Source organism: Protomyctophum parallelum, assembly GCF_964188405.1.
Source record: "Protomyctophum parallelum genome assembly, chromosome: 14".
NCBI classification, from domain to species: Eukaryota; Metazoa; Chordata; class Actinopteri; order Myctophiformes; family Myctophidae; genus Protomyctophum; species Protomyctophum parallelum.
The window spans coordinates 37,850,898-37,994,309 of record NC_139709.1 but is presented as its reverse complement, the minus strand read 5'-3'; the positions used below and the strand labels follow the sequence as shown (position 1 = coordinate 37,994,309).

The window sequence follows — 143,412 nt, the reverse complement described above, 5'->3', positions numbered from 1 at the left end:
AACAGAAACCACTACTACAGTGCTATTCAACTAAATTGTTCAGGGGCCACATTGTCAGAAACCCAAGGGGCTGCCCCCCCCCCCTGTCAGTTTGTTTACTGTAGAGTGAGAAAACAAACAACAAATTGCACATTAAGATAATCATCTAGGGACCTCCCAAAATAATGTAACTCCCAGTATGGTAACCACTGTTCTACAACACACAAAACCAACACTATTCCAACAGTCCCACTTGTATCAGCTGCTCCTCCTGGTGGCCAGTGTTGTAAGAACAGCCGCTGTCCATGGTGCTGAAGGCCCACGTGACACCTAGCATGCATTAACTATACATGAAACCTATAGCATCCTACTATGGGGCCAACATTCGGTTAAAATGTAAATGTATTCAAGTACTATACTTCTGATACTTTAACACAGAGTTTAATACTTGTACTCCACTACATCTCAGGCGCAAATTTACTTTTTACTGCATTTTTTTTAACTTTACACTATTTACTTTGTAGACTTAGATTATTGTTAAACATCTGTTAACTAACTAAGCCCTTAACGAATTTATTTTACTGGTGCCTTGCCACCTAGCATTGTTACACTATGACAGTACCACTTTAGTATTTCATTCAAAATGCTGTGCTGTGCAGATTTATATTGTTTGTACATTTCCTAAGAAATAAAATCAATCAATCAATACATTGGTCAATGTGTGGCTATTTTACTTGTTGTTTAAGCAGAATAAACATATGTATATTCAATAAACTTTATTAGAGTTCATATTTATTCTGCTTATATACTGATAAGTCACCTATAAATCACTCTGGATAAGACTAAATCCATTTGGTTGAAAGGAGTTGCATGGCGACCCATTGCTGTGGTTTGGGCCATTGAATTGGAACTGCAGTTGAATCATTTGGGTCGACATGCAACAGGAACATTATCACACCGTTGGGACGAACGCTAAAACCGTCTCGACCCTTTGGTGTAGTGCCTGATAAAAATTACTAAATTGCCATTCTGTTGGTAGGCAAATACAGTAGGCCTATGGAGTTACCGGTATAAAACCTTGTATCTCCATATTTCAACTTAAATGTAAAGTTTTTCTTCTGAAAATTACTGCCCTGACTTATCATACGTACATTAGGCTACAACAAAAGAGTGTCAGAAAATGAAAGCCTGGGTACCGAGGCTACAAAAGTATCGAAAACAGCCGATTTACAAGGTAGTACACTAAATAAATGTTATTTTCTTTGTCAGCAGTATTTCTACAGTACCAGAGGAAAGCCTTGTTTCCATATAGGGCGCGTTCGGAAATGCGCCCTGAACGCACTAGTGTGCTCTCTTGTCGTTCGTTTATTCAGTGCACTCAGTGCGTTGTCGTTCGAAAATCCAGTGCGCTGCACACCGGGTGTGCCGAGTGCACGCACTGAGCAACCCTACCCTGAGGGTAGGGTTGCTCAGTGTGAATGGTGTGTTGTAACTGGTCGTTCGTAAATAAGGCACACTGAACGCACTCTGTGACGTCACCGCCCACCACACTCAACAAACTGACCACATTCCCGGTGCGCATAGCCGAACGCGCCCTTAGTGTTCAGTGCTTACATCCTGTTTAGAGCCCGGCTACTATCCGGATCATTTCCTATCGATGTTTAGTCTCGTGTAGCCAACAAGAATACCGTATCCGCTCTACACCGGATCTTCACACTGCACGGTCCTCCCCAAACAAAGAGCTTTTATTTTGCTCACAGCGGAAGTGTAGGAACATAAAGTTTCCGTTCGGAGGCTAACAGTTAGCATGCTAGCGGCTGAAGTGACGTGAAGCGGTGGATGTTTGTAGTTCACTGGGAGACTCGTTAATTAGCTCTAATCCGATGTTTATGTTTATCAATTAATCATCTGAGCGCAACGGCCGGGAATACAAACTATCTGCGTACTTTTTAAAGAAGATAAAAGCGCCGCCATGGCTACGGAAGAGCTGTACGAGGTAACTAAAGGATGCTAAGTTGCTAACTAGTGGATAAACAAAATAACTTGAATTAAAAAGTTGTTAGTGACGCCCCTAACGAGGCGAAGATTAAAATGGGGATACTACTTAATTAAATACTTCTTAGCACGATCTGGCCACAACATGACGTAATTTGCAGGTGAACATAACGTCATTTTAATACACATGGTTCCCAACGTGAGGTCCGGGGACCCTCATGCGGTCCCGACCCATACAATGCAAATCTTGAGAGTTAAGTGTAGGCCTACAAGAACCAAATGGACCCGCGATGGTTTCATTTATTTTGTACACTTTCAGCGTTATAGACCAAATGGACTCTCATCCATCCATTTGGTTCCATTTGTAGACTTAAGAAGTACGGACCTGAGACCTGTATGGGTCCATTAGCCGCAATTTGCAACTCTAGATTTTTTTTTACAATGGGTTGAATCTAGAGTTGCAACAAGCTCCATCCACTTCCTATTCATCTTTTTTGGTTTGTGATCTGCTTGTCTTAAATGACGTTAAACGTAAACATTGCAGCTGCAGTCCAAGCTTGAATTATCCTCTTTCAATCTGCCGAGCTTGTTTTTCATAAAAATCCCCCGTAGACATGTTATGAGCTACTTTCTGTCCAAAACATGCCGTAAAACAAGACGTGAGGGGGAGCGCTTGTTTAATAGAATCTTACCTGCGCAGGTAAGACACCCAAAGAAGAGGCAGACACAGTGCGACGCCCCATCACACACAGCCTTCTATTAAACAAGCGCTCCCCCTCACGTCTTGTTTTACGGCATGTTGCAAAAATACAAAATGGCGGCTCGGAAATGTCACTCTTGGAATATTTTGGACAGAAAGTAGCTCATAACATGTCTACGGGGGATTTTTATGAAAAACAAGCTTGGCAGATTGAAAGAGGATAATTCAAGCTTGGACTGCAGCTGCAATGTTGGTGAGTTTAACGTCATTTAAGACGAGCAGATCACAAACCAAAAAAGATGAATAGGAAGTGGATGGAGCTTGTTGCAACTCTAGATTCAACCCATTGTAAAAAAATCTAGAGTTGCAAATTGCGGCTATGGGTCCATTTGGTTTCCTCACTGTCTATCAAAAACAAACACAGTAGGCCTATAGTGCAGATTGTGGCCCCAGTGATTAAATATTGTTCTAATGCTTGAGGGTTCCTTATCATCAGGCTTATTGTAATGTTCTCATACTAGGCAACAGTAATAACATGTAAATAGTGAATGCGTGGTTGAAGTTTGGTTGATGCTTTACTACAGTGGTTTTCAATGTTTTTCATACCAAGGTCCATATTTATTTGGCATTTGAGATTTAGCCTCTCAACTTTTGGGATTTTGTCCTCAATTCCATGCTGATAACAGGCAAATGTTGGTCAAAATAACAATTATTCTAAATTCTGTTATTGTGTAGACTTCTTGTAAATTAAGTAATGCAGATGTTTAACAAATAATAAATGTCATTTTATTCTCTCGAGAGTTAAAGATAATTTGGTTACCAACTTTTAAGTGGGACCACCTTGAATGCCTTCCAAGGACCACTGGTTGAAAACGACAGCTTTACTAGATATTTGTCTGTTAAACAAACCGGTATGGTAAGAATGTTGTGAAACTTGTTGATCAACTGGTCAAAATGTGATCTGTCCACTGTGTCCAGTAGTCACATGGCATGCTCAGGAAATGCCTTTAAATGGCATACCTGTACATCATCAGGTCCGTGTCCGTGTCACGATTACTGCATTTAAGGTGATTCATTATTGTCATATAAATAAATGTTGTGATTGACGATTTAATTGTGTTTATGGCAATGAAGTTGAACATCGGAGCCATTTAGTCTCCGTAAGCCAAAACTGCACAGGACATGAGAAGTAAATATATATAAAGACATATGATGTTTAATCATTTGACAGTTTAAAAAACAACTAGAAAAAGTGCCCCTTGGGGCACAGGTCTCCACGAGGTCAGGTAGGTTATTGTGGCCTCCTGTAATAGGCCAATGTGAAAAGGGTGCCATTTCTTCTTATGCCTTTGATGGCAATTGGATGATTTGAAGCATTTGGTTCACCTGTTAGTGGCGCTATAACAGGCCAATGTGAAAAGGGTGGGATTTATTCCTCAGCCTAGTAGGAAGGAAAGTGCATGAAATATTTCACGTAAGTTGCACGGCACGCTGCGTTCATGATTTGAGGCTTTTTGTTCAAAATGGGCCATCCTGCAGATTTGTCTTGAGCACATGACACACTTGCGGAATCTTTGGCCAGAATCTGGAGGAGTAGTATCCAAAAATGGGTTCTACAAAAGTCGGCCTCCTGGTGGTGCTATAAAAGGCAGATGTGAAACATGCAGGTCAAAGGTTTTTTCTTGGCCTCTAGGGAGTGTGCATGCAACGTTTCACGTAGATCGGTGCAGTTATAGGTAGAAATGTGCTATAACAGGCCGTTCTGGAAATTTTGGGGCAGAGGTTCGTCGTTGGCATCCAGGGAGTGTGTGCAAATTTGGCATTGACTGGGTTAACAGTGCCGGAGATTAGCTGTACGTCGTGTACACAGACGGACGGAGTGCAAAACATACTCTCTCCCCATGCCTTCCCCCTGGGGGGTGCATACTTAGTTTAGACTAGTCATTGGTTAGACATGGGTTAAGGTTATGTTTAGGTGTGCTGCCCCGTGGGAGGTTAGGTTTAGGGATGAGGTTTTGAGATAGGTTGTAGTTGTAGGACTAATGACTGGTCTAACCAATGACTAGTCTAAACCAAAAACTGTCTAAACAAAATACTGCACCCCTGCCTGGTGGAGACAATTACGGTATACATATTGGAAATAGCATCACTTTGTGGTGCGATGTAAGGTTTTAGATAATCTATTTCACTTTTCTTTTAAATGTGCAAAATAATTGTGATTATTTCAAATAATTTGTGAATAGACAATTATGTAATGATCATTGTTACTGTTTCATTACCTGAGAGTTTGCTAATCAGAGCTCCAACTCTGGAATGCTCTTCCCCAGGAGATCAAGCTCCCCCATCCTGCTGATTTCAATCTATCTGCATAATGTTTTTATTTTTTGATTCTTTATTTTTTATTATGCAGTTTAAAAAGCACAATCTTACCTGGATACTTGTTCTGAGTCTGACGACATCGGTATTGGCAGTTGTACAACCACATTTTAACCACTTATCAACCTTTTCAAATGTTCCAATTATCCAGCCTGATGCAGATCAATAAGGAAAGTAAGCTTAGTTAATCAATTCAATGTTATGACATCTGAACAGAGTGGTTGTTGTTACAATAGTCGCACAATGCAGTGTTGCAGCTTGAGTACGGTAGCGGAAAATATAGTCATTCGATTGTGGTATTGATTATACTAACTTGGCCCATTTAGACCTGTTACACCCATACAATTTAGGCATTTAGCAGACACACTTAATCCAGTTCTATCGGCAAAAAGTGCACAGCACACCTGTCCTTGTGAGGTGCCAGCAAACGGGAAAAACACTGAATGAATTTAATATATAGCCCGGCCGCACACTCATAGCTGCCAATGCCACATGTTTATTGAGGACACAGAGGAGAAAACCGATGTGGCATTGGCAGCTCTTAATCCAGTTGTCATACCTTTCAATCTGGAAACGCCTACAAGTGTGTTTTTCTCCCCCCCATAAATTAATGCCCTGCATGATCATACTACAGCGTCACACAAAAGCATCAAAAGTAGCACATCTGCAAGTTCGAAACTGAGCTTGTAGCTTTGCTACTTTTGCTATTTTGAATTTGAATTCTGAAAAGTGTTACGTTTTTCATAAAACTTGAGGATTAAGAAGGCAGTTTTAGAATCAGTGTCGGGTCTTAATGGGTTAATGTATGTTTCAATTCCTTTAGTTAAATAATTCCTGCAGAGATGCAGCTGTCGCATATCTTTCCCCTGTGGTGTGAATTTGTCACATGGCTACTCCTTTGTTGAGAGTACAGTTCTGTGACAAACCCTGTGAGCGAACAGCTGACTCATGTTCAACTGTCCTTCTGTGTACTGTGTGTAGTCTGCTTTATGGTGTGATGTAGTATTATATTGCCATACTGTATAAGCTGTTCTTGTGTGCTCTCATGTGACTTTAAAAAGGTATACTATACTGTATGAGACGTGTGTTGGCATGCCGTAGGATTCTCCACGTGTGATGAGTTCCTAAGCAAGGGATAAGCTTGTCATTGAGAAATAAACCACTTCAGGGTGATAAAGAATAAAGATTATCCTAATATTAGCCGGCTACACTTAATCGAGAAATTAATACATTGAACCAGAAGTAACAAGAGGGAGGATTTCATTGATTACGGCAATGGTTTTCAACCCTTTTCAAGTCCAATTATTTATTTGGCATTTGAGCCATGGACCACCATTTGATGAGATTTAGCGTCTCAAGACCCAAAACTAAAGAATCTTTTATTGATTTTGGTTGATGTTGTTTAACAATAATCTAACTCTTGAGTCTTGACCGTTGACCTTAATCTCAGACCGTTGAATTCAGTGATTGACCAATCAGAAATCAGAATCAATTCAACCAAGCCATGTAATAATACATAGTAACGCAAGACCAATTCCATGACACTGACATGGGGTGGTTCTTCCTCTGTCTATGAAAACTTCTTGGTATGGCTATAAAGATCATTAATAGGAGAGATGTATTTCCTTGGCATCTAGGGAGTGCGTACAAAGTTTCATGCCAAATTGCAGATTGGTAGGCAAAAAACGCAAATCGGCCTGTTATAGCACCACCATGAGGCGGATTTAGTGGGAATATGTTTGCAAAGTTTCACGGCAATCACATTTTGGGGCAGATCTTTTATCCAAGGAGTGTGTGCACAGTGTCATGTCGATCAGAGATTAGCTGTTCACAGATGGAAGGACGGACACACGTACGGAAAGACAGACAATGCGGCAAAACATAGTCTCGGCCTCGCAGAGACAATTAATGATAATGTGCATTGTGGAGAAGATTGTTAGTAAAGATTGTTAATATTACCGTACTTAATGTTAACATTGCCAGGTGGAGAAGATCGTTAATAAAGTAAACATTGTTAATATCAATTAATGTAATTAATTCATTAATTAATGTTACCAGGTGGAGTGGAGAAGATTGTTAATAAACTATCGTTATTGATATAAATTAATGTTAACGCCGTTACCAGGTGGAGAAGATCGTGGACAAGCGGAGGAACAAGAAGGGGAAGATGGAGTACCTGGTGCGTTGGCGTGGCTATGGACACGAGGACGACACGTGGGAGCCCGAGGGCCACCTGTCCAGCTGCATGGTGTTCATCCACCAGTTCAACACCTCCTCCCTACTGCGCTCCACCCGAAGCTCCAACACCATCACCACCATCCAGGTACGCAATGAGAGAAGCTAGCACCGTACTGCTGCTAAAGCCTATGTAAACAAGGTGGAGAGTCCTCGCTAGGGCTGTCACGATTACACATTTAAGTTGACGATTAATTGTCATACAAATCATTGCCATTGACGATTTAATTGTGTTTTGGCGTTGGAAATTGGAACATTATGAATAGAAATTCCATTTTGACGAAACGCCAGTCACCCATGCTAAATAATAAAGACGTCCAGAGTAGACCAGTCGAGTGCTCCAGTATTTTTAATTTGCATAGGGTCCATCCTGAAGTGCCCAGGTATTATTCTCTCTGACTGAATGGCAGTTATTTGATTAATGGTGAAATATCCTATCCTCATGGTGGTAACAGCCGTACATGCAGGAGCCCAGCAGTCCAGGAAGCAATGCCAGAAAACAAGTCTTCTCCTCCAGACCTCCTGCTGCCATTCTGCCTGACATTCACTCTGAGCACACAGAGCACAGATCCTCCAGGTCGTCTGCTGCTCTCCTGCCCGACGTTCACACTGAGAACACAGAGCACCGACCCTCCAGGTCGTCTGCTGCTCTTCAGCACGAAGTCCACAGTGACCAGAGAGCCTCCAGACCTCCTGCTGACGTCCACGCTGACCAGCGAGTTCCTCTCAAAACTCCAGCGTCTCCCCACTTCACCCCCGCAGACACTAAAACTACAGAGACGACTCCAGGTAATTCTTTATTCTTTTTCATTTGATTTGATTCGATTTATTTTGAAAAACACAGAAACCATGACGGTACAGCATTTCGAGGATTACACAAGAAAGTCCTGAGACTTATTTCCACTGAGGTTAACCCATTCTGGGCGGGAACCCCTTTTGGTGTTAGCATCATGTTATGCTTTAGCTATTGAAAAATAGCAGATCTACAAGCGACACAGAGTGGCGCGCTACGATACAAGTCAAGGAAATAAATAAATAAACAAACATTGATCATGTGTCTTTTAAAGCCTTAGGTAATCAATACTTTAAAGGTATATTCAGTGATTTCACTTAATTCAAATATCACTTTTTTTTTGTTTTGTTGTGATAATCCTCCCTACTATAGAGTGTGCTGGCCATATAAGGAGTTCCTCCCTGTCCGCAGTTAACCCCTGGGGGTCAAAAAACCTTAGGTTTCGTTTTTGACTCTATCCTGATTGGACGAAAGGCTGGGTCCCACAGCCAAAAACGAAACCTAAGGTTTTTTGAGTGAAATCACTGAATATACCTTTAAACAAGCACCACTACTCAACCCTGAGGTAATCAAGTAAGTACTAATACTCAATATTAGTAATCAATATATTTTGATATGGGCTGGACATTTTGGAAGATTTACATTGTCTGTCTCCCCCAATGCATACTGTCCTATGATGATCAACCTGTCGTTGATCTAGGCCCTTTAGTTTTATTTTTGTGTGTCACACTATGCTGCTGTAACGTTTCAATTCCCCTTTGGGGATTAATAATCTCATCTCATCTCATCCTCTCTCTCTCTCTCTCTCTCTCTCTGGTGTATGTTCAGTACTTTACAAAGTGCCGTAGTAGTACTAACATATTACGTAGTAGTACTATCACAGTAAGATCTTTATTTTTATTTTTATCACAGTAAGTTTACTCACTCACTAACTACGTGTGTTTGTCCTGTTCAAGGTAAAACACAGTTCAGCACAGCAGCACCGTCTGCGGCCAGCACTGCGTCTCGCCGCAGCATGGATCTGGCCAGAAGTGGAATCAAGATCCTGGTTCCCAAGAGTCCCATGAACAGCCGTCCCGACGCAGAGGGCTCTCCCAGCGAGGCGGGGGGGCAGGGCGACCACCTGGAGCTGCCAGAGGTGGCACTGTTGGAGAAACCGCCACCCACCACCCCCACACTCATATCGCCCCGGTCTCCTGGAGGGAAGAGGGACTCGCCCCAAGATGGTTGTTATAGATCTGAATTCTTTCCATGCATGGGTTTTTATTCTTAGTTAATTCTTAGGTAGTTTAGTTTTGTGGTTCCAAAGATAGAAACCCCATTCATTTCAGAAAATATTTATATAGCACAAATTTGTTTAAGCCCGGAACGAAGCCACACAGGCTGACCATAAAATCTATCTATCTATCTATCTATCTATCTATCTATCTATCTATCTATCTATCTATCTATCTATCTATCTATCTATCTATCTATCTATCTGGTTAATACTCAGCTGACATCAGGCCATATCACTTTCTCTTGGAACAAACAATACAATACCTACAATCTTGTTAAAAACAATGAAAATAACTTATTGTTTTCATTTGTATGACCATGACGGGCTGCAGTCACATTAAGCAGGGGCCGCGTGCGGCCCACAGGCCACGGGTTGAGTAGCACTGGCCTATAGACTCTATGCACACTTGCACAGCAGCCATATTGCAAAGAAATTGTAATTATTTCACTGGTCTTATCACTTGCTATACTAATTCATATTATTATTATTATTATTATTATACAAATTAAGGCTCTGTTCCATTTAGTGTAGCATAGTGGTTCTCCAGCAGGTAGTACAATTGTTTTCTTGTTTTTCTCCCCCCCCCCATTTCTCATTTTGTTAGTTTAGTTCAGTGATTTTCAACCCTTTTCATATCAAGGTCCATTATTTAAATTTTACGGTCTAAGAGTCCATTTGCTTACTGACTCTCCATCATTTATCTGGGGACCACCTGGAACCCCCTGAAGGACCACTGGTTGAAAAGCACTTTGATTAACTTTAACTTAACTCGAACTCTTAACACAGCGCTGTCACTGGGCCCCGGAGAGAAGAGGGCTCGCATGGGGATCAGGCCCCGTCCCCACAGCCAGATGAACCTCCACACGCCTCTACAAGTTCCCATCACGCCTGCCGCCATGCGCACACTCAACGACACCGGTAAGAACACACATAATATCAAACCAAACTTTATCTATAGATCATATTTACAAAGACCAGTGGTCAACCAAAGTGCTGTACAAGGTCAGACCTAGGGTAGACCTAGCACTCTATAATGTATACTAGGCATGTAACGATATATCGTATATCGATAAATAAATGTAAATCGCTCTGGATTAAGAGCTAAATGTCTAAATTGTTAGATAAAAGAAAGCAAGCATTCAGAGAACCAGAAAAACAAAATAGCATAACCAGAGCATAATAAATAGCATAACCAGAGCATAATAAATAGCATAACCAGAGCATAACAAAGCAAAAGACAGTATTACACAAAATACACATGCTCGATATCACAATTAATTGTATTGTGTGATCTTCCGTGATATTATTCTCATCTGTCATAATGTGGCCATCAATCCACCGGAAAATATTCTTTGCAGGTACGTCTGTGTTGATGGAGGCCATGGCCGCCAACATGGCCGCCAACGGCACCAGCCGGTCACATGGCGGTGTCATGGGCGGGATGGGTGGCTCACACGGCCCCGTAGGCGGGATCAGCGGCTCCTCGTCGGGCAAGCGGCGGCTGGAGGAACGGTCTGCGTTCGACAAGCGACTGCGCTTCAGTGTGCGGCAGACGGAGAGTGCGTACCGCTACCGAGACATCGTGGTGAAGAAGCAAGACGGCTTCACTCACATACTGCTGTCTACCAAAACATCCGAGAACAACTCACTCAACCCTGAGGTAATCAAATGGGATCAGTTCGGCCTGAAAAGGTTGGGAACCGGTGTGGATTTTGACAGTTTAGTCATCTGGAAGGTTTTAGTCTAGCCGGGCTTTCTGGTATAGAGGGGCGGGTGCAGCATGGAGCAATGCGCTGGATAATATTAGTTCACCAATCTGAGTGCCTGCCCCCGCCGCCCCTCCCCTCCCTGGTAGAAAACAGCGGAGAAAACTGACGTCATCAAATTTCAACACCCCTCTGCACATCGTTCAATCCCACTCCTAGACCACGAAATGTCTCGTTCCCCCAGGCTTTCATTTTTGAGCCGAATGTGAACGAAAATAAAAGCCTGGGTACAGAGGCTAGTTTTAGTCGACTACATTTTACTACATTAAATCTACATTTGATTTAATCAACACATTCTTATTTTGGCGGGCCTTGATGATGTCGTATGACTGATTTTACACTTGCTTGCTGAAAATAGCCAATCTAAGTGTTGTGAGCTTGTAGATCTGCTATTTTCAGAGTATAAAATGAAATTATTATTATATTACCGTTCATTTGGTTTCATTTTATGCTCTCAAGAGTTAAATTGTTAAACATCTGAATTACTTAATTTTCCAGAAGTCTACAAGAGTCTAGAGAATTGCTATTTTGTATCTATGGTATCAACATCAATACAGCATAGAATTGTGGTCAAAATATATTAAAGGTTTTGGGTCTGGGTCAAATGGTGGTCCGTGGCTCAAATGCTGAATAAATAAAGGACCTTGATATGGAAAGGGTTGAGAACCACTGTACTGCATGTTGTTTCAGGTGATGAAGGAGATTCAGAGTGCCATGGCCACAGCTGCCAGCGATGACAGCAAACTGGTCGTGCTGGGAGCTGTGGGCTCGTACTTCTGTCACGGCCTGGACTTCCTCTACTTCATCAGACGACTCACTGACGACAGGAAGAGAGAGGGACTGAAAATGGCTGAAACCATCAGGTATTGTGTGTGCGTTTGTGCGTGCGTGCGTGTGTGTGCGTGTGTGAATGCCCACATCTGTGTGTATCACTGTGTCTGTCCATTGTATGCCCATATTAGATTGAAGTGGTTAGCGTGTTTTGTAATATAATCAAAATCTACAAAGTAACTAGTAACTAAGGCCCCATTTACACTGGCAGCCAAATCCAGCTTGAATCATATCTGAGCTACATCCAGATTGGAATCTGATTTGTTTAAATGAGTCACCAATCAGATTTCAATCTTGATGTCGCACAGATCTGATTCAAGCTAGAGTTGTCTGCCAGTGTAAATGGGGCCTAAAATACATCAAGCTAGAGTTGTCTGCCAGTGTAAATGGGGCCTAAAATACAATATTTGGTGGGGATTTTCTTTTAAATACAGAAGAAAGTAAAAATGCCTTCAGTACAGTACTTTACACCACTGGATAATGGCTAGTGCAGCAGTATCACAAAAAAGGTAGTGAGAATTGCCATCTAATAGCTCACGTGTGTGCGTGTGCGTGCGCGCTACAGCTTGTGACTAAATAATAACTACACAGGTTGCAATGGATCCTATGTCCTACAGGCTTTCCACCCAACATCAACGATTGAATAACTCGTGACTCATACATGAACATGCATACCGTACAGTATGGATCTTACTAACAGTGTCATACATGAACAGTGGCCTTCACATGAACAGTGGTTAGAGCATCACGGTTCGATCCCCCGGCGGGTCAAAATGGGACCCAACCCTTCTTGGCATTGAGCATCAAGAGTTGGATTGTGGGTTAACTTAAGTCCCTGCGACATACTAGTCTAATGTCATGTCCAGGCCAGGGGGTGTACCTGTACATCAAGCTGCCTCACGCTGCAGAAACAGGAGATATTCTCCTGCCCTAGCAAGGCTTATTGAATGACTTACATCTACGTACATGTAACTTCTTGACTCATTGAGTCTCTGTCCGTTCCCTGCCTGCCAAATCTTTTCGTGAGGTGCCTTATTCAAGGAGCAAAATTAACCCCCTTAACCGAAAGTTAGCGGACTGCCTGAGATGTGAATTTTATGAATGAATAACTTATATGACGTGTGTGTGTGTGTGTGTGTGTGTGTGTGCGCGCGCGCTCTCTCAAAGGACATTTGTCAACACGTTCATCCAGTTTAAGAAGCCCATCATAGCGGCGGTCAACGGGCCGGCGGTGGGCCTGGGGGCGGCCATCTTGCCTCTGTGTGACGTGGTGTGGGCCAATGAGAAGGCTTGGTTCCAGACGCCTTACACCACGTATGGACAGACCCCTGACGCCTGTTCGACCTTCACCTTCCCCAGAATAATGGGCCTCGCCTCGGTGAGTCCCACAGCTACTGTATACTGGATATTATTGCTGGGGGTCCGTTCTGGCCTTTAGTTTGGTCTGCTGCCCATTGCCGACACACGATTACTATGACAAAATTTAGCTTTAAACTTTTGACATTTAACAAAAGTGTTGTATTGACTGCCAATGGCAGTGCAATATTGTTTTAAATTTTTATCACAGATCTACTAGCTCAAAGTGGGTCACACTGGGATGTGTCATGAGCTTGTAGATCAGCTATTTAAAAAATAGGGGTTAAACTGGTTAAACTCGTTTTGAGGTATTAACATATTTAGCTGGGGACCCCCAGGAACGCCCTCAAGGACCCCACTTTGAGAAGCACTTGTTTACCTTCCCTTTAATCTGGTCTGCAGGCCAATGAGATGCTGCTGAGCGGCAGGAAGCTGACGGCTCAGGAGGCGTGTCTTAAGGGCCTTGTGTCGCAGGTTCTGTGGCCTGCCACCTTCACACAGGAAGTCATGCTCCGCATCCGAGAACTCTGCTCCTGTAACTCACTCGTAAGTCATCCATCCATCCATCGGTTTGGTCTTTTTTGATCAGTGTCTGATAAGTCCCAAGTTTTATATACTATTACTATGTATATATGTACTATACAGTATACGTATTTTTCCTTTCAGCCCTTTTCCCCCCCACGTTGAGTTGATTCCTCCCCAAACACATTCCTGTGTTGTCACGTGTTTCACTACGTCCTACTCCTCCCGTCCAACACTCCCTGCTGACATGGGAATACGTTGACAAATATCACCCTCCCCGCCCGGCTTCCCTCTCCACAACAATGGCAAATTGTGTTTGTAAACGCTCGACAAAGTGGGACGCACCATGGTGGATTTCAAACCCACAACTTCCGCGGTGCTGGGCAAGTGCTTTACCACTGTGCCATCCGAGGGCTACTGATGTTTGAACGCCTTAACCCTAGTAGCATCCCTATTCTGGGAAGATTCACAGGAACTAGCAGATCTACACTGACAGTACACGTCTACATAATTATAAGTGATGACACAAATGGCAGACAAAATTGGAACTGGAACACAAGCTGATAAATTATCTTTGTTCTCTATACTGGTTGGGTGAATTTGGTGTCCCACTTGAAAATGTATTTTCTGTTTACTAAAGAGCTAGTGAGACGAGGAGAGGATTATAATATATTTAATGCATACCTAATTACATCCATGCTGACCTGACGAAGATCTATCAAGATCGAAACGTTGTCGTTTGTTCAATAAAGTAATTATTTACCAAAAGAATGGTGTGCCCTATATATTTAATAAATTCCCTTTGTTTAGCGGTTTTAATTTATTTAAATATTCAGTGGAAACACGCCCACTGCTGTGGCCTATAGAAATCCAGTGTAACTTCAAACTCCTTTTGAACCATGTTAGAATAATTTAAATCATGTGTCCCTGCTTCTGGTGACTCATATTGTCCTGAAATGGTTCTACTTCCTGTCCTCCAGGTGCTGCGAGAGTCCAAAGCTCTGATGCGAAATACCAGCCGGAGTGCCCTCGAGCAAGCCAACGAGCGTGAGTGTGAAGCCCTTAAAAGAATCTGGGGTTCTTCCCAGGGAACAGACTCCATTCTCAAGTACCTGCAGAAGAAGATCGATGGCTTTTAATTTGAAAGCAGGACGTTATCAGTACCCGCAAGAAGATTGACGGCTTTTAATTTGAAAACAGGAAGTTCTCATACGGTTCGACTGGACTCAGCCACAGGCTCACTTCCTGTCATAGTATCCCAGCGGGACAAACCCAGAAGTGTCACTTCCTGTGGACTTTGACCCGAGTCACTACAGCTACAGTCTGGGGAATGAAACCCCACAGCAGCACGTACAACTGTTGGGCAAGGCAGCGAACTTGGCTGAAGACAAGTTGCTGACTCACAACAACGGAGACAAAAGTGACTTTGTAAAGATTTCATTTATCTTCCACATGTAGAAAACGGACTCAGCGTTTTCAAACATTTCTTAGTTTCAGAATCACTGCTTGTCGCAAGTTCATTTTATTTCTGTTTATTTTTTATTAGGTTTTCACAAGTAACATCTGGCTTCCCAAGTGAAGGCTAAACATTTGGCCTGTAACTCAAATGTTGCGGGTTTGAATCCCTGGAATGAGATGGAAGGGTCTCTGTTTCACAGAACTGTTATGAACTGAGTCACATGTATTATTAGCCCCTCTCTGAACCCTCCGTAAAGATTTTCTGAAATTTGGACGATCGCTTTACGTAGGGCTTTACGGAGGGTATGTACAGCTGCGTTATATTGTGTGCTTACGAACTTAGAAGGGACCCAAATTTCAGAAAAGATTTACGGAGGGTGCCGAGAGGGGCTAATGTATTATATGTTTCATATCAAATCCTCACACTGTATTTTCATATTTGTAGCTAAGCTGTAAAAGATTTTCTAATATAGAACATTCTGTCTAAAATAATAAACTCACTCTGGTGATTTCATGACTTGGGAGTGGTCCTTTTTTTAACAGAGATGGTGCACATACTGGCTCCGCTGTCACCGCAGTTTATCTACACAGTACATAGGTGGTGCACCTCTTGACTTTCCCCTCCTAGATGTGGCTTGGGTAAAACCGAAGTTGACTAAGACTAAATATATAACAAATAAAAACCGGACAAACATGTTAGGGAGGAAGTAGTAGAACTACGTCATTTAATGTCATTTAATGTTTAGTTGCGCACTGAAAAGAGCAGATCTACAAGCTCACAACGCATCACAGTGTGACACGTGAGCTTGTAGATCAGCTATTTTCAGCATGCAACCAAGTGTAAAATCAGCCATTACGAACAGATCAAATTCAAGGCCCACCTTAAATGTTTTTGTCTAGTCGAATAAAACTAAAACATTTCAGATGACTAAAATGTGACTAAAACTAAATGTTATACAATAATGGACTAAAACTAAATCAAATTTTAAATCAACATAGAATAAGAATCAACTTGTCACATCACAGGTGTAAAACTTTGTGAAATTTGTTTTTGTGTAAGCTCCCTTGTTTGTGTTATTTCCATGGGGGGGGGGCAAGGGAACAAGATCGATCAATTAATTTAAAACACGCAAATATGTTATGTTGACTATTTCTTTTTAATGTATGAACGATTTGAACAGATTGATGCGTAGCCTACAGATAAATGGTAACGGACTAATTCGTTCAGATCCCTAAAATGTTGGTTTGGAACTATAACCAAAAAAGACTCTTGCCCTGAAGTGGGAACCAAAGTCAGGTTGGAAGATGCAGATCATGATATAAACCATCATAAAAAATATAGAACGGAACCAGTTCTAGAACCAAAGTACATTTGGTGGAAAAGGGGCCTATGGGTCTTCCAACAGTGGTTCCGGGACCTCTAGGGGTCCTCAGTTGACAGTTTACTACAAGGGGCCCACTAAATCTTTGTGTGATAGGATTTTTTTTTTTTTTTTTACATTAACCACTTGAACCCTAGCATCCCTATTCTGAGGAGAACATTAGCCAAAGATGGCAGATCTACAAGCTCACAACTAGTGGTGTATCAGTCATGAACACCTGGCAGACTGCGTTGGGGAACTTGACTGCAACGCGTAGCACGTGAGCTTGTAGATCGGCTATTGTCTGCAAAGAGGTTTGGTGTAGGGGGGGGAAGCGCCGGCCAGGGTACAGTACAGAGCCAAATCTCAAGTTTAAATTTTTAAATGCATGACCCATAGGTTAAATGTCTGAACATTTACATGAATCCAACATAATAGAAGAATTAGAAGATTGTGATGAAATTCAAACTACAAAAAAAAAAAAATCTGCAGCACAATTTTATGGGGTCCCTAATTGATCTCTCAGTCTCAGCTAAGTGTTCCGTGGCCTGAAAACTGTTGAAGACCCCTGCTCTGTTACACCATGGGTCTGAGGCCCCTAATGGTCTCAAAAATGTTGATTTATTTTAACACAAAGAAAGGAAAAACAAACAATCTACAAGCTCACACTTGTGGAGCTGCTATTATTTTGGTGAATGACCCCCTCCTGCCCCCATCATGGATGCTAGGGTTCAAGTACTTATTAGAATCTTCCACCATGGATGAACAGAAAGATGAAAGGAATTGATTAATTCAAAGTCGATGGACGCCCCCTACTGCCCACTGCAGGGTATGACGGTATCCATTTGATCGCAAAATTGGGTGTTACAATTAATACTACTAATTGATATGAATTATGAAACAACATGCTGTTTTTGTTTTCGTTTTTCGTAAAGCTTGTGATAGTATAATTGCTATTGAGCAGGGGGTCTTCAATGTTTTTCAGCCCAAAGGAATTAAGAGCTAGTGAGAGATAGAGAGAAAGCAGCCAGGGCCCCTCTACAAAACTGTGTTGCACTTGCAGATTCAACTTTTACAAGTTTACTAACTACCCTTCATAAAGATGTTCATTAAAGAGAGAAATACTATACTATCCCGTGGAAATCCTGGTGACGCGAGGTTAGTCTCCTACAGAAATGCAGTGAAAATAGTATGAACAATATTTGGTGATTTTCATCGATTGATCAAAACCGACGGACGACCCGGAAGTATTTGGTCAACACATTTGTTGTGTTTCCTGTTTCGCGTTTGAAGTGAATCTATTGCAAAAACAACGTGACTTGTACGCTATCTATTCGACTACTTATATCATCATCTACCATTAATATCTATATAACACAACTGTTTAGTAGTGCACTGCTGCATACAAATGGCTCTAGAGTTAGAGAAGACTCCTAGAAGTTTGTTGGTTTGTGAAAAATCCAGTTTTGAAAATGAAAAGTCGAGAATCAGCAAGCAGATCCAAGACCATTACTTCAACTACCAGGTAAAGATATCATATTTTAACATAATATACCGGTAGTTATATAATTTATATGTATGTACAAGTACACACGTAAATAAAGGCTTGTTAATAAAATGGTAGGCTATAACTTCATATAGCCTACTTTGCAGTTTGCACACATGACAGCCTATTTAAAAAATCACACCCGTGTGAAGTGAGGGGTGCTGCGCTCTTGTCGTACAGCATCCAATAAACAATGAATAGCCTATACTTCTTCATTAATTAATTAAAAAAAACGAATCTTTTCACCATGATCATGTAAGATGACAACTGAATTTATGTGATATATATCATATAACCCTCTATAACACGAGTTAAGGACAAAAAGCTGTATAGGAGGGGCTATAGCACCCCTCAAAAAATAAAAGAGGTTTAGTCAGACAGGAGCTAAAGCTCCACATACATAGGCCTATAGAGATGGATTATATACATGTAATGGGCTAAATACATGAATTCACATCTAATTATTGCAGTTATGCTGTGTCACACAGCCTACATATTCAATAGCCTATAGGCTATTGAATATGTAGGCTGTGTGACACAGCAGAACTGGAATGGAAAATGAGAGGCTGTAATGTGTAGACTACTATAGTAGCCTACACATTACAGCCTCTCATTTTCCATTCTATATCCAGCTTTTGGTGTCTGTCCACAAACTTTGTCCTACACAAACATTAAATTCCCATTGACAATGATCAAGAATTTTACATCATGGTGTCTGAACAAATAGACATATAGTGTCTATTTTATCTCATGATGATGTACAATGACAAGAGCGCCCCTCACTCCATTTTATACCATTTGTTTTATCCCTAGGACCCCAATCTGCATTGTACAATCCTCTGTGCTAATTTACCTCTGAGAGTGTAGAAATGGAACCAAAATGGACCCTTGAGTGGCAGATTAAACTTTTAGACTTTTACTCCAGAAGGAGTGGAGTAACTGCAGCAGGATCAACAGTATACGGCGCTACGATCTCCCAGCTCTCAAACAAAGTTGTGTTTAGAATCCAGACAGGAGAAACTCCCTAAACTTATGAATAGATTTGCAAACAAGAGGTTGCAGAGTGTCTGGCACTTGGAATAATTGGCCATCTTTGCAGCCTCCATCATCACATCTTGTCGGTCCATTATTATTATTTATTATTTTTTTTTCCTGTATTGTAAAGCGACCTTGGGTTTCAGATGTAGTCCTACACCTGCCATGAGGACCAAACAGGTGTTGCAAATAAATGAATTAGTTCTACGCCAATCGGACTGTTCAGAGTCATCTAATTTACATGCAGCATTTTTATTTTATATTATTATAAGATTATGTCTGGCAACATATGTGATGTCTATTTGTCTGTTTTATTGTTTGTTTATGAAAAATGAATAACATTTTAGTTAAAAAAATATGAAACACCAACATTTGAAACCATGCATATGATCAACAATGAGCTTGTTGTTGTGCTGTTTGCGTGATGGCTGTGACTGTCCACCAGGTGTCACTGTTGATTCCAGAGTGTGATCAGCTGCCTCTTGAGCTGTCAGACTTCCTGAACAACCTGAACTCCTTCTACCTGCTCACGCAACTTCCTGTCTACAGACTGCTGGACCCGCAGTTCCTGCAGAGCGCCGTTTACAATGGTGACATAACCCCTCTAAGTTACACACCATACCAATGACACCATTAATAACACCAGGGTTCTTCAAATGTGTTCAGGCCAAGAACCCCGGGCCCTTGGCTGATTGAGAGACGCAGCAGTGAAATGCGGGGGCCAGGCCCGGCGCCACGGAGGGGCAAAGGGGGTGTTTGCCCCCCTAAATCAACCTCTTTGCCCCCTTAGATCAAATAGTTACAGACAAAACAATGGTACATTTCCAGGCATTCAATTAAATTCCATTGCTTGAAAGCCCTCTATAGATATGCAAATGTGGCGCATTGTCTTCATGTCCAATACCTGCCCCCGATTGCCCCCTCTGTCATTTCATCCTGGCGCCGGGCCTGGCGGGGGCAACCGACACAGCATTAATTTCCTATGGGAGTCGTGCTGCCGTGCGTTCAATGCGCTGCATCAAGACACTCTTTCTCCCTTGTTCCATGTGTGAATGTGCCATTTGTATCTTCGTGTCACTGGCTTCCATTGAAAATGAACGGTAGCCTGTAGCTTTGTACCTTCGTGTCACTGGCTTCCATTGAAAATAAAAGGTATCCTGTGTAGCTTTGTATCTTCATGTTGCTGGCTTCCATTGAAAGTAAATGGTAGAATAGCTTTGTATCTTCATGCAAACACAGCATTATGAATTGTTGTTAATGGCCTTGGTAATTATTGTGTCTAGGAGGAACGTGTTTTATTAATAATTATTAACGTTTTTCTAGGAGGAACATACGGTCTCTCCCATCAGACCAGGATAGATGAAGACAACACAGTTGCACTGCTTCCTACAGGTCTCGTGACTTCTGTGTTATTCTTTTCTTTTTCTTTTTTTACCTTGACTTATATACATATTATTGTGTCATTTTTGTATATCGCCTCCGTCGGGTGGAAATCTCATTATGCCCTTTTCAGGATTCAAATAAAATAAAATAGCAAAAGTAGCAGATCGACAAGCACGAAACGAGTTTAGAGTTTGCGGATAAGCTACTTTTGATGCTTTTGTGTGACTCTGTAGTGTGATCAAGCAGGGCGTTGATTTTCGAAAAACACAATAAAGTTAAAATATGGAGATGAGATGTTTCTGCCTGACAGCAACAATATAATGAATGATTATTATGTTGTTTTCAGGTCATTTAATACTGTCTGTAGATAAGGACACGTATGAGATGCTTGGACTGGAAGGCAAAGCGTCTCGCTACAACCACAGGCACGCCGGCAGATACGGTGAGTTCCTGTCCGTCATCTACACACATTTATAACAGCAAAATGCACTGTCATCAACGCACAATGAGACATTTAATTAATTAGATTAATCTAAAGATACGGACACGGTGAGTTACTGTCATCAGCAAACGGTAGTATTTACAGTAGTGCTAAATACTTCTCTTTACTCTCTTCTCTTTAGAATATTAAAGCAGCGCTATGTAAACTTTTAATCAAATATATAGCATATTATGTCCCACAAAAGTATGAAGTTTAAGTTGCATGTTTAAGCAATAACAATCATCCTTCCATTAATGTATAGACCCAGGGGGCTTGACTGTATGTGTAGGGGAGACAATGAGTTCTGGCATTGGCCAAGACACCAAGGCAGAACTGCCAGTAAAAGTGAAGACTAGCCAATCACCAGTGGCGTAACATAGGATAGGCCAGATGTATCACGGGACGGAGAACACGTTTTAGCTCTAGCTGTAGGGGCACCCGCAGCTTCTGGGCCCCGGTGCACTTCACCGGTTGCACCGTCGATATTTACGCCACTGCCAATCACAGGGTGTCCTCGACGGACATGCTTGCAAGAGACTCTTGGGTAATGAAGTCAAAGACGTTGGCACCCATGTGTCCAAAGTGGACACTGATACCCCAAATGACATAGTTCTGCTTTTATTTACAGTGTTTATCTTTACAGGTGAATATATGGTACATTTAAATGTTTATTTTACAGTGGTGTGAACATTCATTTTAATGTGTATTTTACAGTGGCGTATATTAATGCAAATACGTGTATTTTACAGTGGTGAATATTAATTTAAAAGACGGAAAAATGTCTCCTGGACAGAAGTTTTATCAGAGAGTTTTGACAGCGCTCAAAGACAGAGTCCAACTGACGACTGACTTCCTGTTAGCAAGACATGGTATACACACACACACAAACACACACACACACACACACACGCATCACTTTGTATCACAACAATACAATTCTATTATGTTTTAATTGTCCTTTAACATTGAGGTTTTTTTTGTTTTAGGTCCAGATGGGGGCGGAGCCCTGCAGAGTCTCCTGTCTCATTGTGATTGGACAATACACAGACCTAAAGTTAGGACACGCCTCCTGGCCAACATGCCCTGCCCAACCCTCCAATCACATCACCTGCTGGGGGAGGAGCTGAAGTCATGTGACACCCAGAGCCTCCTGGAGTGGCTGGGCTGTGTGGAGGGCGGAGTCACCGTAACGGAGGAGGAGGTTATGAGGAGGTAGTGCATTATGAAATGGAGGAGGAGGTAGTCATGCCCCCAGAAAGGCTTGCCGATGTTGAAGCTGCGAGACGTAGTGGTGAAAGCTGGAACTGCAGGCGGGCCACTGAATTTAGCACGAGGAAACCCCGCATCGCTGGGGTTTAACATTGAGCACTCGTTTGCACTTCCGCATTTGACCACCAACTGTTGGTGGTCAAATGAGGAAGTAGAGCGTTCTTCCGGGTGCTTCAAAACACCACTGAGCAACTTTATTGAAATGAATAGCAGGGGGCGGGGCTGTCCGTCCTCTATCCTCTATAACTCTATGGAGGTAGTGCATTATGAAATGGAGGAGGAGGTAATGAGAAGGTAGTGCATTATGAAATGGAGGAGGAGGTAATGAGAAGGTAGTGCATTATGAAATGGAGGAGGAGGTAATGAGAAGGTAGTGCATTATGAAATGGAGGAGGAGGTTATGAGGAGGTAGTGCATTATGAAATGGTCGCATAAATATGTCAGTAATTTCTTGGTATATTTGAGTCAGTTATCTGCCCTGTGCAATTTGTGCACAATTACTTTGTTATTCACAATTATTTGTAAGACAATTAATTGTCAACTTAAATTTGTTATCATGCCCTAGCGATGATCTCATATGGATGTTTTTATTGTTTGGTTTTGTTTTTAGAGACGACACCACAAATTTCCTGTCTACATATGTGTGTCCAGAACCATATTGTGTATCTGACAACACCTTAGTGTGCAGGCTGAACGGACTCATCCTACCTGAAGATGTCTACAATCTGATCAAACTACTGAGGTAATCAATATGTTATCTACTGTTATCAATACTATATGCTGATCAAACTACTGAGGTAATCAATATGTGATCTACTGTTATCAATACTATATGCTGATCAAACTACTGAGGTAATCAATAATCAAACTATTAAAGTAATCAATACTTTATCAACTGTCATCAATAAATCAAATCCTGGTGTTTTTTGCCGGACAGCTACGAATATGGCTGCGGGCCCCACATCTGAAAATGTTTTGTGCCAGGGACATTTTCAATATTTTTAAAAAATGTGCAGTGTGGCTCAAGTGCTGTGAGCTTGCATATATTTTGTTTCTGAAAAACGTATGATGCTATATAGTATATACATCTAAAATGATAAAGAAGCTTCCCTGTTTTAACGGGTTAAACCCTAAAAAGCTGCTGCATCCTCCAACTAATGACCATCTTTGTTCGGTTTCAAAGGGCTCTTGAAGAAGCTTCCTAGACTAGAGGACTACAGTGTTCTTTATATATTCTATTAATTCCATATTATTTACACTTGTCTCAGCACTGGGCTCTGAGTTCCAAACTCTCGACCCTAAGAATGTTTCATGATCCTCTTTGTTTTGTTATTTTCCATCAGGCTGTACATCGAGCAGCCCGGAGGGACCTCGTGGCTGGCGCTGACGGTTAAGGGCTTCGCGGACAGTCCTGTCGCCTGGGCGACGGCGGAACACGGCTTCCTACAGGGAGGGGAGAACCTGTACAGCGTGCTGCTGTTTGAAGACAAACAATACTGGATGTGTATGATGACGGGACCTAATGATAACTGTCCACCATAGTGTGGGGCAGTTAACCCGAAATAATATCTAAACCCATATTTAGAACCAGTAACTGCCTTCATCTTGCTCACGTAGATTAAAAGATTCATCGAGAAGCAGATATATTTTTTATTTGTACATTTGTTTTTATTTTGTATATCGACAAATCAACAACTTTTCTTTTCTTTTTTAGAAGTGGTTACCGGTATGTATTGTCTGTGTTTTTAGAAATATTGAACGAATGACAAGTATTAACAAGAGCTAATAACTTCATTGGATCCATTTGGAAGTCTGATTAACCAACTGAGGTCGATTCTACAAATGTTTTCTAAATCCTAACAGTATCCTGAAAAGTTTCTATATCAGTGGTTCTCAAACTTTTTCATGTCAAGGAAAGAATGCTATGTATTTGGCTGTCAACCCCCATCTCAAAATATTTTGTTCCAGGGACCCCCAAAAGCAAGGATTTGAGTTAAAATAGTATATCTACAAGCTCGTAGTGTGCCACAAAGTGGCGTACTATGACCTTCCTATTTTTGAATTTCCAGTTTAGAATAATAGTTGAAGTGGTTAAAAGCTAATGTGATACAGATGCGTTCCCTTAACCCCTGCATTACATTAGTTACAGTAGTGTACAAACATACTGAAAATAGCCAATCTAAAAGATGACAACACGTTAAGTAGAGAAAATAGCCAATCTATAAGATGACAACACATTAAGTTGAGAAAATAGCCAACCTACAAGGTTGGCTATTTTCTCTACTTAATTTTAGTTTTTTTTTAAATAATCTTACATTAATAATGGTCTAGGGAAAAGTGGTAAATAGTCATGCTATTGATTTGACTGTTGCCCGGTCCTAGTCCACCATATAACTATACTATAACTATAACCTGGGTTCTGTTTGAGAATAAACAATACTGGATGTGTGTGATGACTAGCCTGGTTTGGCCACTCATACCGTGGATTACTGGATTCACTGATGCCGCATCCTCGCTATGGTTTGACAAAAGTTAAGTTTAGTGTTCTATGGTTAAAAAATAAATATAACCTTAAGAATTCAAAAGTAGTCTATACAAATAACAACATACACACACACACATTATGGATATGCTAGAAATGCTTTGGTCATGTATTGCGACCGTCGCCCCATCCTGCCCTCCTCCCCACCCCCAATACAAATTAACCGCTACAATAACCTTACTGTACTATGTAAACTCTTCATTTCCATTTTCCAGCCATTCAATTCGATCTTTTATATAATATGGGGACCCCCCAAAATAATTTGGTGACCCCCTGAGAGGTCACGACCCCCAGGTTGAGAACCCCTGTACTAGTGTCAATTCTAATATTATTTACACTGTCGCAGAACTGGGCTCTGAGGTCCGAGCACTAGTCCTAACTAATCGTGATGCGTTAGGCATCACGATCCTTTGTTTCGTTATTTTCACACCAAAGAAAACCAATTACACTAATCACTTACTAGTGCAAGTGATTTTCTTTGATACTTCTAGTATATAAGTAGAATTTTCTTTTTTTTAAATGTTTTCAAAAACTTGTAGAAAGTCTGTATTATAATAATAATTAAATCAGCAAAGTAACTTGTAACTAACATGTTCAAATTATTGTAAAACTTTTGCCTCTGTGATGTATTGGAATAGAATGGACGTAAAGTAAAAACTAGAAGAGTGCTCCTCAGAGCCAGGTCAGGTAGGTTACTGTGAGCCAGGAATTGTGAGTTCGGAATTCACTAATCAGGATGAGATAGGAAAAATCAGATGGATCCGTCTATAAAGATATAATGTGTAACGATTTGCATTATGTTTGGAAGAAATTTGTAGGAATAATATTTAAAAAAGATAGAAAAGAAAAGAAAAACTATTGGGTTGAGTAAAGGCTTTATTTTTTACACAATCTTTTACAATTACTTTAACACAATACTTTAACACAAACACACTTAAAGGTGTACAAGTGTCAATTTTATTTATTTATTAATATATGCATATAAATATTTTAGCCATTTCCCTCAGCCACTATATTGCGCTCGTGTGTTTCCTTGCAGAAAGACATCCCTCTGGCTGTACGGTATTTTGGTTTTGTCGACATTCATCCCTTGCAGGGACGTGTTTTTCTTCAGCCTGCGCTCTGCCGGAGCTCTTAAAATATTGGCTGGCAAATAACTCGTTCTATCATAATTATTTACACCCGTGGGCTGCCAAATAGAGCACCGAAGTCTGATGACAATATCGCTAGAGTACGCTAAATCCAAGGGTTTGTGTATTTCTTTATTTATTTGTATTATAATCCCCATAGTGGGATCTTAGATCGCCTCATATCAGAACTGTGTTTGAAAAATACACAAATTATCCCGGTGGTTTCACTCATGGATATGAAGAATCAACTGACAGAGAAAACGCTAATGTTACTGCTGCCGAATTAGTTACATTTTCACTAGAAACACACTATCAATATGAGATTATAAGTAAATATCAGATTTTAAGATGACCAAATGTTATTCTCCATAGAGAAAAACTTCTGCGAACCCCTTGGAACCAGGGGATGAGCGAGTGACGTCAGGACTTTGGCAATCTACGAGATCTCATTTTATATCGTTATATATCGATTCAGAATGGTCTAGCTAATATCCATTTTCTATCAGCGGCCCAGTTGCTAGGCAACGCTTGCTCCGGCTTTGCTCTGCCTTTTCCGGATTTCCACTTCCTGTAGTAACGCAATCTTTAAAACCTTTTTTGCTAGGCTGCATCTGCGGTGATAAATGTAAAACATTTCACATTAAATGAACACTTTCCTGTTTACAAGAAGTGGAAGGTTTGTTTTCATTGATATTGTTGCTGGGATTGAACCTGTGGCATTCTGTGTACGGTACACTTCTAATATGCACTTGAACCCATCCCTATTCTGGGAGGAACATTCCCAAAAAGAAGCTCCAAGTAGGCAAGATTAAAGGGTGTCAGTGGTTCAGTGTTCAGTTCAGGTTCAGTGGTTAGCCCTCCAATATGGTCCTCTGACTGGAGTACATCTGGCCCACCGACACCTGCGAGCCGAGCACACACACAGGCAGTTAAGACCAGTTTTCAAAATCATAGAACTTTTGTAGTCATTTCATAAAGATGCAACACACCCACACACACACACACACACACACACACACACACAGACAGTACCTGTCTCTTGATGAGCGCCAGACTCTCGTGTGCCTGGCTCAACAGCATATCCAGTGCTTTGGGGTTTTCGACCTTCATGTTTTCCCGGAAACCGTCTTTGATTCTGCGCAGTGCGTAAGTCCTTCAACAGACACATTTAAAAGCAGAAAAACACAATCCATTATTAGCCTACTGTATCCCAACAGGTTTTAAACAAATGGACATAGCCTACAGCCAGAATTTATTTTCCCCCATAACTTTACAGTTATGTATAGGCTACTGTTAATTATCTCTCTTTTTTCAGTCATCTGCACTTGAGTGCAATCTACAAGCATTTGGCCCAAATTATGTAATGTAGCCTATCTTGTCATTGGTGTTATTATTATCATAGTAGGCCTGCATTTTATTTTGTTTGGGGTTTTCATATATGATCCAAAGGTCCACCATAATAATATATCGTACATGTCTGCAATACATCTTCAACCTAATATTATTAGCCTACATAGGCTACATATAGGATAGGCTAGTATATTTTACTTCGTGAATATCAATTAAGAATAGAAAAAATAATAATTGGTGTTCATAAATGATGCATGGATTCATTACCATCAGGATTAATAAGTAGGCTATATAAAACACATTTATTTCAATGGGATGATGAACTTAATTCTGATGCAACAATTGTTGCATCAGCTGTTAACAGCTCATGATTGCTCCGGAGAATAAACAATATTCATAAATAAACTTCATTTGTATCAAACGTTGAACGTAGAGCTCAAGGTGCATTATAATGATGCACCTTTTGATGTAATGTAACAGTAAAAGTGAACACATTCGTTTTACAGGAGGATCGGGCGCCTCTTGACATGTGCACTGCAAGCCTTCAATAAACTATCATAAAACATCCGTTTCAGTTTCAGTACAAAGTGTTGTTTTATTAGTAAATGAATGCTATGTATTTACCTGTAGTTGTAAGTAGGGAACTTCTGGCTCTCTCTGATCATCATTCTGTACAGGTTAATAACCTGCCTTCTGCTCAGAGACGCCATGTTGGTTACTTTACACAACAACAGTGCTGCTCTGCTGCCCTCTGCTGTTTGCACTTTACAATATGCACAGACAGCAGCAACAATGGAAAGAAATAGGGCCTCTTCCTTACTTCATTCAAAAGGTGAATAGGTGAACAGCTCTGTTCTGTTTAGTTTAGCACAGTGGTTGTCAAATGCCTTCATTTCAAAGACCCCCATAACTCTGAGATTTAGCCCTGGTCCAGTGTTTAGAGACTTGCTGACGCACAGGGCTATAATCTAAGAGTGTACAAATGGAACCAAATGGACCATTTGTATACTCTCAGGGTTACATAAGGGGCCATTTGGGAACCTATGAGGGTCCCATGGACCCTACTTTGACCCACTGGTAGCAGAGTGTTTCCAGTGAACCAACATGCAGAACATCAGAAACCCTGATGTAGGAGCCGATCTACAATAGGCCATCACATCATGTATGTACCATCATGCCATGTCTAACATTCCGTTTATATGCTAAAAGTATAATTATTTTTGTTTTCAACTTGGATGGAATAAACCTTTTAAGTTCAACATAACTTTTCGTCTGGACATTCCTCATTTCCCTTTTTTGGTCACGTTTGCTGCACAAAGCCAGTCAGTTAGAAAAAGGTACTCTCAATCAACCACCACAAGAACAAAAGGTCTCTACACCTGACCAGAATGGAAGTTATGGAACATAACCTGTCCTTAATTAATGTCATTCATGGCAGGGCCGGTTCTAGGGGGGCACGGGTGCCCACCCAAATAAAGGTTATGGGGATTTATTTTTTGCCAGTATAAAAAATACCTTCGGGTGGGCAGCATTTTTAGACCCACCTGAACATACAGTATACCGCAAAAGGAGATGACCGCAGAACCAATGTTTGGTTTCAACGCCCTGGTAACGTCTGTCCAAACAGCCAGGAACCTCGGTGTTGTCCTGGACAGTCAGCTCTCGTTCAAAGCTCACATCACAGCTGTCACTCGATCCTGTAGGTTCACACTCTATAATATACGACGAATTAGACCGTTCCTCATCCAGGAATCAGCCCAGCTCCTAATCCAGACAACAGTCTTGTCAAAACTCGACTATTGTAACTCCCTCCTTACTGGCCTACCAGCATGTGCACTTAAGCCTCTCCAGCTGATCCAAAATGCCGCAGCTCACTTGGTCTTCAACCAGCCAAAATTCTCACATGTCTCCCCCCTGCTCCGCTCCCTCCACTGGCTCCCGGTCGCTGCCCGCACAGAATACAAAACTCTGATGCTGGCATTCAAGGCAACCAAAGGTATGGCTCCCCCATATCTTGCAAGTATATGATTGAACCCTACAAACCCTCCCGCGCACTCAGATCAGCCAACGCAGGGAAGCTGGAAGTACCCTCACTAAAAACGCCGGGACAACGCTCCACACGTCCCAAACTCTTCTCCCTTCTGGCTCCAAAACTGTGGAATGCACTTCCCATTGCAGTCAGAACTGCAGCATCACTCCCAATCTTCCGCCGTGGTCTGAAAACCCACCTTTTCAGACTCCATCATGGCACATAGCACTTACCCTACCCCCTTAGATAGCATTTCTGTAGACTTAGATAGCATCTGATACAGACTTATAGCATGTTATGTAGACGGCACTATAATTGCATTGTATATAGTCATAGCACGCCATAGTACATATGTATAGCATAGTAGTATATATATATAGTTTATATGTATAGTCTCATAATATAGATATTCCACTGTTACTTATATATATATAGTTTATATGTTTATAATGTATAGTCTCATAATATAGATATTCCACTGTTACTTTCTTAGCTTACGCATGTTTTATGATAAATGCTTTTGTGATGTATTCCCATGCTTTTGTTCTTGATTATTGTAAATCGCTCTGGATTAAGAGCGTCTGCTAAATGCCTAAATTGTAAATTGTAAATTGTTCCATTTTTAAATGGGGGTCATCCATTGGGGTCATTCGTATTTTATGTCATCCATATTTGCAAGGGGGTCCTTGCAAATATAACATTTGAGATCCACTACTATACTCCTAATATGCCATGTGTCATAGTAAACAATAACTGTCATAGCCTACATATTCTGAAGAAAACCTGGAGACAATCTTATGATTAAAATAAGAACATTATAATGGTGCATAAAATAGAAAATCTAAAACTTGCCACAGACAAGACCAAGTTTTTGCCCTTAATTTATTTTAGGTAGGCCTATAGCATAGGCCTACTATTTATTTCGATGTGTGGGTCTTCTGACCATTAATTCTGACACAGGTGTAAGTGTTTTAGCAAAGGAAATGAATAGGCCCAGGCCTACTTATTAATACAACTAACTAATAACTAATACTAAGCCTAAATGTAACATTGATACTGGGAAAGTTCGTTCGTTAAATGTTGGAAACTTAATTTTCCAATTCAAGGGAATTGTTTTGAATCATTGTGGAATTATAAACTATATTCATATTCTTGTCAGATTGTAGTTCCACGATTCACCCAACAGAGGGCAGCGCAGCTCCGCTTTTTGCTCTATTTTGAGCCTCAACAGCAACGCTCTCCGTAACAGGAGGCTGAACCTGGAAGTGTTTACAGCACAAGCGCAACACGTTGAGCTCAGCTGGTGTGTTGTGTTTTCACATTTATATTGGTTTATACCTTAATTTAGTTTAATTTGAGTCATACAGAACATGTACCGACATTTACCGGGTTGCGTCATGGTGTCCATGGCTGACATCATCCCAGGACAGTTTGATGATGCAGATGAATCAGACAGGTCAGTTGAAAAGAATACAATCAAATGTTTTTCTCTGTCTGTCTGTCTGTCTGTCTGTCTGTCTGTCTGTCTGTCTGTCTGTCTGTCTGTCTCTCTTGCACATTTGTTCACTAAGTGTAAAAAAAACCCAGGTATTTTTGATTTGTTGAACTTGTGGGTTTCAGGTCTAGGGGATGTTTTTTCATTTGAGAAATGTATTTTTGGTCCCAATAGTATTCTGCAGCAAGAAAGATTGTGCGTACAATGCTCAATCTGGAATGGCTAAACATGCAATTTTAAGGGGCCTGGGTCTACAGATCCAGTGCAAGTTTTAGCAGGGATGGTGGCTGCCAGACTGAGAGTTGAGCATGCTTACTACAAGTTAACAAATAATCTGGAAGGTTTTGTTCATAATTGGGCTGTTGGGGGGGTGTTATGCTTACTAATAGAGTGACTTAAGAGCTGTTTCAGCTAGACCTTGTACAGTAAGTCAATGAGGATTGATTGATTGATTGATTGAAATATTTATTAACAGTTTGTAGAATTTACAGTACATTTTAAGCACAAACTCAATACAAAGACTGTCAACTGTGAGTGGACGACCCAATTAAGCATTACACTTGTTTACAACAGGGTCCACATTGTTCAATTCATCAAAACATTTAAAGACATACAACCATTTAGAGACATACAAATAGACATTTCTATGTAGCTAAAGAACAGAACAGGAATTCATCATATGGGAAGCAAAAAAGGGAAAATATACAAGCACTGGGAAAATATACAATATACAGTGAGGGAAATGGGGTGGGGGGGTGGGGGGGATTCAGATTTTACAGAGGCCAGTTTCGAATTGCAGCCATCCGTAGGTGCCCTTTAGCATATTTTGAATGATCAATTTATAATCACTGGAGCAATTATTTTAGATTTATTGTTCACATTTGGAGTTACATCATGACAAGGTAACTACACAACCCAAACTTCTACCAAAGTGGCATAGACCGTCGTAGTCCCGCCCCCTTTCATGACGATGATTGGCCCAGGAAATAATTCCCCATAAATCTTTCTCATAGACATTTCAAAAAGTATTTATGTCCTTTTTAAAGGCGTGGACAAAGCCAACTCGGATCGTGACAAATTATGACAACAAATGGACAATTTTATTTTTCTTTTTTTTCTTTTCTTTTCTTTTTGGAATAGGGCTTACACGTTGTTTGTTAGTTATTTTGTAAAACGTTTGCGTATAAGTGAAGTGTTCTCATATAAACCACGTGTGTGTGTGTGTGTGTGTGTGTGTGTGTGTGTGTGTGTGTAGTTTGGGCGTGTGTGTCTTAGAGCATCAAGTAAATGGTGTCACACTGCAGCCTCCATCATCCAACCAGCCGGAGGAGGAGGAGGATGACTATGATGAAGATTATGATGATGATGATGAAGATGAGGACTGGGGTTGGAGTGAAACTCGATCCCACTCCATGAAACCCAACAGAGCGGGTCTGAACACACAGGTCTGATTCATTCATTCTTTCATTCATTACTACATTCATTAATTCTTCATTCATTTATTCGTCTGCTTTTTTTTTTTTTTTTTTTAAGATATTTTTTTGTGGCTTACGCCTTTATTGATTTTTTAAGGGATAGAAAGTAGGCTGACAGGAAACGGGAGAGAGATGGGGGGATGACATGCGGTAAAGGCCGTGTCGGGTCCGGGAGTCGAACCCGCGGCACACCGCGACTGGATCACCAGTCCGGTGCCCAGACCGTTACGCTACGGCCTGGGCCTATTCGTCTGCTTTTGCATGGTCATTAGCTTTTCATGGGTACATTGCAATGCATGAAGTCTGTTATTTTGTGGGTGATCATGTGGGGTGGGAGCAGCCAGTTTCAGGAGAGCTTTTGTTTTCTGTTTTTGTCCTCGTTTGTGTATGCATGGGTGTATTTATTGTATTGTTCTGTCTACTGTATTTGCTGTATTTTGTTGGACCCTCTCGAAAACGAGATGATACATCTCAAGGGGATATCCTTTTCGATAAAGGTTCATATTACTACATTAATTAGTCATACTACATTAATTAGTCATTTCTACATTCATTCATTACTACATTCATTCATCATTACTTCATTCATTCATGAAACTGGCTAATTTCACGCCTGCAAACCCACTCCTTCACACATTAAACCAGAGTGGTATTTCTTATTTGCAAACAGAGCTGATCTGAAGACGCACAGCTCGCATTCATTCATTCATTACTACATTTGTTTATTCATTCATTCATTCATTCATAAAACAGCTGCTGGTTATGACACAGGTCTGATTCATTCATTACTTTATTAAGCAGCATTTATTTACATTACCGTAATTCAGATACATCTGTTCATCAAAAGGAAAATGTTCAATGAAGCATTTCAATGTTGAACGTCGCTCAAATCATTTCTGATCCATCCAAGGAACAGTAACTAAATGTGTTATGATGTATTTGATTGATTGATTGATTAGTCAGTCAAAGCTCTAAACGGCACATGTACAGTAACACTTGGGCTAAAAGGTAACATAAAAAATCCCGGGGACTTGTTTCCCTTGTGGTCCTATGTATGTGACTGTGTGTAAATATGTATTTAATTTTTATGCTTGCATTTATCATTATGTCACTCTTGTTTAAAAAACAAAAGCCTCTAATAATGAATTAATTGTCTTTATTTCAGAAACCCTCCATCAATGCTGGGAGGTCATCAACTCCAAACGACAAAGCTCTTAGGAAATATGAACATAAGATCAACCTGGGTAAAACTCACCACAGTGTAACATAAGATCAACCTGGGTAAAACTCACCACAGTGTAACATAAAATCAACCTGGGTAAAACTCACCACAGTGTAACATAAGATCAACCTGGGTAAAACTCACCACAGTGTAACATAAGATCAACCTGGGTAAAACTCACCACAGTGTTGCAGATCGATGCAGTTAGTAGTGTAGGTGTAGCAAGCAACTCTGACAATAGTACAATAGTACAGTATTATTATTACAAGCCGTGCATATCCACGGACAGTTTTCAAATCAGCTTCATGGTGGCTACAACAGGCCATGATGCGTCTCACACACACACACACACACACACACACACACACACACACACACACACACACACACACACACACACACACACACACACACACACACACACACACACAAACATGTTTAAATTACTCCTAAACATTTTGCCAAACATCACACACACTCCTATCCTCCTGGTGGAGGATAGGAGAGTATGTCTGTTAGCAGGCATGTCGCGCGTAATTGTAGAACGCAGGGCATTCACTGTGAAGAGTGCGGGCGCAGGCACCACAAAACAGTTTGCAATCAAACAGCCAGTCAATATACAGCGCATGATAGAGTCGCCGACCACGGCAATGACAGACAGGCTGACCACAGTGTTGCAGATCGATGCAGTTAGTAGTGTAGCAAGCAACTCTGACAATAGTACAGTACTATTATTACAAGCCGTGCATATCCACGGACAGTTTTCAAATCAGCCTCATGGTGGCTACAACAGGCCATGTTGCGTCACACACACACACACACACACACACACACACACACACCCAAACAAACATGTTTAAATTACTCCTAAACATTTTGCCAAACATCACACACTCTCCTATCCTCCTGGTGGAGTATGTCTGTTGTATGTCTGTTAGGCAGGCATGTCGCACGTAATTGTAGAACGCAGGGCATTCACTGTGAAGAGTGCGGGCGCAGGCACCACAAATCAGTTTGCAATCAAACAGCCAGTCAATATACAGCGCATGATATCGCGCCGACCACGGCAACGACAGACAGGCTGACCACAGTGTTGCAGATCAAACTCGGTACAATACATATATATATATATATATATATATATATAATTATATATATATTATAATGTCAACCTGGGTAGACCTCCAATCAAATTAAATAATACTAAAATAAATGTTATTATAGTCCCTTTAATTAACATGTGCTAATCCACTAGTAATGTTATCGTCTCTGTTGGGCGGAAGCCTGATGTCCAAAACAGTTTTTCAATTCCAAAGCATCAAAAATAGCAGATCTGCAAGCTTGAAATGTGGTGTGAAAAAGCTCAAGAATGCTTTTGTGTGACATTGTAGTATCATCAAGTAGGTCTGCCCGACAGCAATGATAATGTTCCAGTCCGGTGTCCACTAATAATAGTCAGATGAAAACACATGGTTTATTATAGTGATGTAATGCTGCGTTCACACGGGCAGACGCAGACTAACACCTCCAGGAGAAGCTACATGCATTATTGCTTCTTTTCATCGTCATGTCGCTGGCTTCCATTGACAATGAATGGTAGACTATCTTTGCATCTGCCGCAGCATTAGACATTTCTCTCAACTTGTCCTTTAATAGACATACTGTACAGTAATGACTTGTCTCTAAATGGACATACTTTAATGTTAGACTTGTCTCTAAATATAATAGACATACTTTGCAGTAATGACTTATCTCTAAATAGACATAGTTTAATGTAAGACATGTCACTAAATGGACATAGTTTACAGTACTGTTAGACATGCCTCTTACAGTAGTAACATCTCGTTATAACTTATCCTTGCTGTGTTCTGACTGTTGTATGACTGTTTTGTGTTGTAGATAAACTGAACTATGCAGACTCGGTCATCAACAAAGTGAAAGCGATGCAGAGACAGAGAGAAGCTGACACGTACGTATTACGATTCTGTGCTTCACACGTACATACATCATAAGCTATGTGTTTGTGTCATGGTGGGTGTACAATGGGGAAGGTTCAGGGGGAGGGATTCAATATCAGATTAATAGAATGTGCTTTAAGGTACAAGTGCGTCAGCAGCATGCAGGAGTTTGTCATAACTAGATAATGTATTTCCTAGTAATGTTATTAAATATTATCTCTGTCGAGTGGAAAACTCAGGTCCAAAACTGTTACTTTTCAGGATTCAAATTCAAATGCAGCAGAACTACAAGATCGAAAGGTGCCGCTTCACGCCACATTTCGAGCTTGTGGATCTGCTTAATTTGATGTTTTTGTGTGACGCTGTAGTGGGATCACGTAGTAGTAGTAACGAAAAAAGCCTGACAGTGACAATATATTTCCTAGATTAATGATCATGTGTGGTTTCTTGTGTGCAGGTATCGAGTGAAAGACAAATCGGACCGAGCCACAGTGGAGCAGGTAGAGTACAACAAGAACAATAGGTTCAAAAATTAGAAAATAATAATATTCTCAAGCTATTTGTTGTGTTTGCTGTTTTATAGGTTCTAGATCCACGGACTCGTATGATTCTGTTCAAGATGTTGAATCGTGGAATCATTTCAGAGATCAACGGATGTATCAGCACTGGGAAGGAGGTGTGTGTGTGTGTGTGTGTGTGTGTGTGTGTGTGTGTGTGTGTGTGTGTGTGTGTGTGTGTGTGTGTGTGTGTGTGTGTGTGTGTGTGTGTGTGTGTGTGTGTGTGTGTGTGTGTGTGTGTGTGTGTGTGTGTGTGTGTGTGTGTGTGTGTGTGTGTGTGTGTGTGTGTGTGTGTGTGTGTTTTAATTAACTGTGTACCATGCTAATGTGTGTGCAGGCTAACGTGTACCATGCTAGTACTGCCACCGGAGAGAGCAGAGCCATCAAGATTTACAAGACATCCATTCTACAGTTTAAAGACAGGGACAAATATGTCAGTGGAGAATTCAGGTGTGTGTGTGTTTGTACCATTTTGTTAAAATGGTTACCATGTCTAATAATAACACTTTATTGAAAGATGTCATTTAAAAAGATTGTGTGTGTGTGTGTGTGTGTGTGTGTGTGTGTATGTGTGTGTGTGTGTGTGTGTGTGTGTGTGTGTGTGTGTGTGTGTGTGTGTGTGTGTGTGTGTGTGTGTGTGTGTGTGATTACAGGTTTCGTCATGGTTACTGTAAAGGTAACCCCAGGAAGATGGTGAGGACCTGGGCAGAGAAAGAAATGAGAAACCTTATCAGGTCTCACACGCACACACACACACACACACACACACACACACACACACACACACACACACACACACACACACACACACACACACATACATACAACATATGACATAAAACATATAAACATAATATTTGTATATCTTTCTCAGGCTGCAGACTGCAGGCATTCAGAGTCCAGAGCCTCTCATGTTGAGGAGTCACGTTCTACTGATGACCTTCATCGGCAAGGATGACATGTAAGACAACCAATCACATGTTAGAATGACAACCAATAGGGCACTAATGGACGACCTAAGACGTCATGTGGCCGATATAAATAGGGGTGCCCCTCACTTCACACAAGTGTGATTATTCTTCTTTTAAAATTAATTCTGTAGGAGTTATTGATCTTGATGTTGTTAGTTGTGTTGATGTCTTCCAGACCGGCTCCTCTGCTGAAGAACGCGGTTCTGTCCGAGTCGAAGTCCAGAGAACTTTACCTGCAGGTGATCCACTGCATGAGGAGGATGTACCAAGACGCACGCCTGGTCCACGCCGACCTCAGCGAGTTCAACATGTTGTATGTATAATGTTGTCTGTCTATAATTATATAATGGGATCTCGTAAGTTGAATATTGTCCTGTTATAAACATTCAGGATATTTATTTTTGAATTGGCAAATATTTATATATATGTCCAGACTTTACCTAAAACCCCCATGACAACGCTCCACACGTCCTAGACTTTTCTCCCTTCCCTAAAAACCCCTGGAGAATGCTCCACACATCCTATACTCTTATCCCTTCCCTAAAACACACTGTTAGAACTGCAGACTCACGCACAATTTCCAACTGTAGTCTGAAGAAGAAGTGCTTATAGACACCTCTCACACAAACTTTAAGTACCGTACCGACCGGGGTACAGTATTTATCTTACGGTAACTAATACAGTAATAGAGTAAAAATCTAAATTACCACCCAATGCCAGGCTTTACTTCCTTTTAAGTAGTCGCAGAATGTGAAGAATCTCCACTACGATCACACCCCAAACCGCAGCCGTGTGTGTGAAACCATCCATCTGTTCAATAGTTAAGAGTCCATTGAAAATGTAATGGTAGGCCCAGGCCGTGGCGTAACGGTCTGGGCACCGGACTGGTAATCCAGTCGCAGTGTGCCGCGGGTTCGACTCCCGAACCCGACACGGTCTTTACTGCATGTCATCCCCCATCTCTCTCCCGTTTCCTGTCAGCCTACTGTCTGTCCCTTAAAAAATCAATAAAAGGCGTAAGCCGCAAAAAAAAATCTTAAAAAAAAAAAAGAAAATGTAATGGTAGTCGCAGCGTTCTAGCAATTGCTCTAACATGTGAGTGGATGGGAGGCAAGTTTTTGCGACCACGTCACTTCTGGCATGTGAGAACGACCCTCCCACTGCCTGGGGATGGCAGTGTATGTTTATTGCGAACGCAGTGAGCCACTTACTATGACAGCAAGGGCTGAATGTCTGTGTGTGTGTGTGTGTGTCTGTGTGTCTGTCTGTCCCGCTGTTACACCACCCGCCCGCCACCAGAGGGCGCAGCTGTAGCACACACACACACACACACACAGGGCGCAGCTGTAGCACACACACACACACACACACACACACACAACCACACACACACGAGCTGCGTTCGCTTCCCGCGTTTGCGCGTCTTACTTGTTTATTACCCAGCCATTTAACGGTACTCGGGTTGATGGCTGATGCACAGCTTAACACAGCTGATGTCATGCTGTTGTAGGTACCATGAAGGAGATGCCTTCATCATTGATGTCAGCCAGTCAGTGGAACATGACCATCCTCACGCTCTGGAGTTCCTACGGAAAGACTGCAACAATGTCAACGGTAACAACTACTAGTTTATAACCTGTTTTATTGGGGGGTTAAAAGAATTACAGCTCTATATTGTAATTGTAAGCATAGAGTGTTTGCTCAATAACAGAGGCCTCCCTGTCTCTCCAGCTCTTTAACACATTTGTAGGTGGTTTTAGTGTTCCAGTTCCAATTTTGTCTGCTCATTTCTTAGTGCCATCACTTCCAATTTCACTTGTTTCATCTGTATTATGTGCAAATTCTCTCTCCTGATTGGATAAAATAGGTATCCTGACCTCAAAGTCAGCTATAATATCAGTATGGTGGTCCCGATCGGATCGGGTGATTTGGGCGCCGATCACGTCATTTTCAAATGATCGTAATCGGATCGCGAGCCAAAAAACATGATCGGGACATCCCTAGTATCAATATTATATCCATATCATGATATTGGACTGGAAATTATCTGTGATTTGGGATATTGTACTATTGTGATATGGCATAAATGTGTTCTATAAAATTTTAATATTGGATCAGGAAAAATCGGTATCGGCAGATGCTCGAGCAAAAAAACGTGATCAGGACATCCCTACACATCAGTATATAGAGCACTTATTTTAACAAAGAAGTGTCACGTAAACTAGTTTATAACCTGCTAATCTAGTTTATAACCTATTTAACACTACAGAAACTGTAACAACTACTAGTTTATAAGCTGTTAAATTAACCTACTAAACACCAAAGTTGAACCCTGCAGACTGCAGCAACGCTTACAATAGTAACAATGGAAAGATTAACAAGCCATAGTTTGTATGACTTTATTTGTTAATTAACTTTCAGATTTATTTTTGAAGAACGGTGTGTGTCCCAGTTTTAATGAAGTCTAATTCATTCATTTTTCATGATTTATTTATGATTTATTTAAACAGATTTCTTCTTAAAGAACGGAGTGCCCGCCATGACGGTCAGAGAGCTGTTTGAGTTCATCACTGACCCGTCCATCAACTCTGACAATATCAACCAGTACCTGGACAAGGTAACTGACCCCTGACCTTTCACTCCTGATTTCTCATCCATGCACGAGACTGCAGCTGCTGTGTGTAATTCCAAACATGCACTGAACCAGCCACTTTGATTAGGCACACCTGTCCAAATGCATATTAATAATGGACATTTCAACCAATCGTATGGCAGTAGTAACTCAATGCTTCAGGCGTGTAATCATGGTCAAGATGATCTGTTGCTGTTCAAACTGAGCATCAGAATGAGGAAGAAAGGTGATTTCAGTGACTTTGAACGTGGCATGGTTGTTGGAGCCAAATTAATCAACAACCTATTCTACAGGTATTCAGACCCCACCTTTAGCCCATAGCACTTCAATGTACAGTTTATTTGTAGAGAGAAGACTTCCGCACACCCGGCAGGCAATTTGGAGCAGGTGCGATGATGACAGAGAGTATACAATGTGAAGGAATGGACATCCGCACACTGCCACTTGCTAGTTCAGAGTAATTTTATTGAGCAACGTTTCGGTCTTGCGACCTTCCTCAGGCTTAATTCAAGAATAGGCTGACATTGTCACTAAACATTTCAGGAAGTATAAACAACCAATCAAAATAAATGTAATTTATCCAAACAGATAACAGCTGTGAAGAACCTTGTCACGTGACTTGAAGGTGCAGTGTTTCTGTGAACATTCCTCATATATATCATTGAAAATAACAGTTTACAATAATACAGGGGAAAAAGAATTATACATAAATGTCATGCCATACAACATACAAGGAAGACATACAGTAAAATAAGCAAATAAATGTCAAATGTAAGATCTTACTCTGTCCGAAAGAGTGGAAAAGAATAAGAAAAAGAATAAAAACATTGCACCTAAAGTGCCTATAGTACCGGCTGGACAAGAAGTTCAGATCAACATTTTCTATAGCATAACATTCAATAGTAGTTCATCATTAAGCCCTTTGGGGTGTAAGGTTTGTAGAGTGTGGATCCAGTAGGCCTCACGTTGTTTTAAAAGGGCATTGTGGTTACCACCTCTTCTTGGAAGTTTGACTTGTTCTATACCAATAAAGCGGAAAGTAGAGATGTCATGTTTAAGGTCATTGAAATGCACTGCAACAGGGTATTCACGGTCGTTTCTTCTGATCGAACTCTTATGTTCACTCATTCTCTGTTTTAACTGTCTAGTAGTTTTGCCTATGTATGCTAAACCACAGGGACATTTGATCATATACACCACATGGGTTGACACACAAGTAATAATGTTATTGATCTTGAACTTCTTGCCAGTATGAGGATGGTTAAAAAAGGAGGTCTTATGTGTATTTCCACACTGGGCACAATTACCACAAGGATAGTTTCCTTGTGGGAGTGGACTTAACAGGGTCTGTCTGAGTGAGACCTGGGGAGATTGAAAGTCAGAGTGTACAAGCTGGTCTTTTAGATTCTTACCCCGTTTAAAGGAGAATAGGGGTGGGTATTTGAATAGTGTAGCCAATTCAGGGTCAGAAGTTAAAATATGCCAATTTTGTTTAAAAATAGCTTTTATTCTATGTGAATAAGGAGAATATGTGGTTACACATGTGACCGAAAATGTCTTCTCTTTTTTCTGAGTCGTTTTCAAAAGCTCAGAACGAGGTTTATTTAAAGCTAATGTGTACGCTTTGTCAATACATTCAAGTGAATGACCTCTTTCGACAAACTTGGCTTTCATCTCAGATGATTTATCAATAAAATCCTCATTAGAGGAACAAACTCTTCTCAGTCTGTAAAACTGACTAATGGGTAAAGACTTAATGAGAGCGGGGGGTGGTTACTGGTGGCCAATAATAAAGTATTACGATCTGTTTCTTTCTGATAGAGGGCTGTAGACAGGTTACCTTCATTCACTACTATCCACATATCTAGGAAGTGTACTCTTGATTGGCTACATTCCATAGTGAATTTGAGATTAGAGTATCAAGGTATTTATGCTCCATTTGAGCCACGGACCACCATTTGATGATATTTAGCCTCTCAGACCCAAAACCTTAGGGGTTGCCCCTAGGATTAGGCCTGTCACAATTGTTTAATGTAATCAAAAAAAAAAAAAATCATTATCTTTTATCTTTTAGCATTTCCATGTTGAAAAATGTTCATATATCTTTTGCTCATGGACAACTACAATTACAGATGATCTGCTGGTAGCAAACAGTACTGCAACATGATGCTCTGCCCCTTCCTACAGTAACAAGCTTGATACAAGAAATTCTCTCTCCTGATTGAATGAAATTGGTATCCCACTTGAACATGTATTTTTTTCTATATACAGGTTTAATGTTTGTCTTGTCTAGACCAGGGGTTCTCAACCTGTGGGTCGCGACCCCTCGGGGGGTCGCCAAATTATTTTGGGGGGTTCCCCAAATTATTATCATTTTTCTTTCTTTTTTTTTGCAACTTACTTACATAGTACACAGAGTACATGCATAAACTTTCCTTAATGATTATATCTGGTTTCAGTATTCATTTATGATATATTTTCTCTTTTTTTTTTTTTTTTTTTTTTTTTCATGTTTTCTTTTTTTTAAAGTAAATTTTATTCAAAGAGTTGGATCATGTTCAGTTTACACATAAAAAGAATACGACTCTTCGTTTTTTTACATTTTCTCCCACAACTCCCCTCCCAGTCCTCCCCACCCACCCACCATCTTACCCCACGAGGCCAGACATACAAACAACATACAAACACAGGTATAATAAAATAAAATAAAACAATAATTTGAGTATAAAGCAATACACACAACATACAGTATATACAGGTATAAAACCAATGGGTGATAGAAAAGATACCAAGAGACAAAGAAAGGGATCACATGGTTTTGGTTAATAACAACTACAATGGGGGGTAAAATTAACGATAATATAAACAGGTGAATAAAAATGAAACAAAGTAATTTAAATACAAATTAATTATATATATATATATATATATACAAAATAAATAAATAAATTAAAATAAAATAAAATAAAATAAAAGCGCTTAATTGACTCATTTTCTCGACTCTCATGCGTAATGATTTCCGACATATTATGTTATACATATTGCACCAGGTAGAGATCCGCACACCAACACCATGTGTCTTCAGTCAGGTGAAAGTGATTCTAAATTGCTTACATACGATATTAAAGGTTGCCAATGGCTGTAAAATTTGTCAGAGGACCCTCGAATTGTGAATTTGATCTTTTCAAGTTGCAAAAAGGACATAACATCGATCAACCATGATTTAGCCGAGGGAGGGGACTTAGCCTTCCACTGTAAAAGTATCCTCCTGCGGGCGATTAATGAGGCGAAGGCAATAACATTAAGTTGCTTTCTGGGTAAAACTACATCCTCCTCCGGGATTCCAAAAATTGCAATTTGGGGGCAAGGCAAAATGGTTGTCTCCAGCACTTCAGAAATTATGTCAAAGAAAGATTTCCAGAATGGGATCAATTTGGGGCAAGACCAGAACATGTGGGACAGATTCCCTGGGGATTGTGAGCATCTATCGCAACTATCCGTCATGCCCGGATATATTTTAGATTATATTTTCTCTTTTATTAAGATTATTTTTGCACCAGTCTGTATTGGGGTGGGGAGGAGGGGCGGGGCAAGGGTGGCGAGACGTTGAGAATCCCTGGTCTAGACAAACATTAAAAACGCCATTGCCAGGCTCATCTAACGGTCTGGTGGTGATGATGACTCATCACCTATGGAAAATGTTGACGGACAGATATCCATCCATCCACCATCCATCCATGTATCCATCCACAGAACATGTTAGGTGGAGTTATCTCTCCATCTATGCTAAATAAAAGATATCTGATCAGAATCTTAGTAATCTATTAAATAGCTATTCTTTCTGAGTTGAGTTGTACTGGATTGTGTTGATGTGTGTTTTGCGTTTCATTGTGCTCAACAGGGTTGTGTTGAAATGGGTTGAATTGTGGTTGTATTTACTCATTGGGTTAAATTGTTTGCAGGCGATGTCCATCGCTGTCGACAGAACCTCAGAGGAACGGACCAATCAGGACAGAGTAGATGAGGAGGTGAGGGATAAATACTTTACAACAAATGTTATTACTTGCGCAAGCAGAGCATGCTAACCCCTCCGCGCTAACCCCTATACTGCATAAGCATAACCCCTCCCTTCCACTCTATGGCCAGATGCAGGATGGGGTGAGCGTCTTCAGCCGAATATGCACATTGAAGGATACCAACTGCCATGAGACTGTATAATGCATAACTTTTAAATATAATGCTTTAGGACTCTCTCCCTCAATGCATGGTCCATGGTCTTGTGTGATTATGTCCATATTTGTCTGTTGTGTTTCTGTTTGGCTGGTATATTTTATTGTCTTCACCAGGCCGAAGGCATGGCGAGAGAGTATGTTTTGTGTCCATCTGTCCGTCCGTGTACAGCTAATCTCCGGCACCGTTAACCCGGCCGATGCCAAACTTTGCACACACACTCCCTAGATGCCAACGATGAACCTCTGCCTCAAATTTTCCAGAACGGCCTGTTATAGCTCCACCAGGAGGCCGACTTTTGTAAAACATGTTTTTATATTACTCCTCCATAATTTGTCCAAAAATCCCGCAAATCGTTACACAGTATCTCTATAGTCATGTGCTCAAGACAGATCTGTCCAATATTTCATATTCCATCCCGTTTTGAACAAAAAGCCTCAAATCATGAATAATGCAGCGTGCAATTTACGTGAAATCTTTCACAGACGTTTCTACTAGGCTGAGGAATACCCACCCTTTTCACATTGGCCTGTTATAGCACCACCAACAGGTGCATTTTTGCAATACACATTTTTGGAACAAAATGCCTCAAATCATCCAATTGCCATCCAAGGCGTAAGAAGAAATGACACCCTTTTCACATTGGCTTATAATAGCGCCACCAGGGCAGTTCAGGTTGTGGCCTCCTGGTGGCGCTATTATAAGCCAATGAGACCTGTGCCTCGAGGGGCACTTTTTCTAGTTTTTTCATCAGATTATTCTGCTGTAACACCTCAATATCCCTTTGGGGATAATAAAGCATCTCATCTCTCGTCTCATCTCAAACTTTGCAATCATTATTACTCTGTCTGTCTGTGTCTCCTACACTGTCTCCCTCTCAGCTGTCCTAACTGTCTGTCTCTCTAATAAGTGTTGTTTGCAGGTGTTTAAGAAGGCCTATACTACATTCACTGTGTTTTCTACATTCACTGTGTTTTCATGTGCAGGTGTTTAAGAAGGCTTACATTCCCAGGACGCTGACGGAGGTCAGCCACTTTGAGAGAGACGTTGAGCTGATGAACCAGAGAACTGAAGAGGAGGCGTCGATCAACGTCCAGAATGATAATGTAAACACAGCGCGATATATTTAATAATATTTATATGTTAACTATGTCAATTATGTTTAATGATATGTTTAGTTACGTTTAGTGATATGTTAATATGTTTAATGATGACTTGGTGTTTTGTGTAGATTCTGTACCAGACAGTGACGGGAATGAAGAAGGATCTTTCAGGTGTACAGACGGTAAAACAATATATTAATGCTATTACTACTACTAGTACAATTATAATTACTAACACTGTTTTAGTACCACTAGAGGTCTTCACAGTTCATCCAAACCAAAAAGAACCGACAATAGCCTGGGTTGTATGACAATAGACCTGTATAGTTTCTGTGTTTTATTTTGGTCAATCAGCTCTGGGTTTGTTTAGAGCAGGGGTTCACAAACCCTTTAGTCTCTCCGCGACCCAAATTAGTGAAAGTAGCAGATCTACAAGCTCACAACGCTTTGTTGTAATATCGTAATAATCTAAAAAGAAACAAAAAGGTGTATTTACTCATTCATGACCCACAAGAATCGGTCTGTGACCCACTGACCTACACTAACATGATATGTAGTGTTAGTGTCTCTTACTGTAGGCTGCCTGTGTAGCTGCTTGATGCCATTATGGAGTGCATGTACTGCACTCCATAATACGTTCACACAAGCAGATGCAAAAGATGCAAAGATACACAGAAGATTTGTCGCTTTGTATCTGTGTTGCTCACACGGTCATTGGTGTCATCAAGCGTGTTGGAGGATGCCGATTTCCAGAAGTGTCACTGAAATAATCACAGTAAAGCACAACCTCGAGTGTAATATTGCGATTACACAACAGTTACCCTTAAAAAAAACCATGTCAACTCAATTTCATTGTAACTAAGACATCCGATAGAAAACCATAATTTTGAATGCCAGATTTAGCCACTACGGCCACAAATATCCCATGCAAACTGCTAGCCTCTCAGCCGACTCTGCTCAGTCTTGAGCAGAGTTGTAGAACAAATCAATTTGATTGGTTCGTGCTTACAAACCTTTTGCATCTGGAAGTTGAACACATTCTATTGCAATTATTAGGTTTGCCAGGCCCATATGATACATGACAGTCGAAGTCTGTTCTGTAATATCTCAGAATTAATTTCACAGGTCCAATTAGGGTTCGGGTCTATCGTTCGGAAACGAGAAAGAAATGTGGGTCCTGGTCTGTCATTTTGGGGCCGTGAAGAGCTCCAGTTACTACTACTACTACTAAACAGAGTGACATTTGACCTTTTAGGTTCCTGCCCTCCTGGAGCAGAGTGGAGGCGAGGATGACGATGGTGACAGTTCAACTGATGAGGAGGATGAAGAGCAGAGACACGTCAAAGGGGAAGAAGGAGAGAGCCTATTGGACAGAAAGGTTGGCTTTGATCTTCACTTTATCACTTTGGTATATCATATTCATATATCGTTACTGTCAGGCAGAAACCCCTCCATATTTCATCTTTTCATAAATGTAAGGTCCTAATCATTGTACAAGAGCGGCGCACAAAAGGAGTTGCTATTTTCACTATCTTAAAATGTTTTTTAAGTAAGAAAAAAGAGTTTTGGACATGCAAGGTTTCCACCAGACAGCATCGATATTGAACCATGTTAATGTTGATTGTGAATATATTGAAACACGTTAGTATTCACGTTAGTGTATTTTTTTTTTTTTTTTTAAGATATTTTTTGCGGCTTACGCCTTTATTGATTTTTTAAGGGATAGAAAGTAGGCTGACAGGAAACGGGAGAGAGATGGGGGGATGACATGCGGTAAAGGCCGTGTCGGGTCCGGGAGTCGAACCCGCGGCACACCGCGACTGGATCACCAGTCCGGTGCCCAGACCGTTACGCTACGGCCTGGGCCCACGTTAGTGTATTGAACCATCTTAACACCTATGATGCTAAAAACTTGTATACACGTCCTCTCAATTAAAATGTGGCGTGCCTCGGACGTGTATACACGTCTTTTGGTCCTTTTCAATGATATAAAACGGGATCGCTGTAATCCATTTTTTGACAGCTCATGTTGATAGGCAATGCCTTTCACAGAGCTCCTAGACATGTTTTGTGCATGCGCGCAGCCGTTCATTTCCTTATTTACAGGCCGACAAATGTTGCTCTTATCCCTAAATCTACGGCTCTCTCCATGGTTTTGATCAGAATGCTGATGTTCTGTCCTAATTTGTGACTTAACCAAGCATCTCGTTTGGAATATTAACGCTTCTAAAGAGAGATCAGACTTGACAGCGTGAGGTAGTAATTGAACATTTCACCTTCCGGTTTTGGAGGGAAATGGAAGGCAGGGCTTTTCAGAGTAAAATCTGCCCATCTGCCTGGCACCTTTATTCTGAAGATCTCTGGCAAGTGTTAATACAAAATAAAAACATCTAAATATAATCAGCATTTTAATGTATTGAATCTCTGTTTGATTGTCTCTTTTAGGAAAGAAAGAAGATTTCAAAAGAAACCCAGAGGGAAAAGAGAAAGAGCAAAATTCCCAAACACGTCAAGAAAAGAAAAGAGAAAGTGAAGAAAGTAAAGTGATGTGGTTTGATAATGATATGAACACAACATATTTAATCATTTTGAACCCTGCCATCCATATACATTATGGAGGAAACATTCGCCATCAAACCAAAACAGCTTGTAGATTGGCTGTCTCTGGAGAAGGTATAAGTTGTTTAACATTATTACAACAGAGGGTGATGTGTTTTAACAGGAATCAGTTTGGCAAGCGTCACTGAAGTGACGCTTGCCATGGTATGATGATGGCATGGTAAACTCTCCATGCAGCATTGTCATTATAGAACAGTTGCAATAATATACATATAAAAACTAAATAAACATATTGTTGCTGTCCGTCAGAAGCCTCATATGTCCATATTTGTTGTAAACTAACTACTTTGTCATACTGCAGTGTCACACAAAATTAGCAAATATAGATGCTCTATGTATGAGCTCGCTTGTAGAGCTGCTATTTTAAAATAATTTAATGGAAAGTGAAAGGTGTTGTGTGTGTGTGTGTGTGTGTGTGTGTGTGTGTGTGTGTGTGTGTGTGTGGTGGGTGGGTGGGTGGGTGGGTGGGTGTGTGTGTGTGGAGGGGGGTATAAATACTGAAGGAATGGAAAGTATTATTAAGAGTTTGTGGCTAAATTACTACATTGGATCCATTGAAATGCAGGTAATTTTTTTCTTCGTTCCTGAAATATAGGATAGAAATAAATATTCAAAATATATTCATACTGTTGGGAAATTGTTTGTGAGTGTTATCTGTTTCCCTGATAATAATAATAATACAACTTTATTTGTATAGCACCTTTCATGACATGAATTGCAGCTCAAAGTGCTTTACAGAACAATGGAGAAAGAAAGAAAAGGCACAAAACATCAAAAAACAATAGCAGTAATGCAATACAGTGAGGACATGAATAAAAACAATAGCAGTAATGCAATACAGTGAGGACATGAATAAAAACAATAGCAGTAATGCAATACAGTGAGGACATGAATAACAAAAAAGAATAAAGATCAATTAAAAGCAATGTTGTAGAAGTGGGTCTTGAGCTGTGCTTTAAAAATGTTTACAGAGGCTGCCTGTCGAAGGTACAGTGTGAGTTTGTTCCATAATGAATCAGGTCTGACTGAAAATTAAGAACACATTAAACTGTTGTTTATATACTGTACTATTGTCTGATAAAGCTGTCAGGCTAAGTGGTGGAATTAAGCCTGAGGTGAGGCCACGAATGCCGCGGCCGCCATGCCCCCTCAGTTTAGCATTGTGAAAATAGCCGATCTACCAGATCACAACAGCCCCAGGAAACATTTTAACAATGCAAATCTGGTATGGGGGTCTCTGGCAAACATGTTTACTGTAATTGCGACTGCAATTAATGTGCGACTGTGTCTTTCTGGCTTAACAGGACAGCGAGATGAATTTGGCGCTGCACTGCGGCGACATGGACATAAGGGCTACGAGGCCAAAAAATACACTTTTTTTCCTCAGAGACAAATAATAAAGAACCTTGAACCTTGACTGACAACGTGCAGCAAGCCCAATGCATTCTCAATGGCAATAGATAGCACAAACTTTAGCATGCTACTAGTCCTACATACTTACACCTAGAAACCCCATTCAAACCTATTTAGGTTCATCTTACGGTGGACATGTTTGCCTGAAAAGGAATCTTTGAAATGTTTCATAGTTTTAGAAATACGTATATGGTAATCTCTGCATCAGAGACAAAAATTCCCTAGGGAGAATTGTAAAAGTGGCCTCTAAAATCATTGGCTCAAAAATGAACGGCCTAGACCAGATCTTTAAGAAACAGGTACTTAACAAAGCCCCTGTGTATCCGATCTGATGCTGCTCACCCACTATACGGAGAGTACATCCTTCTCCCATCCGGCCTTCGCTTGCGAGCCCCATGTGCCACAAAAAATCACACACGTGTGAACTGAGTGGTGCAATTCCCCCCCCCCCCCCCCCTCTCTCTCTCTCTCTCTCTCACTCTCTCATTAGAGACACTACCCCTCTCACTGTTTCTGGCGCCCCCTACTGCTATTATTAAGTCACATACTCGTGCTTACACAGACACACACACAAACGGGTACAAGGACATTGCAAGCTGGTTGTAGGAGTGGTTGCACCACTCAAAAAAACAGGCACAAACATTCCTTTGTCCCGGTCTCTATTCACACACTGAATGCTGCTGTGGGTAGATCGAGGATATAACCTTATGATGAGCACTTTCACTTTATACTGTATTATCTCGTGGCTATGTCTATGCACATGCACTTTTATGACCTATCGCATAGCACTTTAAACGCCTGCACTTTAATGGTTGTGTGCACCTTTGTACTCTGGTATCCGCTGTGAACTGTTTGTTTGTTTGTACTGTTTCATTCATTGTTTAATGTACTGTCTATGCTGCAACCCAATTTGCCCTTCGGGGACACTAAATAAACTTGAACCTTGGGCACTGCATCACCCACCGGATAGACCACAACCTAGAAATAGCTCAGCATGCAGGGACCCCTGGCACCTTGATATGAACATGTTTGCTCTAGCTGATCTCTACTGTATTTGAGAGCTCTTTATTCACACATTGTGAGCTTGTAGATCGGCTGACTAAAATGTGGGTCAGTACTGATAATGAGGGTTTAAGTATAGATTTTGGTATACTTAACGTATATTTTGATGCCAATACTTTTGTACATTTCACATGTATGCTATTCAGACGGGGTGTAAAGTAGCTACTCAGGCCATTCACCACAAATAAGGACGTTTCGATTTATTGAAATACGAGTGCATGTGTCTGTCTAGCTGTATGTTTTGGGTTATATTATCTCCCTTGTCTTCTCCTGCCCAGGAGTGAACACAGGATCTGTCCTATTGGTTACTGCATATCACTGCTAGCCTGGCTATAAGTAATATCATCAGTATCATACTGTCGTCGGCCGGCAGGCAATTTCTTTTTTGCCAAAAGCTGAATTGCGTCTGGCTTATTGGCCAGGCTAATGAAAACCTGCATCTCCCGTCCGTCAGTTATAGTCACCCCACGCCTGCATATATGGTCAAGCCTTGTGACATCACGCCTCCATATATGGTCACGCCTCGTGACATCACACCTCCATATATGGCCAAGTCTTGTGACATCAGATCTCACGCCACCATATATGGCCATTCTCCATATATGAAGATCACGACACTGACCTCATCTAACCCTGGATAACCATACATGGAGAAGACTGGATCATCACCAGAGCCAGCCAACAACTCTACATCTGACCTCAAACCCTTAGATCTTCATATATGGAGGTGACCTGTTCTGACATTCCATATGTCGATCCTTCTCCACCCGTCCTTCCTGTTCTGACATTCCATATGTTGATCTGACATCATCAAACCCTGTACACTCAAGATATGCTCCATATATGGCCAGTACAGAATTCATTCCATATGTTGATGCCAAAGCACCAGCACTCGCCCAGCAGTCTGCTGTCACCCAGGCGGATGCATGGACCCATAAAGGAGAGGTCCCTTCTCGCCCTCAGGGCGTCTTGCTGGTTTATCCAAGTTAGTTAGCTAATTGTTTATCGCCCAACATTGCTTGTATTTGGATATCCTCAGTGCTCTCGCACCCTTGATGTAAAGATTACCATAGTTGGTACAATACTGACATCATCAACCCCACATCAGCTGGAGACATCAAATTTACACCACCGGAATTCCATAGGCCTATATGGAGCTGACCAACACATACGGCTGACATCAAACACTCCATGGGTTATAGCTGACTCATTCTGACATCACCAGCATGGCTACCCCGACCAGCTCAGCGACACGGTATAAAAGGGGCAGAACTCTCCTAGTGTAATAGATTCAACCAACCACTCCACTCTTATGATCAACCTTCAAGACCTTTGACCTCTAGACAACCACACTCAAGCACACTCCAATTCCCATACGAACCAAGGTATCTGGCCTTACATCCCAGATTCAACCCGACCTGTGAGCAGCTTGTGAATTTTGTGGACCCCAACAACAAAATGAAACGACTTACCTCATGCTACATAATTAACTAACTGCAAGGAAGGATTACCTTAAATGTCTTCTATATTGATCAACAATGTATACAAGATTGTTTTATTCTGTATATCGAGCTCTAAAGCATGCAGTTGAGCTATGTGTGTTACCAATGAAATGTGACATACCTGCACTGACTGTTTTAAGGGTTGTAAATGGCGGAGTCGAAGCCCTTAGCATGAGTCCAATAAACTACTGTGAAATGAATGATTCTCTTCCTCCTAAGCAAGATAACAAATGTGACTCGTCAAAGAGCAGCAAGGAGAGACTTCTGGATCTCCTGGGGGCTATGAAGGTAGATGTTACTACCAGCAAGAGGAAGTTTAAAAACACAAAAGTCCTTCAAAGTTCTACATCCACCCCCAAGCCTAAGCCAGCAGCTATGGAGAGCACGGAGAGTATGTTTCAAAAGGCCACAGAGGAGGTATCTATCCAGAGTCATATGTTGAATCCTGATCTGGTTGCTGCTGCCACAGCCGCTGCCGCCACTCTACCAAACCAAAGCCAGGCCAAATCTGAGCTTCTCGGACAACTGAGGAACCATGAGGCAGTTGCTAAAGCCCAGAAGAAAGGGGAAGTTAACAATCTAGGTGTAATCATTGCTGACATGAAAGTGGGGAGAGGGCCAAACAGACGGCATCCTCGACCAGCTAATCAGATACGCTTTGATGATGATGGGCAAGGGTATGTATATGACAAAGGCATCACAGCTGAGCTGAATTCCGGATGGAGAAGGAGGACCCTGTTTTCAGGGAAAATACTTGGCATCTTCTCCCCCGCTGTAGACAAAGAAGCTGAGGCCGCAGTAGCGAGGCCAACCCTATGGGATGTTGACTTTACTAATCATATAGTTCTGTCAACAAATCAATCACCCCGCAATGCTTTAGAAGAAATTATTCAGTGGACCAAAGAAGGAAAACTGTGGGAGTATCCAATCAACAATGAAGCCGGCCTGGAAGAAGAGATGAGTGTCCCGTTCCATGAGCATGTTTTCCTGGATAAACACCTGGAGGGAGGCTTTCCCCAGCAAGGGCCCGTGCGTCACTTCATGGAGCTTGTGGTGGCTGGTCTGGCCAGAAATGCTCATCTGACAGTCCAACAGAAGAAGGATCACATTTCATGGTTCAGAGACTACTTTCACCAAAAAGAGGATGTCCTAAAGGAGGCTGATGTTTACCTCAACTGACCTGGGTTAAAGAAACTGCAGTCCCTCAATGTTAATAGTATTTGTAGTAGATAACAGTAGCACAATTTGAAATGTGCACCCTTGGCCAGAAAAATTATGAAGTCTGTGTGTTTGACTAGATTGCTGGATTCCTACAATGCCCATAATGCTTTAGTGCACTTCCCCTCCTTGCTGTATGGAGGTGTGACTTTGAAGTGAGACCACATTTTCATGACAAGTTTTTGGTCATGAACATAGCGTCATGACTGTCTAAAATATAAAAAAGATATTACGCACATAAAAACCCCAGGAAAGTGTTTGTGTCCTAAACATCCTTCCACCCTAATGGGAAGTGGGTACACAACCACATGGCCGTTTATCCATTCGGCTTCTCCGACCAAACCACTCCGTTACTTAGTATCATCTCTCCATGCACAAAAAAACTGCATGCCACAGGAATTCTACTGCACTACATTGCATCCATGCAACTGGCATATTTACTGTACAAATCTTGCTTTTGACTGCCACACTGTTATTGCGCAACATTTCGCTGTGATGCAAATTACATCACAATTTCCACATTCACCCCTCCCCTTTCACACACACACACACACACACACACACACACACACACACACACTACGGTACAGTACAGTACAGTACAGTACAGTACAGTACAGTACAGTACAGTACAGTACAGTACAGTACAGTACAGTACAGTACAGTACAGTACAGTACAGTACAGTACAGTACATCTTAAATAAATACTGCAACCAGATATCATCATTAAGGAAAGTTTATGCATGTGTGATAGGATGGTATTAAAATAGCCAACTACGCCACCTGGGGAATTGCGCCCATGCATTGATGCCATGTGTGCATATGTGCAAGCACCCAACACTACGTCCATACAAAAACACAATACAGTACAGATAAAAGAAGACAAAGTCTAGTGTGCCTGCACACAACACCAACGCTCCACACGTCCCAAACTCTTCTCCCTTCTGGCTCCAAAACTGTGGAATGCACTTCCCATTGCAGTCAGAACTGCAGCATCACTCCCAATCTTCCGCCGTAGCCTGAAAACCCACCTTTTCAGACTCCATCATGGCCCATAGCACTTACCCTAACCCCTTAGATAGCATTTCTGTTGGCTTAGATAGCATTTGACACAGACTTATAGCATGTTATGTAGACAGCACTATAATTGTATTGTATATAGTTATAGCACGCCATAGTACATATGTATAGCATAGTAGTAAATATGCATAGTTTATATGTATAGTGTATGTATAGATATTCCACTGTTACTTTCTTAGCTTACGCATGTTTCATGATATTGATAAATGCTTTTATGTGATGTATTCCCATGCTTTTGTTCTTGCTTAAATGTAAGTCGCTCTGGATTAAGAGCGTCTGCTAAATGCCTAAATTGTAAATTGTAAATTGCATGCGTTGATGCCATGTGTGCATTTGTGCAAGCACCCAACACTACGTCCATAGAAAAACACAATATAATACAGATAAAAGAAGACAAAGTGTAGTGTGCCTGCACACAACACCATGCATTGATGCCATGTGTGCATATGTGCAAGCACCCAACACTACGTCCATACAAAAACACAGTACAATACAGATAAAAGAAAGACAAAGTGTAGTGTGCCTGCACACAACACCATGCGTTGATGCCATGTGTGCATATGTGCAAGCACCCAACACTACGTCCATACAAAAACACAATACAATACAGGAACAGATCGATATGGTACAGGGGACAGAACAACGTAAGTGAAGTGAGAAATGACACCGGTGGTAAATACTAAGTAGTGCTGATAGTTAGTTACTCATGATTACAGATTTGAGTTGTTTTTAGCCACCTTTTCAGGTTGAATTTGAAGGTCAGATAGTTGGAGGTCTCTCTTAATTCTGTAGGGAGACTGTTCCAGTGATGGGAGGCTCTAACAGAGAAGACTGTTTTACCAAACACACTACGTCTGATTGGCACTTTATATATATAAGCCCAGATACTAAGGGAATACAATATAATAGAGGAATAGAATTAAACCCGATATGGGCTACAATGAACCAAGGCCCAGACTCAGGCGACCAGCAATCCAACAGCGAGGACCAAACATGCTCTCTCAAACATGGCGGTACATGAGAGTGGGTGGAAGGGTAAACATCAGCAAAGCAGCAGGTTTAGTGCTGGCCTAGGCCTAGCCCCTCTCGGAACCCTCCATAAAGCTTTTCTGAAATTTTGATGTCGCTTTATTGTAGGGTCCCTGTTCATAACTATATTTTCGTATGGGAATTTTGGAACACGGACATAAATATGCTCACTAACATCGTATCTGCGCCGTTTGACGGCCTGTTTTCCTTTGAGGGCTTCTGAAATCGTGAACTTTTACCTATACAAACCGCTGCGAATATCTCCTGTGGCGCGGAAGCCGTTAAGTATTTTTAATCTTTGTTTGACCGATTTGGTCGCTTTATTTCTTCTTGTTTGTTTACCATTTATTGTACCGCCTCCCGGTGTGCCGTTGGCTTGTGCGGCTACATCCCTGCCTCTGATCTGCTCTGTCATAGCTATAGCGCCACTAGCTAGGCGGTACAATGAGGTGTCAATAAACAAGGAAGGAAGAGAAGAATCAAAGCGACCAAATCGGTCAAAACAAAAATACTTAACGGCTTCCGCACCACAGGAGATTTTCGCAGCGGTATGTATAGGTACTTATAGTTCACAGATTCAGAAGCCCTCACACGAAAAAAAGTCGTCAAAGAGCGCAGACAGGCCGTAAACACGGTGTTTATGTTTTATGTATGTCCGCGTACCAGGTGGCAGGATACTGCTGCAACAGGACCCCATGGTCTGTGTCTCAAAAATGTCAGAAACTTCAGTACCATTGGGTTCTGCTTGGAGGGCTAGTGCTGGCCCTGAAACACAAACGGCCGAATTAACTAAGATACTACTTAACTACAAGTAAGACGAGCGAACGCGGGAAGCGAACGCAGCTCGTAAATTGCAATAACAATTAGAATAAATTACGTACTTTTTAAAGGTTTAAGTTAAGTTTTTTTAGTGTGTGTGTGTGTGTGTGTGTGTGTGTGTGTGTGTGTGTGTGTGTGTGTGTGTGTGTGCGTGCGTGTGTTTTCTTTTGTGTGTGATACAGCTGCGCCCTCTGGTGGTGGGCCGATAGTGTTACAGCGTGACACAGACAGACAGAGTTTAGGCCAGCTTCTATAGTTAGTGCTCACTGCTCACTGCGTTCGCAACTACAATTCAGGCAAGAACTGAGAGGCGGCGGCACACATTGAAACTTACAAGCTGTAATGAGGGCGCCAACGTCGCTCCGGTTCAGTATCTATCCTTTTATTACTCTATGGTCCCCCGCTGTAGAGCGTGTGCATGTGCACATCTTGTTACCGGTGCGGACCGTTTTTTCCTCCAAATCACTCAAATCACTGAATGCTCCTTTAAAAAGCGCTTTGACAAAAACCTCCTCATGCTAATGTAGAACTCCATATATGGATATAGACGACTGGCATCGTCCTTGTGACAAGCATCTATAGCCGAGTCGCCGACTGGCAGTGTCATCGTGACAAGCATCCAGCCAAGCCATATATAAAGAGTGTTAATTATACCCTTGAGTTTAGCGTCATTCAACCTTCAAGTTCCTTGACCAGCTCCCTCTCACCAAGAGAGACTCCATCACCTTGATCCGTACGAGTCAGGCTATTTGGCCTTTTTATATGCGGGCAGCGGGATCTAGACATCTCGGTTAAGTTCTTACCAGACACCAATGCGGCTTGTTCTAGACTCGAACAAACAGTCCCTTTTGAGTAGTATTTTATAACACTATGCCTACTATATTGCTACTTTAAGTTAAATACAAAAATTGGGTAGGCTACTTCTTCCACCACAACACAACTTTACAGCAGGGGGCGACGTGGCCGCTCTCCCGCAGCGAAGAAGAACACAGCGTCTCATCTGCGTCATGACGTCAGCGTCCCTTGGATAACAGTAAAGATGGCGGAGTGCTGAGGTTATGAGCGACAAACAGATGTTTAATCACAGACTATAGATTATAGCTGATCGATCAGACTGGTTGGGTTATGGAACGGACAATAGTTATTTCTCTTTGATTATCGATCAGGATGGCTCATCGATACCTGCGTTTATCACAAGGATTCAGGAACATTCTGAGGTCCCTGCTACCTCCAAATGTCACCACAACACGACAGGTAAATTATTATTATTATTATTATTATTATTATTATTATTATTGTTCGCCTGAAGGCGAGTTTAGCAGGAGGAAAATATTTTATATTTATGATGTGTGCATGGGAGCAATTTAATTGTTTTTCATTGATGTTATAAACGTTGATTGATTGATTGATAAATGTATTAACAGTTTGTAGAATTACAGTACATTTCAAGCACAAACTCAAATACAAAGACTGTTAACTGTGAGTGGACGACCCAATTAAGCATTACACTCGTTTACAACAGGGTCCACATTGTTCAATTCATCAAAACATTTAGAGACAAACAGAACAGGAATTCATAATATAGGAAGCAAAAAGGGAAAAGATACATATACAGTGAGGGGAAAAGGGGGGGTGGGTGGGGGGGATTCAGATTTTACAGAGGCCAGTTTCGAATTGCAGCCATCCGTAGGTGCCCTTTGAGAGCGGTTTTGAAGGAGTCAAGGGATTCACATGTCTTACTGACTGTTGGTAGGGCGTTCCACATTTTGGTGGCATAGGAGCGAAAATAATTTAGTCCCTTGTTTGTGCCAAATCTGGGTTGTACATGGTTTGTTGCACTCCCTCTGGTGTTGTGGGTGTGGACTTCGTTAACATCATTATATTACTGTTCTACTGAATCAAAGCACAGTGTATGAGCCTATATGCTCACATACATTTAAACATTAGACCATCCGAACTTTAAAGATAATCTTGTACTGTTCTTCAGGCGTACTTTGGGTGACCAGATCCAAACTGTTCATTTGAGGGACAGAAAGTGTCGCTTGTGTGGGACAAGTGGGATTTGTTGGGATTAGAAACGTATTACTTAAATTGCTATTAAATGCCTTGATGTCATATTAGACCATAGGCCTAATATTGCCTATAATTTTGTTATTAAACCCCTTTGGAGTCTCACATCTTGTTTTAAAATTATAATTTTGGTCATGGGTGGTATGGCCATCTTGGTACTGTAGCAGCCTATAGGGCAGGGGTTCTAGGGGATATTTCTCAGGCTTAAAAACACATCTTATATGAAAAGAGACAATGCGAGAGCTTCACAACAGAAAGCCAACTATATGGGGATTAACTATTAGGGCATTTGGCGTTTAGGACACTGGTGCCTGCCAGTCACAATGTGGGACAGGGTCTCAATTTGTGGGACGCCTGAAAAGTCTTAGAAATGAGGGACTGTCCCACGCAAAGGGGGACATCTGGTCACCCGTGCTGTGTTGTTTATCACATGAGATAAATATAGAACAAATAGTTATGAGTTTTGTATTTGTGTTTGGTAGATTATTATCAATTGTAAATTTGTTACAATGCTTCTTGGCAATATTGGGGCGACTGTGGCTCAGGAGGTAGAGCAGGTCGTCCAATGATCCATGGGTCGGCGGTTCGAATCCCGGCTCCTCCTGTCTACATGTCGAAGTGTCCTTGGGCAAGACACTGAACCCCAAATTGCTCCCGATGTGCTGGTTGGTACCTTGCATGGCTTCCGCCGCAATCGGTGTATGAATGGGTGAATGTAATGCACAATCTATGTAAAGCGCCTTGGATAAAGGCGCTATATAAATGCACCATTTACCATTTACCAATAAATTATACCGTTGGAAACGGAAAGCCTGTTTATTTACCTTTTTAAATATCATTTGTGGGATTATAAAGCATGGAACAAACACCCGCACACTGTCTTCCAATGCAGTGACCAACTTTTATTTAGGGAAACGGCAACGTTTCGGCCTATGCGGCCTTCATCAGGCTATCTTTATGAACACAAATGAGAAAGCATTTTGTAGGCTGTCTGACCTAATGGTAAGCCTATCGGGTCAAACCAAGAAATGACATCACTCACTTAAGGTGACCGGTACTCTCATGTGGTTATGAGTTTGGATTATGAAGCATCAAACTTCCATTGTTACCGACTCGGTGCTCAGCCATAATAATACATATTATCATATGTATGCATCGTATATGCCTCCTACATTATGTTCAAATTCAAAACAGGTCATTGATTGATTGATTGATTGAAACTTTTATTCACAGTTTGTAGAATGGGTACTGTTCAGCTGAAAAGTACAGGTCAATACAAAGTCTGCTACGAGGATAAACCAGAAAAAGCACTAAGACTTGTTTACAAAACTTTACATCAGGGTCCTCCATTTTCAATTAATCAGAACATTTAAAGACATGTCAAATATACACACAAAAATCATCATACATTTGAAGAATGTAAACAAAAAGGAAAAATGTGTACAGTGTGGAAATATAGGGGTGTGGGGGGGCTTTGACATTTTTACAGGGGCCTGTTTCGAAATACGTCTGCAAGTGCTCTTTGAGAGCGGTTTTGAAGGAGTCTAGGGATTCACATTTCTTTATGGCTGTTGGTAGAGCATTCCACATTTTAGTGGCATAGGAGCTAAATTAATTTAATCCCTTGTTTGAGCCGAATCTGCGTTGCAGATTGTTGAATTCCCTCTGTTGTGATTGTGGACTTCGTTGACATTAAGGAGTGTTTGACTGTACTCTGTTGATGTTTTTTACATTTATGTTCAATAAACTATTCAATCAATCAAAAAAACATGTGGTTGCTTAAATAAGTCATCACCCAACTTTATTGACATTACAGGATACAAGATTATTGTGGGCTCTGTGACTGTACTATTTGCATAGTATATGGTTTATATTATCTGCCATATAATGTACAAAATAACTGAGGGGCAGTGTTGCTTAATCCTGCAGCAACAAATACATTAAACTATATTATATTTCATTATAATGCTTGTTTTGTGTCGGTGTAGTTACCTGTATGGAGCCAGCAGGGGGCAGCATGTACCAGTGTTGTGAGAGACTGCAACACTCACTGCTCTAAACCTCCCAAAGGTACAACACACACACACACACACACACACACACACACACACACACACACACATCAGTGCTATTATGCAAATAAGTATACAGTTAATGCGTGTGTGTGCGGGCACGAGCGCATATCTCATCATGACATGGTTAGTCTTGTCATGTCCATCTATATTGACTGATAATGCATTTATATCTTCAACCGTTTTTAAATTGACCCAATTGACCATTATTATCATTGTCATTGGTGCAGCCTTGTGTATGGGCATTTCAATACAGGCAAGAAATGTCCAAAAATGTAATTATTCTATTATAAATAAATAGCAACAATAGCAGAAATCTATCAGAATAAATAAATGCATCCATTTATTAATTGACAGTAACTTTACTTCCTCTGTAAGGCTTTGAGAAGTATTTCCCGGACAGCAAGAAAACTCTCCAAAACGACGAGACCAGAGGTACCAGAACAACACAACACACAATGTTACACACACACACACACACACACGAACACACTAGCTGTGCCCAGCCTGTATGATTTCTGGTCTAAAGGGGCGGGTGCCGGTCGAAAACAGGTGGTGGATCCTATTGGTTCACTGATCTGAGCACCCGTCCCCCTCCTCCACTCCCCTCCCTGGTAGAAAACAGCAGAGAACACTGACGTCACCAAATTTGGAGCAACGCGCCTCTGCACTGTTGGTTAGCGGAATACAAGGAAGTGGGCTTCCTATGCCAGATCTTCCAATGCGTTCCCCCAGGCTTTTCATTTTTTAGCAGAATGCAAAAGCAAATTAAAGCCTGGGTACGGAGGCTACACACACACACACACACCTACCTACAGACACAATACACACTGTTACAGTACTGATGTTGTACTGCTACTGTTGTGTTTCTCTGCCAGACTCCAAGCCGCCTGACAGCCCGACAGCCAATGAAAAAACAGCAGCAGGAGGAGGGGGCGGGGCATCAGGAGGAGGGGGCGGGGCATCAGGAGGAGGGGGTGGGGCATCAGGAGGAGGAGGCGGAGCATCAGCAGGAGGAGGCGGGGCATCAGGAGGTGGTAAACGAGGAGGACGTAAAGATGACTCGAACTGGTACAGCCGTATGCAGAAGGTATTAATATTTGTAATATAATTATTGTTAAATTAATGTATTATTACTCTTACTGGTAGGTACAGCTGTCCAGAATGTATTATTATTATTTTATATTTCTTTCATTAATTTATTAGGACTTAATGGTACAGCCGACGTGTGCAGAAGGTATTATTCTTTTATATTTATTCTGACTCTTAATTGAGTACAGACGATCTCATATTGTACTGGGTGTATTTATTACCATGGAACGAACGGCAATGCATTAATTCGGACAAGAACAGATCATGTTCTACTTTTTTTTACTTTCTGTGGCTGTGCGATAAAACATGCCATCCATCCATCTATCTTCAACCGCTTATCCGTAGTCGGTCGCGGGGCAACAGCTCCACCAGAGAGCTCCAGACTTCCCTCTCCAGAGCAACATTAGTGACTTCCTCCTGGGGGATCCCGAGACGTTCCAAGGCCAGTGAGTCGATGTAATCCCTCCATCTGCACCTTGGTCTGCCCCGGGGTCTCCTCCCAGTGGGACATGCATCGAGGACCTCCCTAGGGAGACGCTCGAGAGGCATCCTCACCAGATGCCCGAACCACCTAAGCTGGCTCCTTTCCAGGCGAAGGAGCAGCGGCTCTACTCAGAGTCTCTCCTGCGTGACTGAACTTCTCACCCTATCTCTAAGGGAGATGCCAGCCACCCGTCGGAGAAAACTCATTTTGGCCGCTTGTATTCGCGACCATGCCAAATACCTACATAGCTATGAATATGACTATGGGTTCACACTTGTTATTTTATATTTTTAAGTGTAGCACCAGTGAAAACAGCACATTACAGATAAACAGTGCACTTATTTTACATTCTGCAGACCAGAAGACAGAGCACTCTGGCCACGTTCAGGTGTTTAGACAGATATCTCGTGTTGTGTTTATAGACGGTTGCGTCCCCTCTCAAATGATCACTTGTCCGGTCGCACAAACCGGAAACAAACTCCACCTGCTTGAAAGTTTCTTTTACATTCCAGGGGCAGGTGGGGCGTCCTTCGAAACTCTATATAACTTGTGCAAGGACGTGCTGTGATTGGCCAGTAGCCACTTTGAGTGGCTGTTGGAGAAAACGCTCTCGCCAGAACATGATACTACTATTATACTATTCTGTGTCTATCGGGTCGCAACTCGAACGTTCGACACGGCAACTCGCTCGGTGGTGTCACACGTGGCTCAAGTTTGCTTGAGACGGCGGGCCTCTGTCGTGGTCTAGTCCATAGAGTTATATATTTAGGTCTAGTCCGCAGTTGTTGTAGGCGAGAGGCACTTCTGCGTTGACCACAGAAGCGGTTATAAGCACAACCGGTATAGAGTTTCCAATGTAGGCACTGGGCAACCCTTAGTGTCAACACCTGTGTAGTATTAATACTAATAGTATTAGTAATATGTGTTTGTGTAGGGTGAAATTCCTTGGGATGATAAGGAGTTCCGTCTGTACCTGCTGAGTTCCACAGCCTTCTGGACAGCAGTTGCATATTATTCCTTCTTCCGGGACGGAGGGAGAGAGGTGACATGGAAGGACTTCGTCAACAACCTCCTCTCTAAAGGAGTGGTAAGGGAACGTCTGTATGAACTCAATCTGAACCCATTTAGACATGTTACACTTATACGTTGTACAGCTGGGAACGTCGCTGTTATCGGGCAGAAACCGACTTATTCTAACCTTTTGTGTTTTTTTTCGTAAATTATTACCTTCTTGATCATACTACAGTGTCACTCAAAAGCATCAAAAGTAGCAGATCCGCAAGCTCGAAACATGGCGCAAAGCGACACATTTTGAGGTTGTAGATCTGCTGAAATGTAACAGTTTTAGACATATGAGGTTTCCACCCGACAGAGACGATAGATATAGACATAATTCCTCAGAAAACGTAGTTAGGACCGATTTAGAAGGCGTTTCAGAATCAGCCATAGGTCTAAATGGGTTAAGATAATTTCCCATTATGTACTTAAAGGGATAGTTCACCCCTAAAATGATTTTCTTTTCCTATCAAGTACTCACCCCATGGAGACATGAATTCATGTTTTTGTTGCATTCCTAAGCCAATAATTATTTTGATGACCAGCAGTGTCTCCCCCATGGAGACACAGAGAGTCTTCTTTGTGTCTCCATAGGGAACCACTGCTGATAACCTATCGTGATAATAATTTAAGTAATCAATGGAAAGAAAAGTCATTTTGGGGGAGAACTATCCCTTCAAAAGTTTGATTCATAGTTGAGCATTGAGCTTGTAGATGGTGGTGTGATGCACACAAAAATGTTTTGTGTTTGTTTGTGCAGGTTGATCGCCTAGAAGTGGTGAACAAACGCTATGTCAGAGTGATCTTCTCACCGGGGAAGAGTCCAGTGGACGGGGTGAGAGTTTACAGCATGCTGCATGCTCTATATCAGCGAGCACTTCTCAAACATTTGATATGTTTTCGTGCCGCGGACCTAGTGTTGATTTTGACAGAATTTCTTTATTTCGTTTTGGTCATTTGAATACATTTTCATTTAGGTTTTTAGTCACATTTGGTCAACTGAAATGTTTTAGTGTTGGTCTATGTTCCCTTCCCCTGATGGAGGGGAAGGGAACTGGTTGGAATAACGTGTTCCTTCCGCGCTGTGTCCAACCGCCCCCTTATTTTACCCTGGTAGTCAGGGGATGTTAATAAAATCGGAGGAATACATTCTTTACCACTTTTCTATGATGATGACGTCTATGGCCGATTCTAGCCCAAGGAATGTTTTTTGTACAAAACAAATGCTTGCAATGTATTCAGCATCATGAAACCCCCCTAGTTTAACACATGCTTCTTAGCAGAAGCCTGCATATAGGTTGTTAATGATACCCAAACTTTCAGCAGCTGTCACAGCTGTCTCATAATATTCCCTGAATATGAGTTTCGGGGTTTAGCTACACTGGGAGATCATCTTTGATCTCTCACATGGTCTCATAATAATAATAATAATAATAATACTTTTCCCAACATTGGCAGTATGGATACTATTACTACTACTACTAATACTACTACTAATTTAATTCTTTCCATTTTTCAGCAGTACGTATGGTTCAACATCGGCAGTGTGGATACGTTTGAGAGGAATCTGGAGAGCGCTCAGTATGAGACGGGCATCGAGGGAGAGAACAGACTGCCTGTCGTCTATTCTACTGAGAGTGATGGGTGAGAAATATTACAAATGTTTATATTTAACCCATTCTGACCTGAGATCAGATTCTAAAAATGTCCTCTACATCCTGACAGTTTCATTATTAACCCATTCTGACCCGAGATCAGATTCTAAAAGTGTCTTAGGTTTTTCAAAAATAGCAGACCTACAAGCTCGTATCGCGCCACTCGGTGGCGCGATATGAGCTTGTAGATCTGCTATTTTTCAATAGCTAAAGCACGACATGATGCCGACACCAAAATGGGTGCCCGGTCAGAATGGGTTAAACAAACTTTTATTTTTGCTGCGGACCCCCACCTGAGAATAAACTCGGCACAACAAGTCTGAAAACCTAACTTTGGTCATTTGTCCCCTTTATTTAACCCATCTCCGATTTCGCCTTTTGACACCTATTTTCACAGCACCCTCCACCAGATGGCAGTGTGGCGCCAAATTAGTTAATAATACCAATTGTTTTTGTATTTTATATCGTTTTTATCGTTTATCGTTTATTATTCACCTTTACAATCAGGTATAGCTTGTAAGGATCGGCATTCCTGGAATGAGCAGCACAGCAAAATGTGTGTAGTGCCTCCAAAGAATTTGCCAAAATGGCAAATGTTTAGTATTCACCCTTGCTTTGAGTTGCTTAGTGCAGAGGTTCCCGGCCACTGGTACACGGAGCAGTGCCGGTACACGACATGGGTGCCACCAGTACGCAAAAAGACGGCGGGGAATTCCTCATTCTTGCGTGGCATGGCGGATCAGTAAAATCCATGGTTACATAGGTTTTTTCATGTTGTATTTCACCCTATAGGGTTAATAATAATCCTCTGTGTTCCTCTCCCTCCAGGACCTTCCTACTGAGCATGCTCCCCACGGTGCTCATCATTGGCGTCCTGCTGTTCATGTTCCGGCGGGGCGCGCCGGGGGCGGGGGGACGCCCAGGTGGGCGGGGCATGGGCGGTCTCTTCAGCGTCAGCGAGACCACCGCCAAGGTGCTGAGGGACGAGATTGATGTGAAGTTCAAAGACGTGGCGGGATGCGAGGAGGCCAAGCTGGAGATCATGGAGTTCGTCAACTTCCTGAAAAACCCCAAGCAATACCAGGACCTGGGAGCCAAGATCCCCAAGGTAACAATTATTATACTAATTATTAGTTAATTAATACAAGTAATGACAAGCAATTCCAGGACCTGGGAGCCAAGATCCCCAAGGTAACAATTATTATACTAATTATTAGTTAATTAATACAGGTAATGACAAGCAATACCAGGACCTGGGAGCCAAGATCCCCAAGGTAACAATTATTATACTAATTATTAGTTAATTAATACAAGTAATGACAAGCAATATCAGGACCTGGGAGCCAAGATCCCTAAGGTACAATGAACTTATTATACTATTCATTTATTTATATTTAATCGTGTATTTATACTATTTGGTAGTAATGGGCTGTGTGCAGTAAATCATATTTTCTTCGCCTGTCAGTAGATTCTATGCTAAGGTTGGCCACAAAATATTTGATATCACATGTTGTTGTGCAGTTATTCCAGAACTTCACGTTACACAGATTATTTTTATTGCTCTCATGAATTCACTACTTTAATACTTAGCACACACTTCCCTCTCATGCACCTGTGTCTTGTTCATGTGAGACTTCATTAGCGTGGTCGATATGCAGCACCTTGTGTGGCACTTAGAACTAAAACATTTCCAACATGTCCTGTCGTCATGTTGTGTTGTGTATCGTAGGGGGCGATCTTAACAGGCCCACCAGGGACAGGTAAAACGCTGCTAGCTAAAGCGACGGCTGGTGAAGCTAATGTTCCATTCATCACCGTCAACGGATCTGAGTTCCTGGAGATGTTTGTGGGCGTTGGCCCTGCCAGGGTGAGTCACACTCACAAAAACACTACAAATATACTATATACACCTAGTTGATAACTGCCACATTAATGTGATGTTAAATTAACATTTAGAAAATCATTTTTTACGTGTGTGTGTGTGTGTGTGTGTGTGTGTGTGTGTGTGTGTGTGTGTGTGTGTGTGTGTGTTGTGTTTGTGTTTGTGTTTGTGTTTGTGTTGTGTTGTGTTTATTGACCGGTGCAGGTCAGGGATTTGTTCGTCATGGCCCGTAAGAATGCTCCCTGCATCCTGTTCATCGATGAGATCGACGCCGTGGGCAGGAAGAGAGGCAGAGGAAACTTTGGAGGACAAAGTGAACAAGAGAACACACTGAACCAGCTGCTGGTAGAGATGGACGGTGGGTAGTAATATTGGTAAAATACTAGAAGAATACTAGTAAAACATTAGTAAAATACTAGTAAAACACTGAACCAGCTGCTGGTAGAGATGAACGGTGGGTAGTAATATTAGTAAAATACTGGGAGAATACTAGTAAAACATTAGTAAAATACTAGTAAAACACTGAACCAGCTGCTGGTAGAGATGAACGGTGGGTAGTAATACTAGTAAAAGACTAGTAAAACACTGAACCAGCTACTGGTAATGGTAATATGTTTTCTGTATGTTTCATCAGGCTTCAACACGTCCACTAATGTAGTAGTTTTGGCGGGAACTAACAGACCTGACATCCTGGATCCAGCTCTGATGAGACCTGGACGCTTCGACAGACAGATTTACCTGAGTAAATACTATTAATACTGCAAATACTGTCCCACTGTCTACCTGCTCAGTTCTTCATGTAGAAACTAGTTTTGTGTGTGTGTGTGTGTGTGTGTGTGTGTGTGTGTGTGTGTGTGTGTGTGTGCGTGTGCGTGTGCGTGTGCGTGTGCGTGTGCGTGTGCGTGTGCGTGTGCGTGTGCGTGTGCGTGTGTGTGCTCGCTCAGGTCCTCCAGATATCAAAGGTCGGGCATCCATCTTCAAAGTTCACATTCGACCTCTGAAATTAGATGTTAACACAGACAGTGTTGCACTGGCCAAGAAAATGGCCGCCCTCACACCCGGTTTCTCTGGTAAACAATGCCTACACACACACACACACATACACTTGAAATGTTTATTTATGTCCAAATAATCAGAAGTACAGGAATACCTTGTACAGAGGACAATTTGAAAACATCCAGTTACAAAGTGCATAGACGGCAGAACATTGTTACATACAATATGGTTGATGTATTTATCAAACACAGCAGACAGAAATCATGTATAAAGGAAACGGCGCCGCCTCCAAATTGAGCGACTTGCTATAATAGCTGATACTGAGACACACACACACACACACACACACACACACACACACACACACACACACACACACACACACTACTATGGTTTCTACTATGCACTGAGAGCTGTTATGTAAAATTTCTCCAGGTGCTGACATCGCCAACGTTTGTAACGAAGCAGCGCTGATTGCTGCTCGCCATCTGGCTACCGCCATCAACCACAAGCACTTTGAACAGGCTATAGAGAGAGTTATAGGAGGTAAGGACACTGGTGGTTTTATCTCCTACCAGGACCTCTAGTACTGCTGGTTTTATCTCCTACAAGAACCTCTAGTACTGCTGGTTTTATATCCTACCAGGACCTCTAGTACTGCTGGTTTTTTGCTGCATTTTCTTTTGGCCTGACTTATTTGTATTCTTGTTGTTGATGCTAATTAATAATGTTGTAATACAGACGTTAACCATTTAAACCCTGTATACTGAGATGACTGGAGTCTGCTACTCTGCTCCTTTTTCCCCTTTAGTTGTAGATTCGCCCAAATGTTTGCCCCGAAATAGGGACGCTGGGTTTCATGTGCCTAAACCAGGGCAGGCCTTTCACTATCATATAATAATAATAATTATAATAATCTAAATTATGTTAATGATGCTCTCCCCAGGTTTAGAGAAGATGTCTCAGGTGTTGTAAATGAGTGAATGACTCTCCCCAGGTTTAGAGAAGAAGTCTCAGGTGTTGCAGCCAGAAGAGAAGAAGACGGTGGCGTACCACGAAGCGGGACACGCTGTCGCTGGCTGGTACCTGGAACACGCTGATCCACTTATTAAGGTTAACAACACAACACAATAAACACACACACACACACACAACATGAGACATGTTTGTATATTACTATACTTGTAAGGTCAAAATGGCTGAAAATTGCAGAACAATATAGCAGCACACTGACCAGGTATTTTTTCGTCACAACTAAGATAACTAAAATAGGCAAAGCTTGGTAACTCCAACCCGTAAACCTGACCTCTAAATGTCTAATCCTGACACTTAATCCCAACCTGAATCTTTTTTCCTTAATGATGATATCTGGTTGCAGTATTTATTTATAGTGTGTGTGTGTGTGTGTGTGTGTGTGTGTGTGTGTGTGTGTGTGTGTGTGTGTGTGTGTGTGTGTGTGCGTGTGCGTGTGCGTGTAAAATAGTCCTCACAAAGTGTATTTGTCAAATTATGCTATACTGTACATGTGTGTCACACACTCTGGTGGTCCCCAGACCACTAGACTGGAACTCACATATGCTTTCTAAGGCATAGGCAGCTCCTGGCAGGATCCGCCGGGAGAAACTAGACACAGCTGCAGCACATGAGACAAATCAATAGAGCGACAGAGACAGTCTGTGTCAAATTAACAAAGGTGCAGACGATCAGAAATCAGCAGAGAGAGACCAACGTTTGCGATACTATATGCCGAATTGAAGTGGACTTGGACCCAGACAATTAAATCGTTAATCACAATTATTTGTGTGATAATTAATCGTCAACATAGATTTGTCATGACAGCCCTATTGATGTTTATATTGTTGTTGTAGTTGTGGCTCAAAAACTATGGAATGAACTTCCCATTGCATCACTCCCAATCTTCCGGTGTAGTCTGAAAACTCACCTCTTCAGACTCCATTTTAGTATTACCATGTGTTGTTCTTGCTTACTGTAAATCACTCTGGATTAAGCGTCTCCTAAATGCCTAAATTGTGTTCCAGGTCTCCATTATTCCCAGAGGTAAAGGTCTGGGCTATGCTCAGTATCTTCCTAAGGAACAGTATCTGTACACTAAAGAGCAGCTTCTGGACAGGATGTGTATGACTCTGGGAGGCAGAGTGTCTGAGGAGATCTTCTTTGGACGGATCACCACCGGAGCACAGGATGACCTGCGCAAGGTCACACAGAGTGCATATGCACAGGTAGAACACAACACACACAACCAAGCATGCACAACACATGCTACTTGCTAGTGTTGATTTTTACAACATGTATGTGTTAGTGTTTTTTGTTTATTGTGAGGCGGAGTGCAGGAGGGCACGCAGTTGTTAATCTACACAGATGATTTTCCAGTCAGCATATTCTCATAAAACGATAAATTACATATGTAACTACGGTTCTACGAATCCCGAATGACCGCCAGAGGTGGTGCTTGTAGCACTGAATACTCCCTCCGCATTCAGTGCTTTAAGCCAGTGGTTCCCAAAGTGGGGTCCGGGGACCCCCAGGGGTCATTGAGGGAGTTCCAGGGGGTCCCCAGTTAAATGATAGTTTGGAACCAAATGGACCCTTATGGTTCCAAACAGACTCTTTGTTGGGAGAACAAGTCAAACCAATGCAATCTCCAGAGGTCTGCAGATAGTCACTAATCCAAGCAGAAATAATTGAATTCCATTACAAATTTATAAGTAGGTCAATAATATATTTGTTAGCCGCATTAATTATTCTTTGAAAATGATGTGCGGGGCCGCGGTCGTCTGTGAGCAAATTAGGAGGCTTAACCACTTACCCTCTATTCTAGTAAAACGTACCTGATTTGGTTCTGCATTTGGACCACTTCTACACCACATATATTTGCTAAAAAATAGCCGATCTACAAGCTCACAGTGCGGTGTGTTCAAGTGGTTACGCCTCTCGAACATTACTCAATTTCAAGTAATGCAATTGGTTGTACTGTGCTGTGTTCTTGTGCGTTCTCCAGATCGTGCAGTTTGGTATGAATGAGAAGGTGGGCCAGGTGTCCTTTGACCTTCCCCGTCAGGGTGAGATGGTTCTGGAGAAACCGTACAGCGAGGCGACGGCCCGACTCATCGACAGCGAGGTGCGCGTTCTGATCAGCGAGGCCTACCAGAGGACACACTCTCTGCTGACCGACAAGAAGGATGATGTGGAAAAGGTTGGCCTCATTTATACTCACTCACATCACCATGCACTGATGCACCTTACCTTATTGTTGTTGTTATTATTATTATGTGTGCAGTTATGCAGTTTGGTTGATTGACGACTCATATTTATTGTTAAATGCAATTGTAAAGTGGATCCAGTACAAACAGGAGCTGGAAATAAAGTGTGTGTGTGTGTGTGTGTGTGTGTGTGTGTGTGTGTGTGTGTGTGTGTGTGTGTGTGTGTGTGTGTGTGTGTGTGTGTGTGTGTGTGTGTGTGTGTGTGTGTGTGTGTGTGTGTGTGTGTGTGTGTGTGTGTGTGTGTGTGTGTGTGTGTGTGTGTGTGTGTGTGTGTGTGTGTGTGTGTGTGTGTGTGTGTGTACGCACGCCCCAATGACTTCATTGTGAATGATCTGCAGGGGTCAATAGGTCATGCTGCAAAGCATTCTGTGCTTCAAACAGACAGACACACCTACACAGTACACACAAAGCCCTTTATCGTGAGCGCTTAGCACCGCTCCATAATGCATTGAGAAATGAGAACCTGGTTTTGTCATCCTCCAGGTGGCGCTGCGTCTCCTGGAGAAGGAGGTGCTGGACAAGGCCGACATGGTGGAGCTGCTGGGGAAACGGCCGTTCAGTGAGAAGTCCACCTACGAGGAGATGGTGGAGGGGACAGGAGGGGAGGACGAGGACACCTCGCTGCCCGAGGGACTCAAGGACTGGAATAAGGACCGCAAGGACGACAACATCACTGTGGACGAGCAGGTGGCGAGACAGATCTCTGGAGGAATGCCCTTCTAGACCTGTCTGTCTTACTGTCTATCTGTCTCAGTTACTGTCTATGTCTGTCTGACTGAAGGACTATCATGAGGTTTCCGCAGCAACAGCTGAGACTGTGAACCACACATCACTTTTAGATGCACTTGAGTGCATTTTGTATATCGTCACTGTTGGGTGTAAACCTTGTATGTCCAAAACGTGTTACCTTTCAGGAAATCCAATGTAGTTATTATTGAGTCACAAATTAATACTTTGCATCGGTTCAAATGTTTAAAACTCCCACACACACTTAACTACTTTAACTTTCAAATTTGAGAAATGGCTCGTAGATCGTCTGTTTTCGCTAGTTTTGCGTAAACCTACAACAAAGTAGGGCATTGATGTATGGGAAAAAAATAGGGATGCACCGAATATTCTGCGATAAAAACTATTTGGCCGAATAGTGGCAAAAAATGCATATTTGGTATTCGGTTCGGATGATTTTTAGAGCCAAAACCGAATAGTCAAAGAACCAGGGTTACCTTTCGTAACCTACTGTTTTGTTGTGATGACGTGATCAAAATGTAATCATGCCTTTTACCATTATCATGTAGCTCTAAGGTACGGCCATGACATCAATAGTACAACAACTGGTAAAACAAAAAAAGAACAAGATATATAATATTAATCATATTCAGTATTAGGCCAACTGTATACTATATTCGGTATTCGGTTTCGGCCAAGAATTTCCCATCCGGTGCATCCCTGAAAGTACAAAGTTGAAATATGGAGACACAAGGTTTCTTCCTGACAGTCGAGGATGTGAGTTTACGGCGTGTGTCCAGGAGAGCATGTGCACTTACGCGTGCGTGCACTAATGTTAAAGTTGTACCAAAGTGAAATATTGAAAGTTTCTGGAGACTTTTATCAAGCAACCCAAAGTAAATATTATTACTGGAACATTATTGCAGTTGTCAGGCAATATAGAATTATGTAATTAATATGATTTGTGTTTTCACACAAAGCCTCTGAAAAGCAGTGAAGTGACATTTTGAAGGCATACAAGGGAACTCAGTGCAGTATACTATTAATTAATAAACACATTAAATGCCAAATTTAATATTGTAAATAATAAAGCACACTCCTTACTGACTGACAATACAATAGTTTTTGTTTGAATTTATCGTGCTCTTTTGTTCAATCTAAGGGGTTGTTTGGTTTCAGTTTAAATCTGTCAAATATAAAATGAAATAAAATAAAATAAATATGTAAAACATTAAAAAGTCTTAATGCCCCCCAAAAAATACATTGTTCAGTAAAGTCACAAGTCTTCTGTTATAACTTTGAAAATGTTTATGAAGTGGCATAAATAGCCGACCTACCAGCTCACAGCATGGTGTGAGCTTGTGGATCTGCTATTTTTGTGTGGAAACCCTGTGACGCGTAGGTGATGCAAGGTTAGTTTTTGTGACACTACTATGATGAAGTAGGGCATTCATTAATTTGCAGCAGCATATCGTTGCTGTCTGGCACAAACCAGCTAATTCCATTTTTCAGTTGTTTTTTTTCTTTATAAACCAACGGTATTGAACACCCTTCATGTGTGTTGGTTAAAAGATATTGATCCAATGAAAAGTATTAAAAAGCGCTTTGGACAAAACCTTAACTCCATTGGACCCTCAAACTGTCTGCTAAAGCCACCACCTCTCCTCCTCTCAAGTATCTGACAATATATAAAGTCACAATACCAACTTTGATGAGGCAGTATTGCTTTGTTCATTGTTTTTTAATATAAATATCCAGAAAACATATTTTTCATTTCCTGATAAATAGATGGCCTACAAGGTTTCTGCCAGACAAGTGACGAAATGTTGATTTCAAATATTAATTCTCCTGGTGATGCAAACGGCATGTTAATGTCATATTTTCACCCGTTCACCTGGTGAACACACGAACATGCTCAAATCAAACCGATGGTTGGTGCTGAGGAAGCTTATGACATCATGTTGTGACTGTGATGTCACTTTGCACAACAGTGCCGTCTCCACAGGGTCACCCCCCCCCCAGATTGGACTTTGTGCACCCTGGGAAAGACCTACGCTGTAAAGACTATAATTCTTTGGGCGGAAGTATCGCCCAAGGAAATGACGTTGATGCTTTACAAATCAGTTTACATTCTCCGCGAATGAAACGTGTTGTGTTTGGTCGGGAAAATATCGTATCCGGGGGAAATACATCTGACGGATGTTTCCGGAGGATACATCCGCCGATAGCTTCTCTGCCTTATGTTGTGACCAGGCTTTTCTTTTTGCAGATAAGTAAGCCTGGGACTGAGGCTAGACATTGTGCCCCTCCAGTCCAGATTGGCCAGTAGTACGCTACCCTACCAATATTTTAATGTTTTACAAATGTTTAAAAATGCCCCCTTTGGAAAAAAGTATGCCCCCCTGCTGATTTGTGCCTGGAGACAGCACTGGTGCACAATATTGCAATTGTAAAACGATCATGATATGGAATATAAAGATATATTTGTAAAAATTCACAACATGTCTGTTGAAGTGAGCGTCGTAGCTTTGAGGCGTGCTCTTTGCTCAAGGGTTCCATCAGTAGTGTTCAGTAGAATACAACAGCAGCCAACAGACCAGTGGAACAATACATTTCTAAATACTTTACGTTACTATTACTAAAAAAATAATGTACAAATGCAGAAATGCACTTCACTCCTTGCTTTTTACAGCAACACCTGAATATGTACAATACAACCCCCCTCACAGTTGCAACTGACTGACTTCAGAAAATAGTCTGGTATGTGATGGGGTCTATTGACTTTGACAGTACAGACTCATAGTCTTTGTCACCAAGCTTCCATCCATTCTCCAGTATGTACTGGAGTATGAATGAAAGCTGCCAATCTCTGGTCTGGATATAAGCTTGGAGTGCTGTGCTGCGGCTCCTGTTGTCGGGGGCAGTTTTTCTGGTTTGATACTCCCAGTAGCGGCCTGCTTGCTGTAGATGTCAAATCTCTAGTCCCCAAAACTTTTGTGCGATTTCCCATGGAACATGAAATTGAATAGTTCACAGCTGGCTGTGATGATGTCCTCCTTGTTGGCTTGGATGTCCAAAACTTCCATAGCCCTCTCCAGTTTGTCAGTCTTGCAGAACTACTACCACTACTGGGAGTATCAATCCAGAAAAACTTCCCCCGACAACAGGAGCCGCAGCACACCACTCTCTCCGAGCATATATCCAGACCAGAGATTGGCTGCTGCTGCAAAGTCCATCACTGGATGTACATGATCCAGTGTACCACCACCAAGCTTCCATCCATGTACTGGAGTATGGATGGAAGCTTGGTGACAAAGGCTATGAGTCTGTACCGTCAATGAACAGACCCCATCACACCAGACTATCTTCTGAAGTTAGTCAGTTGCAACTATGAGGGGGAGAGTGTACACAGTCACACTGCATTTTAGTGCACAGTGCATTTCTGCTTGTGGTAACTGCCATGGCAGATTTAGCAAGAACAACAAGCTAGATGACAAGAGCAGTGATGGAGATGCCAGGGAGTTGGAAGAGTAGAGATAGAACTATGGAAGAGTAGAGATAGAACTATGGAAGAGTAGAGATAGAGTAGAGATAGTAGATAGATTGTTTACAAAAGCATACTTTCTTTTTAGCACCATAGTTTTTTATTATGTGTTGATCTTTTTATATAATGAGAGCCATATTTTGTTTATTTATTTATTAATTAACTGAAAGTATGAGGAGCTAGCAAATTAATTTCACCCTTATTTTACTGTTAATTATTTTTAAGGTGTGACAAAGTCTTTCTTATTCTGAAAAGAATAAATCAGCTAAAGATTGTTCTTTTGTCCATCTACTTCTTTTTCAACAGTTAGTTTCAATTAAGATACATTTGTGATACATTAATGATCTTTATATATTAATATCCCCTCCCCCCCAACACATTGTTCTGTGATAGTAGACACCTTTATGAACACATCTGTGAAGAAAGCTAGTGGTAAGCAACTAAGCATTTTTCCCCCCAGATTTGCCACAACTTAAGCGAATTTTCCCTAACTACATAGAAAAGATAACAGGCAAACATTGATCAAAATAACAGAGCATAAAATGTACTTTATTTTACACTCTCAATAGTACAAGGGTCCATTTGGTTAACAACTCTTCATCATTTAGCTAGGGATGACCTGGAACCCCCTCCCGGACCACTGGTTGAGAACCATTGCTCATAGTCTGTTCCATTCTAGTAAAACAGAGTCAGGGTGCTGGTATGTGCATGTTGGCTCATTGGAAACACTCTGCTACACCAGTGGGTCTCAAATTGTGGTGTCCCATATGGTTCCCATATGGTTCCTTGAGGGAAAGTAAAGTAGCTAAGTACTGTACTTCAAAAAAATTAGGTTTACTGGAGTATTTCCAATTTTCAGTACTTCTACTCCACTACATCTCAGAGGCAAATATTGTACTTTTACTCCAATATTTGAGATCTTTCATATTACTAGTTACTTTGTAGATTTAGATTATTACATTTCGGCCATTTGTCGCATCACAACACATTGTGAGTTTTAAGGACCATAAGGCATTTATATGCATTTATGTCAATATAAATCATGTAAAAGAGTAACTGATAGATATATTTGGTCTAGTTTGTGGGTGAATGGCCTTTTGACCTTTTAATCTAATTGCCCTGTGACTGACATTTGATGTCCGGCTGTCCCACTGACGTTAAAATAGTATGGTTCTGGCCCTGCCGGAGTCTCGATAGTAACCCTTTTCCCTAGCCAGCGTTGGTAGATAAGAATTGTTTTGTTTTCGTTGGCCATAACACCCAGCCTCTGTGTTTTTGCCCTTGAAAGTTAGTATTCGCTCTGACAGACTGGTAAACTGCCCTGTCTCCCCCGGTCCCACTAACTGATATTCATATCAGGACTATCTCTGCCCCGTGAGATAGTTCCTGTGTGCAATATTCGTGACGTCTTGCATTATCTGTCCATTTGTGAACAAATATGTTTTTTAACCTTGTTGTTCAACACATTGTTCGGTGTATTGATTACGGTATGCTATATCAACCCTGTTCAATTTGAACATGGGGAGAGATCGTTGTGAAACGCTGTCCGGATGACATGTCTTCTTCTCTCCCGAAGCAATGGTGAATATATCTGATCGAACCTCCCTCTAAGTTCTGCTTGTCTGAGTTCTCTTTCTTGTGTCCGTCAATTCATTCTAAGGTATATTGGTTAACTCTGTTATACTCTGACTTTTACTCATCATAGCCTAAATGGTTTTTATATCCATTTCTGTAAAGTTACAAGCCCTCTGCTTCTATTCTGGTAAAGAGTATTTATGGTACTTAGATTACTTTCTAAAGTATAAGTATTTATTCAGTTCCGGTGCTCCGGAGTTCTTTCTAGCTCTAGCTCTCAAGCTATCGATCCTAAGCTATTGTTTAATATTATTAATACAGTCCTATACAGTCCTATACAGTCCTTGCATTCTAGTCATATGGTAGATAAATAAATATCCATCATTTGGTCCAATCTTGCCTCCTTTAACGAGTTTTAAGCCTAATTTCTATTAGCAGCTCCGAAAAGAAAAACAACCAGGCCTATTAATTCACTTCCTCAAATTCACTTGACACACACAAGGAGGATCAGACGAGCAATTTTTTTGAGCATGGAGTTTTCTTGTGATCAGTGTTCGCCATTGTATCGGAATGCATGTCATCAGATTTCGACGGACAAGCGACTTTTTTATTTTGGGGTCCGTGAACGGCTCACGGCTCAACAGTAGTGAACACTTCATGGACCTCTCACGGATCTGTGGACAAGCGATCGACGCATGGGGTTTGACAAGCCTGGCTTGTCCAGGGTCGGAACGCTCCTCCACAGAACCAACCCTCCTCCCGGCTGTCTCTCTACTGCTGGCTCCTTCTTCCTCCGGACAGTGATTGTCTGCTTCGGTTACGATACAAGTTAAGTAAATCAATGCTTGATGTCTTTCTCTGTCTTTCTTTAGATTATACTGTCATTATAATTCTTCCCCTGATAACGCCTCGAGCAGCGAGGCATTCATTTTAGCTTATCAACTTAAGACAAAGTAGCGGAACTTTTTATCATGTCATAAATTATTTTAGCATGGTCTGTTTGTGAATCGTAACTACTTTCCAGCACTCGGTGTAGAACGATCGCTTCATTGTGTGCGGGAAATGTATATATAATATTTATTCTTGCTTTCTCCTCCGAGTCGACACGGAGCGATCAATGCAAGGGTAAATTTTCTACCTTATAACGATCCATAAACAGACTGGTGTTCATTCACATGCTTTTCCCAGTACTTAACACTAATTCATTCATTCAATTTTTTTAACATCCCAAAACAATATAAGATTATTGATACCATAATTAAATTTTGCCTATTTAATTCCCATTGTTTTTAAATTAATATTCTTTTAATCATCCAATAGTGTCTGTGAAGGCACTCTCTATTTTAGAGTGTGCTCTTGTTTTACTATTTTCTTATCTCTGTCAGGGGAGAGCGGAATGTCAACTCTCTCCCTGTCTGTCGGTGTGCGTGTGCGCGTGCCAGGTGTGTGTGTGTGCATATGCGTGCGTGAATGCATGTTTCTCCCTCCCAGTGTGTGCACGTGGGTGTGTGTGTGTGTGAATCCACCCCTGCTGTATGTCATGTAATGCGTGTGTGTGTGTGTGCGTGCATGTTTCTCCCTCCCAGTCTTAGTGCACGTGTGTGTGTGTGCTTATCCGTGTGTGTCAGGGTGGGTTAATAGGAGATATCGCAGATTGCCCTGAACACTTTAACTAAATTATTAGGTGCTAGGAAGGGTCCCAAGTTTGTTTTGTTCAATTTATGAATGGTCACAACATCCTATCTTGACCATGACCATTCAACAGTGTAAACTCTTAGTTATTCTCCCTTTAGAATGTTTTCCCCTTAAAGGATCATTTCACCATTTTCCAAAGCGAACAGATCACACTGTTCTTTGATATCTCTCTCTCTCTCTCTGTGTTTGCATGTGTGCGTGAGTTCTACATTTAATATTACATTATTAAGAAATATAGGATCAAGACGACAATTACTGTCAGACTCCGATTCCACCATTTCTCAAGTATAGCCTCCATTCTACTAAAACACAACTAAATAACATTTAATATTTCATTTTTACGTTAGGTAAACTTCCCAGTATTATTAATTAATTTATTTAAATGTATTTATTTTATTGACATTTATTTTTACAATTTTTATTTTGTTTTTATTTTTTAAATTTAAATTTAAAATTTAATTTTGATTTTAATTTTAATTTTGATTTTAATTTTAATTTTAATTTTAATTTTAATTTTAATTTTAATTTTATTTTAATTTTCGCTTTTGATTTTAAATCGAATTTTATTTTTCTAATTTGAATTCTTTATGTTGACAATTCAGGTGCTATAGTCTAACAGATGTCACAGTTAGTCTTGATTTCTGTGCGCGGCAAGTAGCACAACTAGTTTATCAGTAAATTAGTGTGCCAAGTGGGGTGAATAGATCAGTTTGTCCACACCCATCTTTCAGAATAATCAGTTATCTCTGAAAGCAATACCAGCTAAAGCCGATGCAAAACATGTGTATTGATCAGTCAACCACATACTTTTAATCCCCCAGAATAGATCAGTTTGTTCTGGGAGGCATACAGTTTATCAGTAAATTGGTGTGCCAATTTTGGGGTGAATAGATCAGTTTGTTCATCCAGGCCTTCAGAATGATCAGTTATTCCTGAAAGCAATCATAACATGTGAACGATCAGTCGTTTACATACTTTACAAAACATGTGTATTGATCAGTCAACCACATACTTTTAATCCCCCAGAATAGATCAGTTTGTTCTGGGAGGCATACAGTTTATCAGTAAATTGGTGTGCCAATTTTGGGGTGAATAGATCAGTTTGTTCATCCAGGCCTTCAGAATGATCAGTTATTCCTGAAAGCAATCATAACATGTGAACGATCAGTCGTTTACATACTTTACAAAACATGTGTATTGATCAGTCAACCACATACTTTTAATCCCCCAGAATAGATCAGTTTGTTCTGGGAGGCATACAGTTTATCAGTAAATTGGTGTGCCAATTTTGGGGTGAATAGATCAGTTTGTTCATCCAGGCCTTCAGAATGATCAGTTATTCCTGAAAGCAATCATAACATGTGAACGATCAGTCGTTTACATACTTTACAAAACATGTGTATTGATAAGTCAACCACATACTTTTAACTACCCCAGAATAATCAGTTATTTCTGGGAGGCATACAGCTCAATACCAGCTAAGACATCATTTTGTGCATAACATGTGAACGATCAGTCGTTTACATACTTTAACATGTGTCGTTCGGATTCAACGGTCGTCAGACCATAAAAAGTGCATTTTTACGGAACGCTCAGGAGAAATATAATATCTATATAAATATTGGTTATTTTGATAAAGACCAGGCCCTCAGGAGAAATATGAATAAATATATATATATATATATATTTTTTTTAAGATACCTTTCTCTTTCTGCCTTTCATCTGCCCAGTGCACATGCGCAGGTGTTAGAACCAGTTTGAAGTGTTTGTCAGAATTATTTTATTTTATTATTTTATGTTTTATTTTATTTATTTTCATTTCATTCACCAGTTTGTTCTTTGTTTTATCTGTTTTATCTCCAGATACGGACTTCTGTGCGGGTCGTGTTCAAGGGACAAACCGACGGAATTTCGACTTCCACAAAATACGAGGGAGATTGTTCGGCTGGTCTGACTTCTCTTCATTTGTCTGATTGCTCTGTTGATTGTGGACGTCGACATTCCATCCTTGTACAAGGTTTGACACTTGATCCCGACCCAACTCAGAACCGTCTGAATTCACTATGGTTAGGCCCAACCCCCAGAACAGTTTGCCCTAATCAGTTGCCCATAGATTTCCCATATGGAACAAATTTATTCCACTCACGTTTCACCAGACATTTTTTGTTTTCGTTTCACCAGACATTTTTTTTGTTTTCATGTTGTATGTGGTTTATTGAATGTTTTTCTTTTCTGTTTGCTAATATCTGCTTCCCAAGACATGTTCCCCTAATATTCCCTTCTCCCCACAATTAAATAAATATTAGGTAATTTTGATTTGATTTGATTTAATATTTACTCTTATAACCATTCCATTTCATCATAAGATCTGAGAACCCATTACATAGATTATTTGAACTGATTTATCCCATCTTTGGGACAATCTAAATTTCATTCCATTATGATTCATTATCCCACCTCACCATATTTTGATTATTTTAAATTTCATATTGGATTCATATTTCCCCTAAATTGGAATATCCCCCCTGTAAACAGTTAGCTTTATTTTCCACATAACATAACCTATTATCCCAGAACCACCCCTTTCACCCTAAATTGTTAAGATAGGAACATCTCCTTCTCCATTTTATTATTTTGGTTTTTATCATCATGAGTTTGATTGGACTAGGCATTAATCTCCCCAGTATCACTTGATTCTATATTTTGACCTTTATATGGTACTAAGGGACTCCCAAAGACATTGTTGCGACCTCGCGCTGGAGCGCATGAATAATATCACCATCGGAATACCCCGTTTCCCCTCTCCAAGCTCTTGAACCATGTGACGCCATATCAGTATCGCCCACATGGCGGTTTGCAGAGAATGTATCTGTGAACCTGTCATGGGGGGGGGGAGGGGCGAAGAATCGGAAGAACTAGGGCATGCAGTCCGCTCCGACTAAGAGCTGGTTGACTGTCCAAAAGAACTCTCGCAGATTCAGTTCCGACAAAGAGCTGATGGCGAGCCAGAAGAACTGCTCCAAAAATGAACACTCATGTGGTCAAATGACACATCTCGCCGGCCAGGAGGCTGCAACGGTTTGCTGGGTCGGTTGCCGGCCCCGAAGATATCTTCATCATCATCATCATCATCAAGAGAGAAAAGCCATTCTTTCTCTTTCCCACGAAATAAGGATTTTATGCCTAGTAAAGTTGAAATCATTGTGTTTTTTGTTTTTTTTCATTGTTCCTGTTGCCATTCTGTTCCTGTTTGATTCATTGTTAAAGTAAAGTTTCCCCTGAGGATTTGATATTGTCAGGGGTCACATGACCATTCGCCCACAAAATGCGATGGAGTTGATAGATATATTTGGTCTAGTTTGTGGGTGAATGGCCTTTTGACCTTTTGACCTTTTAATCTAATTGCCCTGTGACTGACATTTGATGTCCGGCTGTCCCACTGACGTTAAAATAGTATGGTTCTGGCCCTGCCGGAGTCTCGATAGTAACCCTTTTCCCTAGCCAGCGTTGGTAGATAAGAATTGTTTTGTTTTCGTTGGCCATAACACCCAGCCTCTGTGTTTTTGCCCTTGAAAGTTAGTATTCGCTCTGACAGACTGGTAAACTGCCCTGTCTCCCCCGGTCCCACTAACTGATATTCATATCAGGACTATCTCTGCCCCGTGAGATAGTTCCTGTGTGCAATATTCGTGACGTCTTGCATTATCTGTCCATTTGTGAACAAATATGTTTTTTAACCTTGTTGTTCAACACATTGTTCGGTGTATTGATTACGGTATGCTATATCAACCCTGTTCAATTTGAACATGGGGAGAGATCGTTGTGAAACGCTGTCCGGATGACATGTCTTCTTCTCTCCCGAAGCAATGGTGAATATATCTGATCGAACCTCCCTCTAAGTTCTGCTTGTCTGAGTTCTCTTTCTTGTGTCCGTCAATTCATTCTAAGGTATATTGGTTAACTCTGTTATACTCTGACTTTTACTCATCATAGCCTAAATGGTTTTTATATCCATTTCTGTAAAGTTACAAGCCCTCTGCTTCTATTCTGGTAAAGAGTATTTATGGTACTTAGATTACTTTCTAAAGTATAAGTATTTATTCAGTTCCGGTGCTCCGGAGTTCTTTCTAGCTCTAGCTCTCAAGCTATCGATCCTAAGCTATTGTTTAATATTATTAATACAGTCCTATACAGTCCTATACAGTCCTTGCATTCTAGTCATATGGTAGATAAATAAATATCCATCAGTAACAGTAGAGGATGGAGTGATTAAATGCTTCATGCTTTAGAATGGTAACAGGAAAGAGTGGGCGCATCTTAACATTGTGGGTGCCTGAATGTTTCCTAAATGTAAGAAAATAAATAAAGCATTTTACATTTAAGGCCAAATATCTACGCCCAAAATGACTGGCTATAGCCTACACTGGTTTTGTAGCAATTATTCAGCCTTAAATGTCAAATGTTAAATGTTCCAAATGCTTTATTTATAACAATAAGTTGTTGTAGGTCTGACAATATCATGCATGTTCAAATCATGTACACAGCCTATACTTCACATTATTTCAGACCATTTTCCAAATTATTCGTTTTACAGTTTGATGTCTTTAAACGTTTTATTTTTACCTTTATAATTAAAACATTTTGTTGTTGTTGTTGAAGCACAGATGTCCACTTTACAACGCTGTTGTTACTGTGGAAATACCCTTTTATGTAATAAAGTAGCTATAGGGCCTATTTATATTACATGGCATACATAGCCAAAAGACATGTAGGCCTATGTGGACTAATCAAGGCCTGAACTGAAACCTAAAAGAACAGAAACCTGTTTTATTTATTTTATTTCTTGCTGTATTTACACTGGGGGGGGGGGGGGGCAATCAAAACCATGCAGTGGAACAATGGAACTCTTTCACGTCACTTTTTTTCAGGTGTTAAGTGGGCACATATTTTAGTAGCACCCCACCCCCACCCCCCCCCCCCCCACACACACACACACGCACGCACAGACGCACGCACGCGCGCGCGCACACACACACACACACACACACACACACACACACACACACACACACACACACACACACACACACACACACACACAATTAAACTGACCGTTTTTTGATTGATTGATTGAAATATTTATTAACAGTTTGTAGAATTTACAGTACATTTTAAGCACAAACTCAATACATACCGTATTGTTAACTATTGTAGCAGAGCCTGAGAGTAATAGAAACGTAAGACTGTAAGACATAAGAAACAGTCAGAGACTCATTTCTGACACAATGTCGTTTTTATGACAAAACTGCATGAACAATTGCTTTACACCCCTTTATTTAATGGTCAAGTTCTGTTCTAACCATGTTTGCCTCGGTGACAAAATAAATAAATTACACAAATGTTTCAAAACAAGTTAAAAAACATGACATGTTATTTATTTGTAATTATACTGTACCTAGTATGAGTACACTTTGGTTTTGGTTTCAGATGATATGTTTATATTGGTTTACCTGGCTATACCTACCTAGATTACTATAAGTAGGCCTATTTGATGTATTACTTGATTTACCTCGTGTTTTACTACTAAAATTACAAAGTGCTAAATGCCTACATACATTATCTGTGTGTAATGAAGGCGTGCCACCACTAGGTGACGGTGTATCGCAGCTAGTGGCTTGTTTTAAGAAACGGAACAGGTTTGCGGTTCATGTCCGGTTCCTGTGTGGATATAAACAACAACAGAAGCGAAGCGGGTTACTTGTTCGGTTCACTTCGTACAGAACAGAGTACAGACTAGACTTCGAACTCAACGTCTAGTCTATTTACCTTAATACCTTTAGCCACGTTTAACCTTTTACGTTAACAGCGCTTAGTTGGTTATCTTAGTCTTAGCTAATCGTTTGTTTGGCATTTAAACCTTTAACAAATGCATCGAAACAACATGCAGCAGCAGCACCAGAGTCCCGGCGGCGGCGGGGGCCACCGAGCCTCCTCCGGGGGCCTCCAGTCTCCTCCCTGGGTCGGCTCTCCTCCACCGTGGGGCCCCGGCCCTCAGTCTCCCCACTCCTGGGGGCCTCCCCGCGGAGCCAGGTCTCCGTCCTTCGTGCCCAGAGGAGGAGGTCAGTACGGAGGCTCTCCCGGTGGATCTCCGGTTCATTTTAACAGAGGAGGTGGAGGTTACGGAGGTCCAGCGGGAGGCCACGGAGGCAGGAGCCACCACAAGCCGCGCCACAGCCTCAGTCCCCGGGGAGGACCTGGGGGATTCCGCTCTCCGTATGGACGCTCCCCACACAACCAGCATCATAACAGCTACCAGGTAAAAAAAATAAAGAAATGTTGATCCAAGGCTAGGCTTGTTTCTAAAGTGAAGCTGCATATTTGAGCTGGCTGCTTATTGTTCAACCACAGTTTTTTTCGAGACGTTTTTACGTGGTGAAAGTGATGTTTTTGTGTTGTAGTGTAATAGTAGGCTAATCATTGCTCCGGGATGTTTGGTTTTCAGGGTTCGCCACAGGGCCAGCGTAACGGAGGGGTGGAGAAGTACTTCAGTCCGAAGATGCTTCAGGACCCCTGGTCTGGACTCAGACCCGTCCAGGTGGGAGGCCCACGGAACACACAAAGTTCACAGCAGCAGGCCCAATCAGCTCGGACAGAACAGCAGCACCGCTATTTCTGATCCCAAACCGCCTTTGGCTCTTATTCCGGCACAGTTTAAAACGTTCCTTCTGAAGTCTGGACTTTATTTGTTTTTTCGGGAAAGGGAGTTGAGATTGAGAACTACATTTTTATGTCATTCAGAACCTTTGGTGGCTTTTCCCCCTTCGGATGCTCCTGCGCCTCCAAGTGTGGTGTCCTGACTGTTCAAAACTTTTTTTTATATGTCAGAAGGAGCATATATTGATCTTTTTACGCACTTGAGCCCTAGCATCCTTATTGTTGGAGGAACATTAGCTGGAAATGGCTGATATGCAAGCCCACAACGCGTAGCAATCGGTTACCTTTGTCATAAACATATGGGGGGAAGTGCATATAGTACAGCACACCTAAGGTCCGTTTTATGAACATTGGAGGCCACAACAAGGTGCTGAGAGAAATTACTTTATTTACCTTTTTTTATAAAGACAACGCAGAACAATCAACAACCCTGATGCAAGTATAGCTGGAATCTGTAGATTCACAACAACACATTTGGACACAACTCAAACTGAACGATTAATTTGTTCATTTGGTATTTTACAAGGAATATGTTTGTTTTTAGTTTTAGTTTTCTAAAGTAAGGATGATTCACCAGCAAACCAAAACCGCCATGGATGAGATACCTCGTTTAAATATGTGATTATGTAGTGAATACATAAATAAGCATTCTGTGATGTCATTGTGTTGCGATACAGCCCATGATGTCGAACATCACTGTCAGGTGGAAACCTTGTATGTAAAAATGAAAAGAGAATTTTACTTTCAGGAAATGTTAAAGAAACCTGCGCTCCAATGGATCCAATCTGTAGTTATTATTTAGTCAACAGCTCTTGTTAATACTTTTCATTGGTTCAGTATTTATAAAACCCCACAGACACACACTAACACTTATAGCAGATCTAGAAGATAACAATGCGGTGTAAGCTTGTAGATCGGCTGTTTTATGTGTTATGAAGTAGGGCATTAATAAAGATTAAAATAAATATGGAGATATGAGGTTTCTGCCCAACAGCTACGATAAGTTTAAAAAAAGCTGTTACATTTACGCAAATAATGTATAGTTGTATTTATATATCAACGAGTGACACGACAGCAAACCTAAACACTTCAGGGTTTTTTTTTAATCAAAAGAATCAAATGTTTGAATGTATACAACTCAGAAACCCAGTAAAGATGTCTCTTTTAACAAAACATCTTATAATAATGTCAACTGTTCCACACATCAGCAAATATATGCATTATCTTTTACTTTTGGTAAATGCAACTTGTATACCGTTGTTTTTAAAATAAATGGTAACATTGATAACTCATCTGTGGATTTTGTCAAATATCTTTGCAGTTTTAAAACGGGACTGTGTGTATATGTATGTATATATATTATATATATATATATATTATATATATATATATATATCTCTCTCTCTCTCACAAAAAAGAGAAAAACCTTCCAAGGAAGGGACTGCACATTCCAGGGAACAGAGACGGACAACTTACTGCATCAAACTTATTTATTGGTGCGGCGCGTTTCGCCGTGAGCTTCGTCAGGTGCTATAGTCTCGTATATATATATATTAGTGATGGGAGATTAATCGGAAAACGCATCGGTATCGGCCGATATTGGCCTTAAAAGGATGTATTGGTAAAATAATATATCGGTTTTAGCAGATGTTTTATTATAAAATAATTACTGCAATGAAGGCTGCAATTGTATCAATGTTTTCTGGGGAAGCTTTCAAAAGAGTCAACCAGTTGGAACATTTCTAATTTCAGAGTTATATACAAGCCTTAAAATATATATTTCCTTAATACAGAATGAGATCATATTGACATCATATTGTTATCGGCCATAACAGCAATTAATTATATCTATTGGCCAAAAAGTCGGTCCATCGCTAAAAAAAATACGGCACTGGATGGGAGGGGAATCCCAGTGCCATCTCTATTATTTATATATCTATGCTCAAACCGAGTGGAAGTGTGTAGGTCGAGTGGCGAGGAGCTAGTTTCAAAAAGGGCCTAGGACTGGTTTCAGGAATGTGAAAATATATTTTCCATTTAGTAAATGGCTTTGAACTTTAACAAGTTTTAACAAGAACATATCACTTGCTTTACCTTTTCATTCTAGTTGGGATGAAATGTCCTTGAAATGTGTGAAACCGCCCTGATGAGGACTTGAGTATAATGGTAGCCTGCCTACTTACTTAAACAGTACTTAATGTTAGGTTAAAGTCATGTAAAGCAGGCAACCGTGAGTATTGTAATGCTAATAGTTGAGTTGTTAGTTTTGGTTCTTTGTGTTGACGTGTCAGACTAATTCAAGTGGATTCAAGTTCTCAGTCCCCACAGAGGATTTTCACTCGAGTCATGACCTACAAATGACCCACTGACCCACTGTTTGGAGGCCAGTGTGTCTTTTATTTCCTTAATCCTTTGGCTTGTATGCCTAATTTATACTTGTTGGCACCAAAAATGGCAGATCTACAAGCTCACAATGGTCATCACAGCAGTGTGATGTAGATAATTATTTTTGGTGCGAAACACCGTCACAGCACAGGTTAAGTCAAGTCCTGTTTAGCAGCGGTTCCAAAACGCTTCAAGTCGAGAGCTAAAAAGTTAATGTGGTAGGCCTATCTCAGTGGAACTCAAACTTACAAAAATAAACTGAATTAACCACTTTCAATGAATCCAACATGGTTAACATTTAGTTTGAAGTTAGTGTCTGATAGAATGAATATCAAATATCTAAATACTGAATAATACTTCTGGGGTGCACATGCACAAAAGCTAGACAGACTAGGCGTTAAAATTACCCCAAACATGTTGAAAAAAATGAAATATCCCTTTAATGGTTTAAGAGCTCTCAACAAGGTTTCCACCCAACTATATCAAACTGGGGCTCCTTGAAATTAAAAAGGTTTAAAATCACTGCTTCTTTATTTATTCAGTTAACTTGAATATCAGTGTGTATAAGCAAGCAACACCGTCATCCTATAGAGTATAAATTAACTCTGTCACATTGTGTCGTTTCAGTCTTCGAATGCTTTATTATTATTTTTAGTACATATTTCATACAGGATATTTATACTTATCTGTACATAAAGTAAATATTCCATCTGCAGATACTGACAGAAACATTCTGTACATCTTGTAGGAAAAACAATAAACAATGAATTGCAGCAATTCTTCCAAAAAATAAACAAGGCTCACGACTGAATAAACAAACAGTTTAACAGCATAAAATATTAAAGGTGATTAAGTGATTAAGTCATTGTGTTAAGGAGTGTTAAATAGCTCTATAGTCTGACAGTAATCATTGCTATAGAGTTGTCCGTTCATTAACAGGAAGTCTTCCCATCTCTCCAGTCTTCCATTTTCAGGTCATACCAATTTGATTTATTCAGGAGAGAAAAGTCATACAGGATACAGAATAAATGACATAACACAAATAAATGATAAATGGGTACTCTCTCCTATTTTATGTTTATTATAGAACTGGAGACTCCTGTTACTGAACAAACCCTATAGCAATTATTAACATGATTAATATAGAGCTATTTAGCCTTTTTTTTTTAAAGAAGATTTTTTTTTTTTTGTTGTACCCAAATAATAAATATCTCTTAAACTACCTTTAATGATCACCAAGCAAACCTAATTGAATGACATGTCATATGGGAGTGGCCCTCCACTCCTTCCCCTCTGTCAGAGCGCGTGGTTGGTGGATGAACACGCTGTATCGGACGCCCTGATTGGCCGCCGCTCTGACAAAGCCACTGTTGGCCGTCATGGTGATGGCCCTGAGGCTGTCGCCCGTTCCGAAGATCATGAGAGACCTGCGGCGCACACACACACACACTGAATCAAGCAACTTAAAAAACATTAAAATATCCCTGAAACATCACTTAAGTACCTTAATACAAAAATACTTTGTTACAAGTGAAAGGCCTGCATTAAAGTAAAAGTACAAAAATAAATAAATACACTTACAATACAGTAAAGTAAATTCAAAATCAAATTTTGACCAACTTTTTTGATCTAGTACATCAGCTATTTTCAAATACCAAAGTGGGCATGTCTGTTTTATAATAATCTAAATCCACAAAAGCTGTAAAATAATAGTGGCGGTGGCAATCTTTAATAAGTTTTACTCTTATGTACCTGTACACAAGATGTAATGTACAATATTTGCCTCTGAGGTAGAGTACAAGTATCAAAAAATGTAATTTCTCAGGTCAATTAATAGTAACTAAAATGTGTACTAATACAGTAGTTGAAGAGTAAACCACTGACCTGTGGTTGACCTTTGAACTGGTAGTGAGTGTGTGTGTGCGTTCTGTAGGCTGGTCAGGAACCACTCGGACCCGGGCCAGCAGCTCGTCTGCCCGCTGCTTCTCTCCCGGTCCGCCCAGCGTCCCCAGGATCACGTGGAAATCGTGAACGGCCGACTGGCAGGCGAAAAGTTCCTTGTCCTTCATGAACGAGTCCAGTTTGGGTAGAACCTAAGGAGGACAAAACAAGCTTTAATCATTTTGTAGAAGCATGTCTCTCATGTAAGGTTTTAAATGGTCCAGTTTAAATTGCAGTAATAAATTCATCAGCAGGGGCACAGTGGCGCAGTCGGTAGCGCTGTCGCCTCACAGCTAAAGGGTCCCGCCGGGGGACGCTGTGGGCACTTGGGGCGTGTTCTCTCCTCCGTAGGGTAAGTACCCCATAGAGTATTAAAAGGATAGAGACTAAACTGGCGCGAAGCTCCGCCCCCTCCGCTATTCATGTCAGTGGAAGTTGCTCAGTGGCGTTTTGAAGCACCCGGAAGGCTGCCGGAAGTACCGTCTATTTCCTGATTCAGCATTTGGGCACCAAATTTTGGTGTCCGGAAGTCCGGAAATGCGGAAGTGCAGCTGGGCTTTAACATTGGGCGCTCGGTTGCACGGGGTTTCCTCGTCAAGAATCCACGGGTCCGCCTGCAGTCCTTCCTCTTACCACTAGGGCCCAACGCTTCAACATTGGAGTGCATAGGTAGCCCCTTGAAGTACCCTCACAAAAAACATAATAGTAATCCTGGTCTCTATACTGCCCCCCCTGGTCAGCCACTGGCTTAAAAGAATGGGTTACAACAATCGTGGGATAAAAATATGAAAAATAAATAAATCTATCAGCGATAAAGAACAGCCGACTTGGTTTTTTTCTTCTCTTTTTTTGAGTGAAGGGAGTGATAGTGACATCACAGTGATGTCATGCACAACGTAGATACCTTCTCTTGTCTCTCCTGCGCCGCCTGCTCGGTCAGCACCTCCTCTTTGAAGGAGAAGTGACATTGTCCGTGTGACAGAGATGACACATACGTGATGAGGGTGGTGATGTCCAGGTTGACCCTGCAACACTCCTCCACCTTCAGCTGAGTGGGGAAGAGGAAACACAAAATGCTAAATAAATGTATAAAAGTATCGTAACTAGAAAATAACAATGACTAGTTACTTTTTTGTTACTGTAACCACTTTGAACCCTAGCATCGCTATTCTGGGATGAGCTAGCCAATCTACAAGCTCACAATGTGTTGCGTTACTTAGGTGGTGTCCAGACGAGAACGTATTCTGCGTTACCCGGGCAAGTATTTAGCTGATCTGCCCTTTCTGCCAGACGGATACAGCGTTTTTGGGGACTTAACCGGCAAATTTTGAAACCACCTCCCAGAGTGGCAAACGTTGTCGTCTCCGTGTGTACAGAGAATGCCACCTATTTGCTGAAACCAACCGTGGAGGGAAACTCTCTGACTGAGAATGGCTGCCATATGACGTAATCTTCAAAAGCCATGTATTGGAGGGCCTAGCACCCCTCAAAAAGTATACAAATAAATCCTGCACCAATACCCAATTGTGACAAAATAAATAAACTACATGTAAACTGAATAAATAAACTAAGTAAATGTAATCTAAATAAATAAACCAAATGTAACTAGATTCCTACCCACCTCAGGGAAGGCCAGACGCTCCACCACCGTGTCTCGATCCACTCTGGTCAGACGTGCTGCTTCATCGTCATCATCATCGTCCTCTTCATCATCATCACCCTCGCTGCCACCTTCCTCCTTGCGTTCAATCCCATCTTGTGCTGTGCCCGCCTCCTCCTCCTCCTCCTGCTCCGCCCCTCCCTCTTCGGCGTTGACCGCCACAATGTCTCCGCGCACGTTGACGCCCATGGCCCTCAGGGTGTCGGCCATGGGACGGGACACGCCGTTGTAGAAAGCAAAGATGACGCTGGGCTGGCTGTACTGGACGGGCTGCTGACCACTGACGACACAAGGGTTTTTGTCATGTAGGGCTGTCACGATTGCAAATTTAAGGTAGCGATTAATTGTCACACAGATAATATCGATTAAAGATTTAATTGTGTTTGAACATTGGAACATATGAATAAAGATGCACAGGACAAAGATTCTTGGTTTACCGGCTGCAATCCTAGTTTCTTTAGGCACTAAAACTATCTCTCCGCACTCTACGGAATGCATGCGTTTGCCTTGCTCCAGATAAGAGCGTCTGCTAAATGCCTAAATTTGACAGGAAACACTACCTGGCCTCCAGGAAGTCCTCGGCCTGGCTGATGATGCTCTTGTCTCCGTATTGGCCCCGCCCCTGCCAGATGTTATGGAGAGCCTCTGCCTTGCGACCAATGGCTTTCACCCAGGTGTGTCCGCCATTGGCTACCACATCCACCACCAGACACTGCTTGGTCCCACCTCTGTCCACGTAGCACACAGTTATAGTTGGAATTAAATACAATTTACAAAATAACCAAAACTACAATTGAGTTTTACTTAAATGAGCCATTATCGTTCTCAGTCCTCACTAATGCTCATTATAAGATTATTATTCCTGTCGACTCGCACTGTCGGACTATGGACAGTTCAGAAACCTGTCTACCAGTGACATCATCGATGGGGATTCCAAGCTAATGAACAACTGAGGCTAATGAGTTTGTGGCCTCTCTCTGCGTACCAAAATAATTTCAATCTCGCCCTTGACTACCCCATATTACAATGGAAATTTAAACTGAAACCAACACTAAAAGCAAACTTCTGAAATTGAAAAAACAAAAGAGCGAACGAACGAAAAACAGAAAAACGAACCTGTCCAGGTATGAGAACACGTGTAGCACACTCATGACATCCGTCAGGCTCTCAGCTGATTGGACGATGGCGGTCAGGTGGGCGAGGTTAGTGCTCTGGAGGTGGGACTCTTTGATCAGCACTTTGCCTGTCAATCATGACATTTTACTTTTAATTGTCACACAAATGATAACGATTCAATTGTGTTTTCCCATTTAACGTTGGAACATAAAAATTACATTTATGATTTCTATAGGGGACAACACTGTCAATTGTTATTCCCATGTTAACCCATTTAGACCATACGACGTGTGGGAATGTCATAACTAATCCAACCGACGGGTTGCTAGCGCATTTTCATTGATATCATACGAGAGATTATTATTTTTCTTTTTTTGCCATCTCCTTCTGCACCATACGCCTTGCGTGTTGTCGTTCACTTCCCTGTTTACCGTTTACAAAGAAAAGCTTGGCGCACGTAATCTAAGGAGCTCTCCGTGATTTTGATCGTTCAAAATATGAAGCGAGCGATCATCAGCGACTTTATCGTAATCTTAGCGAGGTAAGCAATCAAAAATATGTCTCCCGGTTTTTTGTGATCTTCCATTTCCACTACCTTTGAAAACATTATAAACACGTCTCCAACATGGTAACGATTGCAACGACTATGCTAAAATACGTTCCAATGATGACTCAAATAATTGCGGTTGATTAAGCGATTATATAATGACTATGAGTGTAGACAAGAGGTGACGGCGTACCGGCCTCCACACGGCGCAGGAAGCGCAGCTCCGCCTTCAGCTTGCTGCAGAGCTTGGCGCGTCCCTCCACGCTGCGAGGCTGTGCCGTGCACAGTGCCTCCACGCGCTGCAGCAGGCCCTGCGCTGCTGCCATGCGGTCCTGCAGCATCGACTGCATGGACATGACTGACGCATTCTGCCTTGATGCGCGCGCACACACACACACACACACACACACACACACACACACACAGTCACACACACTGTATTAATATACAGTACTTGTGAGGACATCAACATTTTAGGACAGCGATTTCATGAATGACATTTTGCATACAATTTGCCTTTTTTGACCGTAAGCCTGAACGCATTGCAGGCTGACACATTGTGTAGCCAAACAGCGTTAAAAAGTCCTTCGTCGATTGTCACCTTAGAAATGTACAGATACCGTGGTGTAATACACTTATACTTTACTGTTGAGTGAGAAAACAATGTTGCACATTAAAGCAGATCATCTGGGGGATCCCCCCACATTTATATGAGAGAGTTGCGACACACACACACCGCAAGAGTCCGACAGTCCTGGTTACAAATCACCCATGCTGCAGGTTACAAATCACCCGTGGTGTCCGCATCCAGTTAGGGGTAGGTTAGTGTTTGGGTAGGGTGTCGGTATCGGATTCGGACTCTTGGTATGTTGGAACAAATGTCTAAACCAAGTGTCTTCACCAAAAGGATCAAAGTGGTTAAATGTAAAGTATACAAACTTATTTTCAGGTCTGTCCTATAATAGGACGTACCATAATAGAAGATTCTAAGACGTATGTAATTTAGGGGTGCTGTGGATGAAAAGGTTATTACAAGGGTGCCCGCACTGAGTCAAAAACGTTTGAGAACCACAGGTTAGATGTATAATCACATTAATAATTACAGTAAATTTAGATGATTTAATGTGCAAAAATGTATAATACTGTAGTGTAATGACTGCTGTGCCTGTCTGTCACAACTAACAAACCAAACATAAACAGTACACATCACTGGTTCTCAAACTGGGGTCTGGGTACCCCCAGGAGTGCTTGAGGTGGTTCCAGGGGGTCTCCAGCCAGATGGCATCAAAATACTTGTATCCATTTAGAACATTATAGTCATGTATCAGATTAATACACAGGACCCCAATGGACACAAAAATAGTGATTTATTGGGTTCAATCTTTTTAGCATTAAACGTTCCATGTCCTTTTAATAAAGTATTCAATCAATCAAAGTGATGCCATTCAGCTTGTAGTCAGATCTGCCATTTTCCCCAAACCTTATAATTTGACATTTTAACCACACAGATCTTGAATGGGGTTCCTGAAACAAAGCCATTTCAGATGTAGGTTCTAATATGAATTGGGGGTGGGGTCCTTGACATGAAAAAAAGTTTGAGATACACTGATAAGACTGTATTCTGTATAATAAAATCCATATATCGGTAGACTTTATTAGACTATATTGTCATCTTCTGTACTGTGGTAATCTGTACTATAGAGTCTATAGTACAGATTACCACAGTACAGAAGATGACAATATAGTCTAATACTATACATACTATAGTCTATAGTATAGACTATAGTATGCCATTTGAGAAACTGTTAAATATCTTCTACAACAACACAAACGTAAACGTACGTGTACTTTCAAACATCATTGTGTTTCATTTTAACATGTATTCATTTATAATACCATTCTAATGTTAGCAGTGCCAGTGTGGCTAGCTGAAGGTTAGCTTAACCAGTCACAGTTAGCTTCTTTCCATTCAGTTCGTCAACAAGTTTAAATTGTCATTTGAAAGTAAACGAAACAAAATAATCGTCAGGTTTTAAAGACATAATTAACTCACAGAGCAGTGGGTCTACCGTGTGAAACCTGCGACGTGTTTGTTTGTTGCTCTCCACGAGCAGCAAGGAACCGAAAGCGACGTCACAGAAAAGCGTCATAAAATTATGCAGAAGGGCCCCGTCGCATTACGTGACGTTACTGTCCATCCTACGACTTCCTCCGAGGCGGAAAGCCTGGTGAGGCGAGGTTATCACTTATCAGTGACTGCTAGTTTGAACACGAACCAAATGCTTGTAGCAAACTCAGGAATGTCAAAAATAACAATGATTGGTCTTTAGGGTGGTTGTGTTCCATTTGATATATCCTTCTCCTGGCTATCACAGCAACTCACAAATCTTGCTGCTGTGTTTACTTTGCACATTCCTCCATTGTTGTTCTTCGCCCAAATCACACAGTAGGCGTAGCTTGCAATTTACATCATCTGTTCTTTGACCCCCGGAGAGAGACGATTGAACTCTCGCTTTGAACGTCTGCAAACATTTAACCAACTCCACAACAATATATCCTGTGAACTGTGAAAGTACATGTTGAAGAAGATGAAGGGACTTCTACTGTGCATCTTGTTCCTGACTGCTGTCGTCTGCCTAACTACAGCCGACACACGTTACAACCAGATGGAATATCGCCTCAAGAAGTTTGTTGATCTGGCTATTATCAAAGCAAATCAAGATTGGGATTTTGGCCATCTGAACTTCTTTAAATTTGGAAAGTATCCTAATGGTCATGAAATAAAAGAGGTAATGTTGTCTTATTTTGTGTCTTGAATAAATATTTGTGCAACACTGAGTGAGTTCACTTGAGACACAGTGGTCTTTGATTGATTGATTGAAATATTTATTAACAGTTTGTAGAATTTACAGTACATTTTAAGCACAAACTCAATACAAAGACTGTTAACTGTGAGTGGACGACCCAATTAAGCATTACACTTGTTTACAACAGGGTCCACATTGTTCAATTCATCAAAACATTTAGAGACATACAAATAGACACTTCTATGTAGCTAAAGAACAGAACAGGAATTCATCATATAGGAAGCAAAAAGGGAAAAGATACATATACAGTGAGGGGAAATGGGGTGGGGGGGGGGGGGGATTCAGATTTTACAGTGGCCAGTTTCGAATTGCAGCCATCCGTAGGTGCCCTTTGAGAGCGGTTTTGAAGGAGTCAAGGGATTCACATGTCTTAATGACTGTTGGTAGGGCGTTCCACATTTTGGTGGCATAGGAGCGAAAAGAATTTAGTCCCTTGTTTGTGCCGAATCTGGGTTGTACATGGTTTGTTGTACTCCCTCTGGTGTTGTGGGTGTGGACTTCGTTTACACTAAGGAAGTATTTAGACAGGTACATGGGTATCTTGGTGGTGTATCGAATCTTGTGGACCAGACCCATTGCAAGATGCTGTACTCTGTCGTCGACCCTAAGCCATCCCAGCCTGTCAAAGTGGGCAGGGGTGAGGTGGGTTCGGGGGGTGAGGCCAAGTAGGAGCCTGACCAGTTTGTTTTGGGAGGTCTGGAGCCTTGTTTTAAGGGCCTTTGAGGTGCTGTGGTACCAAGAGGTGGATGCATAGTCAAAGAAACCTTGTACGAGGGCTCCTGTTAAGGTCTTCAAGATGTTTTTGCTGACCAGTGAGGAGATCCTGTAAAGGAATCTTGTTCTTTGATTGACTTTTTTGATTACGTTGGTGGCCATCTTATCACCGGAAAGATTGGCCTCCAGGATGGAACCTAGGTAGGTAATTTGATCTTTTCGTGTGATAATATTGTCACCCACTCTAACCAAGAAGCCATCTGCCTTGCTGAGATTACTATTTGATCCGAAGAGGATGGATTCAGTTTTTCCCAGGTGTAAGGATAGTTTGTTATCAGCGAGCCAGGTGCAGATTCTACCGAGTTCAGAGCTGAGGGTCTTTTCAACCTGCAGTTTGTTCCTGTCCGAGACCAGCAGTGCTGAGTCATCTGCGAACAGGAACAAGTTGCAGTCACAAGCTGAAGTCATGTCGTTAACATATATTAGGAACAGTAAAGGCCCTAGTATGCTTCCTTGTGGGACGCCACAGCTCACTGGGAGGGGAGGGGACAGTGTTCCGTTCACCTCCACCATCTGTTCTCTCCCCTCCAGGTAGGATTGCATCCAGCTCACTGATGTGCTATCAAAACCAATAGCTTTAAGCTTGTTAACCAGTATGGAGTGGTTCACGGTGTCAAAAGCCTTTTGGAGGTCCAGCATGACCATGCCGCAGTATTTTCCAGCGTCCACCTCGTGTTTGATGTGGTCGCTCAAATAGAGGAGGCATGTGTCAGTGGAGTGGGATGTTCTGAAACCAGATTGGAACTCGTACAGCAATTTATTAGTGGCAAGATACTTTTCAACCTGTTCATAGACTATTTTTTCCATCACTTTCGAGATGGAGCTTAGAATAGAAATAGGGCGGTAGTTGCCGGGTTCTAATTTACTCCCTTTTTTGTACAAGGGGGTTACTTTGGCCAGTTTAAAATCTTGGGGGACCTGTCCCTGTTTGATGGAGAGGTTAACTATGTGGGTGATGACTGGAGCTATGGAAAAGGCTGAGTCTCTGAGAAATTTGGAGGGGATATTGTCATGGCCAGTGGCCTTGTGGGGTTGTAGGGCACTCAGTTTTTTAAATACCTCCTCGGTTGTTACCATTGCCATTTTGAAATCATCTTTACAAACACCAAGGTTTTTGTAGAAGGCTTTGATGTGCTCTACACCAAAACGCCCAGAGTGGGAGGTGACGTCAGTGCTATTACAATGTAGGGCGCGTTCGGAAATGCGCCCTGAACGCACTGGTGTGCTCTCTTGTCGTTCGTTTATTCAGTGCACTGTTCGTTTATGCTGTGTGCCGAGTGCACGCAATGAGCAACCTATAGCCCCTCTCGGAACCCTCCATAAAGCTTTTCTGAAATTTGGATGAGTTTTATGTAGGGTCCCTGTTCAAAATATAGTTATATTTTCGTATGGGAATTTTGGAACGCGGACATAAATATGCTCCGTAACATCGTATCTGCGGCCTGTTTTCCTTTGAGGGCTTCTGAATTTGTGAACTATAAGTACCTATACATTCCGCTGCGAATATCTCCTGTGGCGCGGAAGCCGTTAAGTATTTTTAATCTTTGTTTGACCGATTTGGTCGCTTTATTTCTTCTTGTTTGTTTACCGTTTATTGTACCGCCTCCCGGTGTGCGGTTGGCTTGTGCCGGCTACGTCCCTGCCTCTGATCTGCTCTGTCATAGCTATAGCGCCACTAGCTAGCCAGATAGGCGGTACAATGAGGTGTCAATAAACAAGGAAGGAAGAGAAGAATCAAAGCGACCAAATCGTTCAAACAAAAAATATAAATACTTAACGGCTTCCGCGCCACAGGAGATATTCGCAGCGGTATTTATAGGTTCACACATTCAGAAGCCCTCACACGAAAAAAAAGTCCTGAAAGAGCGCAGAAGGACTTATCCGAAGTTGTTTACGTTTATATATGTGTGCGTACCAGGTGGCAGGGTGGAGGTGGAATAGGACCCAATGCTCTGGGTCTAAAAAATGTCAGAAACTTCAGTAGCATTGGGTTCTGCTTGTAGGGCTATGAGCAACCCTACCCTCAGGGTAGGGTTGCTCAGTGTGAATGGTGTGTTGTAACTGGTCGTTCGTAAATAAGGCACACTAAACGCACTCTGTGACGTCACCGCCCACTGGTTTTAATGCTGTAGAATAGTTCAGCTAGATCAGAAACGTAAAAATTAATATTTCAAGAAACAACATTTTTGAGTGGTGCAACCACTCCTACAATCAGGAATGTCCGTGGGTATCATGTGGGTATCCGTCATGAGCACGATTGGTGTGCGCATGCGTGAAATTGGAAAGAGAGAAGTATGTCACATGGCTGCCACCTGCTGGACGCAAATCCAACTACTGACTGTCTAGGTTCATTGATATCCATAATAAAGCTGAGCAGAGCGAGAGAGAGAGAGGAGGGGGGGGAGAGGGGAGTTGCACCACTCGGTTCACACAGGTGTGATTTTTTTTAATGTTGTATGGTTTAGTGGACTTGGAAGGGGGTAAGCTGACAACATAAGTTGTTAAAGGACCACTTCACCACTTTTTCTTTTCTATACTCGGTCTGTGTCTCATAGAAGGGCTGTCCTATGAGACACAGACTGAGTAGAAACAAATCGTGACATTTTTTATGATTATTAGTGAGGACCTATTATATGAAGATAGGTTGAAAAGTGGTGAAGTGGTCCTTTAAGACTGTTATTTATAGAGCATGTTGTTTAGGCACATGCATAGTTAGTTTACCTGGCCTATCCTATAATTTTAAATGTACAGGTTAGGTGCACTGTTTAGGTACATATAGGCTATTTGATAAACCTATGCCCGGAAGCTCCAATGAATTTATGAACAAAACATTGTTTAGACAGATGCTATAGTTCCTTGTTTAGTTTACTCATCTCTTATTCTGAACTCACGCTTGTGAGTCACTCTAGATCAATGGTAGAGAGTTCTAAGTACATTTACTCAAGTGACATTGGCTCAAGGGTAGAGTGACCGGTTGAGCAGCTAGATGTGAACCATGCTCCCCCAGAGTTAGTGTCGAAGTGTCCTTGAGCAAGACCCTGAACCCCTAATTGCTCCTATGAATGATCTGTAGCTACTCAGTCAGGAGTACAGTATGTGTAAACTGAATGTTGGATGAATGACAGTCCTTGAGCTTTGTGGGATTACAGTCACATACTGAATGTAATGCACAATTTATGTAAAGTGCTTTGGATAAGTGTTAAAAATTTACCATTTAACAGAGTATTTCTACATTGCAGTATTGATACTTACTAAAGTAAAAAATGTGAGTACTTTTTCCGCCACTGGATAAGAGTGTCTGATACATTAAAATTAAATGAAAATGAAAAGTCTGGTACGTTGTCTTGTAGGTGTCATCCCGGGTGAGAATGGATGTACGCTTAATGAACACACACTGCAAGAAGGTTAACGATGCAAGTGGACACAGACATCGCTCCGACTGTCGTTTCAAAAAGGTGTGTGTCAAATATACTACATTCAGAGCATTCACTATGGAGATTATGCTGTTCCAAAACACAATTCCATGTTATGCATTTATTATTTCACACACTAGTATCACCAGCCAGCTATCATTAATTACATTCATCTGCTGTCCCATGTTTAAATTACTTCTCATTTAGACAAATAAATACTCACATGAGATCAAACTGCCATATTTATCCATTCTCATCGATTTCATAATAATTTAGAGTATTCTGACATGCTCAACAATCTGTCTGTTTTGTCCCTGTCTTCAGCTCCAGGTCTGGTGTGTAGTTTGTAGCCCGGATCCAAACACCAACGAGCCTTTCATCGGTTGTGTTTGGAGAAAATTTGCACAGATGGTAAACATATCACCACATTTCTGTCTGTCTGTCTGTCTGTCTGTAAACTGTAGAGCACCTTTCACACACAGTCATAAAGTGCTTCACAACAATAAAAGTAGAAAGTTAGGTGTTTCCTTCCAGACAGCAGAGATATCATTTTTGGGGTGAAAATGTTTGACAACCTCTGAACTGATCTATAGTACCTATAAAACTGACTTTGTTCATTAACATAGGCCAGGGGACTCAAGCATGAAGTGCCCTTTGTTTGTAAAGATGATTTTAAAATGACAATGGTAACAACCGAGGAGGTACTTAAAAAACTGAGTGCCCTCCAACCCCACAAGGCCACTGGCCATGACAATATTCCCTCCAAATTTCTCAGAGACTCAGCCTTTTCCATAGCTCCAGTCATCACCCACATAGTTAACCTCTCCATCAAACAGGGACAGGTCCCCCAAGATTTTAAACTGGCCAAAGTAACCCCCTTGTACAAAAAAGGGAGTAAATTAGAACCCGGCAACTACCGCCCTATTTCTATTCTAAGCTCCATCTCGAAAGTGATGGAAAAAATAGTCTATGAACAGGTTGAAAAGTATCTTGCCTCTAATAAATTGCTGTACGAGTTCCAATCTGGTTTCAGAACATCCCACTCCACTGACACATGCCTCCTCTATTTGAGCGATCACATCAAACACGAGGTGGATGCTGGAAAATACTGCGGCATGGTCATGCTGGACCTCCAAAAGGCTTTTGACACCGTGAACCACTCCATACTGGTTAACAAGCTTAAAGCTATTGGTTTTGATAGCACATCAGTGAGCTGGATGCAATCCTACCTGGAGGGGAGAGAACAGATGGTGGAGGTGAACGGAACACTGTCCCCTCCCCTCCCAGTGAGCTGTGGCGTCCCACAAGGAAGCATACTAGGGCCTTTACTGTTCCTAATTTATGTTAACGACATGACTTCAGCTTGTGACTGCAACTTGTTCCTGTTCGCAGATGACTCAGCACTGCTGGTCTCGGACAGGAACAAACTGCAGGTTGAAAAGACCCTCAGCTCTGAACTCGGTAGAATCTGCACCTGGCTCGCTGATAACAAACTATCCTTACACCTGGGAAAAACTGAATCCATCCTCTTCGGATCAAATAGTAAACTCAGCAAGGCAGATGGCTTCTTGGTTAGAGTGGGTGACAATATTATCACACGAAAAGATGAAATTACCTACCTAGGTTCCATCCTGGAGGCCAATCTTTCCGGTGATAAAATGGCCACCAACGTAATCAAAAAAGTCAATCAAAGAACAAGATTCCTTTACAGGATCTCCTCACTGGTCAGCAAAAACACCTTGAAGACCTTAACAGGAGCCCTCGTACAAGGTTTCTTTGACTATGCATCCACCTCTTGGTACCACAGCACCTCAAAGGCCCTTAAAACAAGGCTCCAGACCTCCCAAAACAAACTGGTCAGGCTCCTACTTGGCCTCACCCCCCGAACCCACCTCACCCCTGCCCACTTTGACAGGCTGGGATGGCTTAGGGTCGACGACAGAGTACAGCATCTTGCAATGGGTCTGGTCCACAAGATTCGATACACCACCAAGATACCCATGTACCTGTCTAAATACTTCCTTAATGTAAACGAAGTCCACACCCACAACACCAGAGGGAGTGCAACAAACCATGTACAACCCAGATTCGGCACAAACAAGGGACTAAATTCTTTTCGCTCCTATGCCACCAAAATGTGGAACGCCCTACCAACAGTCATTAAGACATGTGAATCCCTTGACTCCTTCAAAACCGCTCTCAAAGGGCACCTACGGATGGCTGCAATTCGAAACTGGCCTCTGTAAAATCTGAATCCCCCCCCACCCCCCCCCCCCCCATTTTCCCTCACTGTATATTGTATCTTTTCCCTTTTTTGCTTCCCATATGATGAATTCCTGTTCTGTACTTTAGCTACATAGAAATGTCTATTTGTATGTCTCTAAATGTCTGTATGTCTTTAAATGTTTTGATGAATTGAACAATGTGGACCCTGTTGTAAACAAGTGTAATGCTTAATTGGGTCGTCCACTCACAGTTGACAGTCTTTGTATTGAGTTTGTGCTTAAAATGTACTGTAAATTCTACAAACTGTTAATAAATATTTCAATCAATCAATCAATCCCTATTGTATATGTCTTGCATGGTTTTAATTTAATATTTTACATTTTAAAAATACAAAAGGAGGCAATATCCATTATCCACTATCCATCCAAGTGTGAGATCAGAATAAGCAGAGTAACTAAACATCAACTCTAGTCAGCAAACAACAACATCTAGAGCTTAAAATAAACTATAGGATACGAGGTAAACAATGAATCTAGCTAGCATCTGCTGCATGCAATCTAAATAACATGTTGTCCAGTGTATTTATAGGGAAGGGGGAAGAGTTTAGGAGGTGTGGAGCAGTGTGTTTATGCTCAGACAGCATTCCTGTGCTGATCCATGTGAGCCAGAGAGGTTCTAGGGTTTTATCATAATCTTTGAAGGTATGGAGGTGCCTTTGGGTTGCCTTGTAGGGGTACCTGACCGACAGCAGTGTTTTATAAGCAATCTGCACGTACAACACGTCGTAGCCTACTTGGTACACACAATCCATGCATCCAAAGAAAGGTTTGCACAACAAAAAAGTCAGCCTCCAATCCATGATTGCTGCTATGTATGATGATTATTATATCCTCCAAAATATTTACATATGTGTTGTTTTGTTTCAGCTGCAGAACATGCATGAGGAACACTGTAGGCCCACCGGCCTGCATGGGGAGGGCACCATGCTGGCCAGTAGTACTGGTGGAGAAGCCGTAGAACCAGGATGTCTTGGCTGTTTCTGATTTAATTTGATTTAACTTGATTTAACACTTATTCTTAGAAAAACGAACTTGAGTTGCAACTGTATAGTTGGACTTGAACCCCATTTCTGTCTACACGGTGTAGCTTAACGTTTACTGATTTTAAAAACAGAGAACAAATACGTACATAAGCCTAATTAAATCAATGAAAAGGAAAAAAGTCCCTTGCACAATGATGGGGGTCAAATACGTAGAGCGTATCAATTTTGGGGGCCCTGGTTGGACATGGAATTGTTTTATAATGTAGTGCTGTGACTCTGTCTGCAGATTAGTCCACTAGAGTGCAGGTATTGTACTTATTTCCACAAGGCTGCAATAGGCAAAATCCCCGTATTTTGTAATACAAAATATATTTGAATATAGTTGAATATTGTTTTATATATTTCTCTAGCTACTATATGACATGTAAAACACTGTGCTGTAGGAATATAACAAGCTTATAAAGCTGTTATATAAATAAATGTTCTGATTAATTGACAACTGTAATGCTTATGGTGTCGTCCACAGTTAACAGTTTTTGTATTGAGTTGTGCTTGAAATGTACCCATTCTGCAATGCATACTGTTAATAAATATTTTAATCAATCAATCAATCAGCTATGATTTCAGTTTCTGAATTGAATACACAGGACCACACTGGAAACAATAGCATCATTGTAAAAGTGTACCTCTGTACTATTTCCAAACTGTAAATAAAGTATTCATTCAATCAATCAATCAAAACACCACAATGATTGCAAAATCTTGAAAAATAAGTGAACATATTTCAATTATACATTAACCAATAACCACACAGCCCTAGGCCTATAGTCCTAGGCTATATACATTAGTAGGCTACTTTTCCCACCACTGGAGAACTGCGCAATGCTCTGGACTAGAGCAGGTGGCGGTAGTGAGCATTGAGTTAGGCAAAACAACGCGGGGAAGAAGAGGCACTGATGCATGCCGGGAGGATCCAACATGGCGTCCGCCGGGGCTCAGCTCCAGCAGTGAAACATTTAATCAACGCGTGTTAACGAGCTATGAGGTAAAACCAACACTGCTGAACACTGGTCACCACACTATGTACTGGTCACTCGTCCTGACCGCTGTGCGTGCTTACCCTGGCAGTGTTGTTAACAGTTTGGAAACACATTTGTCTTTTATACACCTGGGGTTGACAGCTATACATCCGTTTATCTCTGTCACGTTCACATGATCGATCGTGCTACCTATCGATTGATCGATAGGTTACTGGTCGATTTGTTGCGAGCGGGTTGGTTGATTAGGAGTGACTGGGTGGATTGAGCTGTCAGTGTGTGAAGGTTAGCCTGGTTAGCCGCTAATGCTAAAGGTTGTGAGTGAGGCAACGCCTACAGCTGCTCGCAGACAGACAGACAGACAGACAGACAGAGACAGGCAGACAGACGGGCCTGTATACATAGTGACAACACACTGATGGGTTTATATTTGATACAACGTGAACAAACGGACCCTAAGTCTGACCCAGAGTCAGCTGGTAGCATGCACAGCTAGCTGTCTGTCTGGCACAAACTGAACCCAGTGCACTCATACTTCCAACATTGTGTGTGTGTGTGTGTGTGTGTGTGTGTGTGTGAGAGAGAGAGAGACCATCACTGTCTCACAGAATCACAGTAGAGCAGAAGTGGACCCCCATCTGAAAATTATTTTTTGCCAGGGACCCCCGTATTGGAGAACATTTGTCCAAATCGAACTGATCTACAAGCTCACAATTCACCCACGGGTTTGTGAGCTTCATTTTGATTTATCATGACTGGAACCCCTTCAAGGACCCCCCCTGGGGTCCCTGGACACTAGGCTACTTTGAGAACCGCTGTGTTGATGCATTTTCAAATACACATGAATGGTAGGACGAATGGACAGTCAGTCAGACTGACTGTGTCTGCAGAGGTACAGTTCTCCATACAAAAGGATGCTAAAAGGATAAATGCATGAAAGCACTTGCATGTTTCCATCTTATCTGATTCCATCTTGTCTGTCATTGGGCAGTATATAGTCAGATAATAAACATTTTAGGACCACACTCTGTGTGGCATAATGGATATATTGTGATAATATGTAGGATTGGGATCCTTTAGGATTTCAACAATTGCGGTTCCTTAACTCTTCTCTCTTAATGGTCCCATTCCTTAACGGTTCCCCTTTAATCGTTCATATTTGGGGGTTCCAAAGTGGACCTTTAGTATTCATACATAGTCTAGATCGATTTTCGGTGGTGAGGTGACCACCGGAGCTGGAATAACGTGAGTAAAAACAAAGAAGGGCTGGAGTCTGGAGAGAGCGGTGGTTTGCTCTTCACCACGGCTCAAACACCTGAGGGGAATGCACTATGCAGTCACCATTATGGCTGTCATGATTTCAAATTTAATTTATCGATTAATTCATTTTTGGCATTGAACATTGGAACATATTAGGCTTTGCTATAAAAAATTGCACAGGGCAGATATGACAAATAACTTAAATATATACGAAGCATGTAGTTCCCAGGCTGCTGGAGGTCGCCTTTCTTAGGTAATGAGGCTAAATATGGAGAAGGCAGTGGGTTTGATGATGATGATGTAGAAGAGTGTTCAGACAGGTGTGTGTGTGTGTGTGTGTCAGCACGGAGGTGAAGAGGACGCCGATGTTGTTAATGTTTTAATATTAACAAGCACACCCGTTGTTATTACCATCGTTAATGAAACGAGGTGCTAATAGGGTGTGTGTGCATGCGTGCGTGCGTGCGTCTAAGCCAAGCCAGCAGTCAAAAGGAAGCATGACAGTAGTGTCGGTGCGGCTCGTGCCTTGCTCAATCTGTTGAGCTATGCAGGGGAATGGAACCATTAACTCTGTCCGTTATGATGAGCTATACACAGTACACACCACCACATTATTATGTCGACAGTATGGTAGGCAGCTGTTGTGAGTTACATTTATACCAGTTACAACCTGTCTGTTATTTACCTTTTGTAGTGCTAAATAATATTTGGATAATATAAGACCAGACATGGTGTGGGATATTGCGATTATGTGACATGCATGATGTTGTTTCCTGGTTGTAATCACTCAGACAGACCTTTATTTATTCCATGAGGGAAATGCAGTCACCCATGGGAGTTACAGCAAGTGGTGGAAAAGGTTTTTTTACTTAAAAGAGATATTTCACTTTCAAATAAACTTTTGGTCATTTCATCGTCTACTCAGGCTTATGCGATCACCCCAGACAGTTTTTAACTTGCTTGATTCAATATTTAGATATTTGATATTAATTTTAGCTGCCCCGCCCACTGCCTATACACGCCCATTATAACATCAAACTCCATTTTAACCATGATAGATTCATCGAAAACACCCGTTTTCTGTTTACTGATATTGTCATTCTGATACGTGAGGGGGCCGTGGATTTTCATTTACTGTTTTCAGTTATTTTTGAGGTGCGCTAGCCCCTCCTATACATAGGTTTAATGTTTGTCTTTAGTTCAATGTTTGTTTTGACAATGAAGGGAAAATTTACATCATAATGTGCCTCATTACGTCATATTCTCTGTTTATTGTTAATGGTGTTTAATGTTTGTGTTGGCACTGTTTGCTTACAACACCATTACATCACCTAATCAACATGAGTTAGACTTTAATATATTAGTGCCCCTCACTTCACACAGGTGTGATTTTTAATAATTATTTTAGAAGCACGGCTCACAAAATCAAAAAGAATTATAAAAAATAAATAAACGGTAAATAAAAATCCACAGCCCCCTCACGTATTAGGACATTATCAGTCAACAGAAAAAAGGTTGGGTGTTTTCTATGAATCTATCATAGTAAAGATTGAGTTGTATAGGAAGGGGGCGGGGCAGCTAAAATGAATATCAAATATCTAAATACTGAATGGAGCAACTTAAAAACTGTCTGGGGTGTTCACATGTATAAGCCTGAGTAGACGATAAAATTACAAAGTTGTTGGGTCGTTTACGGCAGTTCCGTTTCCGCGGAGAGCAAAGGTCCGTTTCTCAATGGATTAGTCATCTAGGAGGGTTATTGAACACATTGAGCCCCCATGTACCTCGCAAAATTACCTAAAATTCATTCTGCTTTCAGTAGCATGTGACGTGTCAAACTTCATGATTCTGAATCCATTCCAGACACTGTTTTTAGCACAAGGAGTGTTTTCTTTTGTGCAAAACTAATGCTTGGAATGGTAAAAAGAAAATGTCTGGCCTTCTTTGGCCCTTGGTCGTGGAATGATCTACAGTCCAGACTAAAATGGGCTTTGAAAGTTCCCTTGAGAAGTTTCAAAAGGATCATCTTAGATGTACAGTCCAACACTTGCACATGTTTGGATATGTACTAGCCAATGTTCATGCCTATATATTTATTATGTCGGTTCAGATCGTGTATTTTGCCCTGCTACTAAAAAGTAGGACTTTGGGGACTTATTGTATGTATTCATAGGTACTTTGAGGTGTATTATGGATGTTGTATTTGCTGGTCCAAAATGTAACATTGACGATGTGGTATTGAAGTGTAATTTAATTTCTGCCTCTTTGCCAGTTCCCACTTGTAAAAAAGACGTCAATGTGTTTTTACTTTTTACTGGTTAAATAAAGGTTAAATAAAATAAATAAAAATGGCAGAAAAGAACAAACAAAACAAAATGCCTGCACACTGTTGGGCTCCATTGCGGACAGGTTTTATTTGCATCCACTGAATTCCTAGTGTATATTTCCAACTTGTACTCTTCATCAGACTCGAAAACAAACAAAACAAAACTGCATTGTAGTACCCATGCAAAGACTTTAGGATGGTCATTTGCATTGGAATGATGATAATGTATCTTCCCTACAAAGCCAAAGTGCAGTAACTAACTACACCTTCGTGATATAGTGTAGATATAGTGTAATATCACTTATATGCCAATATCTCATTTGACTGGCCAGTTGAAACACTTTTAAAGCCATTTTTCAGTTCATGTTTTGTTCGTAGTTACTGCATTTCGGCTTTATAGGGCAGAGTTGGTGCAGTGGACGTGTCTCTGAGACTAGCTGTCATGCTAGTACAGTGGAATCTGTGGTTTTGATTAAAATGGGACTACCTCTTTCCCTGGTGTTTTACCCTAGTGGGCGTGGTTATATGCCTAAACCTAACCTTAACCTCACAAACGCTATGCCTAAACCTTACCTTAACCCTAACCTCACAAAATGCTACAACGCTAACCTCACAAAAATGATGCATAAACCTAACCTCAGAACCTCGCCCGTCAAGGTTCTTTATTATTTGTCTCCCGAGGAAGAAATTGGGGGGGGGGGGGGGGGATAGTTCGATGGAAAGTTCATTCTCATGTGTTTGTGTAAGTGTGTTCCCGCATTATCTTCCGAAGCCATGTCACGTTGCCTCAAGTCCTTCCCCAGGGCGAAACACCTGGGGAAGAGGTAGTCCCTGTTTTAACTGCCCCTTTAACCCTTAATTCTCCTGTCTCACTCCCTTCTCGCTCTCCTGCGCTCTTTCCTGTCTGTTTCCATCTCTATTGTCTCTTCTGTCTCTATCCGTCCTCTGTCTCTCTTTCTCTCTCTCTAGGTGTTCCACGTTACTTCCTGGTTGTAGGCCAGGCATTGTGCTATGCAGTTTGTCTCATTTGGTTGTCGCCTCCTGAGCCTGAGGTCCAGCCGGCCCCTCCTCCCGCCGCCTCCTCTCCTCTCCCTCCTCCACCTCCTCCACCCCTCCCGCTCCTCCCCTCCTCTCCTCCTCTCCCTCCGGTTTCCCTCTGTTGCTCCTCGCTGCCCCCTCTTGGCCAGCGGCAGCATGTACACCCCTCGTCTCTACGGCACCACAGTAGGAGGAGGAGGCGGAGACAGAGGAGGAGGAGGGGCTAAGCTGGGTCGGAGGCTGGGCGTGGCCAGCGGAGGTGGAGGGCTGTCCGTTTTGGAGAACCACCCCACCCATCATCACCTGTCGCCCCATCACCTGTCGCCAACGTCCTTCCCTGTGTACCAGGGCAGGCCCGAAGCCCACCACCATACAAGGTATGTTGCACGTTTGTCATGTTGACTTGACTGACCTTACAGGTATTAATGTTGACCCACGGGATGTGTGGATGTGCCCAGGATGTAAACAAAGGCTGTCTGGACGGGCGGATGATCGTCTTTTTCTTCCACCTGGAAATAAAAAATTGTAAACCAACGCGATCTTCGGTTCTTTAGTTATGGTCGCTTGTTTTGACCAAAAACGCAATCTGGGAAAATAAACCCTGTCTTATGCTTTGCAGATGTGGATTTTTCTTATTGCTATCATTCATTGGCTTTGTTGTCGTACCACAGAACCTTGAGTTTGTGGAGCTCACAAAATTGTATTTTGCTTGTTGTACAAGTGGCGACAAATACGATGTCCTTGTACCTTCTTGATTCGCAGATCCGCCCACTTTCACGGCCACGCCCCCCACCAGCATCACCACCACTACACCCCCCAGCCCCCCCACCTCTCCTCTCTGCCGCCCCCGCCACACCACCCGCACCACCCCCCGCACTACCACCCGCCCCACCACCACCATCACCACCACCACTACAGCACCAACACCGCTGCCCCCGCTGGTGGCCCGCTGAACATCGGCCAGCAGCAGAAGAAAAAGACGTGGAACTTCATCCATGAGAAGATGAGCTATGACACGTTCTTCACCATGAAACGGCTGATCGAGCGTTCGCGGCAGCCCGACGAGGTATGTGTGTCTCATTTCATGTTCTAATTAGAGTTGTATCAGAAACGCTGCCGATACTGCCTACAATACTGGTAGCGTTATGCCAGTTTATGCCATTGTGATGATTGGCATAAAGATTATTTAATCTACAGTAATATCTTGAATGTTTCAATGTTGCATGACTGTTTTATACCTTGCACACAGAGCGCGTTTTTCGGATGTTTAGCGTCGTTTCTCCATCGGTTTTCTGAAAAACGCGTCCAGTGTGTCCTTTACTGTACTTTTAATTTACATTATTATTTTACTAAGATGTAGGTAGTGGCACTTTAACAATTATTAATGGGATTATTCATTTATTCCTAGATCTGTGGTTCTCAAACGTTTAATAAATGGACCTGTAATTGTCCATTTATGTCCACTTTAAGGCAAAAGTTAGAAGTTTGAAATAATCATGATAATGATCTTGTGAATCGTGATAATGGTCATCCTTTATATTTTTGTGAAACGTATTGTGAAATGTATTCTATGTTTTTGAGCGGTGCCAAACCTCTCCAATGAGTGGCCGAGTGTGTATGTCTGAGCAGCCTAAAGGGCCATTCAGACTGAGCACTATAACTATAACTGCAACCAGCCAGTGGTGTTGTTTAGCAGCCTGCACCGCTGAGTTCACACGGGTGTGATTATTTCCTTTAAACATAACGTCTAAATTAATCAAACCAAATCAGGTGCTGCGCTGGCTCACCCAGAACCCCGGCAAGATCTCCCACAACCACTACCCCATCGCCCTGCAGAAGATAGGCCAGCTGCTGCAGAGCACGCCACCACCACCCGGAGCGCCACCGGGATCTGGTCAAAGGTTGGTATACTATGTACAAAATTGACCATTTTACATCAAGGTACTCAGATGTGAGAGCTGAGCCAGAAGGCAAAGCTCTCTGTCTACCGAGAAATCTTCGTTCCTACTCTCACCTATGGTCATGAAGTGTGGGCCATGACCGAAAGAATAAGGTGGCGAATTCAAGTGGCCAAAATGAGTTTTCTCCTACGGGTGGCTGGCTTAGAGATGGGGTAAAAAGTTAGTCACGCAAGAGAGACTCGGAGTGGAGTCACTGCTTCTTCGCCTGGAAAGGAGCCATCTTAGGTGGTTCGGGCTTCTGGCTAGGATGCCTCTCGAGCCACGTCTCCAGAGGGAGGTCCTCAATACACGTCCCATTGGGAGGAGACCCCGGGGCAGACCAAGGACCAGATGGAGGGATTACATTGCCACACTGGCCTTGGAACAACTCTGGATCCGACTACGGATAAGCAGTTGAAGATGGATTGATGGATGGATACCCAGATGTCCCTAGTACCTATCCTGTTGCAATGGGTGCCCAGCCGCTTCTACAGTATGATCAGCTTTGTGTGTATGATTGTATGTCTGTCTGTGGATATGTAACGAACTCCTGTAAAGCCTCAGCACCACTTGAAAAGACACAGACGCACACTCTGGCCAGCACTGCACAAGTGCACATGCACACACTTAAATTACGTCATTAACTGCCAGATTAAATGATCATGGTCGCTCCCCCTATTCACTTTGGAGAAGTAGTTTGACAAATATGAGGGCACTGTCACTTTGACCATCTTAAATACCAATACCAGTACATAACCCTGTCTTCTACCCTGAGCCATCCCAAACTAGCAAAGTGTGTTAGAACTAGGTGGGCCATGGGTTTACGGCCGAGAAGTAGTCAGAACAGTTTGTTTTAGGAGGTCGGAAGCTTAGTTTTTAGTGACATGTTGGTGAACCAAGAGGTGCATAACCAAAATGATGATTGAATGAGGGCTCCAGCTAGAGCTTTTGTTGACTAACTACAGTAGCAGTGGGACCAGTACGCTGTTAGTTATTAAGTATACTAATTGTTCCCAGTGCTGTGGGGGCTGGCAGCAGTGGAACCAGTCCGGACAAGGCGCTGGGAGGCAGTGGGAACACATCGGCGGTCGTCGGGGAAGGCAGCAGCGGCGGCAGCGTGGAGGACGCTGTAGGAAGACAGATCCTAGACCAGCCAGACTTCCACACGCTGTGCGACTCCATCGTCAGTGACTGCTCCAAGTTCGACAACTTCAGCATCGTCAACTGTCTGTATGCCGTGGCTGCCCTTGGTGAGTGAGTGTCTGTAAACATGGTGTCTGTCTGTGGCTTTGTCCCTCTGTCAGTGTGTATCCAATGGCTCTGGGTGAGTTCTGTATGTATGCCGTCCATTATTATGTTTTAATAGAATCCTAAAGGCCATGTCCCTTTTAATGTTTGTTTCGAGCACTAAACATGACATCATGTGGCAGCCACTTTAAACACACATTACAAGGCGCCCGCACTACACACACACACACACACACACACACACACTTCACACTCACCATTGTTCTTGTGGACAGATTTGGTGGCTTACTCATTCCATGCCACATGACGCCTTTGGACGCCTCCCCCTGGTGGCCAAGAGTGCCAATGGCGCCTTTGGACGCCTTTTTATTTAATCCATATTTTCGGAAATTCCTCTAATCTGGTGTGCAGGTGATGATATGCACAATATAATTACATTTTGTTTCTTTTATTTATAATGGGCTTCGGTGGCAACGAGGGCCAAAACTGGTGTCCACCAGGTGGCTGTGGTTCTCAACCTTTTCAGGCCGTCCAGGGATGTCCCCACCCTTATAAGTAATAATAATAGTAGTTGAGGTATTCATTTTGTTGGACTGGGTTTCACAGATAAAAAATGTGAAAATAGCTGATCTTCAAGGGGAGTGAGAGAGACACTCTGTTCACACAGGTGTGATGTTTCTTTACAACATAGTATTTTCAAAGCAATATTCACATATTTCCCCCGCCCCACACCCACATGGAAGCATAATGACATAATGGACCACAGACCTCCAGAATGTTTTACTTTTGATGCAGTACTAGTCTTTTTTTGAGTGAACAGCTATGTCCCCATGTCCCACCCTATTATATGTCCTAATGTGACTGTCTGTTTAGAGTACCAGTAGGGGCAAAAGTGGTGCTGTTGTGCCAGAAACGGAGAGAGAGAGATAGTGTTGCACTGTTGCCTGCTAATTAGAGAGAGAGAGAGAGAGAGAGAGAGAGGCAGGGGGAGGCAGGGGGAGAGGGGAGTTGCACCACTCAGTTCACACAGGTGTGATTTTTCTTTTAGGTCTTAAAGGATCACTTCAGCACTTTTCAACCTATCTTCATATAATTGGTCCTCATTAATGTTCATGATAAAATACCACAATTTTTTGGCTTCCATTATCACATTGCAACTTTTCAGGAATAGAAAGCCTGCAGTTTCTATTAGCTTTGACTCCCCATCGATGATCTCCAGGCCCGGTTTGGCCGTCGGGAGGACCGGGACTATTCCCGGTGGCCTGCCTCCAAGTGGCCTGCCTGGCTGTCCAAAAATGAAAAAAAAATCAATTCAGGCAGTGTTGCTGCAGCACAGTGCAGCGCACTGCCCTTCCCCCTCCCCCCGTCGTAAACAGAAAAGCAACGTGCTCTCACACTGCTCTGTGATCAGAGGGGTAGGGAATGGTCAAAATGACGTTACTGAACTTTTTCTTTTGAAGAATCGATACGTGATTGGTTAGTTTGGCTTTTTGGCCCGCCCAGCCGCCCTACACCCATGGTCAAACACAACACACACAAGCCACCCCAGCATGCAGTCTAAAAACAATGATGATGCTCCAGCAACAACAAGTAAGTTTATAAACACTGGTGGTTCTTCTCAGTGGTTTACAATTCACTAAAGTTTGTGTGATTGTGTGTGCATTATTGTTCTGTTTTATTGTTTAAGATTCACTAAAGTTTGTGTGATTTTAACCAGCCTTGTCTGTTTCATTTGATCATTATTACAGTATGAAGACTGAAAAAGACAATACTATTGATGACCACTGACCAATATTCATAGAAACATTAATTAACAAATTATATCACCTATGTTTTTACATGGTAATGAAAAGTACTAGAATGGAGGACTTTGTTGTCAGTCATCATGGTTGTTGTGTTTAATACAGTGTTGTTGTGTGACTGTCAATCTATATGGAATAACAAGCTTTGGTGATTACTTAGCCCGTATGTGTGTTCAGTTCATGTGCACGTGCACATGGTTGGTTGAGTGTATGCGTGCAGCCAGGGCATCACATTCATTCAGAACATCCTCACTCTCACAGATCCGTGATTTCATACCCCCACCTTAGTCTGACTGTTTTCTTTTGTAGTACATTGTGTGTCTTATGTTAATGGAGGGAAGAAGTTAATAATATAAATAACATCAGATGGTACATTTCTCATGTGAAATTGCTGTAAAGGCCCCCAAAATGTCCCCCAAGGGCCCCCAAAAGTTTGGCGCGCGCGGTGTGGCCTGCCACGGCGTATAACTCCCGGCCTGATTTGGAGTTCCACTCCGGGCCTGATGATGTCACTGGTGGACGGGTTTCTGAACTGCCCACAGCCCTCCTATGAGAGACAGACTGAGTAGGAAAAAGATGGTGGCATTTTTTAGAAAATAAAACCCACAAGTTGAGAACTAGCCTTGCAGTGGCCAGGCGCCAATTCTTCTTTCCCTTGGTGTATTACGCAGTGTGATATTAGTATGGCCAAGCCAGTATGTTAATAGCGTATGCTAAATGCTTAAATTGTTTGTTCTCAGGTCTGCCCAGTGAGTCTCAGGTGGTGGAGGTGCTGGAGGCGGAGTCTCAGTCCAGGCTGGGTCAGTTCAACCAGAAGGACATGAGCATGGTGTTCAGCTCCAGCATGAAGCTGCACCCGGGCAGCCAGCACCCGCTCACCGAGGCCTGCCTGGCCGGCCTGGAGAAGAACCTGGAGCGAGAGCGCCACCCGCAGACGCTCTTCCTCCTGCTCTCGTACTACCGCCTCAAGTGGCGCTCGCTGCAGACACAGGAGGCGGCCAGCGGGGGCGCCAACGGACCCCCTCCCCCGAATCCGGAACAGCTGCTAGCTAACAGGTAGGGGGGGGGGGGGTAGACATTAAACCGTAGATGCCTCCTCCGGCTCTGTGGCATGTGTATCGTATGGCGGCTGCCATTTTTGTTTCCAATATGGTGGAGGCAGGCTGATGTTGATTGTTGACTCTATTGTAGGGAGCAACTACCAGCCGTGGGTGTGTGGGGAATGCGTGAATTCCGTTTGTGTCCGAGCATAGGCATGGTGACGCCCCGCCTGCCTGTGATTGGCCTACCGACACTGCCTGTCTTGACTGTCCTGCTGGATAGTCTGATGCGAGGTTACTCCGTGGTGGAAAACGATAGTATGTATGGTATGATACAAGGGAACGCTAACTTGTACGTTTTATTTTTGTAGAAGAGGAAGAGGCAAACTAATATTGTTTATGCCGTTTGCTTTTGAATAATTGATGCACGCCATAATATGATTTGATTTGGGTGTGTTTGTGTTGATTGTGTAAACTTGAAACATTATAATGTACAATATATTGTACTATAAAAAGATATATTTTCCCTTGATCTTTATCCATTTGAGTGTAATAGTATTAGTTTACTATAATTATATTAATACACGATAATCAACACTAACACTTTATTTAGAACACACCCAAATCAAATCATAGTACAACATACGTGTTATTCAATCAAAGCAAACGGCATAAACAATATTAGTTTGCCCTTTCTACAAAAATAAAACGTACAAGTTAGTTACAAGGCTGCATTCTGTTGCGCGTGCCAAGCTGTCCTTCTCTTGTAGCCTATTATTTATTTCTCAATCTCGGAGGACAGTCAAGACGGTCAGTGTCAGTAGACCAATCACAGGCAGGCGGGGCGTTACCATGCCTCAGCCATGCCTATGCTCAGACACAAACGGAATTCACGAGTGGGGAACATGCCAACATTGGTTTAGTGTGAAGGTTCTGTGTAGAGTACTCTGATTTTATTATTTATTTAACCTTTATTTAACCAGTAAAATCACATTGAGACTGCGTCTCTTTTACAAGTGGGAACTGGCCAAGAGGCAGAAATAAAAATTACACTTCAATACCACGTCATCAATGTTACATTTTGAACCAGCAAATACAACATCCATAATACACCTTAAAGTACCTATGCATAAATACAACAAGTCACCTGTCCTACTTTTTTCTTTTAGTAGCAGGGCAAAATACACCATATACACAATATACACAATCTCATTATTATTATGTGGATACTTTTGTAATTTCACTGGACATTGAGAATTAACTGGTTAAATTGCGGAATCAATTCAGGGTTGGTTTGGTCCAGTGGGAGCCTTTATAAGAGAGGGACAAATTGACACTATTTAGGCTGCGGACCCCCATAAGAGAAGATATTTACGGCTCTAGCAGTTATTCTCAACACATTTAATGTCAAGGTCACCCAGTTTGACATGTATTGGTCTACGTACCCCCATTTAATGAAATTTCTATCTCTGGGACCCCCAATTTATTTTGAAAAATCAATGTAAAGTGTGTACAAATGGACCCGTCCATTTGGTTCCATTTGTACACTGAGTTACAGATCCATAAAGGGTCCATTTGGTTCCAAACTATCATTTAGCTGGGGACCCCCTGGAACCCTCTTTGGGAACCACTGCCCTAGGATCCCTTGAAATCCACTCTCCATAGGACGCAGCTGTACCACTGTCTGGTCATGGACACATCCAGCGTCGCTTGAGTGTTGATGAGATGTTTCAAAGATGCATAAAGTAGCAGTAGGAGACTGCGGAAACCTGTGCGAAGCGGCATTAATCGGTTGCCGTTAAGTATTTTTAATCTATTTTTGAAGTTTTGGCTTCTCTGAAATTCTCTCTTCCTCACTTCCACATGTCCCGCCTACCGCACCGTGATTGGCTAGCTGCAAGTTTCTGTATCTGGGCTCGGACATTATATAAACAGTTTTAAAGAGGAAACATGTCTTGTTTTTAAATTAACCAAATCTAAGATTTGGCCATAACAGAAGATTAAAACATCCAGCATGTACGCGGTCAGCCAATCAGAGGCAGTAACTAGGACGTGCAGCTAGCCAGTCGCGGCAGGGGAGGCGGGACATTGGGAAGTGAGGAAGAGAAAATTTCAGAGAAGCCTGACCTTGATTAAAAATACTACAGCAACACCGATTAACGGCGCTTCGCACAAGTTTCCGCGGTCTCCTACTGCTACTTTATGCGTCTTTGAAACATCTTGACGCTGGATTTGTCCGTGACCAGAAGTGGTACAGCTGCGTCCTATGGAGAGTGGATTAACTTTCAAGGGACCCTAGGGTACCGCCGTCCAAAATACAGAAAAGGTAACCGAGGGTTCTAAAAGGGGCTAGAGCCAACCTGGCCAGTGTGGTGTAAATATGTCATTTTTGGGCTGTTTGTTTGAACACCCATTTCCTGTGGACACTCTGAAAAAGGTGAATAAAAACACAGTTTGATTGTTGATTGTTGATTGTTTGATTGTTTGATTGTTGATTTCAGGCTTTGGAGTATTTTTTGAGTGTTGAACCAAGTGCTTTTTTTTGCACACACTACCTGCACACTAGGACAGTGTGACCAGTGGACAGAGAGGTGATCTAACTAGTTTTAGTTAATGTGACTAGGGGACAGAGAGGTTAACTCACTGCTCTGTGTTCTCCCCTCAGAAAGATTCTTCGTCTTGTCAAACACACTCTGGCCAGCGTCAGCGGTGTGCGAGACCAGGAGATGGTGCTGTTGGACGAGATGTTGGCAGCCTGCGCCAGAGAGGCTAGCAACAAGAGCCTGGAGCTCATCTTCAGCTCCCACCTGTTCTACCAGAACAGACAGGAGAGATTTATCAACAGCCTGGCAGGTAAACATGTCTATTATTCTACCAGAGCAGACATGTGAGATCTGTCAACAGCCTGGCAGGTAAAATATAAGTATTGTATCTATATTTGTATTTGTATTTCTATCAGAACACGCAGGAGAGATTTATAAACTCATTGGCTGCCTTTGAAGTGATTCACACGATAAATCTAATGTCGATTCCTGCCATTGGCGTGATTTCTTTTTTAATTGATTCAGAATGGTCTTGCTAATATCTACCGAGTAGTAGCTTCCCCTTCGCTATGCACCGTTGGCTTCCACTGTGGTTTGTCAATGAAATCTTTCCCCACCGTCCACTTCCATTATAATATGACAGCCGCTTTTTTTCTCTGAATTGAGGCTCAGACTGAGGTGATTGAACAGAAAGTCGATGTTAGTGGCTAATTACTAAATCTCTGCTACTTTGCTGTTACAATATATTAACTTTTAAAGTTAGGATTCATCACATTAGTTATAGGCGATTTGCTTCTTGTTTTTTGGGAAGTGAATTTTGGGGTCTTCAAAAATCAAAATAAAAGATCCCTTTTCTACGGCCCGCAGTGAGGGACATTAGAGTGAATCGCTGGAAGAAGTCAGTTTTAACAGCCTGGAAGGTAAAATATACATGTATTATATTGTGTCTGCTGGGTGGAAGCCTCATATGTCCAAAACTGTTAATTTTCAGGATTCAAATGCTCAAGTGTTCTTTATGCCTCATCCTTTGTCATTACCATGTTGTGTGTTCAGAGGAGCTTCCTAAGAAGGTGGACAGCATCACTCCGTACACCATGGCCCTCATAGCCAAGTATGTCGCCCGACACCGGCTGAGAGAGACACGTTTGCTGGACACCATCGCTGAGTTCCTGGTCAAGAAGGCTGAGTACCTGGATAGCAAGGTAAGTCAAACCAAAGTTCTGCACAAGATGAACGAAACCTAACTAATGCATGTGTGCTCACATGATAAACTTGATAAACACATTAAAAGAAACAAATTTAAATCCAGTCAGATGTGAATAAAAGCACCTGGTCAGCAAGGTATTGGTAAGATGAGCTTGTTAACCACTTTCCCTTTCACTTAAAAATACTGTCAAATATAGCCGGTCTACATGCAATGCGTTGTGAGCGGTTATTTTTTCCTTTGTGTCACATTTAGTAAGAGAATCTTATGGAAATCTGGGAACTAAATAATTTCTATCTTATGGAAATCTGGGAACTAAATAACTTCTTCACCAATGTGTTTCTAAAGGACGGTGTCTAATAACATGTACTAAAAGTTTGAATTTCAACTCCCGTGGGAAATTTGAGTTATTAGCATAATATGTAACCATACCATTAACATCCTATATAAGGCAAAAAAAAGTCCAAATGTCATCATTCTTTAAGTAGCATGTGACATATAAAACTAGGGGGTTTTCATCATTCTGAATCCATTCCAAGCATTAGACAACACAATTGATTAAATATTAGTCAGAAATGTAAACGGCACACGAATAAACTAAAAGAATAACACAAAAAAGGTGCTGGGTACTTGTTTCCATTATAGTCCTATGTATTCAATTTATCAACCCCATCCATCCATCCATTTTCAACCGCTTATCCGGAATCGGGTCCCATGTTTACAGTTCCAACTTAGATTTCCCGTCTTTCCTTTCCAGAACGACATTAGCAACTTCGTCCTGGGGCTCCCTAGGTGTTCCCAGGCCAGTGTGGACTGGAGATATAATCTGGTCCTTACATTGAATAAAAATAAATAGTATCTGAAAATTTTGTTTACCTCCCCTTGTGATCTCCTAGATAGATGGATTTTCAGGCCTGTTTTGAAAGAAGCCAGTGATCCACATTTTTTAATGGGTAGTGTCGGGGCATTCCACATTTTGGAGTAGTAGAATGACAATTTCCCCATCTTTGTTCTGTAGACGAGTGGCACCACATCGGCATTTTGGCAAAAGAAATATTTTGAATGTGACCTTTAACGTGAATAACTGACCTTTAACTCTGACCTCACCCACCGCAGGTGATCCAGAAGCTGGTGTTTCCGTTCAGCCGGATGTCGTACCGTCCGTCCAACCAGGTCCAGTTCTTCAACAAGCTGGAGGTGGTCCTGGAGCTGAAGGCCCTGAGCTCCCCCCTGGCCACCGTCAACATCCTGATGTCTCTGTTCCAGCTGGGCCACTTCCCTGGTCTGGTGCTGCACAGGGTCTTCAGCGCCGCCTTTATAAGCAACGTTACCAGTGAATATACTATTACTACTACCCAAATTACACTGTTTATATGCTACTGTACACCAGGGTTTCCCAACCACCGGTACGCGAGAAGCTGGCTGGGAATTCCAAGTTTATGGATTGTACAAATATACGCAGGCAATGAAACCTTGCGTCACCAGGATTATTATTAACGGCGGAGAAAAGTCACGTCCATCACATAATCCAAGAATTCGTCATTGATGTCACATCACAGAGTATAATGGCGTTGGTGCATAAAAGTGACATCACTGTCGAATCCTTGGTATCTTTATCCTAGCCTCTTCAGCATGCGTTGATCAGCAGCGTCGCTAGTATAAGCTTCTTTTTTCACATTTGCACTAATGAAACGCTAAACAGGATTATTATTTCATGTCAACTATCAGAATGAATAGTGGGGCATCTTGAATGCTTTTTTTAAAAATAGTAAAATACTTCACAAGTGGAAAGAAACATAAAAATATCACTCATGTGAAGTGAGGGGCGCTCTTATCATCATACATCATCATACATCACATTCCGTGCTCAGCCAATCAAATCATCGCTATGGGGTACACACATTGCTCAGCCAATCAAATCATCGCTACGGGGTACACAGACACACAAAGCTGGGCATAGGACTTGTGCAAAGAATGTGCACAAGTACTCCTTAGGGGTTGTTCTTGAAATAAAACACATTCGCCACTGAAAAATCAAGATGGCTGCCACGTTTCCAAGATGGTTGCCTCGTGATACTATTTTGTGAGCAACCTGGTGTAGAATTGTCCTAATGTAACGATCTTGCTACCAAAGCATACATTCTTGTGTATACCTCTGGAGAATCCGCTTCATTCAACCATATTAGCCCATACCGACTTTACTGACTTTACCGAACTATGTGCAAACTATGTATGCCTCTTGGGTCATTCTTTGGAAAAATCCCATTAGCCACCTAAATTTCTAAATGGCCGTTTAAAGATGGCTGCCTTTTCAGATATTTTGTATACATTAATTGGGTTGTTTGGGTCCTACTTCTAGACAAAATGTGCAAATTCGATGTAAATACATTTCTACAACCAGAAATGGTGCAGGATTAACTCGGAACTCTCTTTTTCCGTGAAGGTATAGGGACTTTATTGAAGAATTAAAAATGTGAAAGTAAAACTTTCAAGAAGACGACAAGTCAACGTTATTACAAAACAAGGTCAAATTCTGATCTACCCCTGACAGAAGAGTAGGACCTGGATTGGTAACCTGCATGCAGTCTGTCCCACCGTCTCTGGATCCTCTCTCTGTGAGCCTCACATAAAGCTTTGTACTCTGCCTTCCGACCTTCTAGCTGAAATCAGAAGTTGAAGTGATCTAATGTTTTCTTGGGACAGGCAAATGGCCTCCTCATCCTCGCCAACAACGTCCTTCTCGAAGGTGGTCTCGGGGAGATGATATAAGTCATTAGCAGGATGACCTGTTTCCTGAGGTCTTCAAACTCCTCATGTCTTCGTTCCTTCTCTGCCGCCTGGCTTGCGATGGGTCTGCGAAAAGCTTGGAGTTGCTCCACGTAGAGAATGGACTGGAGGCCTCACTGATGGCGTACGGCTCTGAACACAGGATGACACACAGCTCGTGGTCCTCCTCCAGCAGGGCTGGAGGAGCTCTTCTTCACCAACCTTGGTACGGAGATCCTTCTCCTTCTGGAGGATTGTCATCCCGCCCTGGCTTTCACTCGTGGGTAACTTGAGTTCCAGACAGAGTTCGATATTGTCAAAGAGCCTCTTCTTCAGTGACTCTTCCTCAGCAATCATGTTGTCCAGTATATCCTGGACATGCTTTTTGACTCCAATACTCAGGGATTCCTATTTCCTCCCAGATGTCCCTCAGTTTATAGAGGGCTTTATTCATGCAAGCCACAGACTCTTCCTCATGATGATGGAGTCCCAGTGCTTTTCAGATTAGATGTATAACCGTACATTACAACCAGAGGGACTCGCTAGGGACTCGCTAGGGACGGTCATCATATCGTTGTTGATATAATTTAATTTAGGTCAATGATAACATGTAGTGATATAATAATATTCGTGTTTTGGTGTTTTGGTCAAGGAAGCTTTCCTTTCCTTGTCATGCGCCATGACACTTTCATGGGAGCCAAAACTCACACCGGAAGTTCAATGAATACATGGCGGTGAATGGAGCCGGCTGGACCAGCTCATAACAATTATTTCTGAACAATTGAGACCTTTGTCATATAATCGGTTCAGGAATATAAAAGAAGACATATCACAGGTTGTTTTCTAATCACTTGCTTTTCGAGTGCACAGTATATAATTTTATTTGAGGATCTAAACGGCAGCAGGTATTGTTTCTGGCTTGGAGGTATCGTGAGATTTGACTGACATACAGGAAACGGTGGGAAGTCTCACGATACTTGGTACGTTCAGAAAGGTGCTTTGAGCTCTTTAATACCATAAATCTATAACATTTCTCAGTGTACAGATCGAAAAGCAACACAGCAGACAATAATGTGTTACATGTCTTCTGTTATTTTCCAGAAGCGATTACTTTACAAAAGGTCTCAGTCATTCAGAAATCGTGTTTGTTCATGATCTGGTCACTGAGCTCTCATTGACTCAAGTGCATTCTGCCGAACTTCCGGGAGTAGTTTGGCTCCCATGAAAGCGTCCATGAAAGTGTCATGTGACCATGTCCAATCCTTCTCTAAGCTTCCTTGGATTTGGTATGACAGATCCACTGCGATACGCACTGCCTTTTTGGTTTAAGGCCCTAACTGGTACGGTTAATGTTGCAGACAGTCCTTATGCTCTGATCGTACGGCGCTACCTGTCCCTGCTGGACGCGGCAATAGAACTGGAGTACCAGGAGTACAGCGGACCCAGACTGCAAGACCAGCACAAAGTTCTGATGTTTGACCACGCCCTCACTGCTGACGAGGTCAACCGGAAGTACAGGTGTGTGTGTTAGTGTTCATGCTTATTTAAGCAAGGCTGGAGAGCCCATTTCAACCAGATTGCTTGGGTGTGAAACTACTCCCCAAAAATACTTATTTTCTATCAATTGCTTACCCCTAATTTGATGAGGGTTAGGCTACATACTAATTCCTACACGGGTTGTGCTTATAACCACGCCCCCGGGCAAGTTAAGTTTACTGAGGTTCAGGTTAGGGTTAGGTTTAGGTATAGTTTTACTGAGGATAGGGTTAGGTTTAGGCTGTCGATCACAGCGACTGGCCAATCACAGCGCGTCGACTGCACAACCCGTGTAGGCTTCACGAGGGTTAGCCATTAGGGTATCGGCGGAATCGGTCATCAGAGAGGCGGTAGGAGACACAAATGAGCTCTTGCCGTTCATCATATTATTGATTTGGAAGTGACACAAACAAAGGAAATCTCAATGAATTCAAGGCTTCATGGAGTGTGTATTTGATAGAAAATAAGTCATTTTCTGGGCTGAACTATTCCTTTAACAAGATGATTTCACACAAATTATTGAGAAAACACCAGCAGCAGTCTATTTTAAGGCAATATGTTAAGCAGCCCGAGCTCTCAAATGGAAGATGCATTCTGCTGGAATAATAATAATGATAATCCCTGGATGTATATATTTGTATACTAGTTAATAGATGAAATGTATATATTTGTCAATTATATAGTAATTGATATATGATGTATATATTTGTCAGTTATAAGGGTCTAGTGGCGGAGGCCCTCAGGCAGTTGGTTGGGGAGCAGAACTACAAACAAGATGAAGTGTTGGCCCCTGGTTATTATACAGGTAATAATCTGGTTTTATACATAGTTCTGTATATAATTATACAGGTGGTTTACAAATGTCATCCAGTCGGAAGAGAGAACTCCACAAAGCTCTTTTATCAGCTAGTGTTCCAGTTCCAATGTTGTCTTGTCTGCCTATAATTTGTTTCATCACTTACAATTGCACTTGTTTTTCCTGTATCCTGGATGAGTTCAATTTCCTGATTTGATGAAATTGACTCATTATTATTATTACTACTTGCAGCACCTTGTGGTTATAAACATATGGTAACGTATTGTAATCTTTGTGTAGATTTTGGAGGATGTGTTATGAAGTATTAATTATGTTCATAATTGTATAATCTTTGTGTAGATTTTGTTCTATGGATGGACGGGTGTGGTCGAGTTCTGCCCATCCGAACAGGAAGTGGAGGTTTTTCTTTAGGGGGCTCGGCTCCGCCCCCTCCCCTCCCTGCCTCCAAACCCGCTGATGGGGCGGGGCCTGTTGCCGTAGCAACCCTCACCTCTGACTTCCACAAGTTCTCGCCATTCACCTCGGCACTGGAGGAGGAATCACCAGGAGGCCCCTCCCACCACCACAAACTCAGGTACCGTTCTGTCACAGTTAAGGCCTATTCATAGTCTGGATTTTCGGTGGTGAGGTGACTATCATTGTGCACGTTCACGATGACACGTGAACACTGTTTCATACGTGAACGCACGTGAACGCGTGCAATGATTGTCAACGGCAGCGCGTTCATGTGTTTGGGGCAAATCCATCCCAGAATGCACTCTGTTCCTACCCGGAAAGAGGAGTGAAATCGCCTCATGCGCTTTAGAGCAACTTAATGCAAGTGGATGGGAGGAGAACTCGGGTGCCGTCTCTATTCATATATACTTCAAGGTTGGGATCCTTTAGGATTTTAACGATTCCGGTTCCTTAACAATTCCCTATTAACAGTCCGATTCCTTAACGGTTCCCTTTAACGATCATTTTGGCCTTCAGTATAATTTTTTATAAAAACAACTTGAATCATATCCGGAATTGCATACATACAGTATTATTGTAGTGGTTCTGAAAGTGAGGTCCAGGGACCCTATGGGTTACTTAAGGGGGGTTCAAATGGACCTTAACTGAGTTATGGTGGTCCTAAGTATTGTAGTTTTATAGCAGAGGTGAAGTCCACATAGCCTACCAGCTCTGACAGTGTTATACTTCTACACATACGTCATGTCCTAGTATGAGGGTTCAGCCTCCAGGAAGAAACCCTAAATACAAAGTGAATACACCATTGCACATAAAAAACACACCAGGGTGTCTAATGAAGTACTGTGTCACTCTATCTTTAAATGTGATTATTTTGGCGGGTCGCCACCTGAAAGCCCTCGATAAACCATTGTGTTCGGGTCACGTTATGTTAACTTATGTGCATTGTGGTTTCAGTGGCCCCAACGGTGCCGGAGGGGTTCTGGACTACGGCTCCTACTACGTGTCCCCTCACACCTCGGACTACTACTCCGGTCTGAACAAAGACCCGTCGGTGGAGAGTCAGGACAGCTCCACCCTGAGCAGCCCTCCCTCCGACAGCCTGATGCAGGGTGGCGGAGCGGCAGGAGGCGCAGGTAGGGCTGGCCACAATTCATCCCAGTGTACAACGGACGACAATATCAAGATCAATTATGATCTCTGCGATCCGATTATTGTGAGTGATCCCTATTATGTCATACTTGTGGGCAGGAGCAGCCGGGGGCCCGGGACTGCCCCCTCCCAGCGACTCCTCCCTCTTCCAGTTCTCCATCGGCAAGATCCTGGAGGACGAGGGAGTGGCAGGGGGGCCGGGGGTCAGGGGTCATCACGACCTGCCGGGGTTCTATGAGGGCGTGGTCTACCCTGAGGGGGGCGACGTGGGCCCCTCCTCGCCATCGGGAGCCCACCCCGCAGAGCGGGCGGAGTCTGATGGTACTATAGCCGACCCCAGGCAGGTCAAAAGGTCAGTAAGCTGATATTGCAGTTTGGTAATTTTCTCTCCTACCAGGACCTCTAGTACTGCTGGTTTCATCTCCTAGCAGGACCTCTAGTACGGTTGGTTTTATCTCCTACCAGGACCTCTAGTACGGTTGGTTTTCTCTCCTACCAGGACCTCTAGTACTGCTGGTTTCATCTCCTACCAGGACCTCTAGTACTGCTGGTTTCATCTCCTACCAGGACCTCTAGTACGGTTGGTTTTATCTCCTAGCAGGACCTCTAGTACTGCTGGTTTCATCTCCTAGCAGGACCTCTAGTACTGCTGGTTTCATCTCCTAGCAGGACCTCTAGTACGGTTGGTTTTATCTCCTACCAGGACCTCTAGTACTGCTGGTTTCATCTCCTACCAGGACCTCTAGTACTGCTGGTTTGATCTCCTAGCAGGACCTCTAGTACGGTTGGTTTTATCTCCTACCAGGACCTCTAGTACTGCTGGTTTCATCTCCTACCAGGACCTCTAGTACTGCTGGTTTTATATCCTACCAGGACCTCTAGTACTGCTGGTTTTATATCCTACCAGGACCTCTAGTACTGCTGGTTTTATCTCCTACCAGGACCTCTAGTACGGTTGGTTTTATCTCCTACCAGGACCTCTGGTACTGCTGGTTTTATCTCCTACCAGGACCTCTAGTACGGTTGGTTTTATCTCCTACCAGGACCTCTGGTTTGAGGCAGCGGTGGCCGAACGGGTTTCGGAGCGGTCTTGATATCGGAAGGTCGCTAGTTCGTATCCCGGACCGGCACGTTAAAATTACCACCGCTGAAGTGCCCTTGAGCAAGGCATTGAACCCCTACCATGAAATGTTCTATGAGCAGGGCCTGGCTGTAAACAAGTTCTTGAGCTTAGTCCAGTTACCCTGGGTAAACATAGTACCTTTCCTTTCCTTTGGTACTGCTGGTTTCATCTCCTACCAGGACCTCTAGTACGGTTGGTTTTATCTCCTACCAGGACCTCTAGTACGGTTGGTTTTATCTTCTACCAGGACCTCTAGTACGGTTGGTTTTATCTCTTAGCAGGACCTCTACTACCAGTTGACTATAGGCAACATTTGGCAAAACAGATTTGACTATAAATTATTAGTCGGGGACAGGCCTACAAATGTTTGATAATAGCATCTACAAATATAAATGCATCTACAAGATGCATCACAAACGTGATGCATTTTTAGCTTTAAGAGTTGCTAATGTTATAAATACTGCTAATTTATAAATACTGTGTGTGTGTGTGTGTGTGTGTGTGTGTGTGTGTGTGTGTGTGTGTGTGTGTGTGTGTGTGTGTGTGTGTGTGTGTGTGTGTGTGTGTGTGTGTGTGTGTGTGTGTGTGTGTGTGTGTGTGTGTGTGTGTGTGTGTGTGTGTGTGTGTGTGTGTGTGTGTTTCAGGGTGATAATGTCTGTTAATGACAAGTGGCATTACTGTCACAACTCTGACGTGTTGGTGGGATCCAGAGCCATGAGGGACCGACACCTCATGCTGCTAGGATACAGCATAGTGCAGGTAATTAACAACAGTACACCCCCCAAAATATTCATTTTGAACCCCCCCCCCCCCCAATCTCTCACAATAAACGGATTATCTGGGGACACACCCCCCCCCCCCCCCCCCCCCCCATTTCAAAACATCTTCATTATGAAAAAGTGTTTGGTCCTCCCCAATGCTCATTATAATAATGGTAAAAATTTTGGCTACGCACTGTGGATCTCAGAGGAGGGCTATAGTCAGTTCAGAAACCCACATGCCAGTGACATCATCGATGAGGATTCCAAGCTAATAAAAAATGCAGGCTTTCCCTACCTGGATAGTTAGCATGCTAGTATAGAAGCCATTGTTCTCGCATTAATTTTGGGGGCAGCCATAGCTAATGGTTAGTTAGTCCGCCTAGGACTCCAGAGGTCCCAGGTACGATTCCAGCTCTCCCTGAGCAAGACACTTAGGCCCTCATTTATCAACCGTGCGTACGCCAAAATATGGGCGCACGCCGAAATTAACGACATTTTCGGCATTTAACATTTCCGGCAAAGCTTGAAATTGAACGTAACAACGTTCAAAACCCACGTCTGCTCGGCAGCTGGCGTACGCTTTGTCCTCACCTGTTTTTCTGTCGTAGAACAGCGGAGCAGCATTGTTTGAAACGGTATGTGTATGTAAAAAACAAAAGAGAGATTTCCAACTTTACAAGTAATTTAACTTTAAAATAATAACTTTAAAATCGCGCAATTAAAAACAATATAACATGTTTACAATGTATTAGTTTGTGCTTAATCAAACAGTGCTTTACTGGCCTTGTTATGCGAGCGCACTTGTGAGATGATTTTGGAGCGCATGCGGTGATGCGGCATATGTGATTATGATATTATAAAAAAAAGCATAAATGGACTGCATTGCAAGTGACAATGACAAGCATACAGCTTGCCTATTTGTAGTAAGTACTAGCAGGCTATAGGCGTAAGGGGCTTAATCATTCACCATTTAAATAAGTGCTTAGACAGGTTTTGACAGTTTTGACATTTCAGATAAAAGCGAGATCATTTTCGGGGGTCGGGGAGGACGGGACCGCGGTGTGCGTCGCCAACACATACCAGCACACATGCAAGCAAGCCTTCATCCATATGTTTATGATTCGTTCATCAATGATCAAATCACTACATAAACGTTGATTATGACTGCCTTGACGACATGATAGCCTATCTCTCATGCAGGCATCACTGACACTCACCCACAGGACTTTAATATCACAGCAGTGCGCAGTCTCACGCCTTCGCCGTGCACTGCGCACGAATGGGTAAAATTAATATAGGCCAGCCCAAACGTATTCCATTCATGGCGATGCAATGTCGATGTGTCATGTAGGTGCGTGCGTGCGTGGACATGACAGCAAGGCAAGCGAGGTGAGAGGGAAACAGACAGGGTAGGCCTGCAACTTTATTTAATTCATGCAGGTGTTCGTTGTTTATTTATTTAACAACACACCAGTTAGTTGGGCTTGCAAGTTGCGTGCAGCGTGTGTGCGTGTGCGTGTGCGCGTGTGTGTGTGTGTATGTGTGTGTGTGTGTGTGTGTGTGTGTGTGTGTGTGTGTGTGTGTGTGTGTGTGTGTGTGTGTGTGTGTGTGTGTGAGTGAGAGAGGGGGGTGACTTGAGGCGGGCAGAAATTCACGGTAACCATGGTTTCCAGATCGTATAGCAGTGGTTCAGGTCGCAAAAACGAGGGCGAGGCTTGAGTTCTTAGGGCGTGCCAGATCAAATTCAGCCGTGACATTTATTAACGTGAGAACGAAAATAAGGAAGGATCAGCTGTTTGTGATCACTTTATAAATGCCGTGGCGACGTGGGTGTACTACGAAACCTGCACTCGAATCTGTGGCAGATTTTACACTCGATTGATAAATGAGGGCCTTAACCCCTAACTGCCCTCTGCTCTCCTCTCAGCTCTCAGCTGGGTGAAGCTGAAAACTGATGTTCCCCCATGAGATATGATGTAATAATAATTATTATAATACTAATAATAATAATAAATAAATAAATGACCAAACCTGACTACTGGGGATGTGATTGGTAGGACTGTTTCTGAACTGTCCACAGCCCACCAATGAGACACTCACATTAGTGAGGACCAATAGTACGAAGATAGGTTGGAAATACGTGAAGTGGTCCTTCATGCAAGGTAAAACAATATTTTTTTTGATAATAACAGAATCTTATGTGTCTCTACAGTTGCCGTACCACGAGCTGGAAAAGCTGAACGGGATCGAGGAAGTCAAACAATATCTTCACAAAAAACTCCTGGACGTTCCGTTATGACGACAGAACACTGTGTGTGTGTGTGTGTGTGTGTGTGTGTGTGTGTGTGTGTGTGTGTGTGTGTGCGTGTGCGCACACGTCCGCACGTCTGTAAGCGTCTGTAGTGTAGGAGAACAGTGATTGGTTGTCTGGAGTCCATCTTTTTGGGCGTTGTTTGGGGTGAGATTTTCAGAAAAATGTGTGTTGCGTTGTGAGCTTGTAGATCAGATGTTTTTGAAAAGTTTTGAATAGGTCCTAAAGCTGCAATCCCTGTCTTTCATATCCTACACCTGGGATTTGAACCCAAAACCTTTACCATTGAGCTGTGGGTGAAAGCCTGCTTAGGCTGAGGACCTTCGTGCAATACCTCTTTTAAACAAGTAGGTGTCCTACCTGAGCACAGATCTACTGTATTAGAAGACCAAATCCAACCGCCACAGTTGTACTAGTTACATTGTATTAACATAATCTGCCATACCTTTGATTAAAGGTGGTGGAAGTGATAGTGTTTTGTTAAAATAAGTGTTGGGTAACTCTATGTTGTGATGGCATCCATTGTTATAGACTCTCCACTCCAGGTCTTTATTAGACAGAAAATACATTTTCAGGTGAAAATGTCCAATCAGCAGAGAGAACGTATTCAATATGCAGGATAAACCATGACATTATGACAAATAAATCAGCAGACAAAATTGGAACTGGAACCCAAGCTGTCTTTGTTGGGTTCTGTCTGCTGATTAGCTGAAATTGGCAGCCTGTTACTGTTACTGACAGAACAAACATTCTATAGCAATACTTACTACCATAGTATAGAGCGTTAAACTTGTTAACACAAAAAGAACACTCTTCACTAAAAAGGTACAGATTTAAATAATCCAGAAGGAGAGCAGAGGAGCATCAACCCAGGTTAAACAGCACTAATGCTAGCTTCAAACAATGGTTTCGTTTTTTACCCATGATGCTTTCTGTGGTGACATCACCTCCAGTAAGTGAAGACATGTATTAGGAATAGTTCTAAGAAGTTTTAATTTTAATTTAATTTAATTTATTTTTTTATTAAAAGTTGCAAGTCCTCCAACCATTGCACTGCAGACGTACTAGTTATAATAACATTCTCTAATGTACATGTACACATTGGCTAAGATAATCTTTTATTCATTCATTCAAATAATGAAATCATAATCATTTAAAGGAGCACTTTGCCCATTTTCAACCTTATCTTCGAATAATTGGTCCGGACTCCTCAGTCAGTAGTCACTAATACTCATTAGAAGGTACGGTTGAAAGTGGCTGAAGTGCTCCTAAAATGTAGTCTTAACCTGGATTGAATATAAAGCATTATTTGTTGAACGAGATTAAAACTCATCTGAACCACTTCACACCTGGTATCCCTGTATCCCATGTCACTGTAGGCCAAGATGTTCAAAGATTTTGTACATATTTTTTTACTTTATTTTTAAAGAAAGAATAGCAGTGACACATGAGCTTCTAGCGATCTGCTATTTGCACTATTCATCGTGTGAAAAGGTGTAACAGGGCTTTCCAGTTCAGTTAAAAACCACAGCAGGTTAAAAACATCACAGGCTGCATAAGGCTCACCTTAGTACACTGAAGGAAGCAAAACAGCTGCAACTAATCACATTCATAATGGCAGCTGTGTTGATTGCTAGCCTGCCATGTTTTTAATCTGCCTTAGTTTTTTAACATAAAACGACATAATTAGCCCATGGTATAATTACCCCGAAGTGGTACAAACAAGTAAGCGGGTTGGACTGTGTTCTGCAACTTTAGGGCGTGGTATGCAGCTTTAGGGCATGCTCTGTAGCTTTAGGGCGTGGTCACACATATGCTTCATATGTGTCAGCGTTCCACTCACTTTAACGTAAGGGGTGGAGCTTACTGTTGATGCTTTCATGTGAGACTTTCACTGCAGAGTTAACCAATAGGGGAAGAAAAGCACTGCATTGACCCCTCTTGGTAGCCATTTGGCTTGTAGTTTTTATTTTCTTTCAGTGAGCCAACATTCAAACACAAGTAAAACAAACTACACAAACCTGCAAGGCAACATGGTAAATTTGTGTGAGAATGCCCTTAACGTTGAGCTAGTTGAATGGCATGCTAAGGCTAATCAGACCATGTGATCATGTATAGGTGGAGATCTGTGTATGTCACTTGACACAAGATAGAAACTAAACAAATCTTAATCTAATCCCTTTTTTCTATTCTTTATGTATCTGAGGTTTAATGCATGTGTTTATGGAGGGACAGAGGGAACCAGTCTCTTAAATCATTTGTACGCGGAGGACTTTCTTCCATGTCACTGTGTGTGTGTGAGAGAGAGAGAGAGAGTGTGAGGGTCATTGTGTGAGTGAGTGTGTGCGTTTGTGTGTTTTATAAAATAGATTGAGGATGATGATGTATACCAACGCAACTTTTAATGTCACTGTATAGACAGACAGACATTTTATCAACAAAAAGAAAAGGAAAAAAATCAAATCAACAGGATAAGTGCAAGTGTGCAACAAATAATTCAGAGAGAAATAGACATGTTGGGTTGATGCTAGTTCTGTTGAGTGGATGGCTATTGTAGCTCTGTGTGAAATAAAAGGGTTGGGTGGATGCTGGGTGTTGTGGTACTGTGTGAAGTAAATGCGTTGGGTGGATGCTGGGAATTGTAGTCCAGTCAGACGTTGCCACAGTAACCTGTTTGCCAAAGGAATTGTGGGTGTGTCAAACAGCTGTTATTCATTATTAATTAAACAGGTTTATTTATTGTTACTGGGAGTTTGAGGCTGTAAGGATGGGCAGGAAAGTTTGTTTATATTATATAATAAAAAGATATATGAAAGGAAATGTCTATAATTAAATATTAAAAAGCAAAGCCTATAATGTGTCTGTGTGGTTTTGTTTGTGGTTGAATGTTGGTAATAGTAATAGAATATCTTGTGGTATTATTGTGATGCGGCTGCCCATAGTCTCATGCAAAGGAGGTGGTACATGCACCTCCCAGAAATGCACAATTCGTATCCCATGATTTTGTAACCCCCCAATGCATGAGGAGTGAGCAGCTTCACCTGACGGGGGAGTTTCCCTAGTAAGATGTAGAGCGTGGAAGGAACACGTTATTCCAACCAGTTGAGAATATCAAAAGTAAAATCTTTATTTGATAAAGAGTGTTTATGGTTTCATGCACCACTGAGATTTTTCTGATTAAACATATATTATTGTATATTATATTATTAATATACAGGGTGTTTTCTATAAAGAGGAATTACAGAAAATTAAACCCATAGCACGCTATGAATTTAAATTGGGTAAATGGGTATAAAGGATAAACGATTGTTCCATTTCCTGAAAATGTTAGTTTGTGCCAAACAGCCGTTCAGTTTTTATCGTCTTAGCTATTCTTTTTTTTTTTTTTTTTTTTGGCTTTCGCCTTTATTTAATATTTTTTATGGAGGGGGGGGGGGGGGGTGACAGTGACATGTAGTAAAGGCCATCGGGATCGGGAGTCGAACCCGCGGCACACTGCCAGACTGGATTACCAGCCAAGGTGCCTGGACCGCTGAGCCCGGCCCAGGCCTGCTATTCTGCTATTCAGGGGCGACTGTGGCTCAAGAGGTAGAGCAGGTCGTCCAATGATTCATGGGTCGGCGGTTCGAATCCCGGCTCCTCCTGTCTACATGTCGAAGTGTCCTTGGGCAAGACACTGAACCCCAAATTGCTCCCGATGTGCTGGTTGGTACCTTGCATGGCTTCCGCCGCAATCGGTGTATGAATGTGTGTGTGAATGGGTGAATGTAATGCACAATCTATGTAAAGCGCCTTGGATAAAGGCGCTATATAAATGCACCATTTACCATTCTACCATTATGATGTCATTATGCAAAATGACATCACAATATCGTCATTACAACCGATGTAATCGTCCTTTAAAATGATCTGTCCTATAAACAAAACACCATGTTTGCGGTGGTGCAGGTATTTAACCTGTTGCACTGACAGTACATCTGAAAGGAGGGCGAGATCATTACATGCACGACGCTGTGTTGGGGGGCTCAAGGTGTATTCCTTTGGGCTAAGCTAAGCCTCTTAGCTAGACCAACAGTGATCAGATTGAAGTCCACATCTTCAACCAAGTGTAGTTGTGCTGGAGAATTTTACCCCCATTGCTGTGCTGATTGAAGATACTGTACTCTGGGTACTCTGGGGAGGGAAGACTATCCCAGGTTACTGCAATGTGCTTTATGCTTTTGATGTCGACGTCCACAGATGGTTCAAACCACAGGTTTCTGGGACGGTTCCAGAGGGGAGGCAGAGCCACTCTACCAGATTTATCCATGGAGGACGGACCCGGCCACTTGGATGCAATAATGGCATCTACAAATTGGACACCAGAAATAATGGTTTGGTCTTTAATTAACACCAGAGGAACTCCACCACCTGTTTCATCCAGTCACTCTGCCACCATTATCGGGACAAAGATGTTTGTATTCGGGGGATGGTCTTGGGACATGCCATACCAGGTCTATTATAACACCATCAGTGTGTTTGACACAGAGACCAACCACTGGCTGAGCATGCATTCTGCACAGATTCTTCCAGAAGGAAGAGCTGTACATATTCGGTGGCAAAAGGTCACCTCGGCTCAGAAATTCAATGACCTGTGGAAATTCAACCCAGAGTCCTTCTCCTGGAGTCAGGTTGAGCCCAAAGGGAAAAGCCCATGTACAAAGTCTTGTTGGATGGCCTGTTGTTGCATGGGAGATCTTATCATCCTCTTTGGAGGACACGATGGATCTGATGATTTGTTCATCTTAGACTTTAGTCCGAGTCTTAAGATGTTCAGTTATTCAGTACAGTCTGGAGCAGTCAGAACTTCTACCTGACATCAAATGGGAACTGGCAGCCATGACTAGCAAAACTGAACGATTAACATCCAAAGAAAATACAAACAAAATCACATCTGTGTGAAATGAGGGGCACTCTTGTCATCATCAATTTATGTTTATGTTATGATGACCTGTTCTGACATTCCATATGTTGATCTGACCTCATCAACCCCTGACACACTCCATATATGGCCAGTATACAATTCATTCCATAGGCCTATGTTGATCTGCCCCCCCATGCCAAAGCGCCAGCGCTCGCCAGGAGTCTGCTGTGTCACCTAGGCGGATGCGTGCACGCTTTTCACCCTTTAGGGTGAGGTTGCTTCTCGCCCTTTAGGGTGAGGTTGCTTCTCGCCCTTTAGGGTGAGGTTGCTTAATTCTCACCTGGCCCGGCGTCTTATTGGTTATATTAGTAAATGTACTCCACTACTGCTTTGCTTGTAGTATTATCAATAATAATTATAATTATATAGGCCTATAATGTCGCACAGTCTTGTGTCACACAGTCACTGTCACTGTTCATACACATTTAAAAATTCAAAAAAGAACAGTAAGAACTACATTTAAAGGGAACTACACGTGAAGGGAACTACATTTCTCAAACATTTTAACTCAACGTCACATCCGGTCCAACCGGCAACCAGGAAGTACAAAGTAGCAGCTGAGGAGCGAGTGGCTAATGCTAACCACAACTATTATGAGCTTGAATGTTTTACATTTGAACAGTAAGTCATTCATTATTATCATAATTAACTCTAACGAGCGTTAGTTGTGTTTTCATTGAGTGTCATTATCAGTGTTAATTATTCATACATTCCGTGGAACTAAACGTTAGATTGACGTCCATGTAAACAAGGCAAATGTACAGTATATGCTATATTACATGTACACACATATACAGTCATATTTATAAACGCGTGTTGACCATAACGACATGGTACATTTCAGTTTGACTGGCATGGTTTCTACTTACATCTATAAATATCTACAAATAACAACAAACAGCACACTTTATACATTTTAACACCAGCATAGTAACATATTGCTGGTAGGTATTAACAGCTGTGGTTCTCAATCTTTTTTTAATTTGAAAAGGACCACCCCATAGGGCTATATAGCTCTGAAAGTGTACAAATGGATCCATATTTTGTACACTTTCATAGCTACAGCACTGTACAGACCTGTCCATATAGGACCCCCTGGCCTGAAGACACAGGAGTCAGAACCACAATGGAAACAAGCCCCTTTAGGGCTTTTTGTGTTTGCTTTTAGAATCACTGAACTCGTACCACAACTCGTACCACAATAGTACCACAGTACTATTTGCAAAAAATTCAGTATTCAATCATAAAATAAAAATAAAATAAAGTCCCTGGCCTGGACACCAATGCTAAACAACTGCTTTACAACTGGGGTTGCCAACCATCCCTTGAAATACAGAATCATCCCTTTATTTGGTAACTAACAGACGTGTCCCTTATTTTTATTTTTTTTAAGATATTTTTTTGCGGCTTACGCCTTTTATTGATTTTTTAAGGGACAGATAGTAGGCTGACAGGAAACGGGAGAGAGATGGGGGGATGACATGCGGTAAAGGCCGTGTCGGGTTCGGGAGTCGAACCCGCGGCACACCGCGACTGGATCACCAGTCCGGTGCCCAGACCGTTACGCTACGGCCTGGGCCGACGTGTCCCTTATTGAACTGATATTTGTTCCTCATTTTTGGGGAATCATACAGTAAAATAAAATATAAATAATAACAATCATATTATTCTGAAGTTGAACTGCATTACAATTAGTTTGACTCTGTGGTGGTAGTGCCACAGATACATATTGTGAAAATAGCTTATCTACATGTGAGTGTGTGAGATTACCTATTTCTGACCATTTGCCCAATGTTTGACCCATTGATCCGTTGATTACTTTTGATGCAGTAATGGTCATTTTTTTTTAAATCTGGGGATCCCCCAAAAAACTGTTGAGAACAACCACTGATATATAGTGTAGACTATAGTAGTGCTACACGATTCTTGCTCAAATGTAAATCTCGGTTTTCCTCCACAAAGATCACACATTGAGATCACAATTCTCAAACTATTTTTTTCATGAAAATATTTATTGTCTTTGGTCTACATTCAAAATGTGGCACCTGTAACTACTGTGGTTTTAAACAGACAACATCAAAGTGCTTGACTTAGTCTCTCTCTTGTAGCAAAAACATAAGAGTAGGCCTATACTAAAACGAATTGGACAGCCAACTAGTGCTGCACGATTCTTGCTCAGATTTAGACACCTGAAAGGCACCTGAAACTAAATTCCGTTCTTTTGTCGAATAATTATGCAAACTAGTCTAGAGCAGTGGACCCAAAAGATAAATGAGACGTTTGCCCGGCACCCAAACTAGTGAAAATAGCAGATCTATTATTTCTTTGTGAAATTACTGGAAAAAATATTAATAATTAATTAGATTTGTTTTTAATTCTTGAAACACAAAGCTTTTTGGGAATGTTTTTTGAAAATGTTTTGAAATGTATGAAACAATAAAGGGACCCATAAAAATGTGTCCACGACCCACAAATGGGTCCTGACCAGGGGGGCAGTCAGCCAGATATTTCGTGAAGCCTCATTTGAAATCGGTAGTTCATATAATGGCCTGTTGTGGCGCTGGACTGGACCCAAAAAGCCCCATAGCTCCATAGAGGCCCATGTATTTTGGCCCAACTTCACCTAGACTGTATTACCTTAATAAACATGGTCATGAATACTTTCTGCCTCCAGTCACTAGTTTAAAGTCTCATTTCTAATGTCATAATATTCTTTTTGGAAAATTATGGTCCCATTTATTTAAAAAAATGACCATAAAGTCGCGCATGTTCTGAGGGGCGTGGCTACCGTTACAGTCTATGATCGGGATTCCCCTCCCACTCGAGTCAAAATAAAAACCAACGGAGAAGAAGGGGGGAAGTCCCGCCTCGTTGTCTGGGCCAGCCAATGGCCAGCTGGTCCAAAAGGGAGCCAGCCAATGGCCAGCTGGTCCAAAACGGATCTAGAAAGATGGCGATTTACAGTGCATTAGAATGCAAGGGATTTCAGGCTTCATTTTACGTTCATGTTAGACCCGGGGAACGCTTTGTCCATATTTTTTACAGTCTATGGTCCTGACCCATAGTGTGTGTGTGTGTGCTTTCCAGGTGCCTTAGTGTGCGTTGGGCGGTGGTGAGGTCAACGCAGAGGTCAAAGGTCATGGCGGTGATAGAGGGGGTGGGGGACGAGGTCACGCTGCTGTTTGGCCTCCTATTGGTGGGCTTGGTCCTGGTGCTAGCCTGGCTGTCCACTCACACCACAGAGCTGCATGCAGAGCCCGCCCCTTCCTCTGCGAGCTCCGCCCCCACGCCAACACAAGATGGCGCTGCGGTTCCCACAGTAACCCTGGCAGACTCTCTAGCTCCGCCCCTTGGTGACGAAGCAAAGGCGGAGCCTGATGGGGAGGGACGAAGGTACTCTCTCTCTCACACATACACACACATACACACAGACACACAGGTAGGCCTGTCACTGTCTATTATTACATAATTGCCTGATTGTAATCAATCGCCATAATAGTTTCAAACATTAAAAATAAAAATAGTGAAAATAGCAGATCTACAAGCTCACAGTGCTCTGCAATGCGACACACATTTTTTCTTTTGAAAGTATAAAGTGTTGGGGCACAGTGGTCGCAGTCGGTATCGCTCTCGCCTCCCAGCTAGAAGTTCCTGGGTCCGATTCCTGCTGAGGATGCTGTGGGGGCGTGTTCTTGCCTCCGCGTCAACAGTGCCCATACCCTAGGTGGGGTTGGCGATAGGGTCTTTCTGTGTGGAGTTTGCATGTTCTCCCCATGTCCCCTAGGGTAGGTACCCTCACAAAAAACATGCAGTAATCCTGATCTCTAAACTGCCTCCCCCTCGTCAGCCGGATGGAGGGGAAAGGAACTGGTTGGAATAACATGTTCCTTCCACAATCCACACGCTACGTCCTACCGGGGAAACCCCCCGTCAGGTGATAAGAAGCGGCTCACTCCACATGCATTGTTGAAGGAAGCATGAGCTCAGTTTGGGCCTCTCCCCAGGTTGGCAGAGGGAGAGTAGCGCCAATTGGCACTGGGTGAAAAAAAGTCTATACACCATCAAATATGTCAGTCATTTCTGGACCGCTTCACCCATTTTCACCCTTCATACTGTATAATTGGTCCTCACCAATGATCACTATATGATGTCACCATTTATGTCTATTCTGTGGCTCATTGGTGGGCTGTGGACAGTTCAGAATGCTATTGCATTAATACAAAATAAACAAAATAAAACGGATGATGCCACTGGTAAGCAGGTTTTTGAACTGTCCACAGACCACCTCTGAGACACAGTGGGTAAGACAGAAATGGTGGCATCTTATAATTAGTAAGGACCAAATAATATATGAAGATAGATTTAAAATGGCTGAAGTGCTCATTTCACTTTGTCATATCTGCCCTGTGATCCAAAAGCCAAATAAATGATTTTTTTAATGTAATGTTCAATGCCAAAAACCCAATTGAATCGTTACACAACCCTTTAGGCAGAGCCTTACGGGAGACGGCCCAGTAGACGGCGTGAGTCATCGGGACTCCGACTCCTCATCCTCGTCCAGCCCGCTAGATGGTTTGAGTCCCGCCGCCGCGGACCTAGCCGCCGCCCCAGAGGTGCAGCGGAACATGGTGCTGAGGTTAAAGTTCCTCAACGACACGGAGACGATGGCACAGGTCACGCCACAGGACACCATCGGATACATTAAGAGGTAAGTAATGCGTCTAATTAAGCGGTCAGATGGGTGGGCCTTGAACTAAATAACGCATTTGACATTTTGAAATGGGCCTTGATTCAGAAAAGGTTGGAAACCTGGAGACTTGGCATTTAGTAATTGGGTCTTATGATCAAAATAAGAACATTATAATGTTGCATAAAAAAAGAAAATCAAACCTTTGCCACGGACAAGACCAAGTCTTTGCGTGTACGGACATATTGATGACCCCTGTCTGCAGTACTTACTTCACACAGTTTGACTCTGCTTTGCTCTTTCGTGTGTGTGTGTGTGTGTGTGTGTGTGTGTGTGTGTGTGTGTGTGTGTGTGTGTGTGTGTGTGTGTGTGTGTGTGTGTGTGTGTGTGTGTGTGTGTGTGTGTGTGTGTGTGTGTGTGTGTGTGTGTGTGTGTGTGTGTGTGTGCCTGTGTATGTGTAGAACATATTTCTCAGGTCAGGAACAGTGTGTGCGTCTCATCTATCAAGGTCAGCTCCTGCAGGACGACGGACAGAGCCTGGCCTCCCTCAATCTTACCCACAATGCCGTGCTGCACTGCTACATCTCGCAGCATGCGGCGCGGGGGGGCGTAGGGGCAGGGCCAGCCGGTGGTGGTGTGGGCGTGGCCTCAGAGCAGGTAAGCCTCGACCTCCGTTCACTTCTAGGATGGTTCGGAGCGGAGGAGTGAGTTTCGCATTTTCTTATCCCACAGTTTTTGTAACCCATTTTTCATCCGATGCCAATTGCCAAACAGTTCCTTTCCCCTCCATCAGAAAAATAATTTTAAAGTGAACAGCTTTAACTCAAATCTTTGCTGGTGGGGGGTCCTGGGAACAACATATTTTCAAATACATATAATTTTGGGGGTCCTTCACATGAAAATGTTTGAGAACTACTGACATAGCAACATAGTTATTTTTCCTTTTCTTTTTTGTTTTCCAGAAAACACTGGAGACATTTGTAGAATCAGTCTTTATGGGTTAACTGTGATAACAAAAGTATTGTGTTCTCTTTGTTTTCCACACAGGTGCTGAACGTGGGCAGCCTGATGGTGCCGGTGTTCGTGGTCATGCTGGCCGTGTTGTGGTACTGCCATGTCCAGTACCGCCATGTCTTCACCGCGCCCGCCACCGCCTCGCTGATGGGCATCACCGTCTTCTTCAGCTTCGTCGCCTTCGGAGTTTACAGGCGATGAAGTCCTTCATTAATGAATTGACGATTATGCTCATGCATACCCAAGCGCTCTAACCATAATCTATAAAGCAGTTGGTTTCTCACCTTTCTTTATTTTTTTCATATCAAGGACCTGCCAAATTAATGTGTAGTTGGCTATCGTTGCAGTCAGGCAGAAACCTTGTACCTCCGTTTCTTTTTATCGTATTAATAAACGTACTCCAGCATACAAGAGAGTCACACAAATATAGTGCAAAATAGTGCACTACTTTTGCAAGCTCAGAACTTGCATATATAGGCTATTTTGACTACTTTAAATTGGTAAAACAAATAATAAACAAATAATAATATATATATATATATATATATATATATATATTTATAATTATTTACTTTTTTGAGGATTTGCAAGGTTTCCACGCCAACAGCAATGCTGTACTATAATGATGTCTATAGCTGTATCATCGGTTATAGTTGATGAATAACCATAGCTATAGCTATAACGATGAATAGTTCTCATTATAGTCATACTCTCCCATCTACTGGGGTCCACCGTAACCATTTTAAAAAACGTCTTTATAGTTATCGTTATAGTTCCTGGCTGTGAACCGCCTGTATCACTGAGCTGTCCATCTGTCTACCTGAATGTCTGTCTGTCCGTCCGTCTTTCTGTCCAGTTTTGTGTGAAAGACATGGCATAAAACTGTAGCTTCCCCAGCGAAGACAGGCGGTGTTTATGTGTGTGCGCGCACACACGTGCATGTTTAGTGCCAGACACTCCTCTGAGGTGTTTTTCTAAAGGAAGTCAAAAGGTCAACTTCATGACTCCACACACAGAGCAGTGGGTAGCTATGCTGCTTTCTCATTGGCTGAAACCCAAATACACCCTCTTGTTTCCCTGCTTCTTCAGCGCTACAGCACACTGTTGACGGCGTGGGATTCAAACCCTCAACATAATCATTAAAGTTATTGTAAGGCAGTGGCTTTCAACCGGGGGTCCGGGGACCACCAGTGACCACGTAGATCCTTACGGGTCCATTTGGTTTCATTTTACGCTCTGCATTACTTAATTTGCAAGTCTATACAATTCGAGAATGTAGAAGTATTCTTAATTGTATCAGCGTTTTCCTGTTATCTCTCTTATGGTACCACAATACAGCATGGAATTGTGGACAGAATCTTATCCAACGACAAGAAAATATTCTAAGTCTTGGGTCCGAGAGACTAAATCTCATCAAATGCCAAATAAATACTGGATCGTGATAAGAAAAAGGTTGAAAACCACTGGATATCCTTTACACTGTAAGGGATATTATTTGGTTAAAGTTACAGCTCTATATTGTGATACAAGTACTCATTTCTATAGACTCAGTGTTTGTTCAGTAACGGGGGTCTCCAGCTCTTTAATGAACAGAAAATACATTTTCAGGTGGGACTCCAATTTTATCCAATCAGGAGAGCTTCAATGTCATAGTGTTCCCGACCAATTTTGTCCCCTCGTTTGTTTTGTTCCATCCCTTCCACTTTGGATCAAATTCGTATCCCGACTTGAAAATGTACTTTCTGTTCATTAAAAACGTGGAGAGACGGCCAGAACCCTGTTACTGAACTCTAGGAATGATTACTATCAAAATAAAGAGCTTTTTAAAACTTTGTGGCTGCCGGGTGGAAACCTTATGTCCAAAACGATTAATTTCAGGAAATGAGAAAAAAGAACCTGTGTTCCAATGGAACCAATGTAGTTATTATTTATTCACAAGCTCTTAACACTTGGCATTGCTTCAATATTTATACAACCCACAAACACACTTAACCGCATACATCACTTGTACCCGATATACAAGCTCACAGCGTGTCACATTGCAAAGCGTTGTGACCTTGTAGATTGCTAATTTCTGCTGCTTTTATGAGACACTCGTGTGTAGGGCATTAATTTACAAGGTTTCTGCCCAACAGTAGTCTCGCGTGGCCAAACTGTTGCCTTTCGCAATTTTCAAATGCTTCGGTCATAACACGGAGCACGGAAGCTCTGATCATGAGTAAAATATAAAGCGGAATTTAAGCCTCCTCCCCACTTCTGTTTTACCTTATGAGTCGTGCAAATGTATCCTATAAATACAAATCATATAAACATATACAGTATAGCTTGCTGCTTAGCAGAAATGGAAATTAAGAAAAAGCTTGGATTTCGGAGGTGTAGTTCCAGACTATAACATTCGGAGATTGAGGAATAGTTGTCTGGCTTCACAAGACAAGCCCGACAGCAACGACTGAACAACTAAATATCTCTTCCTGCACCAAAAAACGATGTCAACCTGGAGTTTTGCAGAGTGAGCTGTGAGCACAACACTGACTGTGACATTTTGGCCACATGTCTGACTGTATACTCCATGGTAGGGAAAACAAAAAAGTCACTAGCGTAGAGCCCTGAGGGAGGCCACTCAACCACATGGGATTTAAGTGCTCATATACAGTATAGCTCACATTTCCATATTTAAACATTTTATGTATTTTCGTAAATTAATGCCCTGCTTCATCACACAAGAGTAAAAATAGTAGATCTATACAGTACAAGCTTGTACATTTATTGTTTTGAAAATGTTTAAAAAAAGAATTGTTCTGGACATAGGCCTACAAGGTTTTCACCCGACTGCGACGATATGTCACAAAGCCACAATAGCTGAGCAATCGCTTCATGTCTGAAAATAAAAACAAAAAGCTGTTCTCTCTAGTCTCCTCTTGTCCTCTTCATCTCTGCTCGCAAAAAAAAAAAAAGAATACCGAGATGAAATTGTTCTGTTGATGCTTTTTAGATTTTTAAGGATTTGGAATTATATTGTTTAGTTTGATTTCTAGTAAAAGAAAATGTCTTAAATGTGCAAGATTCATTCACTGTGCCTGTCTCACATATTGTCTGTCTGTCTGTCTATGTATGGTAAAAGGTTGTCAGTAGTTGATCAGTATGCGAGGCCTGGATGTGAGAGTGTAAAAATAATCTTTTATGTAAAATATGGAAGAAAGTATACAATTCTATTAAATCATTCTTTTATGAATGTGTTTTTGTTTTTTCTTTCATGTAGTAAAGAGATGTGGAAACCAGTCCGCTTTCTGCTTCAACTATTTTGCACTATTAAAATAAAGCTACTAATACTATGTATAAACAATCTTAATTATAAACTATAAACCATCTTTGATATTTATTAACTGCTAAAATCCTATAAATAGCATTTTTGTCATTGTCACATTTCGTTTTTTCTGTCCTATTAATCTCCCAAACATGTATAATTGCATGTATGAATTTGGGATTAATAGGACATAAAAACATACAGAACGTTTCTACAGGAACTTTTCATGATTTATGTTGCACCCATAATTGGTTGCAGGGGAGGGGGGGGGGGGGGGGGGGGGGGGTCGCAAAATGAGTCCCGGACACATTTTGCGGCTGTACCGATAAGGAAATCGGGACGTTATTTATAACTATGAATAAACCTTTATATAGGCCTAGCTATAACTTGTCTTTATCTCTATCTTTATGTCTATGGAATAAACGGTTTAAAATGAAATAATATGATGCATCAGAATGGAATGGTCATAAGGG

At 41.9% G+C, this 143,412-nt stretch overlaps 10 protein-coding genes and 1 long non-coding RNA gene across 13 annotated transcripts; 9 read left to right on the top strand and 2 right to left on the bottom strand.

Annotated features, from left to right (window-relative positions):
- The first annotated feature begins 1,779 nt into the window (after positions 1-1,779).
- cdyl (chromodomain protein, Y-like) lies at positions 1,780-15,791 on the top strand. The gene is made up of 10 exons (XM_083781761.1): positions 1,780-1,975; positions 7,176-7,373; positions 7,741-8,074; positions 9,035-9,304; positions 10,144-10,275; positions 10,716-11,017; positions 11,814-11,986; positions 13,122-13,332; positions 13,713-13,856; positions 14,813-15,791. The coding sequence occupies exons 1-10, from the start codon at positions 1,952-1,954 to the stop codon at positions 14,969-14,971; spliced, it is 1,947 nt and encodes a 648-aa protein (XP_083637887.1). The 5' UTR covers positions 1,780-1,951; the 3' UTR covers positions 14,972-15,791.
- Positions 15,792-17,939: 2,148 nt separating this feature from the next.
- rpp40 (ribonuclease P/MRP 40 subunit) lies at positions 17,940-24,513 on the top strand. The gene is made up of 8 exons (XM_083781519.1): positions 17,940-18,176; positions 19,678-19,822; positions 20,556-20,624; positions 20,962-21,057; positions 21,846-21,965; positions 22,083-22,308; positions 22,976-23,107; positions 23,709-24,513. Exons 1-8 carry the CDS (start codon positions 18,060-18,062, stop codon positions 23,905-23,907), a joined length of 1,104 nt encoding a protein of 367 aa, XP_083637645.1. The 5' UTR covers positions 17,940-18,059; the 3' UTR covers positions 23,908-24,513.
- A 1,262-nt stretch (positions 24,514-25,775) lies between these two features.
- On the bottom strand, positions 25,776-28,107 carry lyrm4a (LYR motif containing 4 a). The gene is made up of 3 exons (XM_083781798.1): positions 28,012-28,107; positions 27,070-27,190; positions 25,776-26,939 (listed from the first exon to the last, which is right to left on the bottom strand). Exons 1-3 carry the CDS (start codon positions 28,095-28,097, stop codon positions 26,889-26,891), a joined length of 258 nt encoding a protein of 85 aa, XP_083637924.1. The 5' UTR covers positions 28,098-28,107; the 3' UTR covers positions 25,776-26,888.
- Positions 28,108-30,689: 2,582 nt separating this feature from the next.
- On the top strand, positions 30,690-47,923 carry riok1 (RIO kinase 1 (yeast)). The gene is made up of 17 exons (XM_083781275.1): positions 30,690-30,872; positions 32,167-32,356; positions 33,552-33,630; positions 35,508-35,577; positions 36,024-36,066; positions 36,150-36,242; positions 36,461-36,573; positions 36,777-36,857; positions 36,998-37,084; positions 37,270-37,407; positions 38,605-38,708; positions 39,605-39,711; positions 43,689-43,754; positions 44,943-45,062; positions 45,188-45,241; positions 46,315-46,437; positions 47,505-47,923. Exons 1-17 carry the CDS (start codon positions 30,787-30,789, stop codon positions 47,604-47,606), a joined length of 1,656 nt encoding a protein of 551 aa, XP_083637401.1. The 5' UTR covers positions 30,690-30,786; the 3' UTR covers positions 47,607-47,923.
- A 3,903-nt stretch (positions 47,924-51,826) lies between these two features.
- mrps31 (mitochondrial ribosomal protein S31) lies at positions 51,827-52,834 on the top strand (the record flags this gene model as incomplete). Its single annotated transcript, XM_083782781.1, has 1 exon — positions 51,827-52,834. The coding sequence occupies one exon, from the start codon at positions 51,827-51,829 to the stop codon at positions 52,832-52,834; it is 1,008 nt and encodes a 335-aa protein (XP_083638907.1).
- Positions 52,835-56,606: 3,772 nt separating this feature from the next.
- Positions 56,607-71,725, top strand: afg3l2 (AFG3-like AAA ATPase 2). 2 transcript variants are annotated; one of them, XM_083781875.1, is made up of 17 exons: positions 56,607-57,055; positions 59,860-59,941; positions 60,322-60,378; positions 60,822-61,033; positions 62,454-62,606; positions 63,336-63,410; positions 64,098-64,219; positions 65,059-65,338; positions 65,960-66,097; positions 66,317-66,470; positions 66,747-66,854; positions 67,057-67,182; positions 67,544-67,654; positions 68,106-68,221; positions 69,148-69,348; positions 70,128-70,322; positions 70,873-71,127. In XM_083781875.1, exons 1-17 carry the CDS (start codon positions 56,969-56,971, stop codon positions 71,110-71,112), a joined length of 2,457 nt encoding a protein of 818 aa, XP_083638001.1. In that variant the 5' UTR covers positions 56,607-56,968; the 3' UTR covers positions 71,113-71,127. The 2 variants fall into 2 exon arrangements, with proteins under 2 accessions (XP_083638001.1, XP_083638000.1); XM_083781874.1 differs by having other exon boundaries at positions 56,609-57,055; positions 64,095-64,219; positions 70,873-71,725.
- An 11,969-nt stretch (positions 71,726-83,694) lies between these two features.
- Positions 83,695-84,788, top strand: mplkip (M-phase specific PLK1 interacting protein). The gene is made up of 2 exons (XM_083781883.1): positions 83,695-84,245; positions 84,432-84,788. Exons 1-2 carry the CDS (start codon positions 83,856-83,858, stop codon positions 84,603-84,605), a joined length of 564 nt encoding a protein of 187 aa, XP_083638009.1. The 5' UTR covers positions 83,695-83,855; the 3' UTR covers positions 84,606-84,788.
- A 2,859-nt stretch (positions 84,789-87,647) lies between these two features.
- On the bottom strand, positions 87,648-94,424 carry LOC310870620 (UPF0415 protein C7orf25 homolog). Its single transcript, XM_083781878.1, has 8 exons — positions 94,346-94,424; positions 92,486-92,660; positions 91,746-91,872; positions 91,190-91,357; positions 90,591-90,909; positions 89,874-90,017; positions 88,913-89,121; positions 87,648-88,455 (listed from the first exon to the last, which is right to left on the bottom strand). The coding sequence occupies exons 2-8, from the start codon at positions 92,646-92,648 to the stop codon at positions 88,290-88,292; spliced, it is 1,296 nt and encodes a 431-aa protein (XP_083638004.1). The 5' UTR covers positions 92,649-92,660; positions 94,346-94,424; the 3' UTR covers positions 87,648-88,289.
- A 364-nt stretch (positions 94,425-94,788) lies between these two features.
- LOC310870625 lies at positions 94,789-103,190 on the top strand. Its single transcript, XR_014570250.1, has 4 exons — positions 94,789-95,081; positions 99,284-99,388; positions 99,671-99,757; positions 102,499-103,190. It is a non-coding gene; the product is annotated as an uncharacterized lncRNA (long non-coding RNA).
- Positions 103,191-103,578: 388 nt separating this feature from the next.
- Positions 103,579-131,827, top strand: fastk (Fas-activated serine/threonine kinase). 2 transcript variants are annotated; one of them, XM_083781873.1, is made up of 16 exons: positions 103,579-103,659; positions 108,207-108,652; positions 109,038-109,341; positions 110,046-110,176; positions 111,233-111,465; positions 114,006-114,321; positions 116,971-117,158; positions 117,902-118,050; positions 119,169-119,385; positions 122,177-122,336; positions 123,068-123,159; positions 123,511-123,745; positions 124,582-124,760; positions 124,882-125,128; positions 126,544-126,658; positions 128,873-131,827. In XM_083781873.1, exons 2-16 carry the CDS (start codon positions 108,249-108,251, stop codon positions 128,957-128,959), a joined length of 3,057 nt encoding a protein of 1,018 aa, XP_083637999.1. In that variant the 5' UTR covers positions 103,579-103,659; positions 108,207-108,248; the 3' UTR covers positions 128,960-131,827. The 2 variants fall into 2 exon arrangements, with proteins under 2 accessions (XP_083637999.1, XP_083637998.1); XM_083781872.1 differs by having other exon boundaries at positions 124,876-125,128.
- Positions 131,828-134,469: 2,642 nt separating this feature from the next.
- tmub1 (transmembrane and ubiquitin-like domain containing 1) lies at positions 134,470-142,867 on the top strand. The gene is made up of 5 exons (XM_083781882.1): positions 134,470-134,555; positions 137,022-137,327; positions 138,424-138,642; positions 139,083-139,278; positions 139,669-142,867. The coding sequence occupies exons 2-5, from the start codon at positions 137,074-137,076 to the stop codon at positions 139,834-139,836; spliced, it is 837 nt and encodes a 278-aa protein (XP_083638008.1). The 5' UTR covers positions 134,470-134,555; positions 137,022-137,073; the 3' UTR covers positions 139,837-142,867.
- Positions 142,868-143,412: the final 545 nt, after the last annotated feature.

Bases quoted from the DNA above. Each gene is read 5' to 3' on its own strand.
- lyrm4a (XM_083781798.1), bottom strand. From the start codon at position 28,097: ATGGCGTCTCTGAGCAGAAGGCAGGTTATTAACCTGTACAGAATGATG. The intron at 27,191-28,011 runs GTAAATACATAG...TGTCTGTTGAAG, and splicing joins TTCCCTACTTACAACTACAG to GACTTACGCACTGCGCAGAA. The intron at 26,940-27,069 runs GTACTGTCTGTG...CTCGGCTCGCAG, and splicing joins TGGCGCTCATCAAGAGACAG to GTGTCGGTGGGCCAGATGTA.
- riok1 (XM_083781275.1), top strand. From the start codon at position 30,787: ATGTACCGACATTTACCGGGTTGCGTCATGGTGTCCATGGCTGACATC. The intron at 37,408-38,604 runs GTATGTATAATG...ATGCTGTTGTAG, and splicing joins CTCAGCGAGTTCAACATGTT to GTACCATGAAGGAGATGCCT. The intron at 45,063-45,187 runs GTAAACACAGCG...TGTTTTGTGTAG, and splicing joins TCAACGTCCAGAATGATAAT to ATTCTGTACCAGACAGTGAC.
- mplkip (XM_083781883.1), top strand. From the start codon at position 83,856: ATGCATCGAAACAACATGCAGCAGCAGCACCAGAGTCCCGGCGGCGGC. The intron at 84,246-84,431 runs GTAAAAAAAATA...TTTGGTTTTCAG, and splicing joins AGCATCATAACAGCTACCAG to GGTTCGCCACAGGGCCAGCG.
- fastk (XM_083781872.1), top strand. From the start codon at position 108,249: ATGCAGTTTGTCTCATTTGGTTGTCGCCTCCTGAGCCTGAGGTCCAGC. The intron at 118,051-119,168 runs GTAAGTCAAACC...CACCCACCGCAG, and splicing joins CTGAGTACCTGGATAGCAAG to GTGATCCAGAAGCTGGTGTT. The intron at 126,659-128,872 runs GTAATTAACAAC...GTGTCTCTACAG, and splicing joins TAGGATACAGCATAGTGCAG to TTGCCGTACCACGAGCTGGA.
- cdyl (XM_083781761.1), top strand. From the start codon at position 1,952: ATGGCTACGGAAGAGCTGTACGAG. The intron at 8,075-9,034 runs GTAATTCTTTAT...GTCCTGTTCAAG, and splicing joins AACTACAGAGACGACTCCAG to GTAAAACACAGTTCAGCACA. The intron at 10,276-10,715 runs GTAAGAACACAC...TATTCTTTGCAG, and splicing joins GCGCACACTCAACGACACCG to GTACGTCTGTGTTGATGGAG.
- afg3l2 (XM_083781874.1), top strand. From the start codon at position 56,969: ATGGCTCATCGATACCTGCGTTTATCACAAGGATTCAGGAACATTCTG. The intron at 62,607-63,335 runs GTAAGGGAACGT...TTGTTTGTGCAG, and splicing joins ACCTCCTCTCTAAAGGAGTG to GTTGATCGCCTAGAAGTGGT. The intron at 66,855-67,056 runs GTAAATACTATT...GTGCTCGCTCAG, and splicing joins CGACAGACAGATTTACCTGA to GTCCTCCAGATATCAAAGGT.
- rpp40 (XM_083781519.1), top strand. From the start codon at position 18,060: ATGGCTCTAGAGTTAGAGAAGACTCCTAGAAGTTTGTTGGTTTGTGAA. The intron at 21,966-22,082 runs GTATACACACAC...TTTTTGTTTTAG, and splicing joins CTTCCTGTTAGCAAGACATG to GTCCAGATGGGGGCGGAGCC. The intron at 23,108-23,708 runs GTAATCAATATG...ATTTTCCATCAG, and splicing joins AATCTGATCAAACTACTGAG to GCTGTACATCGAGCAGCCCG.
- LOC310870620 (XM_083781878.1), bottom strand. From the start codon at position 92,648: ATGTCCATGCAGTCGATGCTGCAGGACCGCATGGCAGCAGCGCAGGGC. The intron at 91,358-91,745 runs GTTCGTTTTTCT...CTACGTGGACAG, and splicing joins GTGTTCTCATACCTGGACAG to AGGTGGGACCAAGCAGTGTC. The intron at 89,122-89,873 runs GTATCTACGTTG...TGTCCTCCTTAG, and splicing joins CGCAGGAGAGACAAGAGAAG to GTTCTACCCAAACTGGACTC.
- tmub1 (XM_083781882.1), top strand. From the start codon at position 137,074: ATGGCGGTGATAGAGGGGGTGGGGGACGAGGTCACGCTGCTGTTTGGC. The intron at 137,328-138,423 runs GTACTCTCTCTC...ACAACCCTTTAG, and splicing joins CCTGATGGGGAGGGACGAAG to GCAGAGCCTTACGGGAGACG. The intron at 138,643-139,082 runs GTAAGTAATGCG...GTGTATGTGTAG, and splicing joins ACCATCGGATACATTAAGAG to AACATATTTCTCAGGTCAGG.